The 144,179-nt window shown below is 40.4% G+C and overlaps 1 protein-coding gene across 1 annotated transcript; it reads left to right on the forward strand.

The window, feature by feature from the left end:
• The first annotated feature begins 23,089 nt into the window (after positions 1 to 23,089).
• ATXN10 (ataxin 10) lies at positions 23,090 to 98,519 on the forward strand. The gene is made up of 11 exons (XM_054281983.1): positions 23,090 to 23,178; positions 27,232 to 27,423; positions 28,855 to 28,937; positions 45,294 to 45,390; positions 46,286 to 46,450; positions 57,012 to 57,092; positions 61,340 to 61,505; positions 65,086 to 65,194; positions 66,143 to 66,312; positions 81,678 to 81,741; positions 98,142 to 98,519. The coding sequence occupies exons 1-11, from the start codon at positions 23,096 to 23,098 to the stop codon at positions 98,327 to 98,329; spliced, it is 1,398 nt and encodes a 465-aa protein (XP_054137958.1). The 5' UTR covers positions 23,090 to 23,095; the 3' UTR covers positions 98,330 to 98,519.
• The last annotated feature ends 45,660 nt before the right edge of the window (positions 98,520 to 144,179 follow it).

Genomic DNA, 144,179 nt, shown 5'->3' on the forward strand with positions numbered 1-144,179 from the left:
ACTGGATGAACTTTAAGGTCAGTGTGATCCTGCTACCTTTACTTTTTAAATGTGTGTTTGTGGTCTGGGTGTATTTGGGAGGATGTTATTGATGCAGAAAATAGCAGGTGCCAGCTGTGGCAGAAAACAAGAGTGTGGGCTCTGAGGGATGTTTCTGTGAGCACCAGCCCCTGGCAGCCCTCTTTGCATTTAGTGTTACAGAAATGGCTTTTACAGGGATGCTGACACATGACTTTTCAATATTCTGTGTTGGTGTTAAGCCACATTGTGGAGGAAAATTGTATTTATGTTTGTATTCACGTGCTGGGCGGGGATGGAGACGTTCATGCCATGCCCACATTGCCTTTTTCTTACCCATCTCAGCTTGAGAACTCATCTCCCAAGTGTCACTCTTGACACCAGAGATCAGTAATGCAGCTGGACAAGGAACCTAGCACTGGGGTGCTCTCATCACCTTGGACAGCTTTTCCCAGCTAGGTGGGCTTTAACAGAGCTTAAGCCAAGCATCAGTTCCCTTTGCCATTGTCTGTGTGATCTGTAAGTCTGGCTTTGGTACTGCTGTGATGGAAAGTGAGTCACTCAATTTAAATTAAAAGCCAATAAATCAAATGGAATGTGATGCCTTTTTCAACCTCAAAATGAAACTCAAGATAGTTTTAGTATAGGAGGCAACATAAGAGTGGATGTTTATTGGAGATCCAGGAGCAGTTATGGAAGAATGCCCACCAAAGTCCACTCCCACAGGGGTGCATACATTTTTATAGGTTTCAGGAAATTAGCATAATTGATAAAAAGCACAAATTAGGAGGAAAAGTGGTGATGCAATTCCTCCCAAGTCAAGCCCCTTCTCTGGAGCTCCACCCCTCCATTTGATTCTAGCTGTATTTTGTTTATGAAAATGTGTCTCAAAGAGCTGTTTTCAGCCTTGGTTCCTAGGAAAAACCAAGACAGGATAGAGGCCTTGTACCCCCAGGGCTTGGAGCTCTGGAATTGTTTTGTGTTCCTGCCTAGGGAAAGGGCAGGGAAAACTACTGGGAAAACTAGCTAAGAATGCAATAATAACCTACAGAGCTCCAAATGTATGTGTAAAGAATATATAAAAGAAAAAACAGGTAAAAACCAATAGACATCAAAGGAAAGTAGCTGTGGTGTATCACATCTTGGATGATGGGTATCTTGGCCTGGCTATGCTCACAGAACGACATTTGCAGGTTGATCCCCAAGATGGTGGTTAACAAAAACCCCAAAGTTTTCTGTTTGGTCATTAGCTGATGGTTCTCACATGAGTGAGATCCTTAAGATGGTGTTAAAGTTTTCTGTTTTGTCATTAGCTGATGGTTCTCACATGAGTGAGATCCTTAAGATGGTGTTAAAGTTTTCTGTTTTGTCATTAGCTGATGGTTCTCACATGAGTGAGATCTGATGCAGGTCATACCATGATTGGGGGGAGAGCTGATAAAAGATTTTGGGTTCCTCCACTCAGGCAAAGCCAAAACCAAATTTATCTGAGCCCAGCCTACGAGTGACCTTGGACCTGATGAGAACAACCACCCCTGACTCTGGATGTGAGGTAAGTTAAATTATACATTGCCAAATTGTCCTAATACTGCCAACATTTTGAGAAGAAATTGTAATAACAATAAAAAAGCACTACTGTAATGGATACCATCATAACTCTGTAACTGCAGTTTAGGTTTTGAAAATTACAAATATGCGTTTAACTAAGGCTAGCCAGAAAGTACTAAATGGTGCTTGAACTGTGGCCAGCTGTCTAGAAGCTAGAAATTAGAAAAAAAATGGGGTTTTTCTCTTCCAAAGTGGAAAAATTGTATACATTTGTGCCTATTGAGCTGGTGACCAATTGTCCAGCTCTACCAGGAAGCACCAGATTTTCTGTGGTATTGAGAGGATGAAGTAGTTTGTAAAACAGCTGCCAAAAACTTGAAGAAAAATGAACTGTCAAGCCTTCAACCTATGATGCACTTTACATCTTACAGATCAGGGATCTCATTTGCAGCCACTAAATCTCCTACTCTTTTTTTATATCAGACCCCATCAGTTAACAAGTCATGGTAAACTTTGCTTTCTTTAGCAACAGTGAGTGAGTTTCATTTTGTCTTGAATTACATGCATTGATCGATTTTAGTGCTGTTTCTTCAACTCGTATAAGCAGCTTGATTTTTTTCAAATCACCGTAGAAGAATCCACAATGTGGAAGAATATCTGGCTACTGAGCTCTCTGAATGTTTATGATTACAATTCTTTTTTACCTCTCCACTGAGTAAGATTTACACCTGATCCCTTATTCTTCTTCTCTAAGTTTCTCAAATGGGGAACACCTGGGAACATGGAAAGAGTATTTCAGATGCAGATCATTGTGTCAATAAAGGAGAAATGAGATGTTCTGCTCTAATTACTGTGCTGTGGAGCTGCTGCTTCTGTGTCAGAGCCCAGAGAAAGGTGGTCATGGGGGAGGGAAGGGCAGGAAAGTGTGTTAGCAAGCAGGAAAGGAGTATTACTGCATTCTGAGAACTTGTGGGCTTCCCTGAGTTCCTCCCAGGCAGAGGTTACACTGAAATCACTGGTGGCTGAGGCTTTGGTTTTGATGCCTGGCCAAGTGCAGTTATCTGATAGGTGTGGGTGGCTACAAGATTGCTCCCATTGAAGGGCACTGAGAAAATGAGCTGCTGGGCTGTTTTTTTTCCCCTAAACCCACAAGATTTCCCAGATCTGCAGATGCGCTGCTCACTGGGATGGGGTCAGAAAGCCACTAAGGCAGAGTTCCATGGACATGGGCTTACCTGGGCAGGAGCACAAGGGCTCTGACCAGGCACACCCAGTCAGTGAGGCAGGATTTGGAAACCCTCTCTTCAGCAGTGGTGCTGGAATATCATGTAAGCCACTGGGTTGATGTAAACTGCTCTGTTTGTAGCTGGTAATTGTTCATGAAACTGAACTCGTGATCAAATAAGGAGCCTTTGGGTGAGTGCAGCCTTGGGTCTGCCTCAGAAATGCATCACACTAAAATAACCGAGTACCATCTGTATTTGAAGTTACCCTGCATGTGTATCTTGTCCACACAAGTTTCTTTTATTCTCTGTGAGTTGCAGTTCATGGCCTGAATTTGCTTCTTTGAAGTCCAAGGAGCATTGCCATTAGTTTTGACCAGTGAATTTCATTAGTGGCTGAACATCTTTTGCTAGCTCTCTCCCTAACCTCTGTTTTCTTTTTGATTCTTCTACAATGCTTAATAGATTAGATCTTCTATAACATATCAACCATATTTTTTTATTTACCAAAAATGAAACTCTTGAGAGGGAGGAACCCAAGAAATATTTGACAGGCTCTATGGATCCAAAGCTGTTTTCCACATGGCTAGATTTCTGAAGATCTGCAGATGCCTAGTTACATTGTCATAAGAGTCAAGGCAGATTAGCTATCTGTGGTATTTTGGTATGTCAGTGCTTTTTATTATCTACCTCTTAATCTCAAAATTTGGCTGTATAACAAATAAGAAAGTATGTGCTAAGGTATTTACAGAAAGGCATTTTTAATGCCATCTTTCTGTGACTAGAACATGAAAATAAAATATATTAACTTGTTAGAAAGTAACATTGTGTTTTCCCACTGCCCATCCTTAAATTTAAACCAGAGATTATGAATGTAAAACTTGCAGCAAATTGAGCATGGTATTGACCCTTCAGCTGGGACTGAGGAATAGAAATGCCAGTATTTTATAAGAGTCCAAGGCAATATGAATCAAACAAACACAACCAACCTAGACAGCAAAGAGTCACTCATTAAACAGTGGAAGAAAGTCACCGACGAATGAGCTGCATCCTCTCCACCCTGAGCTTGCAGTCAATAAATCTCACTTGAAAAGTGATACTGCCACTCACCCTGTCAGCACCAAGCTGCATTATTCCTAGCCTCACAGGATTTGTCCTGCTGAATTATTATTAGCCATGTGTTATCAGCATCCATGGCTGGGCTTTATCAGAAGCTAGTGGGCAGAATTGTCCCAGGCCACTGTGGAGCTCACTGATGGAAAGAGAATCACTTTTCTGTGGGAAAAATAAGAGGGAAAAGGCTTGGACAACAGGGATACCTTCAGGCTTCAGCAGCTTCTTTTTAAGCAGGTAGACTTTAGGTGCACATGTTTTAGGTGAAAGCGTCAGATCTCACCAAGGCTCTTTGATATTGAACAATTTCAAGTTTTCATTATCAGGTGCTTAATTCTCTGCCAAACAGCATGCCCTGAAGTGTCAGCCTGCCCTTCAAAATCTCCTCCTCCTGCCCTGGATCATGAGGGATTTGTGGGTCAGGCACATTTGCAGCCTCTCAGTTCCCTGGAGGCCCAGTTTGTCAGGTGGGCCAGGCCCTTTGCTGCTCAGGCACTGAACTGGACCAATTATGTCATCTCTAGAATAAACCAAATATTCTGAAGGGGGCCTGGTCCTAGTTGTCTGTCACAGACATCTTTTATGAAAAATCCTTTCCTTGGGATTTTTCCTCCTGAGAAGCTGAGAGGCCTCAGGGACAAAATGTAAACAATGGTTATCTGCTGCTGTGGAATGCAACAGGTGCATCTGTGATTGGCTCATGTGGTTGTTTCTAATTAATGGCAAATCAGACAGAGAGTCTGAGCCACAAACCTTTGTAATTATTCTTTCTTTTTCTATTCTTAGCTTGCCTTCTGATGAAATCCTTTCTTCTATTCTTCTAGTATAGTTTTAATGTAATATATATCATAAAATAATAAATCAAGCCTTCTGAAACATGGAGTCAAATCCTCATCTCTTCCCTCATCCTGGGACCCCTGTGAACACTGTCACAGTTGTCATAAAACTTTGAGCAAAAAGCTGATAAAAAGATAAGAAATCTTAGAATGGAAAATGGAGTTTGAAGGAAAAGTGTCTGCAGTCAATGGTATTATAATGCTGCTGAAATTAACTGTTTGTGTTCCAAGAAAGGGAATTTATTTATACAAAATCTCCCAAATCCAAGGCAATTCTGTTCCACAGGTGGCCATGTAAATGTGGCACTCAGGCTGTTCTGCTGCAAGAGTCTGCCTTCAGCTATATTGCTTGAGAGATCGCAGGTGTCCTACAGCAGAATACAGCTGTGACTGTGCTTACTTTGAGATTATATTTTAAAATGGGAATAATGAATTCAGAGTAGAGCCGGAGAAGCTGCGTGACTTTACTTGGTTCTAGTTGTGTTACTGGATTAAAATGGCATTGCACAATAGCAGACCTGTACTTGACATCCCAAGTTTTCTTCCTTAAAGGTTTTTCCATGCCTTCAGCTGCCTTTTTTTTTTTTTAACTTGTGGTAAGATTTAGGATGCCAATTTGGATGGGTTAGATATGTGTTTCAGCAATATTATGATTACTTGTTCTTTAGCTTTTTTAAACGTTGATATATGAAATATAAATTTTTACACATTCAACCAAATGAACTGGCTTTAAAACCATAATACATGTTCATTTTAGCAGTAGATCTGTAAGGAAAGCAAAATAAGGTGTTTGTTGTTAAAAGCTGCACACAAAAAGCTGTTTGCAATGCATGGAAGGAAGCTTGATCTGGTCGGGGAGAAATCAGTGCCATCCACTTGGAATTCATCCATCAGCAATTAGCATACCTCCACACACATCTCCTTGCAGGATGTGCCCATTTTTCTGCCCCAGTGAAATGGAGCTGTGCAGTATGGCAGAGCATGGCCAGATGCTCAAAGGAGCCAGCACAAACCAGAGGAATCAGCCTAGAGCAGAGCCCTGGGGCTGTGGGAGGAACGATGCTGTGCTCCCACTGAGTCTCATTTTTACACTGCAGTGTATTTCCCCATGCATTTATGTAGTATTTTGTCTTGCCAGCATCTCAGGGCTGACAGAAGCAAGAGCCAGACAGTCCACCCCAATCCTTTGCAGAGATAATGTTCTTGCATTTAAGGAATTTCACCTCATCCCAGGCAGGTAATGGAAAGCAGGTCCAGCAGCTCTGCTCTCTTCACTTCAGCATTTTCCAGGTATCTGCTCACTCTCCATGCACTGAGAGCACTGCTCTGCCCCACAGGTGTTTCTGGCTGTCCTTGGGCTCCTGAGCTGCCCCTGGTAGTGGGATGCGAATTTGGGAAAGTGGGGTTTGACTGCAGATGTGAGGCAGCTTTAGGAATCTTAGTCCAGTTAAACTCCTCTAATGAAAAATTTGTTTTGTACACAAAGTCTAGCTAATGCTGGAGTTTTTTGCTAAACCAAGATAGGAGAGAATCTTGAAGTCAAAACAATTAAAGGAACAAAGTTTCCCTCTCTCCTCTGAAGAGTTTAACCCACAGGCCAGTAGATTTAGTTGACAGAGGGATTGGAAAATCTGATACATGCAGACAGATGCAGACATGTACAAGATACATAAAGTAGTTACCTGTAGGCATAAGGATTAGCATACAAACATTCTGTGATTTGTCCTTGCAAAGATGGGAATACCAGCACAAATACTCAAGTGGTGGTTTCTATACATCACGTACTGATTAATTTTTGAACCTTGGTGATGTGTTATCTGTTCTGTGGATGAGCACAGAAGCAATCTGTCCCTCTGATGGCACAGGGCTGCCTGCACAGGCTCTGCTGTCTGAAACTGGCTGGGATCTTGTCAAGGCTCTTTCACAGCCTGCCTGGGCTCCGAGTGCCCCTCTGGAGAGGTTTGTTTGTCCACAGCTCCTGCATCACCCCTGCCAGGCTGCTGTGGGCATCACAGCTAGCCCAAATCACTACTGCCCATCTCTGTTCAGGTGCCTGAACTGGTCCCTGCAGGAACCTTGCTGGAGCCTGTATTCAGAATTTTGACCATAGTGGATTTTTGCCATTGGGAAGACCAACACACTGTGGAAGGAAGAAAAAAATTAGGATGGATTACATAGGGATTGTCTGACTAAAATGCTACCAGCTGTGTGTTGGAGCAGGGAGTTCTGTTACTGCAGGGAGGAAAGGAAGAAAAATGCCCACTTTGTAGCTGAGAAAACCCAATTTGTAAAGTTCAAATCTGCATTCAGACCAGAGTCCAGGGTTATTTTGATCAAAGTACAGCTTGCTGAGAGACAAAAACAGGCAGGGAGGGAGCCAAGGCTTTCAACCACCAGCTTTTCATATCTAGGGAGCATTGGGCCTGAATATGGCAGTCTGGGAGTGAATAAGTGCACAAAGCAGCCACATTTGGGGGCACTGAGGCTCTTCTAGGTGGATAAGGAACTAGGAGGAGATTAGATTGCAGTGTGTTGATGGGACATGGGTTTTGGAGAACAGCAGGAGGAACAGAAAGAAAAACACAATATCATGTGCAGAAGATAAGGTTTTGACAGTATTGTCAATTATTAGAATTTCTGGATTTCCAGGAGAGCTCTCCTTGTCCAACTGTTGGTGAAATTCCCTGCTGCTTCCGAGGAGCTGTGTCCTTGCAGGAAGTGCAAGGAATTTGAGGTGATGGTTACTGCAGCAGAGAAGGGCCAGTTCAAAATCCCACTTGATTTAAGGCAGTGAACCATACCAATGGAAGTGTTTATGATGTTGTAAAAGAAGCATCTGCATTGCTCAGGGTTATTTAAAAACTGTCTTTACTGAATCACTGTTTGAGGCAACAATATTAATTTAACAGCCCAAACCACTCCTGCTCGCCCCTTTTTCATTTTTTAATCTCTCTGCATGTTGTGCTTTTGTCCTGAAAACATAAAAATAAGTGGTCCTAACAACACCAGCCATTTGAAGAAATGAAAATGCTGATAGAAGGGAATGGCTCAGCAGCAGAGAGCAATTTGGCGCTTAGGGCTGCAGAGGCTACAGAGAGCTTCAAGTGCTGCATTCCCAATGAGAATACCACTATTGATTTATTTCATAACTTCACCTGCCTCTCACTGATAGATGGCTGCTTGTTTTGATCCCTGGAAAACAGTTCTGCACAATAACATAGGTGCATTGAATGCTCCAAAGGTCAGGCAGCTTGAGCATGGGAAAATATTTGTGAATGAGGCCCAAAAAAAACTACTGAAAGAGGCGATTTCTGGCTCAAAGATTAGTCTTCATTTAGAGACTGAGAATTTATTGCTGCCCAAACCAGCATTATCAGCTTTCTGTCAGCAACAATCATCAGGATTTCCTTTCCCAATCAACATGAGCTGTGACCTCATTGCTGCAAAGGTGAAACCCTGACAGGGATTAAAGGCTAATAGAAAGAAATGAGGTAGCAGGGCTGAACAAAGAGGAGCTTGTTACACAGCAATGGCCAGCTCAGGCAGAATGTTGCAGCTGAAACACGAGCCACTGAACTGAAGGCAGAAAGGAGTATTTTTGAGAGCCTGAGCAATGCTAGGTCTCCCCATCTTTCAGTGGAGAAGGAAGGCAGACTGCTGTCCTTGCCATCAGAAATTTTTGAAGTGGGATTAGCATAGCCTTGTGGTTTGTCAAGTGTTTAATTGCAGTTCTGCAGGGATGCAGGCTCGAAGACACTGGAAGCCAGTTTAACAATCATGCCTATCATTACAGACACCAAATTGCTCCTGTGCACAAATAATATTCAGTAGTCTCAAACAGAGAGGCTGAGTCTAGGGCAAGGTTTAGAACGTGAAAAGTGATGAAAGGCAAATACATGTCTGATATTCATCAAAGCAACTTCATCCATGGTGGAAGAGTGAAAAGAGGTAAAAATGGGTTTATGTTGTTGATCTGTGAGTTGCTGTTTTTCCACTCATCCCCCAAGTGCCTGGAACCAAGTGAGACCATTTTTTGGGGGGGGATTCCTTTCTCTTAAAGGTCACTCCTGACTGCCACAATATCTTTTTATCTTTTGGTTCAAGTCCCAGTGCAAGCCATATATCTCATAACTTTCAGTGGACTCTGGATAAGTCCCTTTGTCAGTCACCAACACACCCCTGCTTTTTCCAGTAGTCTTGTGCTGTATTCCAGATCCAAGTCTTTTAGAGGTTTATGACATTCAGGATGCTTTCTGCACGTTTCAAATATCTTCAGCCCACCAGCACAGGATAGCATCTCCTCGTGCTGTGTGTTGGGCTCTTTCAAAAAGGGACAGGATCATTCAACCTCTCACTGGAGCACAGAAATCCCCTAACAGGGCTGAGGGTATTTGACACCTCATGGCATAAAGGCTCTGGGCTGCAGTCTGTTCTGAGGCTGCAAGCGGAGGATTACAAACCAAATCCATCCCGAACATACAGGAATACTATTGAATTTGATGGGGACCAGATACTGTCATATTCCACATGGTGTGCTTTGAGCACCTCTCAATCCAGCACAGAGAATCCAAGTGATTCTTAAGCAGAAAGGATGAAAGGAACCATTCTTGTTATAAGTAGATGCATAAATCAGGTTCCTTGCTGATACTGAGGAGAAACTACTCAGAATAAAAATATCTCCAGCCTACACATTATAGAGCTTTCTGTGAGGAATCGATGCTAATTTTTGTATTTTGGAGATTAATGTCAGCCCAAATACAACAAGGTGAAGTCATTTTCTTGTAAAGAAATCCCCATCTCAAGCATCTAGATGATCCCCAGCTCCCAAAAGGTGGAGCTGCAGGAACAGCCTTGAGCAGCTTCTGAAATGTTTGTGAGCTTTCTCCAAAGCCTGGGGTCAGGCCATGTGGATAATCCCCAGCCCAGCATTAGGATGCAATGTTCAGAGCTGCAGAGGGTAGCCTGGCTGAAATTCAACTAATGATGAAAACCTCTGCAGCAGCTTTTGAAGGCTGGGCAAAGTGTCCTTTCTGGGCTGATTTGGGTGATTTGACATGGCTAAAACTTTACACTTAATGGCAGCAAGATATTTAATTGTATGAAAACCTTAGAAATTTTAGATTTAGCAATGCTGTGGTTTGAGTTCCTTTCATTTCGTGCTCTCAGCCTAAATAAATATGAAGCTGATTGAGGTAAATGTAGCAAAACCCAAAGCTACCACCCAGCATTGCAAGGCAAGTGACAAGTTTCAGATTTGTCAGACAGTTTTCAGAGAGAAAGACATGTACATAATGCTGAACTAAAGGGGAAATTTAAGTAGGTACAATGTAATTACCAGGCCAGGAAACTGCGCTAGGATCTTTATGAAAATGGCATAGATTGATGTTTGGCAAACTAATTGCCATGAATAATTTATTAATTTATATTATTTCTTTTGTTTTCAGTTTCATTTTCAGTGACTTAATGGAAGGGGAAAAAAAAAGAAAAGTTACCTTTGTTTGTAGGTGACCACCTGAAAACAAAGTTAATTTTTCTCTTTGTTTTCCTTCCATCAAATCTTCAGAGGTGATTAAACAGGATCCATTTCAGCTGCTGCCTTTCTTGCAAAGTTCTTGTTTTGAACAACCTAATTTTGTTCATGCTATTTCTGCTTCACGCAGAAATAACACAGGCTCTCCAGGCACAAGACAACTAAAAAGAACGCAAGGCTTCAGTCTGTTTTAAAGCTGGGTTTGAACATTTTTACTAACATCTGACAATGGAGGAAGTTTTGCAGATTTTTGAAAAATGGGATAATTTTAACAATAAAATCAAAAGTCTCATATCTCTTGTTCCCATGTCTTTGTCAGGAGTAAAACTGGAAATTTTACACTGGCCTAAGGCACCTGTATCTCCCTCAGCTCACAAGGCACACTGGCAGTTCTACCAAACCCCTTATCCTACTGAATTAAGATATGTTCTTTTGAGATTTTTCCTGGTATGTTTGAGTACCTTTTTATTTGTATTATAATCAACTTGAAAGCATGCCAAGGGAAATAGCTGTGCCCTCCACAACAGGGCCTATTAAAGGCAGAGCTCAGCATTACTCAGCTACAACTATCAGAGCCTTCCTCATTTCCTCCCTTTCTCTGCAAACACACTCTAATCTGGAGTGAGCCAGAACTATATTTTTTCCCCCTGCGTATACTGAAGACAGACTTGGTGCTTGTCTTGGCACAGGGCCTGATGTGGCATTTGTGAGGATGAACCACAGGCATGTGTACTCCTGCTAGGCTGAGCTAGGGAAATGTGTGCTTAAATCAGGAAAAACCTTCTTCCCCTCTCCCTCTGCTTCCCAACCAATAACGCAGGGGGGAAAACACCCTTCAGGTTTCTCCTTTGCAGCCCGTGGCCACAAATTCCTCTCACCTCTTTGACATGCACACATGAGGGCCCTTCACAGGGCTGGGGACTGCCATGGCTGCATGAGCAAGTTTTGGGAGGTGGCTTTTCATGGGTGCAAGGGGAGGAAGACAGAAGTGGACAGACATAGATGGCACTTTTGCTTTCTCCTCCAGTAATTTGTGAGGCAACACAGCTAAACTTGAATGGAAGAGAGGATAACGTGCCCTTTACATGGGCAGTAATTGAGCATATTCCCAACTAGGACACAGTGGAGAGATCCCTCCAAGGAGGCAGTTATAACTCTGTACCTGAATTTTGTTTATGATGTGCTCCTGGAGTAGCCCTGCTCCTAGCTCCAGTAACTTACTGTGATGAGCAAAATTCCATGTCATTTTACAAAGATGTTCTGTAGTAAGGTTAACCTGAAATGCAAAAAAGAGTGGTTTGGTGTGTGGAGCAGGGAATGAATTGTGGGACCTTTTCACTTGATGGTCATCAGTTCAGGTCTCACCCAAGCTGATTCCAGTCAAACTCCCCTAAACAGACTCTCCTTTTCTTGGATGCCTTTCACAGGGAATTGTGGCTTTTCCACTGCTATTCCAACATCCAGTACAAACAGCTCCCTGCTTGGTAACTCTCCAGAGACAGACTGTCCTGTTCCCACAGAGCTATCCCTTTGCAACAGGGACTATCTTTGCTGAGGGACATCAGTGCTGGAAACTGAGTGCCCATTGAGCAGGATATTTCCTGAAATTAGAGTGGGTACATGTGAATCATGTCTGTAGAGTGTAAGGGCTTGTCAAAAACCACCATAGAACAAACTGTGCTGGGCTCAGCCCCTCTGCACTGGCAGAGATGCTCAAAACTGCAGCAACTGGACTGAGAGGTGGGAATGGCTACTGTGCATGAAGATGCTTGTCCTTTTTTGAGGCCAGTGGCAGCTTCTTGATGCCCTAATAACTTTGGTTTTCAAAAAAACATCTACTTTCCACCTGTGCTCAGCAGTGTGTTGCTCATTTCCTGGAGGTAACTCCTGTAATGTATCTTGATTTGCAGTATGACAGGAAAAAATACTGTTACATAAGCTCACTAGATCCTTTGAGTAATTAAGAGTATTATTTCTGCTGCTAAATCAGCAAATTTGGTCTGTTTTTTTATAATAACTATTTTTATTTTATAATATTTATTATATTCCTTGAGATTGTAATATTGGAACTTAGTATTTGCAGTACTCTCTACTTATATTGTAATTATAAAAGTAGGTGTGTGTTGTCATTTCTACTTAGATTAGGATACACTCTATTTACTCCTGTTTTATCCAGATGCTGCAAATCCTTTAATGAACTTTTCTTTCCTCATTCAAATTAAAATTAAAATGCTCACAATCATTTTAATCCTCACTTCACAACTGGGAAAATTTCAGAGAATAATCTACCCAAGAAGGAAAAAAAAAAGGTACTGTTTTTGTAAAAAACATTGAAAATCATTTTATTTGAACTAAATTCAAAAATGTGCAAAGGTGATATCATCCAAAATTTAGAAAGCTTTTCAAAGAACTGAGTCAGTTTTATTGACTCTAACAAACTGGATATATTGCGCTGGGGGGTTTCTGTGATTCTGAGATGGATAAAACCTCTTTACATTTAAGGTTAGGAAGAGCTAACTGAGGTAGTCACCTCAGCATCTCCTCTAAGTAAATTATTAAGAATGCAAAGGTAGAAAAATCAGGAAACTGCAGTTAATATGTTTCCCTGATAGATTCCTCAGTCATTTATACCTCCTCTTTTTGTTTAATCATTAAATCAGTCAATCTTTTCTGCTTCACATGTATGCAACTTCTATCGCTGTGTAGCGATCTCGGACAACTTTTCTCTCAGAAACCCTGCAGGGATGAACAAGATGTTTTTATAAATCAAAGGTTAAGAAATCAAAAAAAGAGAATTTTTTTTTTTCTATAAGCAGTCTGGCTTTACTTTCTTTGGAATTTTTTTCCACTTTACTCTCAATAAGAAAAAATAATCTCCCTACCTGGCTTACTGTGAAGTGCTCTTTGCAAGTTTCTTAAATGAAAAAGACAAGTAGGATGGTGGTTTTTAAGAGATTATTGGACAGAGTGTCTGGAGAGGTTGAAATACAACTTTAAATAGAAGGTATTTTTAAGAATTAGGGCTTGAGGGAAAAAAGTTGCTGTCAGCTCAACTCTCTGTTTGCCAGAGGTCAATGAATGATGAGGAAGAGATTACACAGCAAGCAAATAATGTTGAATAACGAGTTTGAAACTCTTCTGAAACTTTAAGCTTGTGTTTACTCCTTTTGTTTCTTCTGCATTGGTCTGAAAAAATCTTTTTAATCAAAAAAATCAACTTCTGGAACAAATATTGATTTGTCATGTAGAGCACAGGGCTCAACAAATGTTCTTGCGGTTTCTGGCCTTAGCAGACTGAGTATGTGGTTACGGCTGTGCTGTGCTCAGAGGATGTACTCTGTAGAGATTGGTCCATCCACCCCTTCTTGGGAATGTTTTCCCTTGGATGTAATCCTCTAGAGCTATCCATGACTGGCATCTTCCTGCCCTGTGCTCAGGTGGGTCTGGACAGCCCTGTGCTGTCCCAGCATGGGACAGAAACGATGCAGATGTCACTTTGTTCATGAGCTCGCTGTGGTTTCCTTGGGTATGTTCTAGTTCTGAGCTGCCACAGAGCTACAGGTGCTGTGCCATCTGCCCAGCACAAACTGCAAAGTTTATCTTCCTTCCCAGCTCTGACTTGTCTTCCCAAAATTCCCAGTGCTCTGTGGGAAGGTGGCAATGCTGGTTATCACACCCTGCCCTCCCACACTTCCTGTCCCTTGCTCCTGCAGGCCCCATCTCCTGCCTTGTGTCAGGGTATGTGCTGAACCATTCCATGGTGGATCAGCATCAGGAACTAATAAAAATAACAGCAGGAATATGATAATGCAAAATTGGAGCTGTTAAACCCAGCCCACAGGGATGAGGTGTGGGACACCAGCAACCAAGAGCGGCAGGAGAAGGGCAGGGAAGTCCTGAGTCAACTTCCAGCTTTCCTGCTGGATCAGCCCTCTCAATCAGCTTCTCTTCTACTGGGTCACTGACTGATAGACCTCAAACAATGGAGCAAGGATGGGAAGTGGCCCCCAGGGCAAAGCAGGACTTCCCCTTTCTGTCAGCTCCAACATCAATCTGCAGCCATCACGTGCACCTGGCTCAGCTCCCTGAGCCATAGCACCAGCAATCACCACTGCAGGAAGGAGGCCAGGCCACTTCAGACTATTTACATCATCTTTGGCTCCTGAGAGTTCAGTCTCCTGCAGGATATTCACTGCTGCTCCCTCCATCCTTGCCTACCTGCCAGGGAATACCATGGGTAGAAGTAGGGTTGTGAGGTGTGTTGGCAACCTCCTGTTGATGCTTGCCACTGCACCAAGTGCTGGAATACATCCCAGTTAATGACACCCCAGTAAAATGTGCCAGAATAGATCTATATTGCTCATGTTTAAAGGGATATATGAGAGGACAGCCTGTTGAGAATGAAGGTATACTCTGAAATAAGGAACTCCTTAGAAAGGCTCCTTCCAGCATATTAACAAGTATCAATACTGGAGTAAAGCAACCCAGCTTGTTTAAGACTGGGATCTTTGTTAAACAGTGAATGCAAGCTGAATGTACTGTTGTGTTTAAATCTCTGCTGTCATTAATGGGATGGGAGAGGGGAGGAAGAAAAGACAGAAACAACCCATTCATGACAAAACCAGTCACTGTTTCTTCCTTTACAAACAAAGGAGGAGGAAAAAAGGAAAAGAGCTCTCATAAGAACCTGTATGAATTTCCTTGAGAGTGTACTTTAGATGGAGAATAAGTTAAATTCTGTGAGATGTTTGGGTTACCAGGGTAACAATGTTTTGAATACAAAACCAAATAGATGTATGAGCCCAAAGTAAATCATTAATGCGCATCAGTATATTTGAGATGGGTTGGAGTGACTTACATATTGTAGTCCTTCTTTATTCAATATTTCAAAAGTGTTCTTTGATTTAAAAGCAAACACTTAATAGGCCTCTTTTCAGACAATTATGTCCCCTTTTCTACAAAGCACTCTGAAAAGAGACTAGTCATTGATGCCATCTAATAGAACAAACACACAAATTTGATGGAGTCAAACAGAATAAAGGGGCCTTGGAACATCAAGAAACTTAAACATGGGCATTATTTTAAGCTTGGTAATCATCCCAAGACTACTCTATTTCTTGCAAACTTGCATTCAGCACCCTGCTTACATGGTCAATCTGCAATATACTTTTTAACTACAAGGATCATTTCTTGGTAACTAATTTTGAACTAAGTCTTTCTATAATAGATGAAAAGGGTAGTTATAGATAGGTTGGGGCTGGATGCAACTGTTTCCCGAGCAATTCTCTTCTTATTCATGCCTATTTTCCTTGTTTAATACAATTTATTCAGTCCAGGAGGTGTCTTCATAGTAGCATGATAAATAACAGCAAAAGTAAGTTAAATGGTCAATTGAAGAGATCTCTTACAGGATCCTAAATTAGCCCTGGCAAGTACTGAACCTCTGCTGGTTAACAGTTGCTAGTACTGTGAGTGATTGCTTCCTTCCCAACATTTCTTCCCATCCTCATTGCTATTCTAGGGACATACTCAAAGCTTGGGCTTCATAATTAGTAGGAATAAAACACGGTCATTTAACAATGCCACTAAGCTGGAACAAATGGAGTTACTTTGCTTATTGAAGTTTGGGGCAAACACCAGAGAATAATATCCTAGAAGAGAAAAAGCATACTGCATGCCTAAGGTTATGGAAGGGAATTAAACTCTGACTTGCAGTTAGAAAATCGTTGTAACTACTTTGCGTAGTCCAGTAAAAGAAACTCAGTTCTTGCCTGAAATAGGAAATGTTAAATTTGTGGCAATTTATTGAATGCTGGAATTTTTGCAGTTCACAGTGTACTTGAATGATTATAAAAACCAAGTTCTTAACAGTTGAAGTAGTGTTTCTTCCAAGGGTTATTTTTGGAAGCTCCTATTTGCTGGGTGTTATTTGTGTCCCTTTCCAAGTGGATATAAAAAGGAATAAGGAGTTCACCAATGTGAATAAGAACTCCTCTGGCTCCTGCAATCTGTAGTGGTCTGACCAAACACTCCTTTCTGGGGAAGAGCAGCTGCATGGTGAAAGGTCAGCACAAGAGGAAGGGGAGCTCTGCCTCCTTCCCCGGGAAGCTCCAGCCAGATGACAGCACCACACCACATCACTGCTGACAGCTCCCTGAGCAGATTCCTTCCATGGGCAATTAGCCTTCACAAAGCATGAACAGACTAGTTTTCTATGAGGAGACTGAATTTTAGCTGACAAATTAGACAGGTTCCCTGAGGCCAGAGTTATGCGGCTTTGCCAGTCGCACTAAAAATGTGATTTATAACAGATTCCTCAGCAGAGGCACTCCTTGCTTCAGGAATGAAGGTGCACACTCTACTCAAACTCTTCATCTGACATTATGAGCTTAGAAACCTTTGTCTTGTGCAGGAAAAATTGACTGTTACTTGCTTTTGACTTATCAAGTGACTCCTCATCTGTCCATGAATGGATAGTGGGAAACTACAGTGCATATTTAGAAGTCAGGCATGCACTGGTGTAAATAACATTTTAGGAGGTAGGAGTATATTATTTTGGGAAGTTAAGTCACATGTAGGTGGATGGAGTTTCTAGCTGTGAAAACAATGCAACAGATTTTGTTTAAGATGTGTTTCTGGCTTTTGATGACTCTGGCATAAAACAGAGGCAGAGGAGCAGAGGTTGTGGTGCACAGGACTGCACTATTTATATGTGAATATCTCACCCTGTATGTTCCCAGCACTGGGTGCTGGGCAGGTGGCTCCTGATGCCTGGGGGTTGTGATGCACCCTGGGGGCAGGATGAGCCAAGGTGGCTGCTCCATCAGTGCAGGGCAAGCAAGGGTGAGAGGCAAAAATAAAGTCTATCGGACACAAATATCACATTGTGCTTTGTTGCCTTGAGTTCTGCCTTTAAACCAGACCACCCTGAAAGGGAGACCAAAAAAAAAAAGTTTTCCCAAAAAAAAATTTTTCCCAAAGGTAATGGAAGACTCAGAGTTTTTTGCGCAGTTGCAGAGTCACAAAAATGATGGGCAAGGAGGAAAGGGAAGAGAGAAGTCAGGTCCCAGACCCAATTCCTGCCAACTGAGGCTCCACCTCTGCCGCATCCCAAGATTTTCTCCTTGTTTCCCCTTCTGGCGAAACCAGTATTTGTATTCTGTAAATATCAGCACTTGCTCAGATCAAAAAGCAGGCTCACCCATCCCTGACAGGGTCTTGAACATGTCTGTGTTTCCATGGAAGTAACAGTTAATATTTTAATTAATAATTTATATTACTTAATAACTGCCTGCTGTGCTACTGAGGGACAAGGCACACTCCAAGACTGGTAAAGTGTGGGAGGGGAGGCTAACAAACCTTAGGTAGCCCAGATCTAGCAAGTGGATAATGTGTGGCACACACATGCAGACACAGGGGGCTGATCTTATTTGGATGAGTTTTGGACTTAAGGAGAACATTGCACAGGTGAACAGATGGACAAATGCCTTCTTCAATATCTGCTTTTATCTCCATGTGAGCTGGGAAATTTATAACTCTGAAGTATTATTGCTCCCAGTCATTAAAGAGTGTGGGATTTTTGAATTTAGAAGCCTGTCACACACATACAAATAATGACTTCTGCAAAGGCCAAATCTTATAATCAGTAGATACAGATGGAAACTATCAAACTTTACTTATATTTGTGTCTGCTTAAAAATGTTAGTTAAAAAAAATCCATAACTTATCACTTTAGTTTTCTGATATGACCTGTGGAAAAAGACATATAAAACAGGAATGGATCAAAGCTTCTCTTCAGATACATAATTAGGCAAATGGTTTTGGACAGCCTTTGCACACTGGTTTAAAAGAAACTCAACTTTCTTTTTTGCAGGTCCACAGGTATGACAGGGAGGTTTCATCAGATATTTCTTCAATGGGTAAAGGTTTTGAAATTTAAAGGCAACAAAACATCCTTATATCTGAACATTCTGAAATCTACAAATGATATTTGAATAGCAATATTTGTTCTTCTTTTTTTTTTAAGTTTAGGTTGCATGTTTCTTTCAATGAACATTAAGCTAGGATAGGAAAATTCTGAGAAAATAAGTTCTAAGATTTTTAGCTAGAATTTTACAAGCTTTGTATTATAGCTAAACGAATGCTCACAATTTTGAATAACATTTTCTTGTAAGTATTGAAGCTTTTCACATAGCTGCAAAAATTGATGAAGAGCTAAAGAAAAAGACTGTAGAACTGAAGTTTAACCCTTTATTTCTCAGTTCTATCTCTATAGAGTCTAGCAACTCTATATAACTGCATATATTTTCTCCTTGGAGATAAATAGATAATGTATGTAGCAACTTCTATTTACCAGTAGCATCTTCTCAAATATGATTTCTTAAGATGACATTAGACTGGCTTTCATAAATTCTGCAAAAGCAAACTTTGTAGGCATTTGTCTCCTAACATGAAGGTACCAATCCCAGGCCTATTGCTCTCACCTAACAAAGCTTATCTGCTGACAGATGTTGTACATGAAGGCTGAGCTTATTGGGATTTAAAATCCTAAATTATCCTGAGTTGGAAGGGACATGTATTCTGTGATTTTAGTGCACAATAAAGATGAGAAGACTAACTCATATTTCACAGATAAAATTAACAAATTAAATGGACTCTACACCAGCAGTGAATAATACAAACTCTGCAGTCGAATGGTTTTAGGCTGAGTTCTGCTGCCCACTATTCTACCTCCACTAGATGTCAGGCTTTTGACAGAACTAGAGGGGTTTAATCTCTATTTCTGAGTATGAAGCTTGGTCAGGATCACAGCTACAATTCTCCAATTCCAAGCACCAGCAATAACCCAAAATAGGAGATACTCTGAGTTGCTGTATGGGTTTTTCTTCCTCTTCATTCTTTTATGCCTTGTTCTTTCCCTGCAGCAAATTTCTCAGCATTGACAAGATACACCAGTGCTGGTAAATGGGAGCACTTCCAAGGAATGTGGGATTCCCTGTGGGCATTTCCCTTTGCTCCTCCATTCATTGGCTTGACACATCTGCTCAGGAAGACTACATAACTGGTGAGTTCCTCAAAAATATTCAAGCATTCACCTCTTCACTCTGAGAGCAACCAGGTGGTGGGGAACTTCTCAAGTTATTTCTTCTCCCTAGCAAGGATATTTATTTCTATTTTCTGGGAATGAGATACAATTTCAGTGAGTATTGTCATCTCTCCAACAGCATCTTTGTGAGATATCTGAAGGAGCCAGGTTGGTCTCCAAGCTTAGCAGATGAATTACATTTTCCAAGCAACAGAAGGCAGATAGCATTTCCAGGGCTTTACACAGGACTTTGTAAGACTTTGCTCACAGATGCTAAGCAGTGATTGCCACAGTCCCCAAAAGGTGAGTTTCCCATGTGGAGCTCTGCAAACACAGAGCAATCCCAGCACGTTTAATGTGCATGTGGAGAGCGACTCCACACTGCGCAAAAGCAATGAGTCTGCTTGAACTCCCCGTCTGTGCCACAGAGTGACTGCACACAAGCACAAAAGCCTGGTGAGCTCAGCACAGAGGTGATTTTTGTGCACTGGCTTAATAGCAGCTTTTTGGCTGGTCAGTTGTCTGGGCTGCAGTGAAAACTAGGAAAGACCAAGATTTTCACATGAGAGGTGAGATCTGATTGTATTTGTATGGGAAATCCACATTATATGGCAAAAGTGTCAAATCTAGCTCTCACTCCACTGCTTGTGGGAGCATTTTCACACTGGCCTCTAGGACTTAAAGTAACACTGGATGGTGGAAAAGTCACAAGAGGAGACTCATAACTGCATGCTCTCCCCTTCACAATCCTCCTCAACAATCCTTCTTTACCACACAACCTTAAACAAGACCCTTAGAACTTATTTCAGATATGTTGTCTCTATGCAGCATTTCTGCAAGCCCATTGCTCACTGCCACATTCCCCACATCCACCGTTTTTCCTTCATCCTCATGACTGAAGTCAGGGGCAGCCTGCCTTGGGGAGAGATGTCCTTCCCTGCTTTGTGTAGGCCCTTGTGCATCCCGGTCCTTTCCTACAGAAATTAAACTGTGTGAACCAATTTCATTCCCCTGCAGCAGTGTTAAACTATATACTACTCACTGTCATAGAATCATGGGTGGTTTGGGTTGGAAGGGACCTTAAAGAGCATTGAATTCCACTCCCCTGCCTTGGGCAGGATACCTTCCTCTAGAACAGGTTGCTCCAAGCCCTGTCCAACCTGACCTTGAACATTTCCAGGGATGGGGCATCACCTGACACTCAAGAAGAGGTGGAATCAGTGACTTTTTAAAGGTTTAGTTTTAGCCAAATTTGTGTTAACTTTGTAACAGGGACATTTTCTATCCATGAGAATAAATTTCTAAACAGAAGGAGGCCTCTCCCTGGCACCTCATAGCATGGGAAAAGCTGCAGGATAACACAAGTTAACACACACAAAACCTCATTGCATTCAGCACCATCCTTCTTACAATTCAGCTGCATTTTCTTCTGCACACGACAAACCCCTGACTCTAAATTCTACATATTATAAATCAACTGGTACATGAACTCATGTACCACAAAATTCCCCAGGGAACAAGACTTTGGGTACCAGATATCCTCAGCAGCATCTCTTTCACCCAGCTGACCAAGGCAAGGATAGTGTCTTTCCACATGCTTATGCCATTGGCTGATATGATGAGGATAATGCTGATCCCAACAAAAACATTCCATGCAAACGTGGCACAAAACCTCTGTGAAGGGCAGATGACAGTCACAAAATTCCTCATTGTCTCTAAAAACTGGACTGCATCTAACAAATGAGGCAAGAGTCTCTGCAGTGACTTGGAGCCTGGCAACTGTGCAGCTGACAGCATTTCACCTGCATCTCCTTCTCAGAAGACATCATTTGTTTCCAGGACAAAATGCAAGGGCTTTGAACATCTCCTTTGAGGCCTTGCAGGCCTTTTTTTTCCAGATGGAGGCATTTCTTTTTTATAAAGAATTAAATTTATTTATGATATTACATAACAAACGAGTGACACATAAATGTCAACATCAAAAATAACTGCTCTTTTGTGGCCTTCAGACACATGTGTAACACCTCACCTGAAGCCAAATAAAGTCTGTAGCTGGCTTCAGATTGCAGTAGTTATTCTTGGGTTTGAGACAGTCTGCAGTATCCATTTCATAGGGATTCTGTTTTACCTCTGGTGTTTAAAAAGATCTACCTCCTCTCAGATCTGCTCTTCCTCATCTTAATATAGGCGCTCAGAATTCCTTGGCAAGGTAAGGAATGCCTGTAATTTGCCCAGTGTAAGCAGGAAACTGAGGGCATGATGGCAGGGTGTGCTCCACAGATTTAGCAACAGAGGCTAATGAAAAGCATTTTTCCAAGTGCATCGATCAATTTCACTAGATCCCATTAAATAACAGAACAAAAATAAAAGCTTTTGGTCTACAGCTTCAAAGCTGTGTGGGCTAAGTCATACTTAATATAACACAGGCCCAAAATAAGAGTCAGAAAATGAGTATTTATGCCGGAAACATATAAAATATTTATACTGCAGGATTTGCTTCTTTACTCTAATTTTTTCCAGAGCCCAAATTTTATCTTCTGATGGAAGTTGCCCCCAATAAAAAAGGGGCACAATCAGTATGCATATTGAGATTAGAGCAAGTGCTCCTCTCACAACATTTGAGATAAGAGGGATTCAACGTCTTTGACCTGCTTTGCCTCCTGCGGAGCCAGCATTGCTGGAGTGGGGCAATTTTCTTCCAGAGTCTTAGCTAAGAGAGGTCCTTCCCTTTTCCAGCTTCAAACACTGTTGCCTCAAGAGTATAGTCTCTTAATTTGATGGAGGATTTAAAATAAGTTCTGCATAACTTTATTTTCAGGTGTTGCTGGCTCTAGGTGGAGTGTTTCCCTTCTTGTAGTTCCCTAAAGCTGTGCTAAGAAAAATAAATGTTATTCAGACTCTAAACTCTCTGTGGGAAAAGCTGCATCTTTAAGGGATCTGCCTGTTTTTCACAGAATTAGGTAGATCAGATGAGCTTAACATACAACATCCGTGAGTTATCTGAAAAAATAACTAAATTTTATAATATATATAAAAATTGGCTGGACGGTTGAACTCTGAGTGTCTTCCCTGTGAGAGTGATTGTCTAATAAAGCTTTCCATAGTGTTTGGCCACAATTAGTCTTTTTAACCATCAGAAGCTAATTTCCCACCCACACACATGCAGGTTAAGTTTCCATACATGTTTAGAAAATGCTGAACGACATTTTTAGAAAATAAACATTAAAAATGTAGCGTTTAATTTAAAAATATTTTAAAACTTGAAGCAAAGTAGTATTTACTTCACAGAAAGCCTTGGACTGGGAGGGACCTTAGAATCGTCAGTTTCACATCGCTGCCATAGGCTGAGAAATCTGTATATGATTAGAGTGTTAAGCACGAAATAATTATTCCCGCATTTTATGTGTTGTTATATTCATTTAATATTTGTTTTGTTTAGAGACGGGTTATCCCCAAGAGCACACTGGGCGCGCGTGTGGGGCAGCAGCAGCTGCGTGAAGGGAGCGGGCCGCGGTGAGCTTCCTACCGCGGAAACTCAGGAAGGAAAAGAAGAAAAACATGGGAAAAGGAAAGATACAGGAGCTGGTAAGGAAACAGACACGGAATGCCAACACATCTCCTGGCCAGAGCGGCCATTTTCCCGCTGGCTCCGCGCACCGGCCCGCCCGCCCGGCGGGGCGGCACCGCCGCCATTTCCGCGCGGCGGGGGCGGAGCGGGGCCGGGCCGGGGCCGGGGCGGGCGATGGCGGCGGCGGAAGCTTTGCCCGCGGCCCGCCTGGAGAGCGTGCGGGCGCTGTCGGGTCTCTTCCGGGAGGCGCAGCCCAGGTAGAGGGGAGCAGGGAGCGGCGGTGCCGGTGGATGTCGGGCAGGGCTCGCCTCGGCTCCCAGCGAGGTCCTGCCCCTCGTGGAGTCGGCTGCGGGCTGGAAAAGGGGCTCTCTGTATCCCCGTAGGGGGTGAATTAAGTCCCTTCTACGGGGGATGAGCGGTCCCTTCTCCTGTCCTGCTCCAGGGGGCCCATGAGGAGCTGCAGCGTGCTCAGTCCTTGTGCCTGTAGCAGGGAGGAAAGGTGTTTGGCTCTAATCGTGGGTGGCATAAAATATCCTGGAGATACAGAATGGCTTGGGTTGCAGGAATATTAAAGCTGATCCCCATCCCACTCTTGCTATGTGCAAGGATGCCTTCCACTATGGCAGGTTGCTCCAAGCCCTCTCCAGCTTGATCTTGGACACTTTCAGGGATGGGGCAGCCACAGCTTCTCTGGGCCCCCTGTCCCAGGACCTCACTGCCTTCAATGGGAAAGATTTTTTTCCTAACATCCAGTTTAAACCTTCTCTCATCAGACTGAAGCCATTGCCCCTTATTCTGTCGCTTCAGGCCCGTGTAAATAACCTCTATCTTCCTTGTAGGCTCCTTGTCAGTTGCTGAAAGGCATCATTTAGGTCAGCCCAAAGCTGCTCCTCTCCAGGCTGAACACTCCCAAGTCTCAGCCTTTCCTAAAAGCAGAGCTGCTTTATCTGTCTAAACAACTTCGTGCCTCCTCTGGATTCTCTCCATGTCCTTTCTCTGCTGGGATCCTATGGCTCAAGGCAGCTCTACAGGTGATGTCTCACCTGAGCAGGGCAGAGAAGCAAAATCCCCTCCCCTGCTATCCATGCTGGGGGGTTCTGGGTCCCAGCACGCATGGCCAGGGCATGGCCAGCTCTCCCAAATCCACCACCAGCACCCCCAAATCCTTCTCCCAGAGCTTCTCCATCTGCTCATCCCAAGCCTGGATTGATCCCCGGGGGTTGTCCTTACCCAGGTGCAGCACCAGCTCTTGGTGTTGTTGACCGAGTTGTTGACACTTGGCTGTGTAATTTACTTGAGGCTTCCAGTGCTTTTAGTTAATTTCTTTGTGTTTCCTTTACTAAGCTACAAAAAAAAAAAAAAAGAAAAAAAAAAAAAGGAAATGGCTTTAAAATGGCTTTATTTTATTCCTGGGAATGTTGTGAGGATAAGTATACTTTAAAGGCCTTTTAGGGACTGCTTACAGGTATGGAGTTGTGCAAGTACCTAAAACATAGAATGGAAATACAGAATTGTAAATTTGTAGATTTGTTCGTGTCATTCCTCACTAATATTTTGATTTTTTTTGGAGCTGGTCTTTTGAACACAGTTTCATTACTGTTTCTAACTCCATGTTTTCTGCAGTGGTATCTTGCAGAGTTTCAGCTTTTTACAATCAAACAGGTCCTACAAGGAGTGACAGTAATCTTCCTTTTGGCATGGGTGCAGGAATTCTGACTCTTTGTTTTGACTTAAGAAGAAATTGTGCATGTCTTCCTTGTCCAAGAGCTGGGCTGCTGTGGCCTTTACTTCTGCTGCCTTTTGCCTTCCTGCAGAACTTGATGTGGAAATGAAGGACAGGTAGCAATAGCAAAATGTGGAGCTGCTGTGTTAGGCACCCAGATACAGGAAACTGAAATTAGTGGAATATCCACAGAGCTGTTCTGGATGGATTTCAAGGGCTGTTTACAGTGCAAGGTATTATTTTAATCTTAAGTACACTTAGGGGGCTCTTTGGTAGTTTTATTAATTACAAATTAGGGAAAAGATGATTTCCATTTCAAAAATATATTTTAAATATTTATAGCTGCTTTGTATGTGAATCTTCGTTGTACTGCTAGAAAAAAATTAATTTTTAAAAAAACTGTTAGTAAGCATTGCTGTGGAACAGTTTTCTGAAGTCAGCCTTAGCTGATTTCTTAATATGAGCTAAATATTTTCTAGTCTTCTTGCTAATTTGAGGATTTTTTTATTCAGAAGGACAGTTTTATTTAAATTCCTTTGTAGTACACACTCAAATTGCAGTATTTGAATACTTAGGTATAAGAGTCACATTTAAATTTTCTCAGAACAGAATCCTGCTCTATCAAACAACATTTAAGTCAGTCTGTGTTCATTTGGAATACCTTTTGCTTGCTTGCTTAGGCTTTGAGATTTGATTTCTGCCTGGGATGATCTGGCTTGAGCAGTCTGGATTTTCTTTCATAGTGTTTAAGTGGCAGATTTGGAGTTCTGTCTTTCCTCAATTATGTTAAAAAATCAACATCTCCTTCCACATTTACACAGAGGACAGAGGTTTTCATCTTCATATTTTACTGGAAATGTCTGTACTCTTAGGTCTTCTTTTACTTTCAATCTAACTTTAAAAGAAAAACTGTCACAGCAGCTCAGCATGCTTCTGATCCAGTGTCTGACTTAAAGTTCTGTTCTGCTGCATAGCTCTGCTAGGAGAGGGGGGCTTTTCCAGCACAAGAATAACTGTTACCCTTTTACCCATTTAGTCACAAAAATGTGCACAAAGGTTCTTCTGGCTTCTTTAATTTCTCTTTTTACCAATTTAAATAAGTGAATGTTGTACAGTAGTATGTCTTGCACTGACCACTGGGTTCTGTATTTTGCAGCTGTGTCAGGAAATGATTGGTTTCATGGGATAATCCAGCAAAAGGCACAGGCTGATGTAAGGAAACTGTAGTGGGCTGAGTGGTCCCATTTTAAAGTCTGCTTTTGTCATTGTTTTTTGTGCCACTTTGGTATTTTCCCTTCAGTATTGCACCACTGTGAAATGTAGCTTCTTCCCCATAATGCTCAAGTGATGCAATGGTGGGCTTATTAATATTTCAGTGTAGATGGAGAATGTGTAAATATATTGGTCTTGATCAACTGTGAGGTTGCAGAATAAAAGACATGCTTCCTGAAGATCTGAAACCTATTGTTGTGGTAATTTAGTGACGTTGGTGTATGTTGTATTTCTTACTGCACGCTCCCTTCTTTGTAAGTTTCCTCCATGCCCTAACAGACCTCAGCATTGGAGTCACTGCACTGTCAGTAAGATGCAGCTTAGCATAAAAGTGTCACTATTGGAGCAGCAAATTTGATAATGTGTACTTAGAAAATGTAACTGTGAGTAAAGACTAAGAGTTTTGTTTAGTCTAGGAAAGGAAACGTGGCAGGAGCAGAGGTGGGAAATAATCACAGAATCACAGAATAATGAGGTTGGAAGAAACCTCTACGATCATGGAGTCCAACCTATGCCCTAACACCTCAACTAGACTATAGCACCAAGTGCCATGTCCAGTTTTTTTTTAAACACATTCAGAGATGGTGATTCTACCACCTCCCTGGGAAGAGCATTCCAGTACTTTATTAATCTTTAGGTAAAAATTTTTTCCTAATATCCAACCTGTACCTTCCTAGGCTCCAGACATGTCTAAGGGTGTGCTTAGGGACAAGGTGGATTGGCAGTGTTTTGTTAATGTTGAACTTGATGATCTTAAGGAACTTCTCCAACCTTGCTGATTCTATGGTTTGATTTATGGACATGATCACTTTCAAAAAAGGTAGAATTTCTAATTGTGCAAATGTGTAGGCATTTGAGTGAGCATCAGAATGCAGGTGATACCATATTACCCAGTAGTGTTTGATCAAGAGGATTTTTAATTCTCCTTTAGGAAGAGTTTTCAGCATGAACATTTTATTTAATGCTACTTTACATTTCCTCTCATCTCGTGCAGTGTCATGTATAAACCTACCAGCTGTATGTATTAGGGAGAATTTTTTGTTTCCTTTTCATTAAAATTCCAAAGAGCTGTTGAAAAGTTAGGAGGAATACTAAGGCAGCACCACTCTCCTGCAACCCCTTTTTTGAAAAAGCTGATGAGAGGATTGTGTGATGTTTTTGTTCCTTCCACTTAAAATTTCTACTATGAGTAGTTAAATACTCAGAAGATGGCTGCAGAAACATCTTTGGCTCTACAGTAAGAAGTGCCAATGTCATAGGCTTTTTGGTAGGAGTGCATTTCTATTTTTTCTTCACAACAATTTCTGTATTTCAGAGAAACGGCGGAAGAAAGCGTGTTTCAGGATGTGCTGGAAATCCTGACAAGCACCTCCAGTGCCATTGAGCAGAGCTGTGAGGACTCCTGTGCACTGGCAGATTTGGACACCTGCCTGCTGCTGATAGCAGAGTGCTTCAGGTGTCTGAGGAATGCCTGTGTGGAGTGTGCCAAGAATCAGCATGTCCTGAGGTACAGTCATCAACCCTTTTAGCCCGTACCAAGGTACCACCTTCTGATGTTGGTGTGGTTTTATAAAAGAGATTCTTATTTTGCACCCCTGTGTTAGTTGATTTATTAACTGGCATTTCCTGCTTGATGGAATCACTTGAATTCAAATATGCAAGAAATAAAAATAGGTGACCTATTTGTAGGTCAGTAACAGAACAAAGTGTTTGGGTCCACAATCCAAGTTGATTACACAAATGATATAAGCCTGTTGGCAACCTGACTGTAGAACCATACTTTTCCCCCCTTTCTTAATTTTTATAACATAATGAATAATTAAATGGTCTTAATAATCAGTTACAGAATTATTATGTCTTCTAAGGTTTATTTAAATCTGTCTGGCTTTCCTGGCAAAACACAGCATGTAGAACTGTGCATATTAATCCTGATACATATATACAGTCAAGTTGAGCTTAAAGGCTATTAAATCAATCTGGTTCCTTAAGTTATTTAGCCTCTCTTTTCTGTGTCTGTTTTGCAACATTGAAGGGATGCTTGTGATACAACCAGCTGTAGTTAGTGAAAACCTGACAGTCTGGTTGATGTTTCTAAAAAACCCAGCAAAAATAGCAACAAACATCCTCCTTGCCTGGATACCACCTGAGAACCCCAAACCAACCAACCAACAAAAAAATGCCCTGACTTGTCACAAGTTGGTTATATCAAAGAATTTTTGGGGACTACAGTCTTAAAAGTTGGTTTCTTGAGACATGTCAAATTTGATTTATTGAACTAAATGTAATTTTGACATGGGACTAAGTTTTAATTTCTGTGCTGGGGCAGAATTCTGTTAATTGTTAACCACAAAAATTGCAATGCAAATCATTTTGAGAGTCTACCTATGATTCTTTCTCACTGGAAAATGGATAAATGATAACTTGGCCTTCTCTGCTTCTCTCTGAGAGTTGTGTATGTTTCCCTTTGAGCTGGCCCTGTTGTTTTTTGGTAGCTGTCACTAATTGCTTTGTTGGCATTGAAAATCCTCCAAGTTTATTATGAAGTAAGATACATTACTCTTGTTCTGGATGCTTGATCTCCAGACAAAGCAAAATTTTTACAGAAATAAAGCTGTTTAAATTATAGGAATAACTTGCTAATGTTTAATGTCTGATAGGAAGAATAGCAAAAAAGGAGGAAAGGGTACTTAGCTCTGAATGTTCTGTGCCCAAAATTTGTAAAATGCAGAATGATGCAATAAACCCCTTTGATTTGCTTCTGATGGTAGTAATGTGGCTACTGATAGGCAGGCAGTAATGTAGGAGAAATTATTTTTGTTTCAAAGATCTTGAAGATGCTAAAAATTTCCTGTTAACTTCAGTGAAAAGCCTTTTAAATTTTTTTGAGTGTATTGCATATAAAGTGAATTATTGTATTTTATTCCCAATTTAATAATAGGAACTTGGGTCTCATCTCCACATCTGTCCATTTGATAAAGTTGCTTCATGGAATACAAATCAAAGAAGAGTTGTTGCTGACTGGTAAGGCTGGGGATTTTGTTAAATGTATAACCTGCATTCTCTTTTTTACATGCATGGTATGATGTCACTTTACTGATGCATTTGTTTTATTAATAAGCTTAATTCTTCTTGAGTTGCAGTTAAGAATTGGCCCTCTCTTAGACTGCTTGAAAAAGGTCTCAAGTCTAGTTCAGCTGTATTTTCACTGAACTTTCCTTGTAGATTGCTAAAGGAAAGCTCTATGGGAACTTTTTAATATGAAGCAGAGTAATTGGGTTTTACAAAAGGAAAAGTTCCTGTAGTACCTCCATTCAGAATACATTCTGCTGTTTTACTGTCTTTTTATTTGCTGATACTTAAGATAATATATCTGATTCCAGGAAGCAGATTTTGGCTGTGACTTCTTAAAAATTATTTTTAATTTTCATTTGGATACCACAGTTGCTGGCCAGTCAGGATGGTATCTGATTTGAGTAGTGTTCACATTTCCTTAACAGATGAGTTTTTTCTTTCAATGCAGTGAAAATGTGACTGTGTAGTACTAGTGGTAGTTATTGCTACTCATTTCACTGGATATTAAGGGTTTTCAGTAATTCTCACAGTCTGTGTTTCCCAGTGTGTGCATGTGGAGTTTTATACATTAAAATCCAGCTGTGGTTGCAGAGAGTAGAACATGTTTGTTTTCTTGTGTCTGTTATTTCTGTTCACTCCTGTTCCTCAGATAAGGTTTTTTACTGGATTTCTGCTGCTGCTTTTGTGCTGTTTTGTGAAAGCAGGTGAAACAGCTGCCATACAGTTACAGTTATGCTATCCTAAAACTATACTAAAGAAAGATAAAGGATACATCAGAAGGCTTAACAAGAATGAATAATAAAACCCCTGACTGACCAGAGAGTCCAACGCAGCTGGACTGGGATTGGCCATTAAGAAAAACAATTCACATGGAACCAATCAAACATTCACCTGTTGGTAAACAACGTCCAGGCCACATTCCAAAGCAGCAAAATGGGGAGAAGCGAGTCAGATAATTATTGTTTACATTTCTCTCTGAGGCTTCTCAGCTTCCCAGGGGGAAATCGTGAGCAAAGGGAATTTTTCAGAAAACATCATGGTGACACTGTCCAGCCTGTCATTGTCTGAGCTGGGGCCTTGGACAGCAGTGGGCTCAGAAAGCTGTACGGGTAAAGATCAGAAATCAGCATTCCTGATGCTTTTCCTTGAAAGCATCAGGAATTGTGGTGTAGGAATGCCACCTGCAGAGGGGCTGCCCACCACCTGCAGGAGAGGGAGCAGGGTGTGCTCACTGTTGGATACAGGCATGGCCTGAGGTTTTCCCTTTGGGCTGATGGCTGCTGGCCTATCCTTGCTGTCACATGTGTGTGCTGTTCTCTGCTCATGGATTTGAAGAAGGAGAGAGAATGATATTGAGCAAAAAGCAAAAGGGGTAAAACCCAGTAATTTGATTATCTGCTTCAGGCACTTTCGCCAAGCCAGAGGATGGTGTAAAAATCTGTTTATCAACATTGAATATAAGGGTGGCATCAACAAGACATTTTTAACAGGATTTCTGTAGTTCTTTTGTAACTGCTACTCTACATAACCATTCAGTAAATACATCTGAGTTACAACTAAGATTTGCTGTGTTGGCCCATGGTAGTTGCTTCATTTGATGCTGGAAGTAGCATTGATCTCTTGGGGAACCTCTGCATGAGGTGAGCATGGCTTATGTATTCCACATATGTTAATACAACAAGAAAAAAATTATAGACAAGCAAATGTTGCTAATTCCTTGCTGAGTGATCTGGAGAACTTTGTTGTAAGTGGAAATTAATGTAGTGCCTAGAGCACAGGTTCCTCCTGCAGGGTTTGCCTCAGAAGTTAACAGTTAAATTTGGCTGTTAGTTGTACTGAAGCAAATTGCTAAATTGGGCTTGGATAGCACTGCTGAAACAAGAGAGACCCATGAAATTAGTAAATGGTTCTGTATTTATTAACTGTGATTCTGTTTCATGATTCTTCTCATGTTTCATATAGGAAATCAGGTCACAGGGCTAGAGTAGGAAGTGTATTTTGTTCTTGCAGATAATTAGGTGTTAAGTGGTGTATTTCAAGTTGTTCATTTGGGTGGGTATCATTTCCTCCCTCAAATGGCTGCTTGGATTGGATGATCCCTCATGGTGCCTGTGTATATTATTAAGGTTTTTAAAATACTTTCATATTGCTTCCATAGCAACAAAGTACAAGGAGGAGGAGGTAAGGCTGTACTGCAGGGTGAGCAGCACTAAATAATGTTTATGTTCATAAATGTTACACGTTCATGTGAAAAATTCTCAGAACAAATTATTATAGGCTAAATCAGCTTGAAGTTCCAACATTATTGTGTTTACAAAGATGAAATTGAAAATTCTCTCTGCAGACTGAAAAATTCATTTAACCTGATCTATGGCAGGTTTTCACTCTAATCCATTGGTAGCTGTTAAGGCTAGTAAGTGAGTGGTGTGCTTATTTTTGTAAGAAAGTTCAGTGTGGTACAATTTCAAATGGATAAAACCAGCAATGAAATAAAAGTATGAATTGTTTGACCACTGCTGTGACCAGTGTGATGGTTAAGGGAGAGGACATGATCAGAGAAACAAAAAAGGAGGTGTTGTGCAAAGTGGTATGACTAAAAACTGTTGCTAATATTTATTCAAATAAATCCAGACTCCTTTGCATCCTCTCTGCTATGAGTAATACTTTAAAAATAGTTGCCCAGGGGTTATATACATGGTTATTTTGGCTTGTCAATTCAGTATATTTACTGAAACAACTCTACTGCATGTTTTCACCATACATCTTACTTTTTCTTTTTTTCAATGCTTTAAAAAATGAGATAAATCACTCTATGTTTGTAATAATTGTCCCAGCTGTGGAAAAAGTTACTGTTTTGATTGCATTAATATACTAAGGCAGTGGGCCAAAATCCTTGAAGGTGAGTTAGAATGTCTGTCCTGAAATAGCTCTTTGAAACTTCAGGTAAGTTGAAAAATAGTTAATTCATACATACAGCATTCAGAGATTGTTCAATCCCATGTACAAGTCAGCTGTCCCTGTAATAAGAGTCTCCTTTCTTTTTAATACTTGCATTAAAAAACACAAACACTTTTAGTCCTTTCTTTTATGTATTGCTAGAGTTGCCTGTTTGCCCCCACTCTTTCTCCTTGCCACACCATTGCTGGTACAGATTTTTTTTTTGGAACAGAATGTTTGGAGCCTGTGTTTGTGTCACAGGCACTTCTGGGGATCTCAGCCAAAACCTGTGCCCAGGTGTGCTGCCTGTTAGAGCAAGGCTTGGAGTTTTTCTGCTTATAATTCTACAAAATCCAGAAATTTGGTTAAAATGTAGTGGATTGTAGCTTGAATCCATGAACAGGAATTTGACCTTGCTTCCAGTTTTCTGCAGTGTGTTCAGGGGTAGTTAAGCAGCTACAGATACTCTCTTCAGAACAGAACTTGCAGCATGCCTTTAAAAGCAGTGATGAAAGATGGTTCTATGTAAATTTTTTAATACTACACTTATTATAGTAACCTGAGCATTTTCTGGTAGGACATTCAGCAGCATGAATATCATATGTCTAACACCCGTTCATGCTTCCTTTGGTGAGGGAGGATGTGTGGGAAAATATGTGATATTTTAAACATTTTTCAAGTACTACAAATGCTCTGTTCTTATAAGGGAACTATAAAAAAAATGTTCCTTTCTTTGAGCTTTTTTTATTCCCCCTCTTGTTTTTCTTTTTTCCCCCCTCTCCATTTTTTCTTTCTGCCTTTTTCTCTATTTTTTTCTCTTCTCTTTTTTTTCTCTTTTTTCTCTCCTTTTTTCCTCCATCCTCCTTTTTTCTCTCTCCTATTTTTATCCTCCTTTTTTCCTTTATCCTTCTATTTTCTCTCTTCAGCTGCCATTTTTTCCTCTCTCCTCTGTCCAGCAGGACCATTAATAGTGCCATGGATTGATCCTCAGGCAGTGTGGTTGAACTACTCCCTCTATTCTGGGCCTGATTGGTTCTCATGCATATTTTTCTCTCAGTTAATGAAAACCCAGTTATTCTTGACTGTGGGTACTTTATGGGTTGCTCATGGTCTGAGAAGAAATTGCCTTGGGAAGTATTTCGTAATTCATCAGTGTGGAGGAGAAGCATTCTGCAGATGAAATATCATTGAGTAACCTTTGAATTCAGAACTTTGTGTAAATAAAAATATCACTCCTTCATAGACACTAAAAATAAATTTTAAAAAGCATAGGGTTATGCACATGCCTCAAAAGTGACATGTAAGGGACCTAGGCCTACCTACAGTTTCTAGAGATTGTTTCTTGTAAAAGCCAAATGGGATGGAAGCATTTTATCTTTGATGAAGAAGACAAAAGCTCCCCTGAGGTCTACAGGGGAACATCACATGGTTGAGCAGAGAAGGATACTTGATTTTTTTGTAAGTTTTTGAAAGTGAGGACATGCTGGGTTTCAAAAGCCACTAAATATAAGCTGCAGGTGCTCACGTAGTACTAGAAAATCACGTTGATATTTTTTTAGGAGAGATGGCTGAGAATAAATGGGAAGAAGAAAGAAATTTCCAGCTGCTAAATTGGGTACCTTCTCAGTTGTAAAAAGTTTTTAATCCAAAGTAATTTTCAATGGTTTACAGAAAAGGATATAGTTAATCAAATGTTGTTTTTCTGAAGAAGAACGTGAGTAAAACAGGGTTAAATTGTTATGGTTGCAAAAGTATTCCTGAAAACAAAAATGGGTAAATACCAGTGAAGTGATTTCTACTTTTTCAGGAGGGTGTAGGGGAAACAAAACTTTCAATTCTGTCCTCACTCAGTTTAAGAAAACAGGAGATGTTTCTTTGCTCTGACCTTTTCCATTTCTGCACTCAAGGACTGGCAGTTTGGAATTACAGTGGAAAATCAAGACTGGCTAATTTTGAAGGTACAGAAGAGCAAGGGAAGGAAATGCTTTCAGACCTGCCAAAGCACACTGAGTTGGTTTTCCTGTATTCCTTCTTAAATGGGCAGCCATGTGTCCTTATCTGCTTACTGTTTCTTGTCTGTATTTATTTATCTCTTTATTTCTTCCTCTAGAAGAAAGATAGGGGGAGAAGCCTTCCCCTAAGGTTATGATCCCCTTAAAAAGATTATTTTGGCAGTAGGAGAATGAGCTAGAAGTAAATACTTGGAGTTTTGGAAATGCATTGGAGTGGTACCTTTGCAGAACCAGTGAGTAGAAAAATCTGGGCATTTAAAGCTTAGTTAGTTTGAAAATCTGAGCATTAGAGGCTTATGTACTGGCATCACAGTCTAACTAGCTTTTACCTATTCTTGCAATTATTTTAAATGCCTGGTCAATCAGGAAAGTATTCTGAATCGACAGGAAACCGAGTAGTCAGTTATGGAACCTAAATGTTCTTAAATGAATGCCAATATTGACCAAAAGAGTCAGCTCTCATCTTTTCTGCTTCCCTTTTATCTCATGTCCAGTATTTTTCATTCTTCTGTTTTATTCTTTTAAAAAACTGCATTTTGCTTTTGCTGCTTTTTTTTTTGTTTTGTAGTTCTTTAATCATGTTGCACTGAATGGTTTAATTTCCAAATTACTGCTAATGTTTTCTATGTAAAAAATAAATATTTGAAAACTTGCTTAGAAAGGGTGGTGGAACACAGGTAGTAACTTTTTGCTAGACAGACATCATAGCAGAGCTCATCCAATGGATTTGGGAAACTAAATTTTTATTGTCTATAAAAAGAGGCCTGTAACTGAGCAAGTGTCTTCACACAGGCCTGTTTATAGGGATTTGGAGAAGATGTAATTTCTAAATTGTGTCCTGAAGACTCTCTTAGACAATGACTACTAAATTTAAACCAACAGGATTAAGGAAGGAAAGTTAATCTTTCCTCTCTTCCCACATCAGTGCCCCAAATATTTATCTATGAAGGAGGATTCATACTGTTTGGTTGGAGATCTTGGGGGTGTTTGTGACCAAACACAGTAAATTATTGTGCTGCAGATTTTTTTGTACTAGTCATGTTACTTGCTGATTTACATGGAATGAGTGAGTGGGTGTAAAGCTTGAATTATTTTAGCTGTCATACAGTCACCATGAATGGTGTATAGGTGACATTTCTCAATTTAGGTTCACATTAGCTTTACTTTTGAGGGAGAGGAAGAGGGAGAAAGCAGGTCCTGAGTGGATTAAATCCCAAAAAGCAGCATGAAAGAACATACCTCAGCTGCATGGAAGAAAAGAGAGTTAAAAAATCTGCACTACCATTTATTTTTGTTTTTGAGGTTTCCTTTTGCTTACAGCTAGCGTAATTAAAACTACATATGTACTACAGCTTAAATAAACCAGCTGCTAACTTAAACAGGCTTTTTTTAGACATAGAAATAAAGGACAGCCCTGACCTTAAGAGTTGCCAGTTTCAATGTGTGATCTTTGCTTTGTCTGTTAGGGTTTTTGTATGGGGGACTGGTGCCAATACTTTGCTGCCACTGTTAAAGCAAAACTATAATTACATTGTCAAAATAATATTTATAGTATTTTCGGGGAATAATTGTGGGAGTGTGATGAATATATTATACTCATCAAACTTTTATGTAAACATAAGCATGAGTTTTTTATTTGAGTTATTGGTGTTGTTTTTGGCCTTTGTGTTTTTCCAATCTGTAAAAATAATATTGGGATTTTCATGGTCTCTAGCATTTGCCGAGTGTGTGCCCTAACAATCAGTTGATATGCTATCTGGTAGAAGTAAACTACTAGTTGCACTTGTATTGGGATTTTGGTTTCATGTTTCCATAGCTTAAGAAAATCCTCTGTTTTTTGAGTTTTGCTATCCCCTAATTACTATAGCTCAGAGCATTTTGCTACTTTACCAAACAGGAAAGTTTTAAGCAATTGGTTTGTTCTATTGTACCATTTGGGGTTTTTTGTTGCTGTTCTTGTTTTTCCCTTGTGTTTGCCTTTTTTTTTTTTTGTTTTTATTCTTTTTTTTAAATGAGTCTGAGTTCCTCTTAAAAGTGAATATGAACATCTCCCAGAAACATATATGGTAAGAAGCAGTTGTGAGGTTTTCTAGCAATAGGCAGTTGTCGCTTGGCTGGTTAAAGGTACAGGCAGAACTTGCTGCTGGGCACTGGCAAGTTACCAGATGCACAGATGCTCCATTCCTGCCCTGTATGGAAGTTTTAACTGTACAATGTTCTGTCTCTGCTGTGTTTTGGTGAATATTGCAACAGATTTTTAATTAATGGTATTCAGAACACCTACAGCAAGGATTCCAGCTGTGCGACTTCATGGTCCCAACCTCATGCAACCTCCTGTGAACAGGAACTTGGTTCTTGCAGTTTGGTCCAAAATTCATGGAAGGCTGTGGAAAGACTCTGATTTGGGTGGGTCTTGGTTCAGGTTATTTTTCCAAGGCTTTGTGCTTTGGCCTTTTTGCAGGAACTGCAAAATAGGGAACCAACCTTTACACCACTTCCAGCTGTCTGTGAAAGAAAAGGAGCCAAACCTGGACCAAGTGCACTCAAACTGATGAGTTACCCTGAGTTAGCAAATACAGAGTTCTCTTTAGCTCTTGTGCATGTAGTGCTGGCCCTGCCTGCAGTGGTTAACTCTTGCCCCATTCACTGGGAGTTCCCACACTTTGGATTTTGCACAGTGCAGATGGGCACAGCCCCCTGTGCCCTGCAGGTCTGGGGTATTTGTGTACATTGGTGTCATACAGCAGGAGCTGAGATTTTGAGTAAATGCCAGTGTTACCAGTGTTTTCAATCTGACATGTCTGTGTGATGCTAGCTGTGACTTCTGGTATTAATATGGGAACTTGGTGCATAGCTTAATTTTTTTTTTCATTTTTGAACATTTGGAGTAGAATGGGGTTTGAGAGAGTTTAGATCCACTGAAGAAGGCCATTGTAGGATCCACTGTAGGACCAGGGACTCTACTTAAGTGCAGCACTTTCTTATCTTAATGGCAAAAAAAAAAAGGAAGAGGTAATGAGGCTTCCAACTTCCAGCAGGGTTGGGATCTTCGTTGCTACGGGCAACTCTAGTTGTAGGCTCTGGTGTCCAAATGTAGTAAGCTCCAGTTTTCTGTGTTTGTCCCTTATTAGTCCCATGGAAGGCTCTCATCTAATTTTAAAACCTTTTCCTAACTCTGGTCTGTTTGAATGCAGTGATTCATGGTAGGGGTTTTTTTTTTCTCCCTACTATGGGCTTGATTCTCTCCTTGAGTCTTGCTGCTTCTGTAGTAGAGGTCTGATTTAGAATCAGAGAATGGGCCTGGGTTGGAAGGGACGTTAAAGATCATCTTGAAGATCATCTTGATCTCCTCCCATGGTTCCACTTTCCCAGGTTGCTCCAAGCCCCATCCAACCTGGCCTTGGACACTTCAGGGATGGGGCAGCCACAGCTTTTCTGGGCAGCTTGTGCCAGGGCCTGACCACCCTCACAGGGGAGAGTTTCTGTATAATATCTCATCTAACCCTGCCTTCTGGGTTAGATGGGAAGCCATTCCCTCTTGTCCTGTCAGTCCTGGCCTGTGTAAATTGTCTTTCTCTGTTTAAGCTGTGCTGAACTGAATTATTTTATTGACTGTGTATATGTGAGTATAAAAATATTTTATTACAGCAACTTTTGGAGGCAAAATTTGAACTACAGACCAGATCCTGCCTAATGAGGTTCTCCTGTCATGGTTGGCATTGGAAACAGACTTTCAAATAGTGATTAAAAAACTGGTGCTTCCCAGCAGTTTGATACTTGTACTGATGGTCAAAACTGTCCTTCTGGTGGTACTCATGGAATGATGTTTTGATTGCTGTACTGGGAGGCAGAGGCAGTGTAAATAATGAGTGTCAGTGTAAATAATTTTGCTGCTTCTAGGACAGAGAGTAACCTGAGGAAACATATCTAAGTCAGAAAAATTAGTAGGTCAGTGGGCTGCCCTGTGGGCTTCCCTGGTCTCATTGCTGGTATAGCTTTTAGACAGTGTGTAGAGCTAGTTTGTTTTTTTCCTGCTCCTGCAATTTGGAGGCTTTCTAGTATAGCCTGCCAAGATGTTGCTGATTTATGCCACATGCATAGTGGTTTTATAATGCGGACTGATATCCATTTGGAGCACAAAGGAAATAGGAGTTTACTGATGTCTATTTAATTAGAATGGTTTCTGGTTACTTTGGTTGAGGCTTGAAATGAATGGTAATGCCTATATTTCTGTGGATCTCTAAATACAGTGTTCTGTAAGTCCTTTCCTTCCTTCCTTGCTCTTTATTGTCCCCTACCCAACCCCAGCAAATAATGTCAGCAAGATTCATATTGAGGCAGGTTTCTGTTCTACACAAATATATATGTGAATCAAACCTTGCAGAAACATCCCTAGATTTAAAATGGTCACAATGTTTTTTGCAGCAGGGCCATTAGGATCTCAAGATAAAGGTGGGAATAATGGGGCAAACAAACCTTCTAATTGCAGAGAGCTTCCTAAAGACAGAGCATCATAAATTTAATGCAGGGAGAAGAAGCTTAGTTTTTTTTCACATGTGCTGAGAGCAAATATCCCTTCTAAAGAGTCTCCCACAGAGGCCCCAAGGGGGCTATATTTTTTCCTCCAGGGAGGGTGAAGATGGAAGAGGGATGGAAAGAAGCTAGAGGAAGATCTGGGCAGAGGGAGCAATGGGAGGCTTCTGTTGCCTGTAGGGATAAAAATCTGAGTGGTTGTAATTATGTAGGAGTTACACATGTCATTCTCTCAGCTGTTTGATTATCATTGCCATGGCACAACTTCCATGCTGTCCAGTTACAGGAGCATTGTTTTGGTGGAAAAGAGGGAGTTGTCTAACCATGGCTTTCCAGACACAGTCTTCTCTACAAGACTTTCATTCCCAATTCTTTCTATTTCCCTTTCTTGCTAGCAGCTTTGGGCTTGGAGAGAAATGTGTCCCTCCCTTTTTGTTGAGTAGTTTAGGGAATATTGCCAAGTTACATGGTGTGTAGAGACATCAAGAAATTTTGTGAGACACATCAAGTTCTTGCCTTTTCTTCCATCCTCTGGGCATATACCATGTGTGGTACAAAAGTGCCCATAACATGGCAATGAGAACAGGTAAGCTGCCTTTACAGGTATTAAAATTAATTATAGTGCCCCAAAAAGGTTGATGCTAAAACTGTTTCTGTAAATTAATGTAGATATGCAAGTAAAATACTAAGTGTAAGTTTGGTAGTAATTCTGTATTCCAAAAGGACTGTGGTCCATTTATTAGCCAGGTACAGAATATAAATGGTACAAGTAAGTGGGGAGAAGTCTGATACTCTGCACAGATTTACAGAAAAAGATCATTCAGCTCTTTGAGGGCAAATATACGCACTTCAGTAGAAATTTTGGGTTAAATGGAACAACATACACAGTATGCTATCAAAAGTAATTGAAGAAATTTGTTCATAATCTTGGTTAGTACTTTACATGTTAATAATTTTTTCTTCTTTTTTTTTTTCAGACCTGTGCAAAGTATCATGTAGGAGGAGTGTGTCTCACAGTCAGACACCACTAATAGTGCATAGTGGGTGGCCAGTCCTCCTTATTTTTCTTGGTTTCCTGGTATGGTTTAAGCCTGGTTTGAAACTCCCCAGTACATCAGACTTGCTGATTTCTCTGCTGCAGGACCTTTAAAGAGACATTGCATTAGATTTAGGCTCAGCTTTTGGGCTGATTCAAGAACAAGATTTTACATCTTAATGCCTGCAGAAAGCTCATAAAGGTAGTTCCCAGGTCTGCAAGCACTTAGAAATATTTCACTTCACATAGGAGAGTAATCTCAGGCATGTGCTTTTGCTACTTGTGGGGATGTAACAGGAGTCCTATTTCATATGCCTTTAGATTTTAATAGATAATTTGTTAAAGAAATGAGCACATTTGTGTTTACTTTCTAAAACTGAAATGATGCAATTAAAATAACAGGAGATAGAGGAAATTGTTGTAGTCCTGCATTTCATAAGCCTTGCTAGTGCTTATGAATCAGAGTAGATTTGAACCTGATCTTAAGAGGTCTGTCAAACTGACTCTTAGTAAATGCACAAGTTTTTTTTTAATCTCCCATTATGAGACCTCATTGGAAGTTAATTTTCATCAGAGGCTAATTTGATGTGTGGTCTGATGGTTTCTTCCAGCTCCTTTTAATTTATTTGTAACTCCATGGTTTTAATAGTGTGGCAAGAATTTTACTTCCTTTAAATCAAATTCTTATTTTAAGTCAGAACAAAGTGTTGATCTTTTCCCTAGACATTTATCTTCCAAGAATACAAGGGTTGTCCAATCAATGCACATAATGTTCTATTCAAATTAGAGTTTGCACTTTTAAAGGGAAAGAAAAAAAAATAAGAGTGTGACTTTGTTTCCAAGGTAGAGGAGATGGAGGCGAGGGTGAGCAGAAATTTACTAAACACAACATTCTTGGTGTTCCACAGATGGTAAAAACGGGCTACAAGTCTGCACTGCAGCAAGTGCAGTAACACCAAGGTGGAAGTACAAAAGGTAGCTAGACAATAATTTTATTTACAGCAGTAAAATACTAAGTACTATTTTAATAACATTAAATGACAGAGCCCATATATGTATTGTACATTCAATTTCAGTAGTCTAGACAGACTGTTTTCCAAGGAAAATACATTTTCATCAGTATTTGTGGTATGATTCATGGTGGTGAAGAGGCAAATAACTCTTTATGACTGGAAGTTGCTTTAACTTGCAGCCACAAGGAAACAAGTCAATGACCGGATGATGGTGGTGGAAACTGATGTTTTATAGTAATAGAGATCTGCACCTTATGCTGAGTTGGAAGTTTTATTTTTCTGGGGCAGGCAGTCTATCACAGAGCATTCTGCCATTATGTACAAACAGCCAGGGCTGCTCAGAGCCCACAGTTCAGATTTGCAAAGCTCACAGGAGACTCTGAAAGTGTGCAGGCTCTGGGAGCCTGGGATGTGCTCCCAGGACTTCCTGGGCTTTGTGTCTGCCCCAGGGCAGAGGGGGCACTCCAGCTCTGTTTTTTCTGTGTTAGAGTATTAAGAGAGATGCAAGTTTATAAGTCTTATGTTTGCAGTCTGACAAGCAATGTTGTGCAGTCCTGTATGTGCTAAGATTGGGTCTGTTTTATATCTCTGTTTGTTTTATAAAGGCAGAGGCTTGTACTCACAACTATCACTGTGTTGTCTGGCCCAAATAAAGAGAATGGAAATCTCTTAAGGCTGTTTTAAGCCTCTCCTGTTGCTGTCAAGGTTTTCTGAAGTGATTGCTGAGCACGTTTGTGGGCTCCTGTTCTAACCATATGGAACAGAAGGAAACAAATACTGAATTTTAAAATCCTAATACTTAAAGTCTTTGTCCGCAGAACTTCAGGGATTTTAATTTTCATCTAATGCACAATCTGATTCTGCAAATAGCACTGTGTGAAATGATGTCTTTGTGTGGACTGGAGCATCTCCCTGCCAGGGCAAGGCTGAGGGAGCTGGGGCTGTGCAGGCTGGAGAGGAGCCCCAGCTGAGAGGGGCCCTCAGCCCTGGCTGTCCCTGTGTGCAGGAGGCTCAGAGCAGGGCCAGGCTCTGCTCCAGGGCCCAGCAATGGCACCAGAGCCACGGGCAGGGACTGAGCCCAGGAGGTTCCACCTGGACATGAGGCAGAACTTCTGTCCTGGGCAGGGCCCAGGCACTGAACAGATTGGCCAGAGAGGGTGTGGAGTCTCCTCACTGCAGATATTCCAGACCCCTCTGGACACAATCCTGTGCCCTGTGCTCTGGGATGGAGGTGGGACCAGCTAACACCACTGTGCTCCTTTAGACCATATCAGGTAATTGTTAAATGAGATAATGTCAATGTAATAATTAAATGAAAAGCATGCACTGGGGGCTGGCTCAGTTCTGTGATAATGAAGGACTGGAAGGAAGAAAGGGAGCTGTGATCTTGAAGGTACTGAACTGCTGGAGAGCATTTAAACTGTCTTCATACAGGGCCATCAAGTATCAGCTGTCTCACCTTTGTCATGGGTGCCTTTAGTGACTAAATGTTCAGTTTACATGCAGACAAGCATTGAGGTACCAGAATTCATTAGGTGAAGAGTCAGTGTTTCTGCTTGTCCCTTTTGCCCTTTTGTGTAAAGAGGTTATTTTTGTAGAACCTAGAAAAGTCTTCTTAAGCCATTGCAGGCTGGTTGTGAAAGCAACATGTAATTTGTGTATTTGCTAAAGAACACCTGCTTTTAGAGGAGCTGTTGAAATCTTGGTGAGGGGAAATCTCTTCAGCTCCAGGGTTGATTTGTGTATCACAAGTTACATCTCAGTGCATGCAATTTCACGGTGGTTGACCATCAGGTTAAAAATACTCTTCTTGACCACACACAGAGTAACCTTTTTTTAAAGTAAAATTTAGCTATGCTGATAGCTACAGAATTGTTTAGGAATATTGTTTTTAGCTTTGTAAAGGTCTGTACATTTTCGGGGATAAGTGAAATTTTCTTCTCTTTTTTCCCTCTTTTTTGTTTTTCTTTTCCCCTTCCCTCTTTCAGAAAGCTCATGGCTTATTGATTAGATGGCAGAATGGAAATCTATCATAATCTGCTTCTACATTTTCTTGCTTTTGCTGTAAGGATGTGGAAGGGCCATGAAAGGAAATTGCCTCAAATTGTGCCCGGGGAAGTTCCCATTAGATATCAGGGAAAATTCCTTCATGGAATGGGTGGGCAGGCATCGGAATGGACTGCCCAGGGAGGCTGCAGAGTTACCATCATGGAAGTATTCACAAAAGATGTGGATGTGGTACCTGAGAACATGCTTTAGTGGTAAACAAGATGATGCTGGGTTGACAGTTGTACTTCATGAACTTACAGGTCTTTCCCAAGCTTAATAATTCTAGTTCTGTGATTTTATGGTGAAGAAATTCCTAAAGAGGAGAAAAGCAGTATTTTTATTGTACAGATACCCAAGCATACTTCAATCTTATGTTGCAGCAGTCAAGTCCAGTAGAGGTAAAACAGAAAGGAAAACCATGGAAACTGAATGCTAAGAAAAGAGTTCAAAATGCAATACTTTCATTTTATGGCAGTATTTGCTTTTGTTAACACACGCACACACCTTGCTGTGAGTTAACTTCTCCAGTTGGATTTTTGGGGAATTTCTTATTTAAAGCATAAATACCATAGTATAGATTTTCAATGCTTCTATCAAAATTGACTCTCTCTTGGTAGCTTGGTACTAGGTTAGTACATTTCCCATGGAGTTATATTTGGAGAGAAGCACTGCATAAGACATTTATGTACCAAGACCACCACCTGTGGAGTTCTGGGGGAGAGGTGTTGGTTCTTTAAACACAACCAAACAGATATTGCTGTGATGAGCTGCTCTAGATGTGGTATGATGGCTTTTCATGCTGTTTGTGCCTCTTCATCTGTGGCTGCTGGACATGGTGTGTGACCTGGACCCTGTGCTTTGCTCAGCTGCCTTGAGTGCTTATTTCTGTTTGTGCAATCACATCTTCCAAATTGCTGAGATTCTTCATATGAGAGTGTTTGTATGGCAAAATGTTGCATTATCAAAGCATCCTCTTTCTCTTCTTAGTTGGGAATAGATGTGATAGGTTTTGTCTTACAGAATATCCACTTGCCCATATACTGGTTCGTGTCCTCTAATTAGAAGAAAAATCCTAACTCTTACTGGTTAAGAACAAGCACTTAGTGATGAAACTGGTTTTTTCCATGGGTGCATCACAGAATTGTTACTTTTTCCTGTCTCTTCTTTCCTTGTTCATGATATCCTTGTTGGACAAAGGCAGTGTTGGTTGGTTTCACAAATATTGAAATTCATAGCTATTTATTACTCTACTGTAAATGTGTTCATGGCATTTCCTATTTGGTACAGTAAGAATGGTAACTTTACAAGATCTTGAGCATTTTTCCTTCATCTGTATAACTTTTTGGACAGACTAATCTCTAACAACCAAGGTATAGTAGCTGAAAAAGATCAAGCAAATTTCAGGGAAAGATTGGAATATAGTCAACCAACCTTATGTTCCTTTCGGAGACCTTTCTTATTGCTGTATAGGTAAGGAATTCACCAAGGGAAATAATACCCTGTTCCTAGGATTTACTGCCTAGTTTTGTTTTTTTTCTAGCAAAGAAATATTTCCATAAAATGTCTGCTGGCATGTCCATGCTTGCTGTCCTTCAGAAACTCCTTAGTCAGCAGGATGGGAACCAGATGGGTGGGAGAAGCGGAAGCACAGTGATGAGCAGAAAATAATAAACCAGTGCAGATGTGCAGGGGGAGAGAACAGGGATCTTAATAACTTCAGGAGAATATAGTTCAAGATGTATCATGGGGAATACATACATCTTTTGGGCTTAAAAATAAATAAATAAATATATATATGTGTGTGTGTGTGTGTATATATATATATATATATGGCCAAAAAAAAGTAACTTTTTTCTAAGCCCAAGTGACCACTTCTCAGACTTGCTTTCTTCCTGTTCTCAAGAGGACATATGCCCAGACCTGTTTAGGAAATCTGGCTGCCAGCTGGCACAGAGGCACAGCACCTTTCCAAGAGACCTAATTTTAGATGTGCATAACCTGGCAATAATAGCCACCTCCATATGTATGAAGCTGTTGTTTGTACTGTCTGTTAAACTGAATTTGAAAATGTAATTTCAAGTTTCTTTGCCAACTTATTAATAAGGGCCAGGCTATTGAGAGCTGCTGATAGGGACAAAATAAATATTTTAATTTCATGAAGTCTTTGGGTTCATGACTTTACACCTTTTGGTGGCTGCTCTAGGATATTAACTTGTGGGGTGAAATTTCATCTTCTTGTATTTTAAATCTATATTGTGAGGAGGCTAAAATAAATCCTTTGGAGTAAGAACAGAAATCAGCCATATTAAATTCAGTGTCAAAAATGGAGGCAGAGCTATTTGGAGAGCTGGCTTTCATTTTTCTAGGATAGAAATTCTGGGATAGAAGGTATTGAGCACATTGTAATTGTCTATAATGATTTTTCCAGCTAACCAGAATATAATGTGAGAAGCAAGAACCTGTCAGTTAGTTCTTGTAATCACCAGTAGTTAATGTGTAATAATCAGACAAGTCTTGGGTGTAATTCTAAAATACTTTGTAAAATTATTTGTATTAGAAGAGAAAATGTAAATATTTATGTACGGTACCTGTGAAATACTGCACCTAAAGCTTCCTGGAGATGGATTCTGCAGTGTGTATCTGGAATATTGAAGTATGTAATTTTTATGAAATTTATTAGTGTTTCTTTGAATTCTTGTTAATATATTTTCTGGATTTCTTTCAGCTCTTCGTTGTAGTCTTCAGTTTCTTGGAAACATTGCAGCAGGAAATGGAGATTGCCAGAATAGCATTTGGAAGTGTGCTTTCCCAGATCTCTTCTTGTAAGCATGGATGTGGATTTTTTTCTAATGTCATTTCTGTGGTTGTGTTCAAACCTTTTGTACATGATAGTTGTGCCTTTGCTAGCACCATGAAACTCTGAAAAATAATTTTGGTGAGAATGGGCTGGTTGAGACCATATCCTGTAGATGGTTTTTGTTAGTCAACCACAGGAGTCAGAACCTTTAAAAACCTGCTTGTTCTAAACTATCAGTAAATAGATGTAATTTAACAGAAACTGGAAGAAAACTATTTTGAATGACGAGCTTCAAACATAAGCTTTATTTCAGACATGTTCTCAAGTAGTTACACTCATTTCCAGCAACACAGCATTTTCTTTTCTCATGTTGCTGCTGTGCAGATCTGTCAGTATTGGTGGATCAGATGTAATCTATAAAAGTTCCTTAATCTTCATCTCTTTCAATCCTTCCATCCCCTCCTAATCTCACCAGAATATCTTCCTGGGGATTTGATGACATATGTGTAAGGAAGTATTACATAAACTATTTTGTGCAGACACATGACTGCATTGTTGATGTGTTCTGCCAGATTTTTTTGTAGTAAGCTGGTAACAAAGGCACTTTGATTCAATTTGTTAATCATTCTCTGTGGGTTTTTGGAGCCCAGTTGTAAAAAGGGTAGGAAGACCTTACAGTAAGAAAAGCAGTTCCAATTTAGCATTAGTTTTGTAAACTTCCTGTAAAGTTTGACCTTCAGCAGTGAGTTGGATATTTTTCCTTGCAGGTGAAGGAAAATCCTTCTTTATCTTTCTTAGGCAATGGCAAACTTGTAGTTCTCTAAAAGACAGCAAAGGGCAACTCAGCAAGCTCAGTGCCCCTCGCCTGTTTTTCCAGAGTCCATTTCACCTTGCCCTTAACTCCTTATTTTCTCTTGAAGGACATGTCTGACCTACAGTGATGAGAAAATTGTCTCCTATTGCTGCATGGTTCTGTTCACCTGCCTGAATTCAGAGCGAGTGAGGGAGCTGCTGGATCCTGGAAACTTGCCTGTGGCTCTGCATGTCCTGAGAGTCTACAAAGAGCAGTTGGATTCTGAGTGGTCGTATGTATCCTTAAGTTTTCTTTTTAATTTTCTTCAATTTTCATTTCCTCGCTTCTTAATTTGGTGTTTTTCTGGTGTAAATCACTGTGTTAAAATGTCTAAACTTGTGACACTGCAAAGTAGTAAATGAAGATCTAATTAGAAATTAGCAGTTTCTAACAGAGATAACTTCCATGGTAGTTTCATGACTCTTTTGATTGTTGCTAAATTAAGACTTCATATTTTGTTGAGGACATAGGAATTTTCAAATCATGGTCTAGTTTTCTTTTATTAATGAAGTGGGGTTTAGAATGCAAACTAATTTATACTTGTGGAGATTTTTAAAATTTAGCACAGAATAGTCTCACAGACAGGTGAAAGTATGCTAGGAAGACTTGTGTCTCTATTGCTTGGGAGTGCTACATAAAGCCTGAGGGTTTCCTTTTTTTCTTTTTTAACATAGCTGTTTTCTACTGCAACATGCAGTCATTTTTACACCAAAACAGGGAAGACTTTTTTTTGTGAATCTTCATTTCGTACTTTAGTTTGAAAAGTATGAAATCTTGTTTCATCAGTGGTTTTATCCCTCTGAACTTTTGTGTTTTTTACTAATGGCCATTCTTCTAAATATTGTTGTCAATTGTGCCTTTGGTAAGTGTGCTGCCCTACATAGCAAGGATGCACACACATTCAGCTAATTGTTACACCATGTATAACAAAGGGGAAAATAATTTTATGTTTTTGTAGAATTCTCTTTAAGGTCGTGTTTAAATTCAGAATTTAATTAGCAAGAATTGTTGGTGTTTTAGAAGCAATCTGGAAAGTCTCAACAGAGACTTAAGATGATTGAATGAAAAGTAAATATCGTTTTATAGTTTACTTTTGTACTGAAAAAAATGACCCAAAATTTGTGGCTGGGCTTTTTTAATGGCAAGGGCAGTTGGCTTATGAAATAAGTAGCTTTCAAAAAGCAAAATGTAAGTTTAGTGTCAGACAATGAAACTTCTGTTTCATAAGTGACAAACCAAGTCCTTAGTTTTGTCATCTGTCAATTACACACATGTAAAGTGTTGCTTTTCACATAATTATGCAGATTATCCTTAATTTTTGAAATTTGTTTTGACTGAGATACCAAAGACAAAGTGGCAAATTTGTTTTGAAGGTAAATGCAGAATAAATGCAGCATCAAAATAAATGCTGAGGGATGCATCTCCCTGATCTCTCTAGTGTGAAGAAGATTCAGTTGACGTTATGATGAAAATATTTACACTGCTGTGGATGTTTGATGTGGGAGGGGAATAGTCACTTTTCAGGGTAGTGTTGAAATGAAAAAGGGGCAAACTCTAACACTGAAAATTTGCAGCTGTACTTCAGCTCTCACTGAAGTACATCGACATCCCAGTAGGATTGCTGAAAGGAATTTACATGGCTGTGGCATTTGCAGAGTCTGAATGTCCTGTTGGAAAGGTTTGGGTCTCTTGTGCCACGGCTGGCAAAAGTGCACAGTTACAAGTTACCATTCTATGGTATTATATGACCGGACTGAAATACAGATTATTCTTGGTGGTTATGCCCAATGCTTACTCACAAGTAACTGAAATGAAAACGTTCTTACCTAAAGTTAAAAATACCACATAATTCCTGCCTACCTTCTTGTCTCTGAGCTGGAGCATCTGGTTTCATGTTACAACAAATATGAAGTGACAGCCACATGGAGTATTTATTCTTTCTGTTGGCTGAGCTTTCTTGCTGTCAATTGCTGCTTTTAGGTGTTGGAACTCTGTATTTGAATAACTAGGTAAGTTTTGGACATAGGCAGAGCTTCTATTATTCATAGACTAGAATAATAATTCTATTATTCTACTTCATTATTTTATTACCTTTTATTGTACACTGAAATTTATGAAATTGATGTTCCTCTGAGACAGTACCCAATGCATTCCACAAGTAAACAAACATGATGCTCAAGCTATTTTTGCAGTTGCTGCCATGAATTCTTAAGACAGAGAGAGGATATCCAGGATAAATATTTGGATTTAAGGCCATGGGCTGAAATGTAGTTTATTCCATGGAGTGCTCACTACTCCACTCAGCCAGCACACTTGGGTTCTCTATTCCTCACCCATCCCAGGAATGCAAGCACACCTTTCAGGTCTTTATTTTGATGAACTTACAGTTCTTTCTCTGTTAATAATCCTGTATTTGTGTTTAGAGTCCAGTTTCCCACCTTCAAGTTGGAAAAGTCCTTAGGAAAAATTCAGGAGAAACCTCCTTCCAAGTGTGATGCCTTTTGCCTCTTCCACAGCAACTTTATATCCAAGGAAACCTGAGATTGTGCTGAGCAGTTTCTCAGAGTTTTTTTTTTAGAGGCAGCAGTTGGTAGCAGAACTTTTGGTGTTCTTCTGCTGTCTGCCATAAATCCCTCTCCAGTCAGAGAGAGCAGAGGAGGGGTCTATAGAGGTTGAATGTAGCTTTCTGGAATTTTCCTGTCACTTTTGCCTATTTCTCGAGTCACAAGACGTTTGGTAGAAGGGTAAGATTTTGGGTCAGGAAAGAGGGAATATCTGAGGTGTTGGCTCTGCTTCCTGGGAGGGGTCGGTCAGGGGAAATAAAATCTCAGTTCAGCGACTTCTGATTCCAATCAGTGATGGAAAGCCAAGTCATTCACTTCCTAAGCAGTTTCTGAAGCAGAGAAGAGCTGTTTTGCAGATCAGCATAGTGGAATTTCTAGACTAAGCACTGATGCAGTTTTAAAGTCTTTGTGCATTGACAACATAACAAAAAGTTGCCTTAGAACTTGAAAGAATGAGAGGTAACAGTGCTGTGATGCACATCTAATTGTGTTTTTTGAGTGATACACATTCTGTTAAGTATTTTTGTGGCGTTCTCTGGGCTAAGAAATAGTTAATAAAGGAGAAAGTCAGTTTTCTAAGGAATGCCCTGGTCAAATTTTGTGTTCAGTTCTTCTGTGATCGTGTTTCTCTGGAACAGATAGTCTGAAGGCTCATTTCATTAAGCTTGTGGTTACTTGTCAGCCTCAGAAATGCTTCTATCTCTGAAATCTGTGAAGCTGGAGAATGTAATACACACATTTAATAAATATTCTAATGATTAAAGAACTGATGCATCCTTCCCTTTCTCTTTTAGAAGCTGGATCTTCTCAACAGCTACAGGATTATTTACATATTGCTGTCTTTGCCATTTTTAATGTTAGATGCTGAATGGCATATTAAAATAATGTTAATTAACATCTATTAGACAGTGTATTTTTACATTGTCACTAAACTTCTCTTCAGTAGAGCTCCTGAGCTTGTGTCAGGCTAGCAGTCCTGTAATCTTGAGTGCTAGGAGCTCATCTGAGATTGCTGCTGCTGGTCTGACTCTCAAAAGCAATGGTCTGAGGAAGCAGATGGTATTTAAATTCTGAGATGGTGTAGAAGTTCTGAGGCTCTTAAAAATATTTGTCTGACTGGCTCGTACCTCTTTGTAGCTGGGCTTGTGGACAGTGCCCAGAGCTTGCTGCTTTGGAAGGTTGCAAGGTGTATGATGTTACAGAATGCATTTCAAAGAGTAAGTCTTTGCAAAGACACTAACTCAGCAGAAACAAGTTTGCTTCCTTTCTTGGATCTGATTTCTGGCATAGCCTAATTAACTGATGCTATCTCCTCCATCGTTCTTTGCTGTGCAGTTGTCTTCTAGAAAACATGCTGTTCTTCACAAAGTGAGCTGCTGTCTCCTAAAATCTTAATAATTTTTCTGCATCTTTTGGGTCTGCTTCTTCCACCCCTCTCTTCCATCTTATATTTCTATCCAAAGAGATGAGCATGGTTTTCAAGTCCTTATGTGTCAGTAATTTATTTTCTGTGTATCTTCCTTCTTTCCAGAGTATCTCTGATGATACACAAATTTAATTCTGAGCTGTTGATATAATGAGTTGAATGTAAAGAATTGTAGGATGGTTTGAGAGGCCTTAAAGTTCATCCAGTTCCAGCTCCCTGCTGATAAGGACAAGTAGAACTGAACAGCATTTTACTCACTTGATAAGGATAGCAGAACACAAAAACATTTTACTCTTATCAAATAAGAGCCAGTGTAGCCTTGGAGAAGCAGACAAAACAGAATTCATGCAAAATGCAAGCAGGATGCCAGCTCAGCTCTGCAAGGCTGACAAAGTGGAAGTTAATACAAAACAATGATATTGCACTTACTCAAAAGTGGGGGTCAAGGAGCCACCACCTAAAAAGGACACTGGATGTTGAAGACAGATCCCAAAGAACCAGATAAGGACTTCCAATAAGGGATGTGACTGTGTCAAATAAAGTCAAGGAAGTGGAAATAGCTCATGGATATGTAATCAGTGTCTGATAAAAGTTGTGTTCATCTAATGCTGGGGGGGCACTCAGTTGAAAGAAAGATCCCCTTAAGTCCCCAGTGCTGCCATAAAGAATTCCTGCTTTCTGATACTCAAACTGTGTTAGAAAGTTCCTATCAGGCCAATTTTGGTATCAGTGCCAGGGGCAGGGACACTTTCCACTATCCCAGGCTGCTCCAAGCTCTGTCCAGCCTGGCCTTGGGCACTTCTAGGGATCCAGGGGCAGCCACAGCTGCTCTGGGCACCCTGTGCCAGGGCCTCACCACCATCACAGGAGGAGTTTCTTCTCTATATCTGATCTAAACCTACTGTCTGTTAGTTTATATCCATTCCCCCTTGTCTTATCATTACAGCTCCTGATGAAAAGTCCCTCTCCAGCTTCCCTGTAACCCTCTCAGATACTGGAAGGTTCTGTGAGGTCTCCACACAACCTTCTCTTGTCCAGACTGAACAACCCCAATTTTGTCATCCTGTATCCATAAGGGAAGTGCTTCAGTCCCTTAATGAACTTTGTGACCTCCTCTGGACTTGCTCCAACAGTTTAAAGTGTTAACATTTAAATATCTTAAACACCTAAGCTGAATTTTGTTCTGGTGCTGCTTGCTTTCAACAGCCACTTCCTACCAAAGGATGCTGTCAGGAAATTGGACATATCCATCCTTTAGGAAAGAAAGCTGGAATATAACTGACTATAACTGTTTGATAACTGATAAGAGCCCTCTGTTACAAACTCCCATGCAGTTTCAAAGAAATGCTCTGTCTTATTTTTTTTTCAGTAATAGCTTTTCCTAAACAGTGAGCCTTTGGCTCTGGAATATTGTGGATCCTTACAAAAGTTGTTTCTCTGTTTTCCACATACATCCACATTCACTCCCTCTTGGGTTTGTGTTAATCAATAGCAAAGTATGTCACACAGTGTAGAAAGTATTTAGAAAAGAAACCAACAGAGAATGTCACATGAGATCTATTTTAGAATGTGAACCTGGAAAGGTATGTGTCTTTTAAAAATAATTAAGAAAAAGTAGTCAAAAAAAATACATTGTAATTTATCCTAACCAAGATCAATGTGTGTTCTAAAAGCTGTTTATTTTAGAAATACCTTGGTGGCTCCATTAGAGATGAGAGTATAGCTTGTGTCATCCGTTTTTCCAAGTGTGTGCATGGGGCAGTTCAGCCAGTATGGATAGGAAAAACAGGTTGTATTTTTGATTCCTGAAGAGCAAAGTACAAAAATCCTCCATTTTAAAAGAAGAGGCATAATGTGCTTTTTTGGCTTTCAGAAAAATGATATTAGGAGTGTGGTCAGCTGTTTGGCATTGAGGTAAGTTTTGCTGAACATCCACTTTCTCTTTTTGAAACCACAGCTCAATGATTACTGTAAAGATTAGGATGTGGGGCTACCCCTCCCCGGTTTTTTGCCTTTGGGTTTTTTGTCCTGGCTTATGGAAATATGTGTGGACAGAAACTGGTACTCCTGTGGCAAGGAGTCTCAACTATGGGCAAGATTTAAAGGCAAGGATAGAACTCTTCAGTGCTGCTCTTTTTGCTTAATTGGGGTGTGGGGGTGTGTATGTGTGGGGGGTGAAGTAACTTTATTTTTTCATTGGGCTGGCAACTCAGTTTCTTCTGTCAAACAGTTTAGGATGTCCTCTACCCTCTTCTTCTGTTCTCCAGAAAATAATTATTTTTTAATTCCAGTAAAGTTGAAGTTATGTTGCAGGTTCCAAGTTCAGCTGTGGTTTTAAATAGTACTGACACTTGGAAAAGTTTCCTTAATTTTAGAGATCTGAGTAACTTCTACTTTCTGTTTGCAGTAGCAGTGAATTGGCACAGATTTTCTAAATCTTTCAAAGCTCAACCTCATACATTTAATTATCTTGTCACCTCTTTCTTCTTGTGTATATTGTGGAGAGAGGGGAGCAGGAAGTGCTATTAGCCATTGCTAATCATCTTCCATTTATTTCTTGGTAGCTCTTCAGAAAAAAATTATTTCAATTTTACATATAAATTAGATTTAATCTCTGTTTAGTGCCTTTCAGTGGGAGTATCTTCTGAATCAGAGAAATACTGCACATAATTTGAATTTAGTCCTGTAGACCTCAGAGTTTACTTGGTGGGGGCTGTCATGGCCAGTAGGGAGGATGCTTTTATTGGGAGAATGCCTTTGGAAGATGGAAGGGTGTTCACTGTTGTGCTTGGTTCAGCACAGTAGAGGGGTATTGTGATATTTGATGTTTGATAGGACCAAGCCTTCCTTATGAAAATGTGTTTCTTTATTCTCCTTCTGAGTGAGAGCTGCTGGTGTAGGAATGGGGTGAATTACCTCTTTTCTAGGGATTTTATGACAGCCCACGTCCCATTTGTTATTTAATAGCTTCATACTCGTAATTGTTTATTTAAATGGTTTTGGTAGTGTTATTCTATTCTTGTGCAAGGATGAAATGTGCTTCTTATAAAATGTGTTCCGATTCCAAATAATTCCTCATGAGGCATTGCTTTTTTAGCATCTAAAAAGGCTGGTGATGAGAGTTTGAAGGTTGGCTGAAAATAGCTGAACTTTCTTCTTTGCTCTTCTTCAAAATGTGGATGATTTATTACATTTGTTTGTTAAATTAGAGTAAAAAGATAGCTATTTAGTTCTTACTAAATATTTTGGCTAGAGTGGCATTATTGTAGGGTGATGAAAAATGCTTTTGGCTTTGAGATTGAAAAAGGAGTTTGCTGATCAAATAGAGAATTGCCATGTCTTGTTCTTTGTACTTGGAAAACATGTGGAGTTGTCTTCCTCTTTTCCTGAGACTGAGGAAATTGTTCCCTAAATTTGCTAATGGGATAAAATCAACTTAATATGGAGCATGACATTTGATGATAAAGTTGATTGCTTACACCCAGCTTTGATTGGAGCAAGCTTAGTGGCCATCTGGAATACACTGAGTGCAAATGTAGCTCATACCACTTTGTCTTGGCTGCTTTGGAACTGCAGTTTGGTACAATGCAGCCCTTGTGCTGCTATAAAGTCTTTGAACATCTCCTCCTGTATTTATCTACTATGGAAGCACTTGATTTTTTTAGGATTTTAGCCAAACAGTTTTTAAAGAGTCAAGAAGATTGGCATATTTAACACTATTCATTTCTTACTGTGTTACGCTTGCATAACAGCTTTAATTTTCATGATTTCCTTCAGTAAATTACAGTGGTCTTCAGTTTATTCCAGTGGTTCTGCTGTTGGCCCCCAAAGAGAGTTTAAATCTCCTACCAAAGCCTTTTGTGTGCATTTGAAATGCCATGTTCAGTCAGTAACCCAAAACTGAATATCTTTTTATATTTGAGAATTGTGGATGATCTTACTTTTCCTCTTCTTTTCTCGTGCCACAAATGAAAAACAGGAGTGCTGAGAGGACTAAAGATAGTGCATTGAATTTGCTGCATCCTTGCTTTGCTACCTCCAAAATTGCAAGGCATGGTGAAGGAGTTGGAAGTGCTTTACTCCATTATTAGTTCTTCTGTTATCTCTTGGTGATGATGCTCATGCTCTGTTCTTCATGATACTGTAGTGCAGAAAGTGGATAAGGTAAAAGGGACACTTTAATAGAGAAGCAGATATTTCATAAATCACACACTGGTTTGGGTTGGAATGGATCTTAAAGCTCCTCTCCTTCCTTAAATCATCTCTCCTGCCATGGGCAGGGACACCTTCTACTATCCCAGGTTGCTCCAAGCCCTGTCCAGCCTGGCCTTGGGCACTTCCAGGGATGGAGCAGCCACAGCTTTTTGTTTTCTCAGGTTTTGCATCACATCATGAAACCAGAAGGTAAGAATCAGAAATTTTAGTCTTAAAATATTCCAAGCTCCTCAAGCAGTAGAGGTCTAGTCCACAGAATGTGCAGAATGCAAAACTAATTTGGAGGAAATGCAGCAGCACTGACCAGGGAACAGGTGAACTGTGGGCATTCCACTTTGCAGTAGTGATTGATCAGGAACATAAACCTAGTAGCAGCAGATCTTTTTCTGTGGTAATTATTGATCAGTTTTTAATTATAAGACGAGTAGGCAAGAAGGTTTCCTCAACGTAATCTTAAATGTGAAAATTAAGCTTTAAATTAAATAGCCCCAATTGCAAAATACAAAAATTGGGCTTCAGGCTATCTCCTCAAATGCACTCTTCACTGCTTTGTCAGCTGAAATTTGTACATTTTTAGGCCAAGTTCTGTGTTCTGCACAGCACTGATCTGTGCTATTTTCTTCTGCAGCCCCACACAGAAGTTTGTGGTTCTGCTTAAATCCATGGAGAATGAAGTTGGTTGTGACAATTCTGAAGGTTTAACTGTGGATGGCTGTGAGATGTTAGTTCAGGAGCTGTGGAAGAGTTGCCCTTGAGTGCCCTGCTGATGGCTGAACTTGGGTGTTACAGCTGAGTCTGCGCAGCTCAGTTGGATGCATTCATGCTGCTGATTTTGAGTCTTCCTGTTTTTTGAAATTTTGTTTTGAAAAACTCTCGGATCAATGCTACACTCCTCAGCATGCCATTTTTAAGTTGATGATTCCTTACACCTCTGCATGTTTTTTTTTATGAATGAATGTGCGAATATCACTAAAAAGAAGTGCAGTAGAAAATATTTTTTTCTTCCTCCCCCTCATAAAGATGTCAAGTTTTCAGTAACTGAATCAGATGCTGGCTAAGTCCACAGTTAGGATTAGAAACATAAAGGCTATTAATCTCTTGGACCTCTTATTCTCCTACTTGCCCACTTGGCATTGAGTACATGTCCAAAAAATACTTTGTTGCAGCTGGAAGGCTTTGTTGTGATCATTTTATTAGCTGTATAATAGATTATGTCTATGCAAAATAAAGGCTGTCAGCAAAGGGAAAACTAGGGAGGAGGTGGAGGGAGTATTAAAGTAGCTTGATTTTAATATTATTTTAGCTCTTCTTTCTCTGTAACTTCATCAGCTCAGAGGATGCTCTGAGACTTAACTTGTAATTGTTGTAGCCGAGACAAGCTACTGTAAAAATGCATCATCAAGTTTGAGTGTACCTGTGCACCATAAATATCACTGCTAGTGCTCCTGGGGGTGTGATTTGAAGAGCTAAATACTTTTACCTACTTAGTTTTTTTCCCATAATTGGGATTATGAGTCTGGGTTGAAATTAAATGAGTGTCACCTGCTGTGGACTGCTGTGGATGGTGCTTGGGAGAGCAAACAGTGAAAATACTGGCATTAGCACAAGGCCAAGCCTGAGCATATTTTCCAGCATATTTACCCATGACAGAGAAAGTATTAAGAAGAAAGAATGAGCCATTGCCAGTTTTGGGTAGATTGTTTTTTAAAGAGACTCTTTTTTGAGCAATGTAGGTATCGTAGATCCCTTGCAACATTTTGGTGAAGAGAAAGAGGGAACCAGTGACCAGTTTGTCAGCTTTTAGTAATTTGTTGGTCTTTTTGTATTCCAGACAGAAACCCCAAATATGGTGTGAGAAAGGGAAGGTGGTGATAATTTATTACAGAGTATACTTCACTGGATTTTGACTGGCAAGGTCCTTGTGTTAAAGTTGGGGGTGTCTTGTGCAGGGCCAGGAGTTGAACTCGATCTTTGTGGGTCCCTTCCAGAATATGAAACTCTATGATTCTATATCTACATGCCTTGTAAAGCAAGAACTTAGAATTGATTCTCTGCTTAGATCTCTATTACACAAGGAGGGTATGTTTTTGAAGTTGAGAAAAGTGCTTTGCTGCCTTGCATCTGACAAAGAAGTTCCCATTTGCTTTGATGCTTTGTTAGATTGCCTTTTTTAAAGAAAAATCAGTATATTTTTGGGCACTTTTATGACTGTTTGGGCTCACAGACAGTGTTGTGATGAATAGAATAGTAATTTTCAAGCTTGAATTTTGTCTTTTTGTATAAACCATTGGATGAGTGTTTCATTGTTTGAATTGTGGTGTATATAACTGGCCTAAGACTCCAGCCAGCTTTCCTTCAAGCCTGTGAGTAAAAGTGTGCTGAACTGATGAGAAATGGGCATTGCTATGTTAAGGGGAAAACTGCAGGACAATATGCAATTATTTTGTGCCAATTTGTATCTATTAGTGAGTAGCTCCAAAAGCACAACATACATTAATCTGCAAGTAAAACTAACCAGCACCATTTGGAGTAAATGTGGACACTGCTTTTATAGCTCTAATAAGACTTTCTTTTTCTTTTCCCTTCAGGTTCCTGATTGTTACAGAACATTTGCTGAAATGTCCAGAGCTGGTAAAAGCCCTCTATGCCAAACTGAGCAATCAAGAAAGGTAACCCCAAAACCAGTGTGGCTTTTAGTATTTAGCATTCCATATAGAGTATCCTGTTCACATGATTGAAAAACTGTGTGGTTTCATAGTTGGCACAAAATCTCTAAATACATGTTTCTATGTCAGTAATGGTTTTAAATTGGTTGGTTAACATTACAGCTTAGCCACAACTGGCAGTGATTTATGTAGGGTTGCAGAATCCAGGTTGGCGCCATTGCTCGGTAAAGAAATACTTCACACACAAAAAAGGACAGGATTTCATGCCTGAGTCTTGATTTCATAAGAGCACCACACCCTGCAGAGTTTTACAGCTCGATTAGAAATGTCCAGAGCTCTTCATACTTCTGTTGTTATGTCCAGAAATTAAGAGGAAGCTTTTAAGAAAGATGGAAGTGTGTCTCATGCTGGTTAGCAGAACCTACAAAACATGGATGAGCCTATGATTACTTAGTCTTTAATGTTTCCACTGTTGAAAAACTTCAAGACACCTTCATTGAAAAAACATTGATAGCTTCCTTCAAGTGTTAGAGTAAATGTGTGCTGAATTGATGGGAAATGGCCACTGCTGTAATGGAAAAATGCTCATTGCTTTAACAGAGAATTGAGGAAGATTTAAAAAGATACTTTATTAAGACAATCAAATTCAGGAAACACTGCTAGAAATCTGCAGCTCCTCCAACTGCTTGCAGATTTTGTGGTCTCATTTATCTGTTTAATGTGCCTGCATTGTTCTGCATCCACCCAGGGAAGCTGCAAGTTCCTCTCTAGTTTCTGCAGGTGAAAGACCAAGCACTAAATGAAACAGTACCTTTGTGTTTTTTTCTGTGTTTTGTGTTGTTTCCAGTGTTACCACAGGTCAGGGTTCAGGTACTGATTAGAGGTTATAAGAACACTGATCTACAGTTGCTCACAAATTTACCAGTTTTTATTTAATATGATGCTTGCAAGTATCATTTGAAGATGAAAGAAATGAAAGTTTTCAGGAAGGGCCTAATTTGTCTCATGGAACCATTGCTGTCAGGGAAGTGTTTCAAGAAGGAGAAGCCTCAGTCACAGAGGAAGAATGTCCCAAGTGTCTGGCCCTTGCTGAGAGGTTATAAACAAAGCACATTTGATGCAAACATTGTGTGATGAGAAAATCAATAGAATTTTACACTGCTAGTTTTAGGCTTAGTGAGACAGCATTTTATTGTGTAGTAATGAGCTTCCAGATTTAAATTGCATTTAAATTCTGTTGTTTATTTGCAAGCTGCAGGAAACAACTTTGATTTACTGATGACTGCAAATACCTTATAGTTCTGTTCTCAGTTTATGCCAGTTTAGTCAGCTTCAGGGAAAACTGGTTTAAATTTGGCTAGGGGGAAAAAAAACTGCAAGAGATTCACAAAAGGTCTCCCTCAGTAGTGCCTAAAGAAAAGGAAGATGACATGGCATGATTATTTCCAAACAGAATTGTAAATATAATACACAGAATTAGATTTGAGATACTGAACTGAGTTTGCAAAAATTCAGCTGGTACTGGCAGTTGTCATATTTGTTATATTTAGCTGCAGGCAGACAAGTAGGAAGAGATGCTGTCATTTGAGTGCCTGAACAGTTGTGAGATCATTGATAAAAGAAATGGGCAAATTGCATTGTCTGGGAGAATTAATTTTGAAAAATTAGGGTGAACCTTGAAAGAAAACTGAGAGAAACAACAGAAAACAGGAATGTAATGGAACTTCACTCTCAGGAAACTACTGGCTGAATAGCAAGACTTGCTTGAAATTCAGGGAAAGATGGGCATGTCCTGAATGACTGTGCCTGGAAGAAAACTCAGGAAAATGGTTTGACTTGAATGCCTAAAGAGACCAGAAAACTTCAAAAGAGATTACATTCAGGTGGCCTTTTAAAGAAGGACTGCAGTTGTTGAAAAAGGCATCCATTCATATTGCAAGGGGAAAAGTGGTGCAAAAAATTTCCCTATTCACCATTTAATCTATTAATTTGGGTTTATGGAAGTGTGGTGAATCTCCAACTTGTTTACAAAAGGATTGCTTGTCAGTTTTAAGCATTTCTTATATGGATTATTGGTGCAAGAAGCGCCGACTAGAGTCCTGTCAAGGAGAAGATAGCATTTGTTTTGGGTTTGCATGGCCTGCTTTTTGGTAGCAGGGGGATTACAGAGGTGGCTCCTGTGAGAAGCTTCTGGAAGCTTCCTCCGTGTCTGGCAGAGCCAATCCCTGGCAGCTCTAAAGATGGACATGCCACTGGTCAAGGCTGGGACAATTAGGAGTGATGGTAAAGCCTCTGTGATAACATATTTAAGAAGAAGGGAAAAAAATTATTGCATAGTTGTAATTGCAGCCAGAGAAGAGTGGAGTGAGGATGTGTGAGACAAACAACTCTGCAGACACCAAGGTCAGTGAAGGAGGAGGGCAGGAGGTGTTCCAGGCAGGAGAAACAGTGGGTGATGGACTGAGCATCACCCCCATTGCCTGTCTCCCTTCACCACTGGGGTAGGAGATAGAGCTGGAAATAAGAGACGGAGGTGTTTTTAAGGTTTTATTTTACTTTTCATTATTCTGCTGTGATTTTACTAGTAATAAATTTAAATTATATCTCTGATTTCAAGCCTGTTTTACCCATGACAGTATTTGATGAATGATCTCTCATGGCCCTTACCTAAACCCATGAACCCTTTGTGAAGTTTTCTCTCTCCTGTCCAGCTCACAGGGGAAGGAGAGGGGAGGGAAGTGAGAGGATGGCTTTGGTAGGTGCCTGGCATCTGACCAGGGTCAACCCACTGAAATAGTGGAATAATTCCTTTGTTCATCAGGTCTGTGACCAGCCTGTGTTCTTAGCTGAGCCTGTGCTTGAAAGTTTTTAACTTGGTAAAAACTGACATGTCAAACCCTGTGTCGGGGGCAAATGACAGATCGATGAGTGTGGATTTTGTATAGGATGCCAAATGGGAAAGCCTTTGTTCAGTGTGGGTGTTGGGGAGCTGGACTCTGGTTGTTTGGAGGTGGGCAGGGTTACCTGGCTGTATTAACCTGCAGGACAAACAGGCAGTGAGCAGAGCCCCTGAGAGGCTGCTGCAGCCTCCTGCCCGCAGCCTGCCCTTTGCCAAGGGTGCCGGCCCCACTTCTGTGCTCCTGTGTTGGAAAAGCTTTCTGTCCTCCTCCAGATAATAGTTTAATGCAGCTGTATTAATGACACTGAGAATTGAGTTTAGCAAGGACTAAGTAGCTGTTTTGTGATTAATAGAGGTGGGTTCTTGGAGGTTAATAAAGCAGTGACCGAGCTTTTTCCACAGAAAAAGACATTTCTCTTCCTCTTCTGACAACCTGCTTGGTAAATTTAAAAGTAAAAAGCATTTGAGATATTCCACATGTTTGAATGTCATTTGTTCCATCTGAATTTCAAATATTTCACTGGAAGAAAATCCTGAGCTGGCTTTTGAATTAATTTAGTAAAGAGTGTTCTTAGAGGAAGGACGGTGAGACTTCACCAGTCCCTGTGTGCTGGAGTGGGGCAGGGACCTGTGGGAGAGCCTCTGCTATGTCCAAATCCTATTTCCACAAAATGCTTCTAGTTTGCCCTGACAACATGAAAGGACACTGGAAATAAAATAACATTAAAGCTGTTAAAATCCCAACCCAGGCAGATTTCATACAGCAGCTGCTTCATTATGTGTCTCATTACTCACCAACTTCATACATTGAATATCTGAGTGGTCCATGAGTGATTAACTTGGATTTGCTTAGTCCATCTAGTAACAATTGTAAAATTATTATAAAGAACAATGTGCTTATCAATTTTTATTTTCCCTGGTTTGGGATTGTGGTGGAAAGTTAGTGAAGGACTATGATAAAGGCAAGGACTGTGAAAACCTGTATTTTTCAAACAGAAACTGTCAAATAGTCTGTGCTTATTTTGCTGTGCTTAACAACTTACGGCAGCTGGCTTGCTGGAAAATTTATATATAGGGAATATGCAATCTCAGTAATGCTTTGTTACAACATAAGAAAATACAAATTGAAATAGACCTGAGAAAAATATTGACTGTCCGGCCAGATTGTATTTATTGAATGATGAATTCAATTAATTCTGTACAGAAAAAAAATCCCATCAGACAGAAACTGATTGCCAGTATTCATACTTTTATCTTTTTAACTACTTATTTATCATTTTTAACTGCTTATTCTACTGATAATGGTACATGGCTCAATGAATCTGGCTAACAAATTGTTTTCTGTCTCCAGAGTTACTCTGTTAGAGCTGATGATGGTGAAAGTAAGTGAGAAGAACCCAGTTAGCAGTGAAGAAATGAATGTGTTTGTGAGACATGCTGACTTCCTTGCAGACTGCTTCCAGGAGAAATGTGGAGCTGTGCTCAAGTTAACTGCTGCAGCAGCTGCAGAAGATGAGGTATGACTAGTAACTATTGAAGTACCAGAATTTGATGTGGTAAATCCTCATTGCCATGTTGCCCAGGGGGACACACATAACAGTATCTTTTCCAGTTTACCTGGGGAAGGCAATAGCAGAGCACACAGTAGAGTCTGTAGGACAGCAGCCAAATTTTGCTTTTAATTTGAGGATGGCAAAGGATATGGTACATTAAAATAAGTCTACTCCATTGTTAAATATTTCAAAATCTAAATAATAATAGTTCAAATTGTCACATATTTGGATATTTTATTATCTTACTGAGCATCACTTTTGTAATTTATTTGAGTTGTTGATTTGATTCATTCAAATTTAGAAGGGCATGTAGTGACAGGAGAAGGGGGAATGGCTTTACACTGATGGAGAGTTAAATGTTAGGAAGAAATTCTTCCCTGTGAGGGTGGTGAGACCCTGGCACAGGGTGCCCAGAGCAGCTGAGGCTGCCCCAGCCCTGGCAGTGCCCAAGGCCAGGTTGGATGGGGCTTGGAGCAACCTGGGATAGTGGAAGGTGTCCCAGCCCAAGGCAGGGGTGGAACAGGATGGGCTTTAGGGTTCCTTCCAACTCAGACCATGACTGAGATGAGCTCAGTTGGGCAGAGCATGGTGCTGATAACACCAAGGTTATGGATTTGATCTCCATATGGGCCATTCACCTAAGAGCTGGACTTGATGATCCTTGTGGCTGCCTTTCAGTCCAGAATAGTTTGTGATTCTACGATGACCCTATGATTCAAATATGAACCAAAACAAAAATATTAATTCTGTTCATAGATGGGAAGCAGTAATAGACATGTAGTCAGCATCATTTTAATGTCAATCATTAAGTCATTTCAGTCCAAAAGTAATATGCAATAGTTTCACTTCTAGAAACTCTAGAGAAGAAGCGTCATAAATAATTTACTATCAAAGTTAAAAAACATTTATCTTAAATGCTTTTATATGATAATCTTAAAAAGTGTTGGACTTGCTTGGGGTTTTTTTGTTTAAATAGGCACAAGGATTTTAAAAGTAGGTTTGAGACATGTTGTGAAGAAATACGATAAATCACTTTATGGGGAGGTGGTAGTTGAATGTGTTAAAAAAACCAAAACACAAACCAGCAAGCACACAATCTCTTCTTATCTGTCCAAGAAACACAGCCTTCTCCACTGCCCCAGCTGTTTAGTCTAAGTTATGTCAGATAACTTAATTGACTACTGGAAAAGGTACTAACTTGGCAGTGAGAGGACATGCATTGAGACAATTCCATCTTTACTTTTTTTCCCTGCCTTCCTTTTTTGTTTTTTTTTTATCCTTTGTGGTTACTTTCCAAACAACTTTCTGTGGTTTCAGTTCATGGAAAAAAACCATTTGTTTGCACACCAGAAGGAGGTCTCTGTCCAACCAGAAGGTGCTGGGACAGCAGTATTGTGAATATTACTGCATAACTTGCCCTGCTTGACACTGACTTCTTATTCTTCTCTCACATAAACAAGAGGTATAAGTTGTGTATCACTGTTTGGTGGGAAAATGGGACTCATTGTATGAGTAGAAAATGCTAATCCTAATAGATGAATAAATGGAGGGCAATATGTGTGCATGCATATCTGTGTACACATTTGTTCACAACATGTTATTGCCATGGAAAAAGAGAAATGCCGGTCTAAATTCATAACTTTCTGACAAGAAATTACAAAGAATTGCACCAATTTCTCCTCATTTGTATAAGTATTTTTAGGTTTTTCATAGCAGTTGTATTTAACTGCAAAAAATGTGGTTGTGCATGTAGAGTCTGTCATTAAAAATGCTTTAGGCAACATCTGTGATGCTCAGCCTGGCTTTGCCTGGCCTTTTCTGTGGCCCACAAGCCAAGTGCCTTGCTCAGGCCATCTCTGCAGTAGTAAGCTGCCTTGGACTCCAGAACTCTGAGGCCACATTTAAAAACTTTTGGGAACAATCCTTGGACTGGCCTGACTCCCAGAATGTTGTCTGGGTGTCCCATCCACTGTTTAATTTGTTAAGCGTAGACACTGCTTTGTTTTCTTAAGGAACATCAGGTCTTGTAGCTTGCATCTAAAACCCATGAGAAGCTAATCATATGCTTTTGCAGTGCTTAAACCAATGTTTAAAATAGCTTTTCCATTCTAGGCCTGACTTGAGCATCAGTTTGCTTGCACTAACTTTCAACCATACTTGCAAAATAAAACCCTTCCCTGGACTTAGTTCATCTCTTTATAAGGAACATCTTTTCTGCATCTTTCTCTAAATATGTTTATTTTTAAAAGTCTTCAGTTATTTCCTTATTTACTTGTCAGATTTTATCCATAACAAGATGTCTGTCAGAGTTCAAACTATTTTGGGTTTTGAATATCAAAGGGAAGTATTTTCCTTTACTGCCTTTCTTTTGTACAGGTGGAGGGCAAAAAAAAAAAACAATTTGGAAAGTCAGCAGCAGGGAAGGAACACTTTTTTTTTTTAACTTAGCAAGTTTCAAATATACATGAAAATTTGGGAGTTCTTTTATGGTTTTTAAATCATCTGTTCCTCTTAAAAATTGTAAAAAGCTGGTTACTGTCTCTTAAATGCAGTTGGGGTATTATTACTTTGCTGATGTATTCAGAGTCTGTCTTTGTGCTGATGAAAGCAGTTTATTGAATAATTTAGGACCAGGCTTGCACTTTCCTACTAATTAATTCCTGAACATTGTTGTTGATGATTTGAATAACATTATATGGATCCAAAATGCTACACTGTTGGTAAGTAAACCTTTTGTTTTTTCCTGGACCAGACAAGGCAGTAATAGTTACTGTGACCAATGTCTGAGCCTTTTCATGGCTACTTGCAGTTTATGTAACACTCCTGGAGTGGGATCATCTTGCAGTCACAGCCTGGCTTTTGAGCAATGTGTGGTGTTCCAGATTCTGTCATGTGCTCTTAAGGTATTTTCTGTAAGTGCTGGATTGTCATTTATAAGCAAGACCAACATATTCTGTGAGAAAAAAATAGTTCTGTGGCTGAATAAATAATATGCAAATGAAATTGTGTCTCATCCCTAACCAAAGTGCTGCATCTCTGATCACAATCCTATTTACCCAAGAATAATGTAAATTCTCACAGCCAAAGTTTGTTTGACCACAGAACTTTACAGAATTCCTGCGGATAACAAATTGGTGTCTTGCAGGCGGTGTTTGTGTCTTTAAAGTGGAACACTCAGACTGAATAAACTCAAAGAAAACATTTATACAGAAAAAATTTTCTCAGCTAGTAATTTTCTGTATTTCTGCTTTTGGAAGCTACTGTGTTTTTGTTAAAATTTTATCCCTTATGGCTCTGTTTTGGTTCCCCCATGATTTTTCAGGCAGATATAACACTAACTGTAGAAAAGAAATTATTGCAATCTAATACGTTATTGTTATTTTAGAAAGTTGCCCTAATTTTATATAAATTTATTCTTGGCAGTATGGATGACCTGCACAGAATCTGAGGAGCTGAGAGTTCCTGTCCCCTGTTTACATTTCTGGGTTTGTGTTTTTATGATAACCTTCATAAGCCATTTTCAGAAATGCAGTTTTCGTTCCAGGAAGCCCTGGTGACAATTCGTCTTCTCGATGTGCTTTGTGAAATGACCTCAAACAGCAGCCAGCTGGAACATCTGCAGGCATTCCCTGGTTTGCTGGAAACAGCTGTAGGTGAGTGAACAGCCACAGGGCTTCACTGTTGGTGCTCAGTGGATGAAAACATGTTTTTCACCACTGGTGGTCATTCTAATTCTGACCTTTGGATGAGATAAATAAATAGAAGATGGAGTTAATCTGCACATTCAAATATTTGATTTGTTCCTGGAAATTTTCTGCTTCTCCACTTTCTCTGTTGGCCTGTGTTGCCCAACAGAGCCTGGATTCAAGTGTCAGCAATGTTCTTTCCTTACTGAAAGTATTGCAAAGGACAGCTGCATCATACCTCCTTCCACTGGCTGAATGTGTAGAACAGTTTCTTCAAGAAGTAGAAAAAGGACCTTTCCTCCATGCCTGTTCCCTTCTGTTTCCCAAATTTCTGAAATTTAAGTGCAATTTAAATGTTATTAACCAAATTCAGTGACTTTTAAAGGTCAGCTTTAAAGAAGCTAAGAAACAGCAAGGGAAGGACTGTACATAAATAAAATTATGCCAAGATATTCCAGAGATGCTCAAGGGAGGAAGGAGGGGTGATACATAACATGACCTGTGCTTTTTTAAATTTTAGCACTTTGAGACTGAGGTATGCTACCATTTTGTGAGAAAATTGCAAGTTTGTGTATTTTTGAGACAAATAGGTAAAAATTAAAAAATAAAGAGGTTGAAACAGCTCTGTTCTAACTCTTTAGGTGTAGATCAATAGCAGCAGCCTTCAGCCTTCATGTGTCAACTATGTAAGGGTGTAAAAAAATACTCAAAAATGTCTTCTGACATTGGGCTGGTCTTTTATGGTTGGTTATATTAGCCCAAATCACACAGTGAGGTAAACTTTCAAAGTTCTTTGACATGATGTTGAATATCAGAAATTATGTTGCTTATTGTTGAACTCCACAATTAATAATAAAGCTCTGTGCCAAGTGAGACTGATTTTCTCATGGTAATGTATTAAAATGTTTTCTCTAGATACCCTGAGATTAACTCACCTTGCTGGGAAGCAGGCTGTAAATATTTTCACTGCCACCCATGCTGTGACAGGGCAGGAGGAAATTTCACATCCAGCTGTTGGTTTCAAATCTCATCTCATTCGTTTGATTGGAAATCTGTGTTACAAGAATAAGGAAAACCAAGACAAGGTGAGCTTCTACATTTTTCTGGCAGAACTCTGGTATGTAAAAAGATGTCTGAATATAAGGTAACTGAAATATATTGTTGGTCCAGAAATTGATTTCTAATTATAGAATTAATTGTGTAAAGGAGGCATTTTTTTTTTTTTTGCTGCCTATGAATTACTGTCACAATTATGCTGACTTTTTAATAACAATATAATGTTTGCCTGCCTGCCTTTTGTTTCAGCCCTGTAGAATGCAAGCCACTTCCTAATTCCTTTATGGTTTTCACTTTTGCACTTTCTTTGAAAAGTCTCAAACTAAATTTCATCTTCACTTTGAAGGGAAATGGGTGTGATCTGTTGCATGAACTTAATTTTAGATCTTTGTATTAGTCTAATGGTTTTTCTCCCTTTTTCATATCACTTTAAAAATGAAGGTCTGCCTTTATCAAATCAAATCAAACACTTTATCTTGTAATTCCTATATAGACAATCAGTTTTGTTTCCACAGTGGGGAGAAAGGAAACAGCAGCAAGCTTTAAATATTAATTTTTTTTTTTTGAGTACTAAAAGATGTGGCTTTCCTCCAGGATTTGTTAGACTATCTTAGTTTCAGCAAGAAAAACACTTCAAAAAGTGTCTTTGTCTGACAAATTCTAGTAATATGATCCTCTGGATGGGTAATATGGGAATGATTTTCCACTTCCTTGTTCATATTAAGAGTATGTAATCAAAGCTTTTAATAGGTCTGAAAAATATTATTAATACTATTATTAACTCTTGCTTAGCTGTATCTCTGACCCATTATGATATAATATGTGTTTCTGTAAGTAAAATACATTTTTGTGGAATACCTAATGATAGCAGAGGGGAGGGTGTTGCTTTCATTTTGAAAAGGTTAATTTGCAGCTTATTGTCCTTTTTGCTGGGATTTTCAAATGCCCCTGGAGCAATTAAGCATGCAGACTTAATATTTTCAGTGAAGTTGGGTATTAAGAGGCTGTAAACTGCAGAGATGAAAAAAGGAAGTCTGCTGGGAGAAAAGAAAAACACTTCTACTGTTAAAATTAATCTTAATAAAAGTAGCAAGTAAAACATCTGGATGCTATTTAGTATATCTAAATTAGCTTGGATTTATATGTATATATAGATCTCTAAGCCAAATTGTTTTATATGACTCTGGCTTCCTAATTTGACGACTGTTCTGCCTGAATATATGAACAAGATTTGACTTGTTTGGAATTCAGTTTTCAATTCCTTTTTTTCATGGGGGAAAGCTGTGCAATGAATCCACTTAGTTAGCAAAAGGTGCCAACATCCATAGATCAAACTGTGACCACCCAGATCCTCAACTTCATCTTGCTCTAGTGATTATAAAATAGAAAAGCTCCTATTGAAGACACATGATTTGTTTTTGCAGAGTCACAGAATAGTTTGGGTTGAAAGGGATTTTAAAGAGCATCTTGTTTCATCCTCTGCCAGGGGCAGGGGCACCTCCCACTATCCCAGGTTGCTCCAAGCCCTCTCCAGCCTGGCCTTGGGCACTTCCAGGGATGGGGCAGCCACAGCTGCTCTGGGCACCCTGTGCCAGGCCCTCACCATCCTCACAGGGAAGAATTTCTTTATAAAACCTAATATAAACTTTTACCTCCTTTCAGTTTGAAGCCATTCCCCTTGACCTTTCACTACACTAAGTTATTTAACAAATGGTTCTTTCTCACCTAAGGCTTTTAGAAAAACTCCATGAGCTTATCTGTTGTTCTTCAGGATCAATGTAACTTTTTAAAAAGAATTACATTCTGGCATAGGAGGATTTGAAATTACTTGCAGTGAAGATCATCCCACATTTAACTGCATATGCTATTCAGAGGTGGTGGGGGGAGAACTAAACCTCTTGGGTTTCTTAAGTAGAAACTTGCATCATTGTGATTATTGTATTTTCCCAATGTTAAACAGAAGCTAAAATGGAAGAAAGATTCTTGGCTTACAGTTGAACAAAAGAGGGATCCTTTTGGACCTGGATGCTCTTGAAGTGGAGCTCCTGCACACCTGCCAAAAATTCTGCATGATTCCAGTGGTTGAGTGGGACTGTTCTCATGGAGCTCTCTGTATCTTTTAATGCTTTGCTCGATAAGGACAAAACATTGAGGTTGTTGCAGGACTGAGCTCTGTAATTGGTAAATTTTGTCTGGGTATAGCACTGTGAAAGTCAGCAGGAAAGGTGAAAATGCACCTTCTGGCAGAAGTCCTTTTGAAAGCTTTTAATAAAGCTTTTAAAAGGGGTTTTGCTGTGGAGATGGGGGCTCTACCTAGCTAATACAGAAGTACTCCAAGTAGCAAAGTGTCTGTGGCTCAGGAGTGTCTTTCAGAGTATCTGTTGGGACATATAAGGGAGCTGTCCTGGTCCCATGTTGTTATTATGTTATTATCTTAGTCTTCAGCTTTGTTGCAATCATGAAGCCTTAATAAGGTGCAAAGATTTCCATCAAAGCATAGAGACTGGTAAACAAAAGAGAATCAGGCTCTCTCTCAAGGGGCAGGACAAAATGAGTAATAAAGGGTTGGTGTGAGGTTTTTCCTTGAGGTCAGAAATGAATGCATAGTGTGCCATATTGTTTGCAAAGCAATGGATTATTTTGTAACAAGGTGACTCATTTGTCCTTAGGGAATAATACAAAACTTCATTCTGTTGTGCTGCCCCTTGAGCAGCAGCAAGTTAATGTTCCCTCTTGCCCTGCTCCTGTTCCCTCTTCTGCCCCTCCAATTGTTGACAGCTGATAGGTACAGTTGATCCATGGTGTCTTAATCCAGTTTGGACAATTTCGCTTGAAACCTTGATCATACAAAGAATAGAAAGTTAAAAAAGAAAACAAGATGGCTCTATATACATTTCCAAAGAGTCAGTACCAACTTGAAAACTTCCTGGCTTCCTTTTGACTCTGGATGTTGATGGGATTTTCTGAGCCGTCTTTAGTGTTGAACCTTATCATCATAGTGGTACAGCACAGGACTCCAGTCCTTTCTAAAGGAAAGCTTGGTACACCAGTGTCAAACAGCTCTTTCCAGACCTCTTTCAGCACTTACCTGAGTGTTGAAACTGCGTCTGTAGCATTTCTTTTTAATGTGCCTGTTGAAGGTGTAAAATACTCATTTTCCCAGATAAAAATTTAAAAATAAATTAATTGACCTCTATATGGAAGAGTTCTCAAGAAATTTCTGCAACTTCTTTCCTGGTCCAGCGGGCTGAGTAATAGTTGTCATACCTGTGGTGACTACTTCAAACATGAATTAAGCTTGGTATTCACCAAAGGTTTTGTGCTGCTGCTCCTTCCTTTCTTCATCCTCAAATGATTCTGTAAGGCATGCATTATTAAATTTCTAGTCACTTGAGAAATATTTAGAGGTGTTCAGAGATTTTTTGTTGTTACCTGTATCATACTCAGTGAAGTGAAGAGCACCACATCAACTAAGAACATTCCTTGCTAGTTGACTAGGTGGTGGAGAACAGGATTTGTTTGGAGTACACAATGTTAGAAAAACTTACTAAAATAACACCTTCTGATGTGGTTAAGGTAATATTTTTGTTAAAGAGGTTCAGAAGGTCTAATATACCCTGTATTGCAGGAAGGGGGGTTATCTGTGGTTCCTGGGGTTTGCCAGTGGTAGAGATTGCTGGAAGCAGGAACCCCATATGTAGAAGAGCATCTCCCTTTCTGAATGCTCCTTCTCTGGCTCAGATCTGAGCTGTTCACCCAAATTCTTCCCACTTTCACTGGTGTCAGATACAAGTGACATATTTTCCAGTGTTACAACAAGATTTTTATCAGTTTTCTGTGTTATTTTTCATTGTCCTAACCTCAAGAAGAACTCAATTTCTCCATCTCTCTGAACTTCCATCCTGCATACAATCTCTTCAGGATGTTTTGTTTACTGGGTTTTGGGGTTTTTTTTAAGCTGCACCAGACTTCACAATGGGATGATATTATAATGCTGTGAGTGTTGAATGTGATCCTTTTTGGATATACAGCTTTCTTCTCTTCCCACTTAAAAGAGGTTGTGCTTGCTATTTTAATTACCCTGAGAGGCACAGGAATCATTCATTTTTTTCATCTGTTTCCTGAGAAGTGACTAAGTTTTGGTTGCTGTGAGATATTAAAGTTTCTCAGCTTATACTTTTATGACAATCCTGAAATTTATAGGAATTAGCAGGAAAAAATATTTAAAGTGTTGAGATTTGGCCATCACTGCTTGTAATGTAGCTCAGTTCACATTTTGAAATAAAATAGTTTCATGGAGGAAATAATGGAGCATGACATGTGAAAGACTGCATTTTGTGGTGAATTTCCTGCAGTAACCTGGTTTTAGTGGCACACTGTTGCATTCAGGGTGAGGAGAGGACCAAGAATTCTCTTACCACTCCTGAAAATTAGAATTACAGAATAGAGTCTCCTGAGGTAAAAGGGAACCGCAAGTACCATGGAGTCCAGCTCCTGGCCCTGCCCATGACACCCCAGCAATCCCCCCCTGTGCCTGGAAGTGCTGTCCAAGCACTCCTGGAGCTCTGGCAGCCTTGGGGCTGTGACTGCTGTCCTGGGGAGCCTTTTCAGTGCCTGTCCACCCTCTGGGGGAAAAAAGTTTTCCTAATATCCAGCCTAAACCTCCTCTGACAGACCTGCAGCTGTTCATTAATTGTTTCCTAAAAGTCCTGTGGAATGATGTGAGGCCATATCAGAGCACCTAGTCTTCAGACAGAGACCAAGCATTTGATTTTATTAGGTTTTTTTTTCCCATTTTTCCTGTTTTCAGAGGAGCCAGAAAGTGTAGTGATAGTCATCTGCAGATTTGAATTTCTGCCATTGGGTGATGCTGTTTGTTCTAAATTGTAGTCCTGCAGGATTCTGTTTCTTGCTCTTCAGCATGGCAATGCTTTAGCCAAGTTTATTCATGCTTGTGCCTGAAGGAATAAAAGGACTGGTCTCATTTTTAAAGAGGCTGGGAATGAGATTGCACAAATCCATGTAAGCAAAGGTTCTGCCCATTCAGCTCTTACTTGAAGAACTCCATTTACTTATCTTTTCTGCTTGAAATGTGGGCTCCACAAAAAAGCCCTGATGTTATAAGAGGGTTGCAATAATATAAAAATAGCTGGTGGTCACTTCTGCATGCTTTTGTCAACCAATTTAATCTGCCTGCTGACCAATGATTGGAAGAAACCTACTTAGCTTTTTATGTAAGCAGTGGTAGAACAGGTGACAAGATAAGAACTTGCAGTCTTTAAGGAGATTTTAGAAAAATATCTTCAGTTCTTGCATTGTTTAAGGGCTTCATAAATATTCAGGATCTTCTGCCTGTGTTTTGAGAGAGAACAGACTTAATATTCCTTTTACAGTCTATTGATACCTTCAGCATGCTTATTCACATTAACTGTGCTGTTTGAAAGCCTTCCATTCTTTAACCAAAAAAGTTCAGTGTTTCAGTCAAGAAGTGACAAAGAATTGCCTCATTCATGAGTATTTAAATGCTTAGAACTGTGAGTCTCCAAGTTTTCCTCATAATTGCAGTCAATCAGATGTGTTCAGATTGTTATGGCAGAAGTGGTTTGCTGGAAGGATTTCAAAGGGACATCTCCTAAAGACACTGGAAAAACATTTGGGTTTAAGTTCCTTGAATGGAGCATGGCCTATATTTAGATATTGTAGCAGTGGGAGCAAGATCAAAGTATGTCAAGTCATCTCTATGCTGAAAGTCAGAGCACAAGAAGATACTGAATTAATCCTCTGCTGTTTGTGAAATGCAGAATGAGGTAGATATGCAAAAGCCAAGATGATGGCTTGATTGTATGTATTAAGATTTAGTTAACTAAAGATTCCTGCCAGCAAGATTCCTTCCATCTTGCCCCAAAGCATTTCCAGTGGGTAACACCACAAGGCTGATTCCTTCCATCACATATGCTGACACTAAACTCTTGTCTAAAAAACAGAGAAACCTGTGCCACCAAGATTTTCCTTCTTGCTCATGAGGGGGTCACTCAGTGGGGCAAGAGGAAAAACTTGCTGAGAGTCACTGCATGTTCAGGTCCCCACTGGTTCAGCCTGAGGGAGACTAAGGAAGCAGACAACAGGTTGGCACATAAACTAGAATAAATATTGAATATAAGTATCTCTCATCTATGTTTTTCTGCATGTTTTAGCATTACAGTCAGCTCTGGTTTGACAGTAATCTTACCTATAACAAAATAAGAAGGATTTAGATTTTGGTCTGGCAATTACTATTCTAAAGCACAATTATGGAGCTCAGTGGATTCATATTGAAGCTGGCAACACATGTTGAATTTTAATAAGGGGAAATTATAACATTTACCTTCAAATCAATTTTTTCCTGTCTTTTTAGAAAATGAGGGTTGCTACCCATGGAGCTGTTCAGGGCTTGAAATTTTACATGGAAGAGTTTCCAACTTCTCTAAAAATCTCTTCATCCTTGAGTCCAGGAAATATATGATTGTGCATTTGGCTTTGGAAATATTGAGGGGCTTTATTGGGAAATATTGAAGGGCTTTATTTCAGGCAATTCTTCAGCATTGTAGCTAAAAATAATAATAATAAAGAAAGCAGTGTTTTGCCTGAAAACAAAAATGCAAACAGCTCAGTGTAATTAGTCATAAATTGGTAGGTTCCCTTTAACCTGCATCTAACTTTTGTTCCCTGCTACTTGAATGTCACTCCCTCAGTATTTTCCAGCCAGGTCTGTTGTTGTCTCAGCTCTGCCTGTTCCCCACAGCTGCAGGCACAGGAAGCAGAGGCAGTTTGGGAGGACACTGACTGCTGCCCATTCTTCAGGAGCCCGCAATCTAAATGAAGTATTTGATGGTTGGGAGTCTCACATCTTAGTTCCAGCTCTTGAGTTATACAGATTCATGAGCACTTTAACATTCAATGCACTTTTAAAAAAGTGCTTTTAGAATTTGTAGCTGCTGAGGAAAAAAAAAAAAATCTTATAATTCCCCTACAATAGATCAACCTGGTGTCAGCTGATTGAGGTTCTGATTCAAGGCTTGTTCTCCTCTCACCTTCTGACCCACCATTACTGTCAACTTGTTCCTGCAGGCATTTCTATAAAAGTGTTGACCTCCTCCTTTGAAAATCAACTTCAAATGAAAATGTTTATTATTAAGCTCCTATAGAGATTTTCTTTCTTTTTAAAAATAGTAAAAAATATTGACTTACAGAATTCAAAGGTTTTTGAAAAAGTTTCTAGTTTTTATGATTGCATTAATTATGGTGCAAATTTCACCTATGGAAATGTACCCTCAAGCTCGGTTCATATGAGAATTTTTTTTTCTTGTTAATGGACTTGCTAGCAGAAGTTGGCTGTGCTTGCGTAGCTTTCCTTTAAATAATTTTTAATAACATGGTGTATGTATGCTTAATGTAGACTAATGAAACAGTCTTGAAACAAGAACTCTTTATTTTTCAGTTAAAGTATACAGCCTTGTCTTTATAGGCTGTCATCAAATTAATGATCTGTGGCAAGAAAATAGATAATAATATAAATAAAGCAAAAGAGAACATTCAAAATTGTATAAATAGTTGGCTTAATGCTTGAGTACATACATATATGCACATACTAGTGCATACTAGTGCAATAATATTTTCAGGTAAATATTTTAGTTTAGTGCAATAATATTTTCAGGTAAATTAACCCTATGAAAAGATAACTTTATTTTGGAGTTTTTAAAACAATTTGAACTTTGAACAACACCTTTACAAATTTGGAAACCTAGAATTTTGTTTTTCACAGATGTAGGAGTTCAGCTAGAAATGGGGAATCTTACTTTTGTAGTACCTGCAGTTGTTATTACCAGACTACAAGACATTTAGGGGCACAAATAGTCAGAAAACCCTCTGGTAGTTGTGATTTAGAGGCAAATTAAGAACCAACTATGCAATCTCCTTGTGTACAGCTTCATGTATAATCTCGCTCAGTAGCCTGAGGCATCAGCAAGCTTTCAGCATGAAATTTAGTGCTAGAGCATGCATTCCTGAGTTTTTGTATATCATGCATACCATATATATGGCTTTTATAGACATATAAATCACAACATCAGGAGTCTTGTTTTCTAAATATAGAGTTGATCTTAATCTCAACAAGGTGGCTAAATTTATCTTAATAAGAGAGTCTGATCCTGTGCAAAGGTTATGCTTGGTGAGTCATTAAAAGGAAATGTGTGTTCTTAGAATTTCAGGTAAATGCAGAGAATAATTGCTCAACTTTCTCTGAGTCTGGATTGTCAGTAAAGAAACAGTGTCAGTGTCACATGAGGGCTGGGCCAGTCCATGGTAGGTACAGCAAGTGTTTGAGGGAGCATTTCTAGCCCTGAGGGCAAATTGCAGAGTTTGGCATAGCTCACATGCACGTCCCAGCATTCTCCTCCTCCTCCCCTTAATCTCCCACCAAAATCAGATCACACAAGTGCCTTTCCTTTCCCTGGGCAGAGCCCGTGGCCTGCACTGTGTGCTCAGCAGTTCCTGAGTGTGGCCCAGAGGAGTTGAGGCTCTCAGGAGCAGCCCCAGGGACCACCTGAAAAATGCAGCAAGGCAGTGCCAAATTCTGCCATCCCAGCTCTGTTTCTGCTCATGCACTCAGAAGCTCTGCTGAAATGAGCTGTATCAACCCAAGTTTATTGCAGCCTTCAGACTTCACTACTGTATTGTTCACTTCAGATGAGGTTGATTAATCTTGTCCTCCTTTCCACCCTACGTTCCACACCTCCTGTAATGGTCGTTGTAATTTTTTTGGTGACACTGGGAGGGATTAGACTTTGGGTCCCATTGGCTTGGGCAATGGAGACCTGCACCTCAAAATGTTGGGTAAACCTTTGGCAGATCATTGCTAGTTCATTTGCTCACCTCTTGAATCACCACATCTGCAATGTGCCCTGCTCCTGTAATAACCTCATGACATTCTCTGGTTCCTAACCTATCCAGTAGTTTGTTTTCCTTGGAAATAGTTTTCAAAATAAAAACAGCTCCCAGCCCACTGAGAGGTTTGTTAAATAGTGCATTTATCTGTTTGTCCAGGGTGGGCAGGCATTCAGGATCAGCAGTGGTAGTTTAGAGTGCAGTTGGGCATTCTCTAAGTCCCGTGGGGAGCTGAGGGGGCTCAGCCTGGAGAAAAGGAGGCTCGGGAGAGACCTTCTCACTTCTCACTCTCCACAACTCCCTGACAGGAGGATTCAGCCAGGTGGGGGTCAGGCTCTGCTCCCGGGAAACAAGGGACAGGATGAGAGGAAATGGCCTCAAGGGCAAGTTCAGGTTGGACATCAGGAGGAATTTCTTCATGGAAAGGCTGGGCAGGCAATGGAAGGGGCTGCCCAGGGAGGTGGTGGAGTCCCCATCTCTGGAGGTGTTCAGTGACACGGCACTCAGTGCTCTGGTGTTGGTTACAAGGTGGGGATCAGTCTCAGGTTGGATTTGGTGATCTTGGAAGTCTTTTTCAATGTTAGTGATTCTGTGGGTCTGAGCTGTGTTATGGTGCAAGTGGACTGTGCCATTTGGTGACTGATGTCTCCAGTGGTGATGGGGGAGCAGTGTAAGGTGCAAGGATTTATTCTGCTTTTATTTATTGCTATGGTTGTAGATAATTGCTGAAAGGGGGCAAATACTAAACTGTTACTAAACTAGGTTACTACTGTAACCTAGATTATCATTCAGCTTGTTTTCTGAATTCTTCTGTGGTTTGGCAGTTTGGAACTTTCCAAAACTATCATGGAAAAGATACAAAAACTTTATGCTGCCAGAATCACACTTTGTAAAAATTGTCAGTGGAAAAATTCTCTGTGAGTTACTTTTAACAGCAGTTACATCAGCAAAACGGGTTGCAATTGTCAAAAATGATGAGCCATCATAAAAAGATAATTCAAATTTCTTTTGCAGTTGAAAATGAAACACCATTACTGACAAAATCCTGGAATCATCGAGGAATTAATCCTGAATGTATAAAAGGTGTGAAAAAGGCCCCAAACTAAAGGAAACCCCTTTCTGCTCTGCAGTCTGAGGAACATTAAACTTTTCAATAATATGCATACACAGGGATTTTCCCCTCTTCTTTGGTTAAGCTGATCAGAGTGATAGAATCCCAGAATGGTTTGGATTGGAAGGGACCCTAAAGCTTCTCTCACCCACCTTCCACTCGGGTTCTCCAAGCCCTGTCCAACCCGGCCCTGTTAAAGAACAACACTTGCATTCAACCATACCAGTTTACAAACCTTAGATTGATACTTTTCTCTTTAAAAAACAGTGAAGACTTCTTTGTCATGCTCATATACAGTGGTGTTTTCTAGATTTTATATTTGCATACTGTGCTGCCACTCTGTAACCAGCCAGCAATCCAGAACGCCTTTGTTAGTACATCTCTGCTTCTCATTAAAGAAAGAGGTTAAAGAGGTTATAGAACACACAGCTGATGAGAAACTGAGTAAAATTTGATTTTAAAAGAATAAATCAAATGTGGAAAATGACATCTGTGCAAAGAGTCACCTTTTTTCCTCAGGGTGAACATCAATTCATTAATGAATGTGAACTTGAATAAAGCTTCTCAATGTATTGAAACATTTTTTCTATTGAAAAGTATTTCTCTCATGCCATAGCTTCCCTTGTTTTAATACTACCAAATCTTTTAAATACATTACTGAAAGTCTTCTGCTTTCTTTGTTTCATTTGAGAGATCATTTAGTCTGTCTGGGATACTCTGATTTCAAGAGAGTATCTTCTTCAGGCAAAGTTCTTAATCATAAGGGGGTTTTATTTGTAAAATGTGTGACTGTTGTCTGAGTAAAATTGTTGCTGAAGTAGTTTGTGACATTAGTTCAATTATGGAGCAATAAATTTGTCCGGAAGAGTGTGTGATCACTAGTGTAGAACAGTAATAACGAACTCTTAAACAGGAGCATTTAGTGGTAATCTGTTTCTGTCAATGTCAGTGATTTTCAAAATCAGGATTTTTTATGGATTGTCTGGAATTCTGTTCCAAAAGAAAAGTCATTCTGATGTAACACAAAATGTAAAACAGGAGAGAACAAAACTTTAAACAAACAAACAAAAAATATCCCCCAAAAATAACAAGTCTGTACACACAACCCACAAAACAAACTCTCTCATTTTAATTGAGATACTCATAAAATGCTTTTTAAAGCCTGATGTGGAAGACAAAAATAGTGTAGCCACCAAAACAGTGGCAGCTTGCCAGACTGACTTGGAACTTCCTATTACAACAGTGATTAAAAAGGCTGAAAGGTATCATGTGATTTGTTATTCAACCTTTATCCCTGTATTTTTTCAGAACTTCCAAGTGAGAAGTTTTCAGTTTTCACTTTGCTTTAGAACTGAATACATTTTTGAAGTTTTGATGGTCTTGTCGAAGATGTCTCTAGTCACATGAGAGACTAGAGACAACACTTAATTTCCATCTAGTTTCTTTTTGGTCTGATGAAAGAAGACAAGAGAATTAAGAATCACTTTTATAGCAGTGGTTGGAAATCAGCAAATGAAGATTGACTGAGAATAGGAGAGTGTGTGACTAGAAGTACATTAATGCATACTGTGGTGTTGATGCAAATTTGTACAAATTCACCTGATTTGCAGGGAAATGTTTAATACAGGATGATGTTTAGCACCATTTTTCTCTTCTGCTGCTGCTGCCAGGACAGGCAAAGCCTACCCTAGCAAGTAGTGTGTGTTTCAAGCAAAATGAGTCTGTGTTGGACCTCACTTTATCCATGTCAAGTCACAGATCTAAACCATACCAGAGCAAACAGCCTGCTTCTCATGGCAGCATCCATCTGTTGTGGCTTCTGGTTTAGGAATTGTACAGGAAAAGCTGCATTGTTTAAAAAGCAAATGTTCCAGCTGAGTGTTACTGTCTCTTGTGGGAACCTATTCTGAATTCTCCAGTGTTTGTATTATCAACTCAATGGCTGGAAACTCCTGTGTTTTGCTCTTGGAAAGACTAGTTGAAACAATGATTCAGCAGCTGAGTTAGCCTGTTACCCTCTCCTCTCAGCTGGGCACTCTGCATCTGCTTATTTTGGCTCAGGCCTGATGGTGTGCTTGGAACCTTCATCTTCCCTTCCTCTTCCATAAGGCCAAAACCCTCTTTTTCTAAACTAGTTCTCTGAGGAAAGGTTTAGGGCATCGCAAATATATCCCACATTCAGATTCTAAGATTTATTTTATTTTACTTTTTTTTTTACCTCCAAGAAAGAGGCAAGGCTCTCCACTTTTGAGAGAGTTGAAATAAACCTCATGTCTCTCTGGGAAATAATGTTGAAAGAGAGCTAATATCTTTGAAATTAACATAGCAGGAGCAACAGATTTTGTTGCCCTGTTTGTGAGTTTCAGACATTAAAATGTTAAGTACATGCTTCCCTAGGTGGTGTAGAGGTGAAAGAGTGTTCTGCAGATGTTGCCTTGGTCGAAGTGGACCTTGGAAAAACAAACAAAAAGCCCAAAACCAAGACTCAGAAATGAAATAAATGAAGTAATGTTTTTCAGCATCATCATAGATGCAGAGAACCTAACAGCTGCTGTGTTCCTACTCTTACTGAGCTCTTACGTTATTCACATTGAATGCTGGATCCTGCCCAGATGTCTAAGCACTCATTAACCATTTGTTGAGGAAATCTTGGAGAAAAATTGACTCTTGTTAGTCAGCCTGTTTGGTGTGAGGGTCTGAAGGATGTATTTCTCACTACATAAGTCATTATCTGGTCTCCTGTGGTACTATCAGGAGTAAAGCTTAAAAATCTTCAGTGTTGGCCAAAGACTGGCAACAAATCCCAAGTGTATATTTCACTGGAATCCTTTTCTTTGGCATAATTCAGCATTCTAGTGTGACTGTCACACCATAATTAAAATAAGATTAGAGTTTTGTGCAGTATTAACTCCTTCCCCAAGCCCTGCAGAGGATCACTGCAAAACCTCTACTTGCTTGCTTACATTGAGCATTTCACAGACAATTCTCTTCAAAGCAAAAACTCTGACACCAGTAATTAGTTGGAATTCCCAGAGCACTTTCTATTGGGCAGTGCAGTTCCAGTGGGTCTGTGTGTAAGAGGTTGAGGTGTAAGACGATTTCTCAATGTTTGCAAAATGTGCTGGTTTGGGAGGAAAGGAAATGAGAGCAGCAGGATTTGAGAGACTTTCAGCAGTGCAAGTGAGACACTGGGTTGGACAGTGATTCTTCCCCCTGACTGCCTGTGGCACTCTTTTGCACAGGTGGCTCTGCTGTGTGCATAGCACTTGCTGAACACATTACAGAGCACAAATTGTTGGTTGCCATAAAATGTGTTTTTTCAGTGGACCACTGGAGGTTCAGGAACAGCTCAGGATTTGACTTCTTCATCTCATGAGTCACTTGGAGTATATAGGTTTGTCTTGGGTAGGTGCATTGTAGGATTTTTCTTCTTGTTCAATTTCCCTGTGTATTAAGCCATAGGTGACATTCCAAAGCTGGCATTGTGGTGACAAAAGCTGTGCCTAACCTCCTGCAAATTGTGTGTACAGTTGAATTGTATGATGTTAAAGAAACTCCAAGGGGAGAGGTGCAATGCAGTGGTAGTTAACAACTTGTTTTTCCATGGAGGTATCACTGAGGCTGCTGTTTGCTGCTGCTGTTCCCACATAACTTTGAAGGAATCTTGTCATATTCTTGCAGTAACTTTTAGAAATGTTGATGGATCCTAATTAGAATTGTACTTTGCAAAATGCTTACTCTGTTAAGTAGACATCTCATTTGAATCAACCTGGAGCATATTATTGCATGGTCTGTTTCTGTTGACAGCACTTTATCCCAATTATTTTCTACTGGTGGGAAATAGGAGGTAGCATTGCAGGCACATCAGAGTTTGGCTGCAGCCTGCACATCAAAGAACCAGCATTTCCCAGGCATGTGCAAGTGCTGTGTTGCTTAAAGGTCACTGCTTGTTCAGGCTTTGAAGTGTGATACTGTGCATGGTGCCTTTGGAGAAAACACAAACATTTAGTGGAAGGAATGGATATTTTTAAACTTGTATTATTAACTGTGTTTCATGTAGGTAAAGTTAGGCATGTTAGCACAGATGTGCAAGGTGGGTTTTAAAACCTAGCAGTGCTTCTTATGCCTGTAAGCATTGCCTGTGTGTTTGTCTGTCACTGCTGCTTTCTCATGTAGCTTGACACTCTGCAATAACATTATCTGGAAAGGAATTTAAAAGTGGTATGTGCTCACCTTTGTCACTGAATTCAGTTTATTGATCCATAGGCTGTTTGGGATTTCCCATCTAAAGCTGCTCAACTTGCCTCTCTTATCACAAAACTTGTGTTGCAGAAAGCTGAGGATCCTGCAGTGTAAATTTTGAGATTTATTGTTTTCCTTGGTAAATAAAAATGCATTTTATTTGGGGCAGAAAAGATGGAAGACAGAAAACCATCATCAAGCCACAGCCTAAATTGGCATTACGTTAAATTCCTTGAGCTGGCAGTTGTTGGTTTGAAATGAAATTTTAAGAAATTAAAGAACTTAAGATTTGGACAAGTATAGCTTGGCTGTCACAGAATGCTTGAGGTTGGAAGGGACATGTGAAGCTATAAATATGCATGTGTGATGTTGCAGTGTACTTTAGGAGTCTACATAAATGTAATTTCTTGTGAAACATATTTTCATAAGATAATAATGCTCCATGTTTATTATTAAGACCAGCTTGTCTCAAGTACTTGGTGAAGTGTATGTTTATGAGTCTGTTAGGATTTTATGTTGTTATCTCATGCACACACACAAATGTAGCAGTGCAATTCATGAACTCCCATGTCTGTGTATGCACAAGGAACTAAAGGCACCAGATCTCACCTTTGCTCATTTGCCAGTAACATAAGGAACATTTTCTCAAAGGAAAAACATCCATGGCTCTTAATTGATATAAAGAATTTGTGCTGTGTATGTACAAGTAACACATTGCTACTGAAGGTACAGCAGATATGGTATCATACAAACTTATGTGTGTGTATGTGTGTAAGTGTATTTTTCAACTTCTTTTTTTTTCTATTTCTTGTTTTTGATGGCTCTTCCTTCTGGAAACAAGCAGGAGCTTTAAGTGATAGCTTATCTGGCTCAGAGAAACAGAAAATGCCTCAGTCAAACACTTGCTAAATGAAGGGAGAATATGAAATTAGTGCCCACTTGTGTTACTGTTTTGTGATACCCATGCTGAAAACACCAGGTTTACTCTGCAATTCATGTTAACCTGTTTAATATTTTTGATGAGACAAGCATCCCTGTTACATTTTTATATATTTCTTGCATGAAACATTGTTAGTATTGTTGAGATGTCTATTAAATTAAACTTTTGGGGTTTTTTAGGTGTATGATTTGGATGGCATTTCCTTGATTCTGGACAATTGCAGCATTGATGACAACAATCCTTGTATCCTTTACAAAATAATTCTGTTTATTGAATATGACTCACAAGAAAAGGTGTGGGGGTTTCATGGATTTGTGCCAGCATTGCTTTCACAGAGTGTCTAAGTGGAACTGGCCTCATGAGCCTCTAGGTTATATTTAAATGGTTCAGAAGTGAACAAGGGCACAAATAGGCTTCCATGAACTGGATTCTAAGTAAGTTAACTGTGGTTATATTCTGTTTCCTAAAATAATAAATATTACTGGTTTGCAGGTGCCTATTCAAGGAGCTGTGTCAGAAATCTGAATTCAGACTCTGGTCATTGTATCAGATTTTAGAGCTTTTGCTTCCACTGAAATCTGTTCAGGAAACTGAAATAAGTACCTCATCAATTCTCTACACTTGTTAAATCAGATTGGGGAGCTTATTCTAAGCACAAAGACAAGGCTAGGAAGCTGTAATGTTATGAAAATCTGTATAGTTGAGAAAATAAATTATGCAAATTACTGAAATGTTGGGGAGATTTTAATGTAAATGCCATTGTGCTTCATATTAGAGATTTTTTTCCAGGAATTTGATAGCTGAAACTTTCAAAAATAGATTGCTATTATAGGGAAGTAATCTTATATTGAAGATAAGTAGTTCTTAAGCAGAGTTATCCATCTCTTCAAGTAATACAAGTGTGTTCAGTGACTGAGCTGTGATTTTGTGTCATCTAATCATTTGCTCTTTGTAAGTTTCTGATAATTGCATCTGGAAATCAAATGTCTTTCCTGTACAGAGTCATGTCAGCTTTTTTATACTGAACACATGAAATAGGTTTTCAAATGATCATGTAAGAAAAAGCACATTCTTTTTAACAAAAGGAGTAGTGAAAATGTTTCATATTCTCCCAGTTGTGTCCTGCAGCACATCATGTACATATAAATGAATCCTAAAGGGATGAAATAATGTAGATGATAGCACAATTATGTTAACAAACTGGGTGGAGGAACAATGGGTGGTAAGTATCCTCTGAGTTATTCAGTTTGATGCTTTATATCCACAAGTTTTACATCTTCAGCATTCCTGCAGTTTGGGATGTGACAGTGCACTGAGTGGCAGAATTGTATTTCCATGGCCCATATCTGGTAATGGGCACTGCAGGATGTGGTGGGATGGGCAGGGAAATTTACCTTTCCCTACGTGGAAAAGCAGCCCTGATTAAACCCAATAAGGAGTTTTTGTCCCAGGTGACTCTTCTTTGCTGGAAAGCACAGCTGTGCAGCCACTTCTAGGATTAATCCTTCATTTTAGCTGTAGTAGAAAAGAATCAAGTTGGAGACTCTTAAAGGGTAGACTTGTAGTTTATGGTCTCTAATGAAAGGAAAATAAAATACCACGAGAGTCTTTACTGTGTTTTGAGTGAAGTGGAACTTCTTGCACCTTTTGATACAGGCTGACATTTTATGGCTATACCATAAACTTACTAGAGGATAAAACTTTGTTTGCTTGGTTTTTAAAAACATAATAACACCTCTTAATGTGATCTTTCACCAGTGATCCATAGCATACAGCATTGGGGGATATGGAAAAGTGAGTAGCACATGGGCACAGGGAGGACTGGCCTGCTGTGACAGAGTTTGTGCATCAGCTTCTGGATTGCAGCTCCTGGTGATGCCTAAAGTTTTAGCATCATAATTTTTAGATTTGTACTGCCTTAGTGTGTGACTCTGAACTTTATATAGTGTTAGCAAGTTCTCTTCACAGGGTAGTCAGACAAAACAATCCTTTCCAGCCTGAGAACCAAGGAAAATAATTACAGCTTTAGAGTCAAGAAGTGTAAAGAATGGCAAATTGAGGAGAACAGTCTGGGAGGATGGGACTTCATTACCTGAAGCTGCAGTTGGACAATTGACCCCAATATGTAAATGGATCAAAACTTAGAAAAGTGTGAGAACTCGTGACTGCTCATCCATCTTGGGCAGAGCCATGACCAGGCTCTTGTACTGCCCAAGATGAAGGCCTTTGAAGGCCTTCTAATAAATATCTGCTTTATTCCTTTATCTAGCCTCTGTTCCAGGTCAGCCTGTTAAGCCATCACTGACTATGGCTCTGGTTATTGTTTTGACCTCTTGCTGTTCCAGATGCTCTTGTCCTGCATGAAGTTAATGCTCCTCTGCTTCTCCCCTGCCTCTGACATTCCTCATCTGCTGCCTTCCCAGCAGGTCACACACAGGGAAGCAGAGGACAAGTTTGCAGTTCAGATCTGTCTCTACTTTCATCTGCTTTGCAGTATGTTCTGCTGCTTCTGGACACCTGATGCCTGAATCCATTGCATAATGTTTCTCTGAAGAGATTTGACAGTTTCTTTGCACTCTCTGTGTGCTCCAGTCCTGCCTGGCACAAATCCCAGAATCACTGAATGGGTAAGGCTGGAAGGAACCACAGGGGCTCATCTGCAGTTTTCCAAGGAGGGGTGGAAAGCTGCAGGAAAGAGCTCAGCATAGTTCTTCACACATGGCTCCTTCAGGAAGTCATGTCCAGAAAGTTTATTTTACATTCTTATTCCTAGTGCCTATTTTTTGTGGTTTCAGGCTGTGTAACTTGGATTTTTCCTTGGATAAAGGTGACTGGAGAAAGTTTCACCCAGAATCTTTTGATATAGTAATTTCTTAGATTTCTTACTAAGTCTTGGTAGATGCACATTTTAGTTGAATTTGCTTTGGAGTCACCCAAGCTCTACAGTAAAGATGTTGTTATGTTTTCTTCATTTTACTAGAAAAGTTCTGCCTTCAAATTACACATACAAGATTTCTCACCAAAAAATGTAACTTTTGTGGTAAAAGCAGTAGGATATTTTTCTGGATGGAAAAAAATAATTTCCCTAAAGTGTGCAATTTATCGGGGGATGCTGGACTGCCATGGTAGATGTTAAAGGAGCTCTTTATTACATTTGAGAGGGAAAATTCTTTGATAAATCTTTTTATTTGTAGCATATGGAAGTATACTGAAAGAGGAAATGGGTCTTCTCTTATCCTAAATTAAATTCCTTTGTAAACCTGTCATTACCTTAAAATTGCTTTCTTTGAGATCCTGAACAGTTCTTTAATGTGCATAGAAGTACCAGGGAGTTTGTAGCTTACAAAGTTCAACTGACATGTTTGCATTGCTGTAATTAATTGTTTAAATTCATCTTTCAGTCTGAGTTTGGGAGAACTGTTATATTATCTGATTGTATCTCAAGACCTGTAACTTCTACACTTACACTAGCAAACAGGTTTTTTCCTCCAGGGTATTTCATGAGTAAAAACAAACAAACCACCACTGTCATAGTTACAGACAAGAAGATTATTATGGACAGTTAAAAACAAATTTACTGTACCTCTGCAATTATTTGAATTGGTGTTTTAATTTTCCAGCTACTACAACTGTGCATGAAATGCAACAGAGAGATGCTGAAGGATGCCAGATTTTCTGTGGCTCTCAGCACAGGACAAAGGGTGAACAGAGTGAGACTGGGGAGATGCAGTTCATTAAGAGTTAAACTTCAAAAAGGTTTCATGCCACTTTTTCTATACCTGGTAAATCTTCCATGGGTTGGCTGTGTCCTAGTCATAACTCTGCTTCTGTTTCAAAGGAAAACAGGGTGTTTCAAAATGCAAGCAGAGTTATTTGCCTTTAGATTAAGGAAAGATTCCTGTATGAGCTAATCTTTATTTTTGAAAATTCAGTTTTTTGTTCTGCTTCTGAAAAGTGGGAACATCGTGCTTTACCTTTGTAACCTGTGCTTAAAAAAAAATAAATTCAACCTGCTAAAGGATAGCAGAGTGGGTTGGAGATGCCTATCTGGGTAATACCAGTAAAAAATTTACTCCAAATCCTGCTTTTCAGGTTACTTGTGTTGAAAAGGTGTTCTAAATTCAAATCTCTCCTATTTTGCTCTCCGAATCATCATCTTCCTCATCTCTGACTGGCTCTATCATCAGACAAGAGCCTTTCCTTTTGTTCTTGCTTTTACCTCATCCTAAGCTCTTCCTGCTCCTTCCAGCTTCATTTCTGCCCTTTCACAGGTTCCATTTCCTTAAGGTAAACATGAGCAGGGAGGTCAGCCTGTTCTGATCAAAATACTTTTGACCCCAATCACTCAAAAAAAAGGTGCTTATGAGAGGCTTTAAACAAACTGACCTGTTTGTTATTGAAGACTTTGCAGTTTACCTTAACTAAGCTGCTTGGTTTTTCACTGCTTCCTAACATTTGTGCTTATGAGTAACACACACAGATGTGCCTTTTTTTGCTTTTCAGTGTCTGTCCATAGAAATATTTATTTCTATTTTGGGGGGAAAAATATTATCCAGAGTACTGCAATATAATAGCTGTTAGTTAGTGGTAAAACTTGAAAGTCAGAAGTGAACTGCAGTTTTGAAGATGGAATAGTCTTGTTTTTTCAGGCTGCTTGCCAGTATTACCCTTTTGAGATTCTTATAGGTGTCTCAATAAATTGATTTTGTGAATGTCTGGATTTAATCAGAATGACTTTATGTAAGTATCTATTTTATATAAACTGTTAATTAACACAGTTTTCTGTTAGCCAAGAAATCAGTTGTACAGGAAGAAAATGTATCCTATGAGGATATATATTTATATATATATATGTGTGTATATATATACATATGTATGTTATATATGTGTTATATAGGAGTAAAAATTTTCCTCATTTCTGAAAGGAAAAGCTTGATATGGGAAGGAAAAGGTTGATATGAATTTCCATGCACAGATCCCTAAGTATGAATAATGGATGAAAATGTAGAAAGAGTAAGTTAATTTCCAGATACTCCTTCCAAAACTGCTTCTATTATATTCAGTCATCTGAGAGGTAGATCGAAAATACTTTTGACTTCATGGCAGCAGCAAGTATAATTGTGGTTCATGAAACTGGCTAAAGCTGGAGGAAATCAAGTGGCTATGGTCTACAACAATGGCAGTTTGTTTTTGCAAGATGCCAGCAAGGACTTTTGGGGAGCTGACAGACATTTTTATCTAAGTTACAGAGTGCAACCTTAAGCAGGCCACATGCTGTAAAACAGCCTCACCACTGAATGGGAGCCAGTAGAAAGCAAAAATAGGAGAGTGAGTTGACTTTTTGGAGTGAACCATCACAGAGCTGAGTGTTTTCATGCATGTGATATCCCATGTGTGTTGCTGAGAAAATACAGCACAATGTCACTTCAGCAATGGTTGCCTTTCTTTGGAAAGCTTATTTCAGGCACTGACTGTGCATTATTAAGAAGTTTGATGTGACCTATTTGATTCTGTATTTTTATAAGCATACATAAAATCATATTATTATATGATCACTGTAAAGGACCTGCTAGTGAGAACTGTAATGGTCTCCTCATGCCCAGTCAGGTTTTGTCCACTTGGAAAGAACGTGGCCCTCCCAACCCAGGAAATGGAATTACCATTTTCCTCCTCACAGTGACACTTGCTTTGCTGCACAATTGAAGGCTACTTAGGTAAAGGGAGAGTGCATTCTTTGGTAGAGGACAATCAATTTTTGCATTATTGTTGGTTGCTCTGTGTCATCCAGGGATGACAGAGAGTGCTGCAATCATCTTACTTTTTACCAGCCAGTAGTCAGTGTGTCACTGTGGGTTAACAAGCAGTGTTTGACGTCAGCGGTGGAAGAATGGGACTTGTCAGGATGGGTTAAGAACATAAATTGGTTGGCCTGAACCCTTCATTGATAGAGCCAAAGGCAAAATAAAATAACAGCTGAGTGGAAGCCAGCTCTACCTCTTCTCACTGGCACAGGCTGCCCAGAGAAGCTGTGGCTGCCCCATCCCTGGAAGTGCCCAAGCCGAGGTTGTACAAGGCTTGCAGCAACCTGGGATAGTGGAAGGTGTCCCTGCCCATGGAATTAGATGAGTTTGGAACTAAAAGTGGAGCTGGTTTGGAACTCAGTGAGCTTTAAGGTCCCTGTGATTCTATTCTGTGATTCCACCATAGGTAGAACTAGGAAACCAAGAAGTCACTGTATTACCACACTCCGGTTCAGACCAATTCAATTCCTGTGTGCTGAGAATTGTTTTTAAAGAGAGTGGAATTGTTTTTAAAGAGTGGAGAGAGTGGAGGATTCCTGCCTGGTGACATATGCACAAACCTGAGCTCTGTCTCAGTGTAATTTTAAGGTGCAGAGAAGAACTGGTCAGACCAGAAGCTGGGACAGGTACAAGTGTGGTTATTCATTGAGCAAGAGCAGCCTGAGAAGGGCTTATTTCTTTCACCTTATTCAGTAGATGAAATCCTGCCCTGTTCTGCAAGCTGCTGTGAATTCTTTGTAGCTGTATTTTGTCAGTGGCTCAGGGAGACCAGGGGCCTGTAGGGTTTAGGAGGGAATCCCTCAATGTTGTTTCAGGGTGGGGCTTTAGCAGGCTGGTTTCTGAAGTGATTCCCAATAGCTTCAGCCAAGCAGCTATTTCCAAACACCATGTGTGGTTGTACTTGGGAAGGTCACCTGCCTAGCAGTGCCTACTGCTGTCACTCTCTATCAAGGCTATTTTTTACACTCTTGAAAGAAACATTACCAGGTTATCCAGTCTTTTCTTACATCAGCATTAATTGACCAGAGAGATCTCTATTCCAAGTAGATTTTTCAGTATATTGCCTAAAGTGACCTGAGTGGGATTATTAAAAAGCTCCAAAGGGGGAGGAGCTGAGTGCTGCTCCTGTTGGAAAGGGCACATTTAAACCTTGTTTTAAATCCCACTAAACATTGGCTGCACATCCCAAGAGTTGGGATAACATAGCTTCCATGTCTTAACTCATTGTTTATCTTTTCTGGATACTGCAAACTCTGCAGGCAAAACTCAGTTAAATTTGGAGAACCAAGGGAAAAACCTACCACATTAAGCATATTTGGTAGATCTAAATTCTGCCACAAAGACTGTAATTCTCAAGTATTTATTGCTAGAAAATGTTTATTTTTAAATGAAAACAAAAATGCTAAGTTTTCTTCTGAGATGCTCTACATTACTAATTGTGTCTTCCACACTGTTGCCCAGGAAAACTTTTCTCCTGTCAAATGTAACATTCTCCTCAAATGAAAAATACTTGAGACCACAGGAAGAATGCAGTGTGCAGTACAGATATAGATACTCTGAGAAATTAAAGGAATTAACCTTTTTTGTCTTCCAAAAATGACCACAGATCATACTTTGTGTTTTATCATTTAACAAAGTTACAATTTCTAAAGATATATTTCAGTTTGCTGATTGTGTAATTCCTAAAATTATACAATTTTTAGAGCACCTCCAGGATGATTAAAATACTGAAAATACTTAAAATAGTTGAAAAATATTGAACTTCGGAGTTTGGGGGTGGGGAGTGGTGTTAGTAATTTCCTTGAGAGTTTATGAAATACTAACACAAATTTGTGTTTGTGAATATGTGAGATGTAATATGAATCTATTCTTCAGTATCTCCTTTCTACCCAGCTATCACTATTAAAATACATGTGATGTACAGGATCCCTCTGAAAGCTGAAGGAAATCAAACAGAGCTATACAGAATGTTAGAAGGCTCTTTCAAATGTTACATTCTAATATTTCTAATCCCTTGTGAGGAGTAATCTCTGTAGGCACCAACTCATGCATGTAAATGTAAGGAATTAAAGTTAATAAGTCTATTTCTAAACCAAATATTGTCATATTTGTCCTCTTCACTAATCCTCTTGGTGGATTTAAATCCATGACAGGCTTGAATTCTTGAAAAAAAACAGGTCTCTAGTTATCAGGAGCACCTAAAAAAAATTGACTGCTTTTATAGCTCAAACAGCTTCCTTGGTTTTTCTGTACACTTACTTTTGAAAAATTCCCCTCTGGGCTGAGATGGAGCACTGGAAATTTGAGAGCCAAAGATTTTTGGTTTTTTTAAGTAAAGCTAGGAGTGGTTCAGAAATATTGTTGAGAATGGAATGCCTTCTACAACCACCTTATCATATTTCAGTCTGTCTTCTTGGCATTTTTTTCTTGTGCATACCTCCAAAGAATATTTGGATGTCATCTGGCCAATGCTTCAAATAATATTTTTATTCTGGCATTTTTCTGTTGCCCCATTTTTCATCACTGTAATTAGAACAGTTTTATCTTCAGCTGGTGAATGTGTTCTCCTGTGTAACCTCTTCCTGAGCCTTAAATTGTTTCCTCTCACTTCCTCAGATCTTTGCTTAAAATCTGTTCTTTAGACTTGCTAATGGTTTTTAAAACCTTTCCTTCCTCACTCAGATATATTTTCAGGCCTTTCCACTTGTGGATTTGTTCCTTTCTTTTGGAGTGTGGAGATTTCCTCAAGGAGATGCAGCCATTCCCTGAAATTGTAGACAGGATTGTGGCTAATGGCTATTTTGCTAAACAAATAGCTGGTTATAATTTAGCTGCATCTTTCAAAACACCCATTTATTTAATGGTTGTTATTTTTGGATGCACACGGGGCATCATTTGGTGTCTGTGACCATGGAACTGGAGTTTCATTTACCTTCAGTGTTATGATTATTTGTCATAAAGTGACATTTGAAATGGCCATAAGCAGCAGGAGGGAAGGTATGCCACATGAGTTACTCAGAGACCCTGAATTAATAAAATACACATGTACTGTGCTGAAAGATAAGGTGGCATAAAATCCTTGTTGGATCTATATAAATGGATGAATCTCTGGTATTTCTAAACAGAGGAAGAGCTTCAGTCCAAATTGTGTCAGCTCAACTCATCATCTGTCTGAGAGTGCTGAATTATAATTAGCTTAACCACATCTCAGGCATGAATTAGATTGGCTTTTTAAGTGCAGTGCCAATTTTCTGAAAGTTTTATTTGACTCCTGTAATTGCCATTTTAAAGCATTTTAGAAAAGGTATTTATTTCTGCACATAAATGCACATTAATGTATTTCTGTGTAAAGGTGGAGCCTTTTTCTTTCCATGCCCCAGGAAATTTAAAAGGACTACAGCCTGCCTGATGGTCAGTTTGTGAACAGTTACCACCCCCCCTTCATTGCTCCACATCTCAGTGTTTGTGGTAGGTTTTAATAGTAATTTGATGCATGAGTTTCAACTTAATGAAATGTTGCATTTGTTTTTCTGTACTTGGGAAGAGAAGATAAGGTAAGGCATTTTTAAGTAAGGTAACAGCAGTTGAAGCTTTTTAACACAGCAACCTACTAGCTCTGGTACCTCTTTCAGATAGCTAGTAGATTTAATTATGAATCTTAAAATGGAATTATTATAAAAGAAGGGATTGAAAGAACTGAGTATTCTAACTGAGTACTATATTCTAAATACTAGCTTGAGATCGATCAAGAGTGTGATTCTTTCTGTTTTAAAACCAGATGATTTGTAGTTGCTCATAAATTATGGGTTTCTATTAAAAATGTAAGTCATAATTTTAAAAAAAATTGGCAGCCTAAGCAGCAAAAAATGGATGTGTCATATTCTTGGTTTTAAGCTAGTATTACAAGTCTGAGTATAGGGAAAAGGAAAACAAGCTGGAGGTTATGGCTTAATTTTTTTTGAAAGTTCTGTAAGTTTTGGCATAAAAGGCATTATAATAAAAATAGCCTGACAGAGCTAAACATGTCCTATGGCTTTTGTAGCTCTGAAGTGCTGGACCCAAATTTTTTGTTCAAGTTCATAGTATGCTAAGATGTCCTGGTATTGGGTTTCAGTCCCACAGAACATGAAAGGCTACACATAGAATATAGATTAAATGCTTATTTGGCAGACATTAAAAGCTAATATCAATCTGGGTGCATGATACTGTTCAGAACTGTTAACCCAGAAATACCAATGATCTAGGGAGAAAAATTCCTTTATGACTCTAGTTAAGAAGTGTCCCAATAAATTTCGAATTTCTGAATTAGTAAACCTCATTTAAGGAATATAGGGTGCCATTTGGCTGGACATCAGTGACATGAGGATGTAGTTAAAAATGGGGAAGCCTTGGAACTCAAATGAGCCTCATGATCTGCCCTGGCTGTCAGTACTGGACAGTGCTGAAAAAGTGTGAAAATGTGAAAGGCTGGAGAGCTTGGACTCTGCTTCTGGGAGCACAGTAAATATTACATATACATGCATATTCATAATTATCTATTAGATAGACAGCAGCTGGATATTGTGAGCTGTTGTTTTTCTCTTTCTGAACTACTCACAGCCAAAGGGTCAGGAAACTGTGCTGTACCTGTAATCAGCCACACAGCAAATTTTGGCAGATTTTATTACTTATCTGATGCCTGTCCTTAAAAAAAAATGCTGAAAAACATAAACTGAGGGAAGAGACACAAAAATTACACAGAACTTGGAATGGCTCTCTTGGTTTCTTTCTTTAGTTCATGCAAAATCACCAAATACTAGTTATAATCTGGGAAATTTTTATTTTAATCTATGCTGAAAAGCTGTGTTTGGAAACAATTCTAAACAAATCTAAGCCAGAAATAAATCACAGGCTGTAGCGAGTGAGATATTTACCCACTAGGAAAGTTTATTTAGGGACACAGTGAAGTCTTCCAGTTCAACACTGAAAGTTTTTCAGAGAAAAGGCCCAAAAGCATCTTTTGCACAAAACAGAATTAACAGGCTTGATTTCAAGAGGAATGACCTTTGGTCTTCTGTGTTTATGCAGAAGTGTTGGGCAAAAGAGGTTTAGTAGTCCATTCTGGTCTTCAAAATATAATTGTTGGCCATAGATACTTAAATGGATGAATTGTCACTGAAGGTCATGCATGAGTTTTAATGTGTCTGTGTTATGTTTAATGTGTCTGGTTATAGAGAAGGTGTAAGTCCCATTTTAAAGAAGCCTATGTCCCACAAGGCGCACTTCAAGAAATGGATTCATCATTGCAGATTTTGGGTAGACTGCTCAGAGAGTGAAATAAATGCAAGTAGCCAGAAGGAAGATGTTTGCAAGAGGAACTGGAATTTCCACTGCTGGCATGGGAGGATAGTGAGGGCTACAGAACTGGAAAAATTACCTAATGTGCAATTATTTTGTGCTGTTGTCTGTAGGCTGTGAATTACAGAGAATATTGCCTTAGCATTGAAGCTGTTTCAGTGCCTTTAAACCAAATGGTTTTGCCCATTTGTCTGTTCTGAGATGGTGAAGTTTAAAACCTCTGTCAAAGCCATGTTCTGCAATTCAGGCTGCAAACCCCAGTTCAGGTTTTTGGGGATAGGCTTTCTGTCTTTACTGGAATATTTTGTGGAAGCAGCTTCCTTTGGGGAGGGCAGCAGGTGAGGGGTGGAAGGGCTGCAGGCTCCTCATGCCGTATCCAGTGAGGCTTTGCTGCCACGCTGTGGTGGAGCTGGAGCCTTGTTTGGCACTGGATGGTCCAACCCTCTGACTGATCCTTGGGCCAGGTGAGAGATGCCTGTAGCAGAAACATCTGCTTTCACTTCCCCAGTGCTGCAAATCTTACCCCTGAAATGTGTGATCAGGAGTAAATGCCTCTGGCAGCATCCAGCAGTGCCTCTGTATTTTGGAGGCTTCTGGACATCAGCTCTGCAAGAGCAAAGTCACACAGAGGGGGGAGGAAGGGACATTCCCTGCTCATACAGTGCTGCCCATTTCTAGCTTTTGAACCCAGAATGTGGTGACTGCAATCACAGGTGATAAGAACAGCTGTGGAATAAATGAAAATGCAGGCAACTGAAATATTCTAGGCTTTTTCTTTCCTACCTTCTAGGCAAAATATTTAAAGTTTGTATAGGATGAATTCATGATGTTTTCTGGTGCTGGTAATTCAAGTCAAGTATAAATAGAGTCTATAGCATTAATTCTAAAAATATAAATTAGCTTTTTGAAAATACGTAAATAAATTGAGATAAAGCATTTAATTAATTACATTTTCTGTTATTACTTTTTTGGTCATGTCTTAATCACAGATAGAAGTCACATAAAAATATAGAGGAATTAAAAGGAATTGTTCTGATCTTATGCAGCCTCTAGAACTTCATTAAAATGCTAAAACCCCAGACAGGAAGAAACTTGTAGAGCTTTGTAAGCGGTTTGGCTGATGGTGAGGGGCCAAGGTCCTGATGTGTGGTCCATCACAGCTCCAAACTGTGACAAACAACTGTGGTAGTTGGCTAGAGACCTCTTTTAATGGTGGGAGGAATTATCTTCAAGGTGCTGTGGAACAGAAGTGCTTGAAAGGGCTGAAAGTCTGGAAAGAAAAATGATTTATGTCTTTTCAGTACAGTCCAGTCAGGTCTGCAAGTGGAAGTGACTCTGAAGTGATGCTTCAGTATTTCATTCCAGTCTGCAGAGGTTCTGGTGATGATTGGATTACTTGTTGCAGGCCAGAAAGAAATATAATTATTGTACAATACAAATAGTGTATTTTCATTACCTCTGTTTTTTAGTCATACAGTCCTGTTTCCAGAATATGTCTTAGAAAAATTGGTGGCTTTAAGAAAGGGATTACATGAGCAGCCCATTTGATGAGGGTTCCAACCTGTGAGTGCTGGCTGTCTTAATATCTTGTATCTCTTCCTGTATTTGATTAGAATGTAGTTGCTATTGAAATAATAAAAAATTTGATTTAAATGAGGTAATGGGATTGGGCAAAGAATTCCCTCTTTTTTGCATAAGACCTAATTACTCGTAAGGAAGAAAGTTCCTAAGTAATAATTTAGTTATGGAAAACTGACTGTAGTGCGGGAAACAGCCTAATTTAAAAAAAAAAAAGTCCCTAGACTATGTCATAAATCAAACTCTCCGCTAAGAATGTTATATTTAGAGATCCTTCAGTATTAGTAACTATGAAGGGGATTTAGGAAAACAGATGTAGGTATTTCATTCTCCTTGTCATCCCTTCAGTATCCTGTATTAATTAATGATAATAATTAACTTCTAAAACTTGCCTTTTTCAAGCTACATACTTCTAAGATTGCTTGTGCATTGCCTTTTATCTACCTCATCGGCTTCCAACCTCATTAATAATTTTTTCTGTGCTCTGTTGTCCATAGAATCCAAATTGCTTTGGACAAATGGACAATTCTTTTGGGTCCTGGTGGCTACAGTGGGCTTGTCAGTAATGTTTAGTTCTAATTGGGCTAAGAATGAGAAGGTGGAACCCTGTCCCTGAGCAATGGTCTGTGTGTCCTCCTCTGCAGCAGTATTGGTTAGCGGTTCCTGGCAGGACATCCTTGTATTTTCACACCCCATTAAGTTTACAAACCCAGTTCCTGTGCTCTTGCATTGACTCCAGCAACCTCTTGTAGCAGAATCCAAGTGAAAAGAACTGGGAGAATTGTGAAAAGTTCCCTTTGCAGTCAGGGACAAGACTGCAAAGGGATTTAGTGGCACAGATTTTCATGGCTTCCAGATAGTAATATTTTTCATCCTTAAGGGACAGTTTCCTCCACCTTTCTTCCTTTCTCTTTGTGTTTCCCTCTCCCTGACAGTCAAAGTTACAACCCAGAGAACGATTTTAAATTTTAAATTGTGGAATGTAGATGTTACTTGGGTATGGAAATAGGACAAGTTGATTTAGTCACAATAGCACAGGAATTCCAAAGCACACAGTGCTGAAAGATTTTGGAAAAGTGTTGCTGTAAATGCACAGAAATGTTTGTTTTCAGTCCCTAAGCACAGATAGTCTAGTGATGAGGCTTCTGCAAAAAAAAAGAATTGTTTTCTTTTTGTATGTCCTCTGTGACAGAATATCATAATCTTCACTTGTCTATAATATTATTTGAGTGTAATATGTCCAGTTGGAAAACTCTAGACAAGACTGTGCAATCAGATCTGCTGTGCTTGCTGTGTTGCTTCTCTTTGGTGCAGTTTCACAACAAACAGGCTCACACTCATATTTTTAGTAACTATGGCAACTTTAGAAGCTCCCTTTCTAAAGCTGAGCCTACAATAAAGTGCCGAAAGTGTAGGTAGGATTAGAGACTCTCGAATGTGTTTAATTTTCTCTCTGTGTCTCTGTCTTTGGAGAGGAGCGAGAGGGAAATGTGAGTATTAGCTGGGGACTCGCTTTAATCTCCACAGACACTCCAGTCTGCCAGGCTCTGCTCACAGCTGTCCAAAGGCCTCATCCTTCCCCAGCCTGCGAACAAGGGGGTGATGAATATTCATGGCTGTGGTCACAATGGAAAACCTGCACACAGAAAGGGGTTTCTGAAGGAGTGAAAATGTTATTGAAACCATTTTGCAGCTTCAGCTACAGTAGTCAGTAATGATAAATGCCACAATGGTGATAGAGTTCATAAGATAATGGGGATGTCTTAGATATTATGTAAGCATGAATGGATCTGGTAATAGGAAAAGAGCATTTGCCATGGGGTTTAGCAGCGGGTTTGTGCTGAAGGACATAAAGACTATAGTAGCAGGATCCTTCTCAAGGCTAATATGCACAAAAGTTTTGGGAGTACTTTTTTTTTTTTTTGTCTGTGTGGCACTTTGTATGACTGAGAACTGTCAGTCTCTGAAAATTGCTGTTAATATTATAGAAAATATGCTTTTATGCAAGTACTGTTTTTATGCAGAAACTGTATTTTTGGAACACAACAAGGGAAGTCTGCTCATCCAGGAGCCGAGCCAGGGAGGGTGGTAGGATGTTTTTCACAGTCCACTGGGAGAACTTGGTGTTACTTTTTGGCACTCATGCCCTAAATCAGACCTGGAAAAGACCTGGTGAGTGTCAGCCTTGGTTTGTCTGCATTCATTGGCTTGCTTGCTTTGCTGCTGTGAAATCTATTCTCACCTTGGCACTAATGATGGAGTCTGCACATATATGATTTTATTACTTCAGCATCTTATTGATTTATATAGTCAAATGTAGTCTTCAGTGCAAATACCAAGTTTATGTAACTTAAATGTAGATTGGCACTTGTCTTTTTACTTAATTCTAGTAGTGATGCACTGACAGAAGAGAATATATTGATATTCTCTGTTGTGTTCACCTGTCAAGGCTTTGATGAGGTGCATAATTTGTTTTGGTCTTAATTTCTCTCTGTCATTACCTCACACTGGAATTTTTTTGGATAAAGAAGATGTGCAGCATGCTTCCTGACAAAGTTCAGGTCTATCAGAAAAAGAAAAAAAGCTCCATAGTAGTCGACACTTTATTATGTTTTATTTTCAATTCTGGACTTCTTGAATTTGAAAATTAATATGAACTGCTACAAAAAGGCTGTTTCACTGACACATGCCAATGCAGGGCTGTTCCCTTATGGTTATGTCCAAGCTGCTTTTCATCTAAACCCTTCTCTCTCTGTTGAGGTTGTGTAAGATTGTTTAAGTCCAGTTCCTCTCTTCTGTTGTTTTGTCTGAAGTTCTCCTCTGTCTGAGTTTTCCCCTCCTGTCACCCTGTGGCAAATGCCCACAAGAACATTTATCTCTGTGCTTAAGATGCTCCCCAACCCAAAAGACGTCAAGGAGATGAGTAAATTATGCATATTCTTCTACTGGATGTGAAGCTACATGTAGTAAATAATTGGTGCCCTGCAGGCAAACCACTCATGGGATTCAGAAAGGCTTGGCTCCTGTATGGGTAACTTGGGAAAGATTATATCATAACAACTTTCCAGCTGCAGAATTGGGACCAACATCTCTGACACTTCATAAAAGGAACACTGTAGTTCACTTGGAAGATGCCTGGCTGATAATCCTGGGAATTTAAATCCTTTGTCTACATCCCTGACATGTGCCTCAATCCTGGCCTCAAGGGACCACCTTGGGAGGTGAATGAGTTGCAGCTTGTGCCCATTTAAACATCAGCAGGAGCTCCCTGCCAGTGATCATAGTGTCTGGTCTCCTGGCAAGTGTGTGAAAGCACCCAGGCATAAAGGACTGAGTTTAGGTAATATTGGAAGTCAAAGAATTTTAAGTGTCTCTGATATTATTTGAGCTATTTTCAGATATTAACCTGGATAAGTTGTCTTTTTCTACATCTCTTCCAACTTTTGCTGTGAAAATAATAGTCATCTTTCCTGTGCATGATGTACAGCTTATTTTGTTTGTGCCTGGAAGTGTAGTGTTGAAGTGTTCAGATCATAAACAACTGACTTACTTTTTATTTAAACTCACTAGGAAGATCATTGGAACATTTCAATTGACTGTAATTTGGTTTGAAACAGTATGTGTTTTTAATTCCTGCAGTTAATTTGGTTGAGGGTTTTTGTTTGCTTGGGTTTTTTTTTTTTTACTTAATATAAACTCTAGTAAATTTGTGTGAAGTTTAAGGGCAAACCTCTTTTAGAATTAAATTGCCTCATATGCAAGTATTTGCAGGTTCAGCGTCAGCACTTGTAAATGTCTTGTTCAAACCCTTGATTTCTACTGAGTTTAAGGGGGAGGGCAGGGGGAGGTGAATGCAGTAATAAATCAAAATAATCAGTGTTTCATCTTTAAATAAATAGATGAATGCTCCTTGACTGTGCCCCACAGTTGTGAGCCAGTGGGCCGTGTTTGCCATCCGGAACCTGACGGAGCAGAACGAGCAGAACCAGGCGCTGATCGCGCAGATGGAGCGCAAGGGGCTGGCCGACAGCTCTGCCCTCCAGAGCATGGGCCTGGAGATACAGCAGAGGGATGGCAAGTTAATCCTGCAGTCGACCAGGAAAAAGCCCTCCTGAGCAAAAATGTCAGCAATAGACTGAAAGGGTATTTCTCTTACAAAACATTTTCCCTTGCTCAGCAACTGGTTTTTTTCAGTTTTAGTCCCAGTTTGTTGAAAATGTTGTGTTTGTTCTCAGAAAAGCTGCCAGATGATGTTTCTGCCTCCTTTTGCTGTAAATAAAAGGTCACCTGTGTGTTTTCTATGTACCTGAGTGAATCAGGTCCTTCTTGTCGGTTGGTTGGAATTTCATCACTTCCTTTTTCATCACTAGAAGAATGTCACACATGCAGTATCAACTTGTCATAATTCCTTTTGCTGAACCTGGAGATAACTATCATTAAAAAACTCTTCAAAGAAAGAGCTCCTTTGCAGGCTGCCTTCTCCACGTAAAAGATCTGTGCTGAGTCAGGGCTAAACAAGCAAAGTTAACGATTTTCAATATGGGACCTAAATATATTTGTATAAGCATCAAGAGAATGTTGGATGTACTTAAATATTTAGTGAATTAAACACAACATGGCTTTTGTCTGTTTAAATTATTAGTAAACTGTCTTTTCTACCTTGATACCTATCAGTCTTCATGACAAGTATATTAAAACCAAAGCTGAAGCTGTTGTGGCAACAGATGCTGCATTCCTTTGCACTGGGGCATGTCTCTGTTTTGGAGACTTGGGTGTTTGTTTGAATGTTATTTGTTCCTTTGGAGGGTAAGTCAGCCCACTTTCCTTTTATTTTGCACTTCTCATGGGTTTTCTGATCTTTGGCAGACTGCTGAAGAGGTAGTTTCTCACTGTGATTAATTCTAGCAGTTTCTTTTCACCCCTCTGCCTTTCCAAAACATTGACAAAACTCATTTCCAGTTAATTAATTCAAGAGAGGCAGAAGAATAGAAGGCCCTGCCTCTTCATTTTGGGTACCCTCCTGTATTGTTGCTGGACCCTGCCACTGTGGAATGTGGCATGAATGAGATGGGGGAGAAGGGGGGGTGAAACTGGGGGGCAGGGGGAGGAGGGCACAATTAACTCTGTGTGTGCCACAGCTTTGCCCTGGAAGCCAAAAAACATAATCCTCCCTGCACAAGCAAAACAGGAATTACAGCTTTATATTGCTGGTTACTGTCATTGGATTATCTTCAGCCATGTCCTACTCAGAGGTCTCAGAAAAATTAACATGTTCATGTTCTTGTTGACATTTAATCCCATTCTTAAATAGAAAGGCAAGCTCATGTCCCTAAACTCCATATTACATGTAAACAGACCTTCATCCATGTGTGTGAGCTTTTGCTCCTCCAGCTGAATTTTTGATTTAATAATGGAAGAAAGTACACAGTGCTTTGAGAAACACATTGTACTGCTTAAAACTGATGGTGAGTAGAGCTGGACTGCTGAGGGAATTTCAAGTTAACAGAAAGATGTTGGTGTGTGCCATGCCAGCCTGGTGGGACTGTGGAATTGACCCAGTGCAATTTTAGACACCTGTTTGTTTTAAAGGCAAGGATTAAAAAAAAAAAAAATCCTGTCTACAGCTGTTTGTTAAGTAAATGATGTCTGAAAAGGGGATAATGGCAATAGGAACAAGGACTCTAACTCTTATTTCTTTTAGTGACTTTTTACTTAAAAATAGGAGAGAAAATTTGTCTTTGCTTTTGTAAGGAGTAAATGTGAATATAAGCAAATTGATTTGTTTGCTTTTAAGAAATAACTTGACAGAACTGTTTTGCTGGCTGTTAAAATTGTGTTGAAGTGCTGTCATATACAGGTAGGTTTGTTGGCTTGTGCTGGCTGAATGGAAATGTGATTGTGGTTCTTCTTGAGCATATGGTTTCTCAGTGATTTCCTAAAGCCTTAATGATTGTGTTTAGGCCAGAATTAATTTAATATTTTCATTACTGTCACATAAAATTTACAGCTGGGTTTGTAGGGGATTTTGCTCTTATCTCCATAACACAATGGGAGATTCATACTTCTAGCACCTAAATGGAAAAAAAAAATCATTCTACTCTTACAGAAAAAGATTTTTAAAAAGGCGGTTATTTGAAAGACCGTATCATTCAACTTTAAAAGGAAAGAATTTAACTTTTGCTAACAAAGGGGCATCAAATATGACAGTATCTGAAATAAAGTGAAGTTGTTCTTAATTTGATAATTTGATAGAAAATTTCATAGAAAAATACAAACACTTATTTTAGTGTCACTACTTAGGAAACCCATGGTAGATAATTTAACAAAGTGAGGGAAAAATTTATTCTGAACAGAAAATGGACTTTCTATGCTTTCTGTGTAAGGGAAAAATGCAAAGAATTTCCTTTTATTTAGGGTGATAAAGAGTTAAAATCCTGTTCACAAAACAAATCCAGAGAGAACTTTGGATGTGGAAAAAGCAGTGGGAGTCCCTTTTCTTTTTAAGCAGTGAGGAATAGAGAGGGTGGGGTTTTTTCAACTTGATGGTTATATACCCACCAATAGAATACACACGAACCCATAAATATAAGCCAAATAATAACAAACACAGAAAAGGTTAAAAGAGTTTTGTGTGTTTCAGTACATAATGGAGTAATAGTTGTGTTTTCTAAAAGGGAAATGTAGGGCTTTCATAGTGGAGAACATGCTGATTACTGTATTGTGAGTGGCTGGCTTTTGATTTTCCAGGATGGATTAATTCTCGGAAGACAACAGCTTCCCTGTCCTCCCCCAGTGGAGTCCTGGTCTCCAATAGACTCGTTTTATATGCTTGGGGATTAATACAGCACAGCAATCAGTCATAAAAAGCAAGCTTTAGTGAGTTTGTAAAGGGGCAGAACAGGCAAATCAAGTCTTGTGACCATCTTACTGCTTTCGAGTGCTTTCAAACAATAGTGATCAGATTTTTTTTTTTCCCTTTTTTTTTAAGGTCCATTTGTTATTAAAAGAGAATAGGGAGTTGGGTTTTCATCCTGAGTGGAGAGATTCTGGAAGAGCTTTCTGTGAGAGATAATCTGAAATGTTTGCAAAGCTCTGAATATGTTTCTAATAATTTAAGTGATTTTTGCCTAAGGTAAAATATGATTTTAAATACAACCCAAAAAAGGAGAAAAAGTCACAGGCAGTTTGTGCCATTGTCACAACCTTTATTTAACAGTTTGTATTTTTATGTTGATGCAAGTGCTTGTGTAGTGAGAATCAAAAATAAGAGTCTACTTGATTGCAAATGAGAAACTACTAAAAATGTGAGGCTCTGCCCAAAATAACCCTCAGTTTTTGTACCAAGCCTGAGCTGTGTCGTTTGGTTGTATTGATTTGGAAATCCCTGTCTCTTAGTGTGGACTTCTTTGTGTTAAATGGGGGGAGTGTATGAAGCAATGCAGAAACATTTTAGTAAGACATTGTTCCCTGTGGGGCTGGGGAGGCCCTGGCACGGGTTTCCCAAAGAAGCTGTGGCTGCCCCATCCCTGGAAATGTCCCAGGCTGGGTTGGATGGGGCTGGGAGCCACCTGGGATAATAGTGGAAGGTGTCCCTGCCCTTGGCAGAGGGGACTTGGAACTGGGTGATCTTTAAGGTCCCTTGCAACACAAACCATTCTGTGATTCCCTGGACTTTACATTTCCTTCTGAAAATCCCCGTGTCCCCCTTAGTCTGCTCCGCCGGCTCCCTGCGGTGCTGTCCAGGGTCCTGACAGAGCTGCCCCCTCTCTGGAGCTCCTTCTGGAACGAGCTTCTCCTTGTCCAGAGCTGGTTCCAGTCTCCTGCAGCTTGGCCAAGGCATGACCGCTCCGTTGGGGAGGGTTCGTCCTGCTTTAGGCACAATGGGTTTCTCTCCCAATAGTTTCTGATAACATCCAGCAGTTTATGAGGATGAGAAACTGGCATTGATTTTTGAATAGGTCCTTAGTATCCCTAAAACAACTTTGTTTTGGAATCTTTAGCTATTCCTGAGATAAATGAGGGTAGTGACTTTTCCTCTTGCATAATCCAGCCTGAACTTCACCACATTGTAAGCTCTGGAAAAAATTTAGTTTATACACTGGAAGTAGAGACATGGGGGCTGAGCTGCTAATTTTGCTGAATGATGTTCCAGTCATGGATCCAGTGTCTGTAAGGACATTTTCCACAGCTGTTGCCCCTCCCTAGGGAGGCAAGAACTGAGAGAATCCCTGCATTTCTGTCAGACCTGCCTGGTGGTGTCCATCTAGCATGGAATTAAGAACCAGACTGGAGAAGGCGGAAGCAAATAAAAGTGGATTGTGGGGTGGGAGATGGAGGAGTTCAGGTCCCAGGGAGAACTCCTGGGAGGTGGAAAACACGTTGTCAGCCAAATGAGAGAGTCTTGTTAGTTTGCTTCTTCCCTCTTACTGTCTAGATACTTGCAGAAATTTGCTGTCCAAAAAATACCTTTTTAGTAGAGCCTCCCCTTCTCCAGACTAACATTAAAAGAGATGTCTTCTTTCACCCTAAATTTAAATTGGACAGAATTGGCATTGTATTGCTTTTAATTGCTTTACAGAATCATGAAATCATTAAGGTTGGAAAAGAGCTCCAAGATTATCAAGGATACACTGGAGTTTTGTTCAGCATTTTCTGCAGCCTTACAGTTTACTCGTAATATATTATTCAGAGAATACCTAAATAATTAAAATATTTAAATGGTAAAGAGAAAATATACAAACAAATTAGAGAATTCTAGTTTGGCATGGATTTTCATAACAGCTGGAGTTAAAGACCAAGGGAAGCCCAAAGCATTTTAAATTAACCTCCTGGGTTTTTGCTGCATGGCTTCTTATCTCATCTCATATCAGTTCAAAAGTGGAGCTGATACCACACCAGTGATGGCATGGAGATGTCACAGGAGTTCCTGAGCAAGGCACACTGTAAGTTGCACTTGGTTTTGTTTAAATGTAAGATGCCTTCCATAACACATTTATGCCAAACTTTAAAGTTTCCTTTCATTTTTGGGTACAAGTAAATGTTAATGTAGAAACATAATTGCACAAAAGGGATTTGTGTTTGATTTTTTTCATTTTGTCATTTAGGAAGTATTTCAACCTGTTTGTCCACACAATGCCTTTACTTCTGTAATGGTTCAAGAGTTCTGAAAATCTTCATGCTTTAGCATACATTCATAGTCAGTGTTTTTTATAAGACAAGCAGTCCAGTCAGTTATGTGGGTTTTTTGTGGGGTTGTTCTTAAAACATTTTCTTCTTGTGGATTTTGAAAATGTGACCAAGGTAAGCACAAAAGCTGTGTTGCTTAAGGGAAAAAGTCTTGATAAAGCTCTGAAGTGGTAGTGCATTAGTCACTGAGAGGAACCTTGCCAAGGTAGTGTTAACTCTAAAACATAAGCAGAACAAATGGTGATTATCACTCTTCTACTGCAGACCTCGTTTTCAGAAATACATGTTTATGTAGTATTCATAGCACAGTAATAAGGAAAAAAATTAAGATAAATGAAATTATCCATACCAAGTCCTCAGTGTGGGTGGAGGGGGGATTTTCAGCTGTTGTGCTGGGCAATTTTGATTTTGAAATTGTGTTTACTATGATTATTTATTATAATCATCATAGATTGCTTTGGATTGGAAAAGATCTCTTAAGACCATTGGGTCCAGCCATTCCATCACTGCCAAGGCCACCACTGACCCATGTCTGCAAGTGCCACATCCACATGGCTGTTAAACCCCTCCAGGGATGGTGTAGTGAACAGGTAAAAAGTAAGGAATGTTTCTCCAATGCCTCTCTGAATATTAAGTTTTAAAAATTAGTTTTGAACTGCCTCTAACAAACATTTTAGCAACGGCTTTATTTTAGAAAATAAGGCACCCTGTTTGAAGGCCACTAAAATCACCTGTTGGTACATCAGGTAAACAAGCAATAAAGTTTTGATAAATGAGAAAAGCAAGCAATAAACTTTTTAATGCATCAGGGGAGCTTTGCCTGGGTGCCAGTGAGCAGCCAATGCACTTTAAGGGAGCAGAGATGAAGTTCTCCCCAGACATGCTGTTGCTCCAAGGTAGATACAACACTGCCACTTCTATAAACAAGTGCCCAACCTGCTGCAGGTTGTAAAACCTACAGAGTGTCAGGGTCTTTGCTGTGTGTGCTGTTATTTGCTGTCCTGCTCCTGTGGGGCTGCTTGTGCCCCACTCTGCTGCTCCTGCTGCTGAGTGCTGGCAGCTCTTGGAGGGACATCTCTGAGTCCCTGGTTTTCCACATTGCGCTCCATGAGCCAGGACGGGGCTCATAGAGGAGGTAACCCCTTTCCTGTGCTTCTTGTAATTGTTCTTGGCATTTTCCTACTTTGCTGTTTTATCTCTTTCTTTCCTTCTTTAGGAAAAAAAAAAAAAGGAGCTGAATGGTCACTTTGGATTCCAACATTTAAGCTCATTTGGGTTTTAATCTTGTTTTCCACTATGCTGAGAACCTAATTCCTTTCTGCAGTTTTAGATTGGGGCAAAACTCACCTGTGCTCACCTTTAGCAGATCAGAACAGATGGGGATGCCACCACTGCCCTGGGCACCCTGTGTGATGGCCCTTTCCAGGAGGAGTTTTCCTAAACAGCCACCCTGAACCTCCCTGGCACAGCTTGAGGCCATTTCCCCATGTCCTGTCTCTTGTTATTCAGGGGAGCACACCAATCCCAACCTGGCTGCTCCCTCCTGTCAGGGAGTTGTGCAGAGCCAGAAGGTTCCCCCCGAGCCTCCTTTTCTGCAGGCTGAGCCCCTTTCCCGGCTCCCTCAGCCTCTCCTGGTGTTCCAGACCCTTGCCCAGCTCCATTCCCTTCTCTGAACGTTCTCCAGCCCCTCAGTGCCTTTCCTGCAGTGAGGGACCCAGAACAGGCTCCCAAATTCACAGTGCCTCAGCAGGGCCAGCACACTGAGCTGTTCAATGGCTGCTTATGAAAGCATTTGGCTTTCATGATAAATCCTGTGTCTATTGCTTCTTTTAAGTGCATTTAAACAACTTTGACTCAGAATCAGTTTAACACTGAGCATTTGCATGTTCTGTGTTGGCACTTCTCTCATGGAACAGGTCATGGAAATAGTGTACATGGGCTTTTTGAGAGGGGGAGTTGGGGGAGAAGAATCAGTTTGCTGCTTCAGATTACCTCTGTATTAATTGTGGAGGAGGTTATCTACATTTGCCACAGAGCTATTAATGTTAAATGTGAGAATTAAAGTGGAGCAAGGGAAGAGCATGCATGGATGAATGTATGGGATAGGCTGAGTAGAAATGATAATCCCTAGAAAAAGAGATCTAAGAAGTTGTAAAATCATAGAATGGTTTGTGTTGGAAGGGGCCTTAAAGCTTATCTCATTCCACCCCCATGCCATGGGCAGGGACACCTTCCACTATCCCAGGCTGCTCCAAGCCCTGTCCAACCTGGCCTTGGAAATTTTCAGGGCTGGGGCAGCCACAGCTGCTCTGGGAACACTGTGCAAGGGCCTCACCACCCTCACAGGGAAGAATTTCCTCCTAATATCCAATCTAAGTCTACTCCTTTCAGTTTGAAGCCATCCCCCTTGTCCTGTCACACCATGTTCTTGTGAATAGTCCCTCTCCATGCAAGTCCAAGCTGAAAGTGTCTTAACAAAAAAAGTTGAAATAACCCTTGCAGATCAAGGCACTGTGGCAGAGAAGTAGGTTTTTACTTCAGCAGTGATTTTAAAAGAGAAAATAACCGAATTCTGATATTTTTGGTAAACCATTTGCAAAACCACATTTTCCCAGACATGGGATGTAGAGTGGCTGATATTTCTTTTCCTTGCCCCCTTTATTCTGCACCATGCATTTCTTTTCTTATGAACATCACAGATTAGAAGTGAGGCTGATTTACATACACAAGGGGGGAAAAAGGCAGTGTTACGTGTGCAATAAATGGGAAAACATTGATAAGGAAAGAATGGATGAAAATGCCCAGATATTTTCTGAGGGTAAAAAGCATCCTTAGTGACTCCTTTGAGGAGCCTCACCCTTAACTTTAAGTTTTCTTAAATGGGCCAGCAGGCTTGAGCACATTATTTCTGCCCCTCACCAAGGGTAAAGTGAGTGCAAAACACTGGAACAAATAGCTCTTACTAATAATGTCATTAAAATTACAGCACATCCTTTGTCACTGTAAACGTCTGTGTATCAGGTAACTGTTGGCTTCATTCTTTTCTCCTTGTCTTGCAAACTCTTCCTTAGTGGAATTGTTTATTACTACATTTAAACAGACCTTTGCACCTCTATCAACTGCTCTCTAGACCAACATTAAATTTCGTTTTATTTTATAAAGTGGTGCAATTCCAGTCTTTGCCCCAAGCCCATGTTTGATGATACCAAGATGTGTCTGGAAGTTTCCTCCTCAGTTCTGTGTATTTCTCATTGCCAGGGCTTTTTTTTTCTAAATTGCAGCCATCTGTTGCGAGTCTGCACTGCATGGGTTAAAGTTTATTTTTATATTAAGACAAGCTTTCATTATGTTTTCCCTCTTTCCCCCTTTCTCCCCCCATTTTGGAGCTTTAGGCTTTCTAGTGAAGCTTTTATGGTGGCCACAAACAGGTGCGTGCTTCACACAGGGTCTCATTCTGCAGCTCCCACTGGCATCCCTGGCCTCCTGAACTCCCTTTTGCTACCTCCTTCCCCCTCAATAATTTTTTATGAATGATAGCTTTTCAGCGCCCTGGGAACAGCCTGTTGGGAAGAGCACTCTTTGTGGGGTGCAGTCAAATCCTACACATTTCTCTGAGGGTTTTCTGTGAAAGGGCTGGCTCTGTGCTGCAGGTATGACGTACGTGTGGACTCCCCCCTCCCGCCTCCCCCCTCTGTGGTTCACTGTGATAAATCTGCTTTTTAATAAATGCTGGTAGGCTCTCACCACAGGTGCTTCTCAATTAAAATCCACTTTGTTTAAAAACTGCGGGCTTGTTTAACTGAGCCCCTGGGGAGAGTTGTCAGATCCCAGGATAGGTGACACAAATGGATTGGTGACCCTCTGGAGCTGCATTGAAAATACCATATCCTGGGGGACCAGAGGGCAGCACCACTCTGAAAACAAATCCTCACATTTGAGGAACCCTGGGACTTGTCATTTCAGTGTGGGGCCTTTTTAATCCATCTTTTAACATTTTGTTTTGTTCCCTGCTACCCTTCTCACACCCCCTCCCCCCCAAGTACTTTCACCTTCTTTCTAGTACTGATTTAGCTGTTTGGAAAATACAAAGGTAAAAGGAACATTTATTTTTTTCCAAGAACAACCTCTCTTTTCTAAAGATATTTAAAGATTCTAAAGATATTTAAAGATTCTAAAGATATTTAAGTGTTCTAAAGATATTTAAAGATTCTAAAGATATTTGAGTATTCTAAAGATATTTAAGTATTCTAACGATATTTAAGTATTCTAAAGATAATTAAAGTATTCTAAAGATATTTGCAAGAAATTAATTGGAATGGCAAAGCCAGGTGTGGAAAAAAACATTTGGAAAAAAACAGAAAAGGAAAATTGAAAAATTTTTAAATTTTCTTTTTAAAGAGAAAGGAAAATATACTCTTGAGTTGGATCTGAACTTTTCCCTGCCTTCTTAGACGTGTATTTTTAGCATTTTGAGTACATGTAATGTTCTCAGATATTGCTTACCAGAGCACTTTGCAATAACTATAGAGGGTGGATGGGATGACTCAGGGGACTGGTAATTGAATGCGGAGCCTTTTCACCTCCAAGTGCCCAGCTTGAATTGAGCCCAGGCTGAGAGGGACCTCGTGGTTACCCTCAGATGGGTGTTTAGTGGCCTGTCTGAAGTGAGTTGGTGGTCTCAGTCCAGCTCTTGGCAAGCAGCTCCCACATCACAGCAACCACGGCCGCGGTCGGCGCCAATTATCAGCCGGGCTGGCAGCGAGGGCAGGGATGGAATTAGTGAGTGCTGTGCTGCTGTCAGAGGTGGTCCTGCTGCTCCTGGAGCCCTGCAGCAGCAGCAGCAGCTGGGCTTGGTGCTGTTGGCCCTGTGGGATGCGTGTTCCTGCTCTCTGGGGTGATGGCAGCTCCCGAGTGCTGAGCTGGGTTTGGTTTTGCTTGGCCTCTGCAGGTTATCGGTCCCTCGGTTCAAGGGCACCTCCGTGCATGGGGATTTCCTACACACCCTTTGACATCTCTGCTAAGCATGCCAAAAAGGAGATTGTTCACATTTGTGAGTCCAGAGAAGGGGATGGAACTGGGGAAAGGGCCTGGAGTGCCAGGAACAGCTGAGGGAGCTGGGGGTGCTCAGCCTGGAGAAAAGGAGGCTCAGGGGGGACCTTGCGGCTCTGCACAGCTCCTGACTGGAGTGGGGTAGTCAGGCTCTGCTCCCAGGGAACCAGGAGTGCCAGGGGAGGTTCAGGTTGGGCATCAGGAGGAATTTCTTCACCAAAAGGGTGGTCAGGCATTGGCAGGGATGGCCCAGGGAGGTGCTGGAGCCCCCATCCCTGGAGGTGTCCAAGGAATGCCTGGACATGGAATTCAGTGCTCTGCCCTGGGTGACAAGGTGGGGATCAGTCACAGGCTGGGCTCCATGGCCTTGGAGGCCTTTCCCAGCCATGAGTCTGTGATTTCAGTCCATTTCTCTGATAACAGTAGTCACACTTCTGGTAACTCTCAGCCCCCAAAGTTTCCATGCCACCCCATTAGTTTGCAATCCTTTTTCTGCAGTGGTTTTACATTTTATCTAAAGTTTTCTTTTTTTCTAAATCTAAACTAAAATGTAGTAATTTTGAAAGTGTGAGGACAAAATAGATAATTCTTATCCTTTATAATCCCTTATAGCTGAAAAAAAATCTTGCATATATTTCTCGTATTTTGGGTGTTTTAGAGTATAACCCTCACAGAGATTCTGGATGGAGCTTTAATGGATTCCAAAGCCCTCAGAGGATCTGCAGTAAGATTTTGGGCTGATAAACAAATCTTATCTGTGGCAATCTGTCTGCAAAATCATGACAATTTTCGCATGTTAAAGAAAAGTTGAAGTAAATATGGTTTGCCACATTTTATTCTGTAAGACAGTTCTTTCCAAAAATGGGGAGTTCATTTTTCTCACTCTACATTTCATTCAAGGGAAGGAGAGTAACACAATTCTAATCAAAATAGACTGGGTTTTCCCCCAAGTACTAAAGTCCCTTAGAAACCCATTTTTTATTTTTTGCCCCTGACTCTTAATGTTAACTGTGGTTTCTGTAAAAATGAACATTTCCTCAAGGTATTGGCAGCCCAAATAGAGATGCTGAAACTGAATGTAACAAGAGTGACCTTATGAGGATTTTTTACCTCTAAATTGAGGCAAATGACTCAAGTGAATAGCACAAAAAGAAACAATGAAGATTTTTAAGTTTTGGATTAAGCTTAAAAATTTAAGCTGGTGTTGGTAAAATGGTAAGGAGGATTTTGTACAAAAGGAGATGTAAGTATTGGCTGCTGATGAGGACAGGGATGCAACTTTTGGAATCTGTAGTTTAGGTTGGGATAACATCTGGTCGCACACATCCAAGTAACCAGTTAGGTTGATTTCCTCATTTCTGGTCACTCACTGATAGATTATTTGGCCAGGCTTCACTGGGAGGGGAGGGATTTGGGCTATCTTTGTAGAATTTGGTTTATTTTTATCCAAGAGTAGGATTTAAGGGAGCAGGTGGGAGACCAGCTTTCTGGCTGGGAACAGCTCTGCTGGAGATGAAGGGAAGGCTGGCTCAGGGCTTTCTCTTGCCTTTTGGACAAGCTCAGGAAATTACCTCTAGGAAGGGTCTACGAGGATAATCCCATGCTTGGTGTCTTGAGCAGTCCAGAAAGGAGGCAAAAATAATTGCTCTTTGCAGGTTGAGATTAGTGGGCAAAGCCAAGAAGATGTTGTGAGTGATTTGCCTCAGTTGAGAAACAGACGTGTCCCTCACCTGGAGCTGATGGTGGCAGAGCTTTCCCTCTTTAAAGCTCAGGCAGGAAGGAGGACTGTGCATAAAACTGCCCTGAAAACTTGTCTTGGAGCACGTGTTCATGGTGAAAGTGCTGTAAGTCTGGAGGAGATGAAGTCTTCTAAATAATGATGGTTTTATGGAGGAGATGATGCTTTCTTCCCAAAACGAAGGACATGGAAAAAGCTGAAGTGGAAACAATTGGCAAGGTCACTCTGTCTTGTCTCAGAATATCAGGAAGGAGGCCTCCAAACAAGCCAAAGCCCTAGGAGTGGGACTATCACCATTTCTTCCTGCTCAAACAGAATTCTTGTTCAAGGCATTTCCAAATAAGGGTGAGGAACTGAGCGCTGCAACCGCAAGATGACAGTGCAAGGCTGTTAAAGCCAAGTCTCCTTTTTCTTTCTACTGAAAATAATCCATGTCCAGCCATGAATCAAAGTGCCTCTGTAACCTGCCTTGCTCCAAAACAGACTGACAGAAACATATACAAATCCTCCTGGAAAAATAAATGATGAGAAAAGCTTTAGCTGGAAACTCCAGAGTAAGAATGATTAGCAAGTTGCACCGCTGCCTTAATGTGATTTTAATCATGGGCCAATTGTTCATCTCAAGGCTAAAAATGCCATGATGTGTGAGGTGAGAACAAGGCACATAGAAATGACATGGCAAAAGTAGCATTTGCATAATATGGTAACAGTAGAAGCAAAAAAAAAAAAAAAAAAAAGAGAAGAAGGGGCAGAATTTCCTGGCTGGTATGAATTAGCCTGAAACCAGTGGAGCTTTACTAATCCACACCTTTGAAACCCTCCCCTTCAGCATGCCAGTGCTACAGCAGCAGTGAGCCATGGGATGGTTGTTGAGATGCCTCACTGAAGTAAGAATCAAACCACTGTGCCACTGAGGGAAAGAAGGAAAGAACAATTTTAGCATGTAAGATTAGGGCAGTGCTCAGGGTGGGACCAGCCTGGGGTTTGCCAGTGCTTGAGCCCACTTACACTTTGAATAAACTTCTAAATATCCGGGAAACCTTTCCATGATGTTTTGATTTCAAAAGCTATCTGGCAGCCTGAGTGCCCATACCTAACAATTAAACCAATAAATTCAGAGGCCAGTCTTTAAAGTTCAGAGCTTCAAATGTTCTCACTCGTGCATTATTCATGGGCTTGGTTTTTTCCTTTGATATCTCTCTATGGTGTGATCTGTATGGCAGAAGGGAACCCACATCTGTCTGTTTACGCCACCCTGGAAATTCTTGTGGGCAAACAAAAAAGTCAACCACAAATAACTGCTGGGCTACCAACAAACAGAGTATCTGGAGTGCCTCCACCCACCTGCCATCAGGCAGACTTATAAATCGCATTTGAAATGGGAAAAGTCAGATGAGGATGGGAGGGAGGAGTAGAGGGACGGCTGGGGGGAAAAAGAAAAAACTAGATTGAAAGACTAACCTGAAATTAGCAGAACCAGGAATTTTGGTTTTTTTTTTAACATGCAGTAGGTCACATGTAGGCCCTGAGCTGAGCATCAAGGCATGGCACAGTGGATGTGCTTCAGTCAGGCACAGTGGATGTGCTTGAGTCAGATCCTTTGGCTCATTGTGGGGTTGAGGACTGAACCCATTTGTGCTAAAAGGGACAAGTTCTTCTGAGCTGTGTCTTGAGGAAAGGTGAACAGAAAAGGTAAAGCATTTTAAAATTCATGAAAGATTCTCCAGTAGGATGCTGGGAAAGGCTGTAAATTCCTGTTTTGTTTGAGCCACTGGGGACTCTGGTCATTCCCACTTTATCTGCAGGGTTTCTTTACATTGTTGTGGGTCTTACTGGAGGGAATTACAATTTCTATTGGTTGGAAAAGCTTCCCAAAGCTTCCAGTGGTGACTCCCTTGCCAAGGCTTTCACCCACCCAGATATTCTCATGTACCTGAGCTAAAGCATTTGGGTAGTGCTCTCAAAATCAATGGAAGTAGTTACATGCTTAAAAGTAGGCATTCAGAAAGTTGGATCTCATCCTATGACCCTTAAATTCCTGAGAAGTATGGAAAAGTCTCTGATTTGTTAAGCTGATCCTACATGTTGCTACTCCATTTCCTGTGTTCAGAGAGTTTTAATTGTTATTTATCTCACACTAATATCCAATCGCTTGGACGTTTCACTTTAACTTGATTTATGACCAAAACAATAAAGCCGTGGTGGAGATGAGGATTTCATTGTCCATAAACAGCTTTTCAGTCAGGGATTACATCTATTTCTGAGGCTTTAATTCTTGGTGAGGTAATTTCTCCCCAGTGCAGATCATCTCATGTGCTGGAGTATACCACACCGATGTTGACTCCCCTGCTTGGAAGTTTGTTCACCTTACAGCTTTTATTTCCTGAATCTGGGGAACAGTTTTCCCCGTTCCAGTTGTGTTCATTTTTCTGAGAAAGGGGTGCCTTTTTGACTTGTCCTGACTTTCTCCCTTGTTCTGTTTATCCTTGCTGCAGAAGATGGCCACAATTCCTCCATTTCGTGCAAGTTGGAAGTCGTGCTGGGGTCCCTGGCAAGTTCCCAATACAGGTCTCAGATGACTTAAATGCTTCCCATGGGTACATTGACACATTATTGAGCAATTACATTCTCTTGTGGCAGTCATCTGTGGAATAAGCAAACTGCCTGTGTGAGCCCCACGGTGATATCATGCACCATAAATGCATGCTTGGCCTCCATTGTGTCAACAATCCCTCACGTTCTCAAAGGCAGAAATGCCAGTATAATTCTCAAACTACACTGGCTAATAAACAGGTTAGTTTTATTACTTGTTTCTACCTTGAAGGGCAAGATTAAATTTAATTTATCAGGCTACCATAAAAGGAGAAGGCATATGGGTAAGCATGAAGTGATTATTTGTTTATTCACTCTAAATTTATTAATTTGGGGTTTGGGGAGTGAAAAGGGAGGCCAGCAGAAGAGAGTGACTTACATTTAAGTCTTATTTTTTTTTTCTTGTGGTTAGGGGAAGGTTGGTCATGAAGATCATTTTCTCATCAATAACTTTGGCAAGACTATGGCATACATTACTGACAACTCCCAGATCTGCTTGCAATATTTATGCAACAAGATGTCAAGCAACGCTCCCCTGAAAATTAGGATATCTTTGATTACACAGTGTAGTGTAAAGGTAATGGTGTAATTAGTCTTTTTTTCCCTCCCTTCAAAAGACTTGTGTCTAAATGTTTTGTAAAACTTTGAAAATTCCCAAGGACAAAGTGTCACTAAGAAGGTGTCATAGCTGCTTGTGTACTCATTAATAGCTGTGATTAATGGGATAGCCTGTGCTTTGGTGCTTTCTCCAGCCTTTGTGTGTCATTCAGTGATGTGTGGTTGAGGCTGATCACTCTCAGCCCATCACAAGGGGAGTTTGGGGTCCCGGCACTCACAGCTGAGGCACATCCAGCTCTCACCTATTACCACCCCCAGTCCTTCCCTAAGGGCTGTTCTGCATGACACTGTCCTCAGATAAATTTTATGGCCACCAGGCTTCCCTCTTTCCAAAAGGGAAGCCCAGCTCTCCTGCCTGAATCAGCCTGAGGTGGATGTGACAGCACAGGGTGTCCTACACACGAGGCCAGTCGGGTTGTTTCCCGTGGATCTTTGTTGTGGCTGGGGACAGGACATAGATCCCAGTGTGCTTTTCAGGGTTGTGCAGTATTATTCAGTCTGGTTGAATGACTACCCTCTGCTTTGTCATCAGAGAATATTTATGACCATTGAAGGAAGGCCGGGTTCCTGGAGACGGGATAACGCACGGCTTCCTGCTGCCAGACACAGAGTTCCTTTCCGTGGTCATACCAATGTTTGTTCATACTCCCACGGACACCACAACTTTTTTGGATAAGGAAGACGATGATGGAACACAGATGAGGGAAAGAAATGGCCTCAGAGAACTTGGATACGTGGGGGTATTTTTACCCTTTGGGGTTTTTTCTTCCTGAATTTCAATGAGTGACTTATTGGAAACTTCTTTGGGTTTGAAGTGTTGTTTTTTTTTTTCTTGTTCCACACACACGAAACTGTTTTGGGTTGTTTTGTTTGTCTTTGTTTATAATGCAGCTGAGATAGGGTGACTTGATATTTTTAAAATAGAAAACTGATGCCTTCTGAGGGAATAGGCGGAAGAGAGGAGGACTTCACTAGCTGGAAAAGTCCTGTGGGTCACACCAAGGACAACTTGCCACTGTGAAGGTTGTGCTGGATATGGCAGGGAGGATTTGGTGAGAGCTTGTGTGGAGGCAAGAATAATGCTGCTTCTCCTTGGGTACCAAATCCATTGCTGGTTCCCCAAATGCCAGTTCCCAAGGATCTCTGCACCACAGCCACATATCTGTTTTGATTTATTAACTGGTTTTCCCCTCTTTTGATATATGAACTGTTTTTCCCTCTCTTTCTTTTAAAGCAAATTCTAGATTAAGTTTTTCCAACCCATGGCATTAGAAAATATCAGGCAAACTGAATGCCAAGCAGGTGCCTTCAGTTTCGCTCACTGACATCCTGCTATCCTCTATCACTCAATGAAAATAAACCTATAAAAAAAAAAATCTTGTCTTATTGGTGAGGTAAATGAGTGGGATTATAGATCCAGTTTTTAATTGCTAAGATGCAGAACCATCACAGAAAATGCTCAGCATCTTGTCCCTTCTCATTTTGATCATTGCCAAAACCTACAAAGCACTGGGAGTTTAGGAGCATCTTCTGGAGCCTGTTATGTGCTGGAGGCTGCCCAGCACACCCTGAAGTGAAAGCAGGTATTCAGAGAAAGAAATTATCAGTGAATAGGAATGTATGGCAATGACAAAGTGTCTTCCAGGGATTACCAATCAAATGAACAGTGTGAGTCTCCACAAGAGCCCCTCCACTTGATGCCTGTTGGGAAAAGCACTGTGCTGTTTTTTGTGTTGTGCAATTAAATTAGCGAATAGTACAAGGTATTCTACTTTTTCAAAGCCATCACCCTGGGGATAACTTAATATTTTGAAAGGAATATTTCATATTTCCTTGTCATTTCTATGTCTATGTTAAAAGTATTATGCATATGCTAATATTGGCAAGTGGTCACTGTAGGGTAAGTCCCTGTGATGGTAATCCTCTTTCCCTTCTCTGCTGTCATTGCCATTTCAAAGCTTCCAGAGCTTGATGTGGGAATTATTCCAGCTGGAGACAGGGGCTAGAAATTAACGAAATAAATGCTGTTGTTCTGAGATTTCTGAAAATCATATTTGCACTGGTGCTGATGGGTTCAAACACAAATTTGGATATGCTTTGCTGACTCCTGCAGGTGGACTGGGAGGGAGGGAGAAGGTGGCTTTGATTTTACATATCTATTATCATCTAATTTTGATTTTGTTGTTCTGAAATACTTGAGGGTTCATACACTTTGAGAAGTTCAGCAAAGGTCCACTTTGTGCAGATGCACTTCAAGCATCAGCAGATGAGCTCCAGGAAATCGTGTTGGACAGGGCACTGTTACAGTCATCCTTTCTACCACTTCCTCTCAAGCTGATATAAACAGATGCATGTTTTTATGTCCTTTCCCTTGGGAAAGGGAGAACTCTGAGCACAAATGATCAATATGTGGCTTTTCCGTGGTTACTCGGGAAACTTCATCCCTGAAAACTTTTTTTAATCACAGGACAGAATCCAGCTTTTTGTTTTTCATCTACTGTAAGTTATAGAATCTGGACAATGGGAACAAAGCTGGATGAGCTGGTTTATGCAACAATAAAAACAGGTATGTGTGGTTGTGAAAACTAAGGAGGTGTAAAAAGGGAAATAATCACTGCTTTTAAAATAGTGATTAATTTTAGATTTTTTTATGTACTGTAGACCTCCATATTCATTTACTGCTCCTTCCAAATATTTTTCATGTTTTATTTTTTCCTTCAGCAATTTTAGCAGATTTATGCAAGCTGGATTTGATGGCCTCTGGCACACCATGATTTCTCTTCACTTAGGAGGGCCCTAAGTGAGGCAGTGCTGTGTGAACATGAGGTGCAGTGGCTCTTCTGTGGTGATCAGTGCCAAGACACGCTGGTGTGCAATTCCTCAATTGTATTTCTGGTTGTATTGCAGCTCTGGACAAATCACACTTGGGAGGTTTTGGAGGGCCTATGTCTGGTGTTTATTTCCCACTGACATGCAATAACACGAGTGGTTCATGTGGTGGTTCAAAATTCAACAGCTGGTTGAATTTTTCTGAATCCCTCCCATACAGTCTTTTAGTTTCCATGTTCTCAGTTATCCCAAATAAAAGGTGAAGGCTTTGGGGTTATCTTCTCTGGAAATGAAGCTCTGTAAAAATATACTTGCAAAAGTCCCTCCAAGAGCAGCAGCAGCTCATTCCTTCCTCCAGCTGGAGCTGCAGGGCACCAGGCGAGCATGGGCATCCCAGAGTGGATGTGAAAGGGGTTCCTGAGCCACAATGCCAGTGAGGACAAACACTGTTACAGGTACAAAATAACAGCACTAGTCAAAAGGCATAACAGCCCTGTGGTGCACACAATGGAGAGTAGCTGGGAGCTCTTGGATCAGTTTTTGGCTTTGCCACAGAGCTCCAGTGTTACTTTCAGGCAGTCCCTTCATCTCTGCATCCACCCTCTGTGAAGCAGCCAGGCTTGGAACAGTTTGTGTCTCTGGAAGCATGGATCTAATTCAGCTGTTATTGTCAAAGTTAAATATTAAAGAACTCTTGAGTTATCATAGGATAAAGCCATGCCACACCATTTTCCCTGTGAACTTTGTTCTTTTGCTATTACATTTTCTTTACATTACATTTTTCAGGAAAAACAATGTTTTCACTGCATGAAAGTAAGTTAGGCAGAAATTCATGATGCACATTGTGCAAGCTAGACTTGTGGATTTGATGTCTGACACTAAAATAAGAGATGCATGTTAAATGCCACTAGGAAGACTTCAGGGCTGGTTGTTCAATAAAATGAAGCACAAGTCTGGGCATTGAAAGTGAACAAATAATGTAAGAATTGGTAGAGATCAGCCTTTCAAAGCTGTTTGGAAAGTTCCATAGCCTGGGTTTCACTGTAGGCACTCCTCATCCCCTTGGTGACAGGCATGCTGCTCTGAATTTGTTGTTCAAACTTCCACTCATATTCTGTGTCAGACAAGGAAATAACTTAGATAAGATCAATTCTCAAACGTGTTTCTTCAGGAAGGAACTAAAGAGCAGTCCTGAAAAATATCTGCTGGAATGGAAAAATTCTGATCTTTGGGAAAATAAAGGAGCTGCTGTGCGAGAGGAAAAATGTCAATACCTTTGGAGGACAGGTGAGTTTGTTTGCCAAACAACCTTCAAGTCTGTCTTTGAAAGTGCATGGTCAGTTTATGAGGAGGTGCTTTCAGTTTTAGGAAGCACTGGTAAATGTCAAAGCAATTTACATTTTTAATTTAATGGAACGCGGAAACTTCCTGTGACAATTGGAAATTTGTCAACGTGGGGGAGAGGATGAATGGGAATTTTTGAGAAATTAATTTTGGGATTGTGTTTTTCAGTATTCATTGACACTATGCAAGATGGTAATTGGCTAGCTGAAGTCTGGATAGTGTAACTCCCCAGCAGACACCTGCAGCACTGTCCCATGCACACAAACAGGGAGGGATTTGGGCAATCCATGTGCTCTTCTACCCCAGTCCCACCCTGCAGTGTCTTTGTTTTTGCTGATGAGGTTTTACAGCATAAAAGCAGCTCCTGAGGGATGGAACCCTGAAAGCCACATCTTTTCTCACCCCTCCAGCCCTCAGCAGAGTGTAATAATAACCCAGAGGTTTTTACAGAATTTCAAATATTTCACCTGTGTTGCATCTACATTGCCACATGCGCTGATGTGTCATCCCCGAAACATTTCTACTGCCCTGTTAAGCATCCTGTTTCTGCTATCTCAAAACACCTTTTTTTTTTTTTTAAACCACTGAGTATTTAAAACAATCCACAGACTATTTCAGATTGGTTGTGAACAACTCCAGAACAATTTTTTGAGCAACATTTTTTTTGTGTTATTGTGGTTAAATCAGCACATCTGGCTGTGCTTTGTATCGTTCAGTGTCAACTTGAGTCTTTGAAATCTAAAATCCTTGGGGATGTCTTTTCTTTCTTTTAGTGAAATTGTCAGGAAGAAAACACTGCTAAAAAGGAGGCATAATTTAAATTAAAGGCTCCTCCAGCTGAGGTGTGCTGCACTGCAGGTTTTCATGCTGAGTTGCACAGCCATTTCAGCCACACAGAGCCCTGCAACAAGTTAGACAAGGGGCACTGAGGCCTCTCCTGCAGAAATCCCATCCCAGGAGAAGCTTGATTTGTGCAGGAACCTCCAAAAGATGCAGCAAAGTCACTGCTTGTTGTAAAGGGCCTGCTAGACCTTATATGGTAGGAGTGTAATAGGCCTTGGAAATACATATTACGATGTATTATATGATTATAATATAATGTATTATATAATTATAATATATAATTATAATTATATATGGATCATATATGATCTAGTAGGTCCTTTCTGCCTCTTTTCCCTTATCCATGTGCTGAACATTAAATACCACATGACACTTAATCCACAATATCAGGCAGAAGAATTCATTTTAAGTTACCCATTTGAAGATCAAACTATTTTCCTTCCTGATAGTGTCTCTGACAGTGGAAGGTCACAGAAAAATTTAATTAAAAAGCTAAAGCAAAGCACTACTAATACATGGTATCTCACCAAACCCACAGTCACCTCCCCTGCAGCTGCTGGATTTGCAAAAAAAAAATAAAAAGTCATCAAATAATGGATTAAGGATGCTTTCCAGGCTGAAAGCTTTAAGTAATAATGCACCAATATATGATTCTTAATAGGAATATCATCATCTAGAAACCCAGCCAGCAAGCATTGGATGAATCTGTTTTTGTTGTTATCCTTGCAGGCTGGCAGTTCTTCTCTCCAGATGTACCATTTGGCACATCAAGCAATTCTTTTCTTAGAAGGGGAACCTATGTTTTTGCCATGTAATGCAAAACACCAATGGAATCACTACATAAGCAAAATGCCAGTAATGGTACAGTGGTGCAGCCACAAACATTGGTATGTTAATTTTGTTTTATTTTTCCTAGTGTGTCATCTGTAGTACTGTATTTTGTATCAGGCCTATGGCTGGGCTGTTTAGTATCAGATTTTAAAGTGTATTTTCAGCAAGAGATTTAAGCTAGGAAACTAATGGTTGGGGGGTTTTTTCCTACTTAATATGGATGTAACTATAATTTTTGCTTGATCTTTGAGACCAGGCCAAATTTTCCCCTCAATTATAGCTGTTCTATCATTCAGCTGTGTGCATCCACTTTTGATAATGGTACCCAAATACACTGGAAAGCAAGCAGGCTACACTAAACTGTGGCTTATATTTGCCATTGCTTCCTAAGACTAGATAGGCCTTAAAGAAAAAGTTTCAATTCATTTGTAAGAAGAGTATTTAAATTACAGTAGTTAGCAGGTTTCTTTCTAGTTAATATGACAGGTGTTTATTTTTTTCCTGCTATTCACCAGAAATCTCACCTTTATTCCTCCCATCTTAAATAAGTCAGTTCTGGCTTTTGCCTGTCATGCAGTCAGAAAATGAGACTTTCTGATTACTCTCCCCCTGCCTAAAAGCAACAGTGGGAAAAAAAAGGAGTGGTTTCTCTCCAAGTTTCTAATTAAATGGGGTTGTGTGGCCTCCCCAGTCTGATTAACTCTGCAATTAATAATGACCAGGAGAGGCAGGGATATTTTTCTTTGTGTTTTTTCTGTCTCATGAATGTTGGGGAAGAGCCCAAGGAAGGCACACAGTTGTGAGAACACTTTGCCTCTCCTGTTGGTACAATTCCTAAAATCTGGCCATGTTTTAAACCCCTGCAAAGAGCAAAATTTCATTCTTTCTCCTCTAGAGGATTTCTGCAAAGAAGCTAATCATTGGTCCTAGAGCTCAGCCACTGGAGGCAAAGGGACAGTGTTAATCCTGTGCCTTGTTTCAAAATAAAAAAATATTTTTTTATTTTATTTTTATTACTCTTTGAAGCAAACAACCCAGGGCAAAACATGGTTTTGAAGGTTTGCAGCTGCCCTTGGAGCTGAAGTGGAGAAAGCCGCTGCAGCAGGACTGTGAGCTCAGCCATGTGGGTCCAGCATTCCAGAGGGGGAAAGGGATGCACACTTTTTAAAAGATCCTGGCAAAACGTTTCAATGTGTATTTAATCTTTTCCCACTCCTATTTGTGTTGCAGGAAGTGATCCTCTGCTACCTCTGGGGTACCTGGGGTGGGGGGATTGAGGTAGACTATGGGATTACCATGGGACTGTTTTTTCTTTAAGGCAAATATGTTGAAGTTTGAGTTGGTGTGTGAATGTAACTCACCAGTGTGTTATCATTAGGAGTCCACGAAAAAAATGTGGATTAGGCAATCAGCCTGTGTAAGGCTTTTCCCTGTGGCACACCAGCTACTCTTCATGTTTGCTATGTTTTCATAATAATTGAGCTTCACATGCTCTCCATTCCAAAGTTCATTCCATTTCGTAGTGCTTTTCTGTTAGAAGTGGCTTTTCACACCTGGCTGTCATCCAAATTGCATGTTGAAGGCATTTTTGAGGAAACTTGAAGCTTTAGAGTGTTAATAAAGTGCTGCCTGCTAAAATAAAGTCGGATTGGTTCAATGTTAATGTAAAAGAGTGGGTAAATAGTAAATACAGAAACATCAAAACAAATATAGATAATTAAGAAATATCAAAACAAATAGAGATAATTTTAAAATATCACCCTGTGCTCAAGCAAGGTTGGTGACATTTCATGACCTATTTCATTATTTTTCACTTAAAAATTATTCACTGCCACGTGCTGAATATACCAAACTGCCCTTCTACTGCTGCTGTTCATATATTAGAGGATTCTTCTGTAGTTTCAAAATGTCTTGAAGCACATATAAAATTCAACTTCACATCAGTTTTAATATGCTTTTATACTACCAGACTCCACTTTAAGTCAAAAGCAGCTCTTGGGTGAAGTTGGATTTGATGTAAAGAATAACATTATGTAATCACATAGGAAAGTGCTGCTTAACCACCAAAATATATTTAAAATACTTTTCTGAGTAGATTTCTTGCTAATTATACTATATAAGTTTAAGAGTGGAAACTTTGTTTCTCCATCACCATGGCTTGCATGTCTAATATTTTGCACTGAGCTTTGGAGTGCAGCTGAAGTGCAGCTCTCCTTGTAAATCTGTTTTTGATCTAATCCCATTTTCTAGTTAAACATTCCAAATGAAATATACTGAGCAACAAAAAGAGGGCTACTTGGTTTGGGGTATTCTATAGGCAGAAGATTGCCTGAGGACTTCCTTGTTGACTGTACCTTATCTTGCTGTGTATCCACTAACAGATCAAGTTGAAGTGTGGGTACCTCAAGCTCTGTTTAATTTTCTTTTTCTTTTTTCCTTTTTTTTCATCTCCAAGTACATGGATTAGAGCTATAAAGATGTTGGTCTAAGTCACAAGAGTTCTGGAGACCGGAAATGCTTGATTTCAGTAGTTGAATTTAAAGTTATCTGAAGGTAAATATTTCTTATCTAGATGGTGTGTAAATTGTGTATTCATCTGATTTCCTTTCCTCACTGGTTATCACTTTCCTCTGGTGAGTGGTTCGTTTGGCTTCCTAAGCAGAACTAGACAAACTCCTAAATCACTCCAAGCTTTCAGTGAGCTGTGTCACCTTTCTTTTTTTATTTTCTTTAATCATTCTTCTCATGCTTCCGGAACGAGCTGAAGTGTTGTGAAAGATTTCCTATCATCTCCTGTGTGCCTGTCTCACACTTCATACCTCAATATTCAGTGTGTTTGATATTCAGCTACCTTCTCTCTAATATTGCATGCATGGGGGGTTGGGATTTCCAACATGACTGCAAACATTACCTTTCCAATGATATGTTGTGTTGGATTAAAAGGTGCAAACACTGGAATTGTGAATTCTGGAGTTGTGCCCTTACCACTCTGGGGACCTGTAACCTCCTGCTGGAAATCCTTATTCAGGTTTCCCAAAGATAGTACCTTGCTGGAATTCTCTGATAAATGGCTATTGTGTGTTGCTAAATAGTTTGTGTAGAGCCCAAATCTGACTAAATTCCAGTGATAGTCCCAGTTTTCAAAAAGGATGTGTGTGATGGATACTGTAATTCTGTGAGCATTTTTGCAAGTACCATATGTGGATATTTGTTCTAATACCAAGTAATTATAGCAATAAATTCCATTAATAGATTAGTTAATTCAATGCTTTCTGCTCTGAGAGTCATTTGGAAAAAATGTCACCTTTCCTCTATACCATTATCGCTCCATAACACACCATTATCAGCAAACACCTGATAATATATCCCTACATGCTTGCTGTTGTGAAAGAAATAAATATTTATACTTTATTGCCTGCCAGAGTGTGTGGATGTCTCAGTTTTCAATATGTCTTGGCATTTTAAACTATTTTGCTGCTGTGGATGCAAATCCTGCCTTTAGCTTAGCATTGTTCTGCCTTGTGGGAAACAGGGAGTTGTCCCCATTGAGTTGAAAGCAGGGTTTGACTCCTGGAATTTCTGTTCCCAGTGGTGCCATGCAGGCAAAATGGAAACCAGCTTGGCTCCTGTCAGTGTCCAGGTGAACTTTTCTCAGCTTGGCAAAACGTCAGGGTTGTGTTGCACAACAGATTGGCATGAGGAAGGACTGATGCACTAATGTCTCTAGATTGTATACTTGATGGTCATACAATTAAAAATTTTTTTTTTATCAAAAGAATATTCTCTCAGAAGCGCTTACCTGGTCCCTGCATGTGCAAACCTGGTGGCTCTGCATTTATCCCAGCAAGTCCTGTATGGAGACACTTGTTTCCATCCCAGCTCTTGATGTCCTTCCAGAACTACTAACTTAAGAGCTGGCATGGTCTCCTTTGAATAACCAAGTGAGAGATGGAGGAAGGAGGTGGAAGTTTGGTACCATCCACATTCATCTCAAATCATTTAAAAGCAAATTTGGGGGGATTATAGCAGCAAAGAATGTAGGTGCAGTCTTGAAGTCATGTGCAAATACCACTGCTTTATAGATCTCTCTTAAAATTCTGACCATGCTGAAGTATTACTTTACTGGCTGAGAAGCTTTGAAAAACCTCAATTTCTATGTCAGCTACATGAAAAGAAAAATAGGGTCTTGTCCTCTGGTTCTGTGGCCTTTTGTGCTATTTTTTCTACATGTTATGGATGGTCTCCACTGCTGCATGACCTTCCTGAGCAGGAATATTGATGCACTTCCAGTTAGGCTGAGGTAGTGATTCACTTTCTGGTGGCATTTTTGCATTCTCCCCTGCCAAAGCTGTGCAGCTGCTTTGCATTTCATCTGGGGAGCAGTGTTTCCTTGAAACCAGCCTTGAGGAATCCAGTGTGTAACTTGGAGAGGGGGAAGGTATCCTCAATTTCATCAAAATTATATCCAGGACTTCTGTGGAGGAAAAGTCTCGGAGAAAGGGAAGAAGCCAGCATGCTATTAATGAAACATTAGATTCCTTGCAGAACACCACTTTCCTTGCAAGGCAAACCCCAAAAAGCGGAAGAAGTCCTCCTTGAGTTTCTGATTTCTGTGGCCTTTTGAGCTGATTTGCAGCGCTGAGAAAAGGTGCCAATATCTCTGTATTGCTTGGCAGAGAAAAGATTACCTTGTAACTCATCTTGTCTGGCTATGGCCTGGCACTGGATCATGACCAGGTTGATGGCAGCCTGACAGTTTTAAAAGAATATGTTGGCATTTTATGAAAAGGGAAGTTATTACACTTGAAAGGAAGTAAAAACAAAACCAGAAAACCTACGCTTGTCAGTTTTATGGCAGAGAGGCTGTAAAAATTCTGGCGTGTTACTTCAGCCAATCCCTGCAACAAATTACTGAACTAAATTGATTACAAAATCAAAGATGGATTTACATAAGCATTTGTGTTTTAGTTACCCTGCTCTTAAAATGTGTCAGACGCTCAAAAGAGTCAACCCCATGCCCCTAACAGTTAAAATTAGTTTACAGCCTAAATTTAGATGTGTAGCAGCAAGAAGGGAGCATGGAAAGAAAAGAAGAGCATGGGAAGGGATGAGACCTCCTGGGTCACTGGCTCCAATCCCTCCCAGTCTCAGGAAACCACATTGTCTTACCCTCTTTCAGGCTGTGTTATGGTCCTCTGACATTCTGTTAGATAACACAAAAGATGGGGAGTTAAATTTACAGATTTGTCCCAGCTCAGTGTAATTTTTGTCTGTCTCTGTTAACTGCAGGATTGGACCCACACTGAGACTTATCACAAGTTTCTGCTGGTGGGCTCTGTTTTACTGCAGGAGATGTGCCAGGGAGCTGGGGACTGTGGAGACAAAGGCAGCAGCAAAGTGTGAAGAGCAAGGAAGATTCAGGGCAGCTCTTCCAGCAACAAGGAAGAGCATAAACTTGGGAATTAAATTTTCCAAACATTTTCATTTCTCTTTCTGTTCCCAAGCTGCTGTCAGAGTAGTGAAGCAGATCACTTCACCCTGGAGGTTTGGGTGCTGTGGACAGGCTGAAGAGATGCCCGAGGAGCCACATCTGGGTGGCATTCCATTCCCATGCTAGCTCAAATATTCCTGTGTTCTGCACTACAGGTCCCTGGAAACTCTTCTTCATGCCATCCTTCAAAACCCTTTATTGATTATCTGCATCTTCATGCTCTTGAGGTTGTTCCCTGTGTAAGTGAGGGCTGCAAAGAAGGCTTGCTTGGTGAGTGCCATGGCCTCAAAAGGAGTTCTGAGTTATTTTGCTTTGTCAGTCAGAACTGCAAAGTGCAACTGTGTGACTTTGGCTCCAGAGAGGGCTGCATGGAGCTCCTAGCATTATAGCATGTTTGTAGCCAGGCCACATAGCCAAAGAAAACGATGAAACCAGACTACTTCTTGTGGTCAGAAAGAAACAAACAATTTGTTTTGATTGAAGGCACGGTGCTGTGGAGAGGCCTGGAGCTCTGAGCAGCTGCACAGGAGTTACAGAGATATGGGCTGGTGGTTGAGAGCACAACTCACCTCTGTCACTGCTGAGCCCACGGCACGACAAGGGGGTGGAGAGCTGAGAGAAAGGCTTGGAGTGAGACACAGAGAGAGCTGAGAGCAAGGTTTGGAGTGAGAGACAGAGTTGTCACTTCTGGCAAGGGAGGTCTTGGCCAAAGTGATCTGCTTTTCTTAATGCCAATCGAGGTTTTTGTGTACCAAATGCAATCGCGCGAGTAGATGCAAATAATCTGAGGGGGATTTTCTGCAGGAGTTCTGGCTCCTGTGTTGGGAAGGAGCATCCTGATGGAGGGAGCTTTGGGCCAGTAACATGTGCTATTACACCTGCCTCTGTCCGGAGAATCTATCACTTTTGGCTCCATCCCTAAACTGCCTGTATCTTCTGGGCAATGCAGCCTTGAGTGCTGAGGCTGCCACCTTTATTTTCTTCAGCTCAATGCAGTTCTTGCCCCATCACAGTTATTCAACCCAAGTAAGTCCAATGTCTCCTGTTCAGATAAAACTGAACAAATTTGAATATTATTTGAACACTATTTTGAATAATAATAATAATAATTGAGTAAATATTTTAATATTTATTTGAACATTTTTTCTTTAGATACTGAAAACAAAGTCGGTGGGGTTTAGGATTGAACTCAATATAGGAAGGATGTTTTTGGTATGCTCTGATTCCTTAAAGGTTTGGTTTTTTTTCTTCAGCTCAATGCAATTCTTGCCCCATCACAATTATTCAGCCCAAGTAGGTCGAATGTCTCCTGTTCAGATTAAACTGAACAAATTTAATACATTTTCTTCAGATGCTGAAAACAAAGTAAGTTTGGTTTGGGATTGAACTCAGTATAGGAAGCATGTTTTTGGTATGCTCAGATTCCTTCAAGGATTTTAGACCATAAGACTCCTCCTTGGGAGTATGTAGCTCCCAAACAGGTTTTTCCATGAGATAAGAATAAAACCTATTTTTTCTGGGGTTTCAGAAAGTTTTTACTCTTGTGCAAGTATAGTGGGAAAACCTAATTATTACTTAATAATTATTACTTATACTTACTTACTTATTACCTATATTACTTATTTATTGGGTTTTTTACTGAAAAACATTTTGTCTAGAAAATGTGTTTGAGAAAGATGTGCTCAAATTTAGAGTCCACATTTCACCTTGAGGACATTGGATGCTGATGTTCAGACTTGGCCTTTTATTGTGGGTTTGTTGAGGAAGGTTTCCTGATTCCTATTTTACAGATGGGAAATTCAAAATGCCTCTTAATCATTCAGGGGTATTGTTAAGATAAATATTTGAGAGAAAAAAAAATGGCATTGTAATATAGAGTCACAGCTGACATATGGTGAGCACCCCAATGTCATTTGTCAAAATCTCTAGTTGCTCCATGAAAGCAAAGGTGAGTAGAAGAATTAGAGCTGCCATTTAAAAATGAGATTTGCATAAAGCTGTGTTGAAACTGCATCTTGGGGATTTGGGCAAAAGGAATTTCTGCAGAGCTTGTTGTTAAGGAAATCTTGTGAGAAAATGTGATAATTTTTGCTTTGAAGCCCTTGAGAAGAACTAAACCATGAACAAATGAAGTTTAGAGTCTGAGTTTACTTTCAGAGCTCTACCATCCACCAGTTATCTGTCTGTAAGTCTGTCAGCCAGCTCTCTGTCTATCTCTGTGAATTTATCTGGTGAAATATGGCCAAGACCATCAAGAGCTGTGGATGAGGATGGGAATTGCCTGATGGGAATTGCCTGGCAGGGCTGCCTTGCTGCTCCAGAAATCCATCCAGAGTACCATTTGAACATCAAGCTGTTAAAATAGAGATGAGCTGGGACAACGTCACAGCTGCCCAAGATGAGCATGGGAAAGAAAATTTTGGTGACAGAAAATACAGAAGTGAGTTGTGTGCTGGCATTCCTTTCTTTTCAGAGTAAAGACATATGAAAGGGCTTGTTACCGACACAAAGACACTCTCACATTCTGTTGGGGTGAAACTTTCATCCTCCAAATAACACCACGTGTCATATGTTTCAAGGTGTAATTTGTGTACATGTATTCTTACACCATGGAATTCGGCATTGTCTCCTCACCCCACAGCCTCAGCAACTCAGAAATCTGCTGGTTTAGTTGGGCAAAGGGTTGGGGTTTTGCTTATTTTTTAACTTTTAATGCACATGTCTGGTAAATTGCATTTCCTTCTAATGTTAAATTCTGCGCAGGCTGAGATCCTTCTATTGTGCTTGATTAACTGAAACTCACAGATAAATCTTTAAAAGGAGAAGGTTTTCTAATTTCCATGGAGTGATTGCACTAGGGGATTAGGAATCTCATCTTGCACCTCTAAGCCCCTAAGCTCAAACTTTCAAGTTAGTGTAAGTGACGCTAATCCTGAGAAAAATTGAAACTGAGGAAGAAAATAATAGTATTTCTAAGGAAAAAAATGCAATCTACAGTGGGGGAGTTTATCCATCTGTATTCAACTTGAAACTCTGTGTTGATTAGGGGCTTTGTGAAAAGTTGATTTTCCAGTTCAGCAAAACTTATAGAAAAAACATTTGCTTCAGGTCAACTGCAGCTAGTTTCCCTCTCTCTCACTCATTAAAATGAAAAGCAAGTGCTCTCACTTCATTCAACCTTTTTGATCTAAAGCAGAGCTTCAGGGCAGAGCTTCTCCCAGAGCTTGGTCCTGGCCACTGGACTCAGGGGGATCCTGAATTTCTGTGGTTACAATGGACCTTGAGGTCACACATAACCAGGCCCCCAAAACAAGGAACACAATCCAGGGTCCCAGCCCCTGGTGGATGTCCAACCAATGGAATGTCATGGCTTGAGGAATAAATTTTCATCAGTCCCTTGAGGGGAGGAGCTTCACTTTGTTTGAGATGGAGAGATGAGAGGATGTTGATCTGTAGCTGATGGAAAGGGAAAGTGTCCCTGTGCTGGCACTACTGGGACCCTGCAAATCCCATGGGCAGCTCTGGGATCCCCACTGCAGGAAAGGCACTGAGGGGCTGGAGAGTATCCAGAGAAGGGAATGGAGCTGGGGAAGGGACTGGAGCACCAGGAGCAGCTGAGGGAGCTGGGAAAGGGGCTCAGCCTGCAGAAAAGGAGGCTCAGGGGGAACCTTCTGGCTCTGCACAACTCCCTGACAGGAGGTGCAGCCAGATGGGGATTGGTCTGATCTCCCAAATAACAGGAGACAGGACATGGGGAAATGTGGAAACCCAGGAAATTCCCTGGCTGCCCTGGAGAACTTGAGCCCCTGCCCAGGGAGCTCAGAGACCTTGACACAGAGCCCAAGACCCCTGTGCCTTTCATTTAGCCCTTGGAAAAAACAATTACCAACCTTATATGAAGAATTACAAGCTGCGAAAGTTTAGGTAGAATGACAGTGAATTTATCACGGGGTGAAATATAGATTTTTGGGTTTTTTAGAATGGGGGTTCAGGGGGCAAGATGGAGGGATCTGTGCATGTCCAGCCTTTCTCCTTCTTCTTCCTGGCCTCCATCTTCTGGGTGATGTTGGCACTTTTGGATTGGTTTAGAGGAGAAGTTCACTGTCTAACATAGGTGATAGGTACTGGAAAGTAACTGTAAATATTGTACACGTAGTTTTTAATATAAAAGATAACACTGCCCCAAGGGAGGACGAGTGCCTCTGTCTGACCTGCTGAACAGACCTCAGCAGGCCAGAGAAAGGATTTTATAGATAAGGAACAATAAACAACCTTGAGACTGAGAAATGAAAAGTTCTGACTCCTTCTTTGACTGCTGGACTGGGAAAAGAGACTTTCTAACCTACCTTGGGGTCACTCTGAGCAGCTGGATAACCCGAGAGGGAAATGGCCTCAGGCTGTGCCAGGGGAGGTTCAGTTGGCCATTAAGGAAAATCTCTTCATAGAAAGGGTTTTCAAGCATTGGAAAAGGCTGGCTATAGAATGGTGAAGTCATTATCCCTGGACATATTTAAAAGTCATGGATATGGCACTTGGGGTCATGGTTTAGTGGTGGCCTTGGCAGTGTTTGGTTAACAAATGGTCTTGATGTTTTTAGAGATCTTCTCCAGCCTAAATGATTTTGTGATTTATAGAACAGACCATTGCCAAATAGCACTGAGATGCTGTATTAGCTTCTGAATTGGTAGGAAGCAGCAGTAGACTGGATTGGCTGTTGGAGGAATAACTTTTCCACATGGCCATAAATTGACAGTTTAATCACAGTGTTAAGGAGGGTTTATTTTTTCAGTAATAGCTTTGGTTAATTTTATTATGTGTTTCACTTTTCAGTCCAGCAATCTTCAATGCAAAAAAGAGTGGCTTCAAAAATAGAAGGGAGAAGGGGCAGTGTATAAAGGAGAGTGTCAAGGCTTAGGAACAGTGCCTTCCAGTGTCAGATCTTACAGAGCAGACCAACCTACATTTTTATGGTCGTTTTTGCAAAACCTGCCTTCTGCTAGTTTGGGAAAGAGCTCTGCTCATCCTCTTGGTGAAGCAGTGGTGCTGAGATGGCCTTGTCACATGCGGATCCTTTTCTCTGGATGCTTTGGGGTTTGATGCTGTGCCTGAGAAGGTATGAGATCATAGCCTGACCTCATACCATCTGTGCAGCAGATGGGTGTGCATGGCAAGGCTAATGGTTAAAAACCTGGCTCCACTTAGGTCAGTGGTATCAACATCTTACCCACGACTGGAGGGGGAGGAAGAAAAAAGTGTCCAAAATAGGTCTCCTAAATCACTGCTGGGAAAGCCTGTAGGCTTTAGAGCCTTGTTTATTTACCCTGCTGTCGTTTGGCTGATAGATATTTGTGCTTGGCCCTTGGACAGAGGATTTGGTCTTTATGTCTGTGTGTTTGTTGGTGCAGACTATTAATACATATAACTGGTGAAAGAGATGGAAGTAGTGCAGATCTTATTCCTAATCAAAGTGTGAAAATTATAAACTTAGCTGGTATTGATCAGAATCCTGTTTGTCCATACTGTTCTGTAATGAAAGTAGCACAAGTATCAATCATGTTTATTGGTAATGCTGGGTGTTCTGTTTGCTGCACCAGACCAGGTGATTAGGTTGTTTTCTTCTTAGCTGAAATGCCCTCTTTTTTTATTTTTTTTTTCTTTATTTTCTTCTCTTTAAACACCCAACACCACATAGATCATCCCTGGATTTCTTTAACCCACAGAATACAATTTTTCTGCCCTCACTGAAATGTTAAAAGCCTGTGGACTGGAACATGGCTGGGTGGGGCACTATTCAGTTTCCAGCCTAAAATACAGTCCCTGGCAGATTGAACCCAGCTGCTGCACAGGTGCACTGAGGCTGTGCAGCAAGGAAGCTTGCCCACTTATAAACTTCTGCCTGTGTGCGTCATTAAACCAAGATATTTTTGGATCTCAACTATATACTTTTTGTTTTTTTGATTAGGCAAGGCAAGTGGTCTTCATTAAAGCCACAGACAGCAGGATGGTTTCATCTAAATTCTCCCCTGTAATTGCAGAAAGACAAACACAAGTCGCATAATGCTCCAGTTCTTCCCCATTCCAGCTCATTCAGCCATTTCTATAATTGGGAGTAAAGCCCTCAGAATCTTAATTGTTTGTCTAATCTGACACTTCAGCATCCAGCCTGCCCTGAAATAGTGCAGAAATACATGGAGTTACATTTTAAAGATTTTTCTCACTGACTTTGAAAGAGCTGTGATATCCCAGTAGGAATATAGTAAAGGAGCAGAATTAGTACTATATGGAGCAAGTCAGGGAGCTGGGGGGGCTCAGGGTGAAGAAAAGGAGTCTCAGGGAACCTTCTGGCTCTCCACAGCTCCCTGATAGGAGGGTGCAGCCGGGGGTGTCAGCCTCTTTTCTCAGGGAAGAAGGGACAAGACAAAAGGAAATGGCCCCAAACTGTGCCAGGGGAGGTGCAGGTTGGGCATCAGAAGGAATTTCTTCACTGAAAGGGTGGCCAGGCATTGGCAGGGACCATGCAGGGAGGTGGTGGAGTCCCCATCCCTGGAGGTGTCCAAGGAACAGCTTGACATGGCATTTAGTGTTCTGTGCTAAAGGAAGACAAGGGTGACAAGGTGGGATCAGTCACAGGCTGGGCTCCAAGGTCTTGGAGGTCTTTTCCAACCTGAATGGATCTGTGATTCCATGGAATGGCCCAGGGGGCAAATGTAGTAGAAAAGTTGCTTTGAAGAAGTAGCACGGTGTATTTATCTGAGTGAATTCATGTGCAGAGCCAGACTTCTCTTGCCTTTGCAGAATTCTGTAAATAATCTGCAATAAACTGCCCTACAGGCAGGAAAACGTGACCACAGTGTGTGACTTACCCATACTGGCTGCTGGGGGAGCCCCAGGTAGTGACAATCCCATTTGTTCCTACTGATTCCAGCTCCAGGTGTGACTGATAGGCAAGGGGAAGAAAAACCAATTAGTGCCCACATATTTTTGTTTTATAAAGACAATTTTCCTAATGTGTGCAGCCAGTAATGATGGGGCTAATTGTGATCTCTGCCATAACCTTTCCTGGCTTGAAGACAAAACTTGTCACTTGCAGTGACCCTTCCTCAGGTGACAGCTATGGTCTGGAGGCAAAAAGCTCAGCACTTCCATAGTGACTAAGAAAGGAGGGAGTTGCAATTTTATGCAACTCTTTCCATACCACACCACAGTGTGCTGCCTTGCTGATTCTTGACTTGCTCCTGAACAGGACAGGAGGAAAACCAGCATGTCTCTGCACAGGAATCCCCTTGAAATTTTGTATTTTACTTTAAATACTTCCCTTGGTACTTCTCCTGGACAGAGGTTCAGTCTGCACTCCTGTTTTTTATAGCTGCTGGCATATACATTGTCATGGTGTTTCTCTGATGGGATTTTTTATCTCAATCCCAAGCCTCCTGTATTAGTGAGGTCTAGAATTTATTCATGTGTTTTGGAAGAAAGCATTTCCTCCGTGTTTTTGATCTTATTGTCTGATCATTGCATTAGATTTTCATTTGTACTGTATTAAAGGCAGGCTGCTCTTGTAAGTTTGACTTTAATGGGCTCCAAACAGAAGATTACCATGCTGATTCAATTACTGCATGCTACAGATTGTTGCAGGTCCTGAATGCTCAAGAACATTTTGCAGTTCCTGAAATGTCTACATCCAGGCTGAAAATGGCAGCACAGCAAGGCACTGGCAATAACATTTCAACCCAAAATTACACCTAAGTCTTCAAGCTGCTGTTGTCTGAAGTGGAATTTGGTGCAGAAATCCCATCTGGTAATTTATATTCTTGCAGAAAAATTCACCATGAGGAATTGAATGCTTCAAAGAATCGAGGCTCCTATTACTTTTCATTCAAAAATAAATGCTTTAAATGGGGTTATGAAGCAGGAGCTCACTGCTGGGGTCAATCCTCTCCTGGAAAGCTTGAGGTCTGATTAGGTTCAGGCTCTTAAATTGTGCACACAGCTGATACAGCAATTAATGGGATTGTGACCATTGGCTTCAAATGCATCCAGCTGATCCCTGATGTTCCTGAGGTGTTTCTGTTCCATCAGCAAACGTGGAACTTGGGCTGTGTAGAACCTTCACTTTTGCTGTGAAGAGGCAATCAAGAGCCTTTCATTGTAAAGACAGTCCACTTGTTTACCAAGGTCTGTTTTCTTGTGTTTCCATTTTAAAATAGACTAATGTATGTTTTTTTAACTCTTGTTACATTTATGTCAATTTTTATTTCACTGTTTGCATAAATCCATCAGTCTTGTTGCTAAGAATGCAAACTCTTTTACCTCTCCTCAGCTGATATGTGGTTGAATATCTGTTGTCCCCTTCATAAGGGGCTGCAGAATTGAATCTTGATCCAGTCCCACAGCTGACAATCTGCTATGGGCTGTGGGTGTCAATAATTTAGAATTTAAAAAGTAGATGAAAACTATTGTAAGAACATGTTTGTTAGGGTTACTGTATTATGCAGTAGATTTCACTGTATGAGAAAGCTGCTGTCAAGGTGGAATGTATTTTGAACTTGAATTCTTCAGAAAATAACCTATAGATAAAGCTGTGATAGCACCAGAAAAATAGATACTTTGAATTCATTTTTGTAAATGAATGCTAAAATCAGTGCCATAGTTCTTATAGGGATTTTTTTCATGTTTTCAATCAAATAAATTTGATTGAAAGATGATGTGGGTCACTCTAGCTTCCCTCTTCATGGCTGATATTCTGGTGAGATGCATGTGACTTTTCACATGGCTCCAGTCTCACTTTAGGCACACCACAAACTACAGAAAACATTTTTTTTACTTATATGTGTTGTTCTCTAAATCACAGAATCATAAAATAGTTCAATCTTAAAGATCATATAGTTCCAATCCCCTGCCATGGTGGGTATAAACATCTAGTGCAACTGTGGTAGAAAAAGGGGGAAAAAAAGGCACAATTGTTCAGGTTTTATTTAATAAAAGCTGCAAAATCCAGCACAGGTGATTTAATTCCCAGCCTTCTGCCAGTACCTGAAGTGACATTCACACTCACAGCAAAAAAATGTTCATTTCCATTTGGTGTTTCCTCAGACACTCCTATGGGGAGAAGAAACTTACCATCTCTAGTCCAAAAGCACTTGTGAACTTTTTTTGAAAGTTGGTGGGAAATCCTCTTAGTCCTTTGGGTCACAGGACAGAGAGCCCTTTCACAGCTTTGGAGCACCTGAGCTGGAAAACCTCTGCTTGGCATCTGCCTATAAACAAGAGTGCTTCTACTTCTTTTTGTGTCCATGTGTTTGCAGAGCAGCTGAGAAGGACTTCTGTCTTTCTGTGTGTGTGTGTGACTGAAGGAGAAAAGGGCAACTTGGAGTAAAAGGTAAGGAAGATATTATTTGCAATTTTTTATTTTACTTTAGGCTTATTTTTTTTAGCATGGTAAATGTAAAATCCATACTCTGATCTACAACTCACCATTTTCTATGATCTCCCTTTTTTTTTGTATTTCCCTTGAGATCAACGGTATCAAACTTTTAAATTTCATACAGAAACTTTTTTGTTCAACAAATCATTTCTCTAGCAGCTATTTTCTGTGGGGATGATGGTAAAGCACATTCCAAGCCATTTGATTTAAAGCGCAGTGCCTGAGATTGCTTTCCTTGTCACCATTGCTCAGTATGAGGCTCTCACCAGATTTTTTTTGAATAATAGGTGAAGTTATTGTTTCAAAATGAGTTTGACAAACTCACTGAGTTTGGATAAATGATAAATATGTCTCAGTTTAAGCCAGCAATGAATTTATAATGCTTGTCCCTGGATTTCTTTGTGTCAGGTACTGTTCCCAATTCTCCATGCAGTTTTGGCATTCCCCTTCTATCCTGACTTGCAAGGACCTCAGATATTCCAGTCCAGGCTTTCTCTTCAGCAGAGCTTTCCAGTGGTGCAGGATTGTATGGTGGTTTTTCACTGTTGACAGAAGTCCACTAGGATGCAAACCACCAAACTCTCATTCTCACTGTGACCTAAACCAGGATTTAAACTGAAGTCTCTGGAGGTGAAAAAACAGGATACCAACAAGGATACCTCCCAATGATGGGAGAGCCTCACATAACTTGGTTCAGATAAAAATCTTAATGTTTAGCTTTTCTGAAACCATTCTGATCCAGAAAGCAGCATTTCAGTCCCATGAGAGGACCTTGCCTTTTCTGACTTATTGCATAATGAGATTGGCACTCCATTTATGAAACACCAACAAAACCACCTTGTTTTTATTTTTTTTCATAACAATTTTGACTAAAACCAGTGAGAAAAGACATGCATGCAAACATTAAAACAAAGAAATAAACATTAGGAAGGCCTCATGTTTTGCAATCTCAAACACTGGGTTTGTTTTCTGGAAAACAGTCTGGAAATGTTTCCTCTTACTTGAAATTTTGTTTTACCAGAGTAGGAAGTCTCAATGGGAGAAGCAAAACTGGTGGTTATGCCAGAGGGGTCTAGAAGAAGGGCTGGATTTAAATAGACATTAGAAAAAGAAATTAATAGTAAGAATCTGAATCTCTGGGACCAGACTGCCTAGGAAATGGGTATCATTTCTATCACTGAGCATGAGTGGCTAGATAAAGGTTTTGGAGAACTGAAAAATTTAGGGCTGATCCTAGGATAGGAGTGTGCATTATAAATTGTCTTCAGGTGGCTTCCAGGTTTATGATTCTGCAATTACTTGTCTTTAGGAACATTATTTCAATATAATTAAAAGTAACCACCAGTTAGTTATGGTTACTGTAACACAGCATGGAAAAAAATCATTCACATTTCCCTAATAAAATAATTATGCTTTGAAGGCTCACCAATTCTCAAATCATGGCATCCTGGAAAACCAGTAACATCCAAGTTTCAGTCCATCTTTGTGAATGCAGATTTCATTTTGATACAAATCATTCATAACAAATATCAACCACCAACAACTACATTGTCCTGTATAAGAGGATATACCCACCATCACAATAAATACCAAGTTCCTCCTTTTCTTTCTAGTCACAAACAATAAGATAGGATTTAATCTTAAAATATTCTATTAGCTGTAGAGTCTAGGTCCTTCAGCAAATACTTTTAACAGCTATAAAATGTACTGCTGTTACAGTTGTCTTTATGTGAAAACACCATACTGAAAAATCCCTATATTTTAAAGATCATTAATAATATACTTTATTTGGCATAACTTAGCGAAGACTTCCCTGTTAAAATCATGGCAGCCTTTGGTTGCTGGGGCTTCATTTTGGTCTTCCAGAAAACCTTTGCACAAAGCACTTGGGAGATGCTAATTGACCAGTAACTATATCCTGAAATTGCTGTTCTGATTTTAACCCCAAAAGAGAGGTTTATTTTGCATCCTGAAATGAATAGGGTGTTTTCAATTCCCTTATTCTTGATACTCAAAAGTTTCAATATGTGTGGGAGAGACATGCAGAGGAAGAACTGATGATGTGAGAAGTGCTAGATACAACTACTGGAAACAGTGGTTCCAGTAGATGAGACCCACTCAGATAATAAAAATGTGAGTCAGCTCTCACTCATGTGCTAACAGAGAAGTCAAATTTTCTCTAACCAACTGTTTTTAAATTTTCTACATAAACACAATGATGCATCAGGATATGTCTAAAAATAGATCCTCCTCCCATGAGGGATATATCCACAAACCCTGCACAAAACCACTTGTGCTTCTCAAACACAACTACTGTGCTGTGAAGCCGTGGGTGAGTGAATGGGCTTGGTTATGATGAGTTTCAATCAAACTTTAGTTAAAGAAAAGGAAAAAAAATATAGAATATCTGTTCTGAAGGGAAGTAATGAGCTGAATGTGCTGCCATGGTTCCTCCATTTTACGTGGGTTTGTCAAGTCTCACACTGCTCATTGGTGTGATGAGCTTCTCTGAGTTTCTCCTATTTTTGCTAGTTTCTAGAAGTGCTGTGTCTTTCTTAGTACAGCTTTTTGCCTTCCCAAGAACTATTTAAACTGCCCCTCATCCAATCTGCATAGTTTCATACAAAAATTTAATTCAGCTGAATTGACAAATGGCAAAAAAGAGCTGTTAGTTCTGCTGTGGTCAGCTCGAGTAGGAGCTGGCTGAAAGGGCAAGATAATATTTGAATGGGATGTAGGGAAAGTGATGTGAACACTGGAAGGCAGGAAACAAGTTCATTTTTACATTTCTGCTTTTGCTTTTTAGAAGTCAGCTCATAAACCTGCATTGATCTGCTATCAGATCAACCTGTATCTATCTATCTCTGATCTTTAAGATATAGGGATTTTTTTCAGTATATTTTCACATGAAGATTAATACACTTGAGAATTTTGTTGCATCAGACAAGTAATTACAGAATCATAAACCTGAAAGCCACCTGAAGACAATTTATAATGCACACTCCTATACTAGGATCAGCCCTAAATTTTTCAGTTCTCCAAAATCTTTTATCTGCTCTGTTATATTGAGCTGCTGGTATGTAGGTTGGTGAGAGATGTTTTGAAGTTCTGTCCCCTCTTTCTGTTGCAATGTTAGCTGACTGAAATGCACACAGGTGGTGATGCTGCTGTTGGGGACTGTGTGGACAGGAGTTTTAGGGTTGGCTCTGGAGCTGGACACACACGTGGGAGACACAAGGATGGAGAGGATGTGACAGGGCAGCAGTGAGGTTTGTCATGGTGTGGACACCCTGCTTTCTGTGAATCACTGGAGTCAGTGACAGACTTTGTGCTCTCCTCTAGAGGAGTTCCTCTTGGGGACATCAGGATGTCAAAATCATGGAATCACAGAATGGTTTGGCTTGGAAGAGACATTAAAGCTCTTCTCATCCCACCCCCTGCCACGGACAGGGGCACTTCCCCATCCAGCCTGGCCTTGGGCACTTCCAGTGATGGGGCAGCCACAGCTTCTCTGGGCAGCCTGTGCCAGGGCCTCACCACCCTCACAGGGAAGAATTTCCTCCTAATATCTAATCTAAGCCTACTCTCTTTCAGTTTGAAGCCATTCCCCCTTGCCCTGCCATTCCAGGCCCTTGTCAATAGTTTCTCTCCATCTTTGTACCAGGTTCCCTTCAGGTACTGGAAGGCCACAATGAGGTCACCCCTCACCTTCTCTTCTGCAGGCTGAAAAAACCAAATTCTCTCAGCCTTTCCTCACAGCAGAGCTGCTCCATCCCTCTGGTCATCTTGAACTTGCTCCAGCAGCTCCCTGTCCTTCCTGTGCTGGTCCCCAGGGCTGGAGGCAGCTCTGCAGGTGAGGTCCCACTCAAGGGTACCAATAGCCCCTGAGTGACACAAACCTGTAAATGATAGAGGTAAATAAATCTGTAAATGATAGAGGTTCTTTCAAGCCTGACACAAGGAGCTCAACTGCCATAGTTTCACTGAAAATTATGACTCAGAGAAGCTTTGATTTTTTTTACACCTGCTCAAAACCTGCCTTGTGAGCTCCACAGCACCAGGCATCCATCCTGCAGCTGGTCTCTCACACACAGACCTCAGTAAAAGCCCAATGTTTCTGGGCTTTCATAAATCCAGATGTCAAAGTTCCATCTTAGGTTCCTCTTGAGTAATGGGAAGCTGTATTCTTAAGAGGGTTAGTTCAGTACCCTGCAAAAATGAGTTGTTGTGGTCTAAATTAAGTAAAAATGGACACCAATTTTGGATTTTCAAATGTCTTCTGAAATGACATAATCCTGCTCCCATTTAAGCCACTGTTGGGATTGAGGTGAACTAGAGTTAGATGCAAAAAAAATTAAATCCCATCAGAAATCCCATCCTAAGTACAGAAGAAGAGTTAGGGGTGTAAGTGTGTTGCATTCTTGAAAAGAAATAAAAAACAAAGAAACCCATTTGAAGTATGACTTCAACAAATCCTGTCATTTTATGCAAAGAGGTGTTTCACAGATATGCACAGTTCCTAAAAAGATAACTTCAGCTTTAAAATTTGAAAGATTAACAGTAATCTTTTACAAGTTAAAAAAAAAATTCTGGCTGGGCTTTTCAAAGCAGTTCTAAATTTTAAATATAAAATAGTAAGTGTTGCAAGGGCTGTATTTTGCCTTAATCCTCAAGTGCATAATCCTGAAATAAATTTTGAGCTAAGTCCCCTGTGACCAGAAATATTCCTTTAAACTCTAGGGACTGAGCCAGCTATAGTTTCATTTTATGCCAACTAGCCAGATGTATTTTAAAGAAATAAAATTCTATTCTAAGAAAAATAAATTCAAAACTCTTTACCATAAAGTCTAAAAAATAAAGCTGAAAAACAACATAAACTTTATTTCCACAACAGCTTAGAATAAATATGAACAAAAATCTGTGTCACATGGGATGAGAACTGATGTTTGTGCATTGCAGGGGCATTGCCTGGGCAAGGACCAGGGCAATTGCCTGGAAAGAAATTGCTGCAGTGGTTTTTTATATTTGATAGTGGCATCTTCTTTGTTATAAATCACTGAAGCCTTTTTGACCAAAAACCGTGGAAATTTTTGCAACTTTAGTTGCTTGGCTGAGTTTCAAGGAGCTTTGCTTTGACTGAAAAGCTCTAAATAATGAAGGAGAAGCATAGGAGTGGACAGGTCTGATTCTTAGAGCAGTGAATCTGAGTGCAGGGAGGCTCCCCTGGCTATTGGGATCACACATACAGCTGACTCCTTGTAGGAATTTACAAACTGGGGCTCAGAACTGTTGTGAAGTTACACCCTCTAATGAATGCTGGTGTCCTGGTTTTCTCCCATTCTCCTCCACCATCCTTTCCTTGCATTCCCTTTTCTGCACTGCTCTGTTGTGAAAATTTCTCCATTCACAATCCCTGCTGCCTTTTTCCCCCTATTTGCTGCCATTTAGCAATACACCAGCAAAAAATTACTGCAGGAGGGACTTCCATAAAGCAGCAAGTAGAGTTGAAATCAAGGAACACTTTCAAAGATGGGGCTGTTGTGTTCCTGTGATCATATCATGACTGTAATGAGGGTTTGCAATACTTTGACATGTGCCATAGGGGTAACCTCATGGTTACCCACCCACAGTGACTCTGATCTTGAGTGATCTCATTCCATATCCTCAGCACAGTTCTGGCATGTTCCCTCCCTATGGAGGGGGGGATAGAGAGTGACCTTCCTTTGAAATCCTAGATGTATTTACATGAGACCATGCCAAATGCATTAACAAGTGGTGGAGTGAAAACCCTGAGTGAGTAAACATGGGCAGCCCAAACACATGTAAATACATCTAAAATTTTGCAGCATATCATGCTTTCATTTACACCACAAACTATAGGAGGAAATTCCAGGCCAGTGAGAATCTGCTCAGTTAATTTATTTTTAATTGGCATTTTGTCGTGGCATAGCACATCACACCCTCAGGGAACTTTCAAATCTCTTTGCAAAGTAGACTTGGTTCAGGTGACAACCCTGTTTTGTTGTGACTGACATGGCATTTCCTCACACATAGCAGCAGCTCCTGGTGGTGGTTATCACTCTTGTATCCCTCCTTATCTGCTGCACTCCTGCCCGGAGAAAAAGAGAAAGCTGCTGCTAAGCTTGGGGTAGGGATTTGGCCGAGTGCTTCCCTGGTTTTGGACGGGCGTTCCTCCTTGGAGCAGCATGCCTGGGCTTTGAGAGGCACATTGTGATGAGTGAACAGCTATATGAGGAACTTTCAAACTTTAAATTGTATCCAAGGAACCTCCAGTAATAAGGGCTTCGGCTTCTACCCACAAGTGGTCCTGTGGGAAAACTGGTCTTTGGGTTTTATTTCCTGAAAGGAAGGATTGTATGGCAGGGCTGGGGCTTCTGGGTCTGTGTAATCAAGGCTAGGCATGATGAATTTGATGTACTGGCATCTGTTCTGTGTGCTTTGTAAGGCTTCCAATAAAATATGAATTAAAAAGAAATATGCTTCATATGCCTATATGGGACATATGGCAGTTCAAGCTTTAGATATGGCATTTTTGTTGAGTTAGAAAGGATGTGTTAGAACACACATAAGCTGCACAGCTCTTACAAAAAAAAAAGCAGACAGGCAGGGAAAGTTTAGGAAGCCAGTCAATGCAGATCTGACCTTCAGTGTGGGGGAATTTTCTGGGGTGCCAGGGTTTGCTTCAAGCTTAATGTACCTTTGAAAGCTGAGGCTGCAGACTGCATATAATCCTTCAAAGAGGGCAAGGTGTGAAAACAAGCTAATAAATGTATAAGGGCTAAAGGAGGAATTTTACTGATCAGAGTCGAGGTTGCCAACCTTTCCCCACCACAAAACCCCAACATCCCTCTCCAGGAACTCAACCCAGAATATTAGTTTTGGATGACTGCCTTTGCAAGTCAGTACAGTGCAGATGAGGACCCTCCCCCATTATCAACTTCCAGCCCTTCTACGAGTGCAGAAAAGGCAAAAATAAAAGATGAAGCTGCAGTTTGGGTGATTTTGGTCTGGGATTGATTATTCAGCATTGTCAATGTGCCCTGTCTTTCCATTGTGATAATTAGAAACATGATCAGGTAAATCAGTTGTTTCCTATCTTGCTTGTGCAAAAGCAAAACCAAACAGTCACTTTTTCTTCCTTGAGCTTTTTCTTCAGCTCCTTCCCCTGGCTCCTCCTCAGGGCTGCCTGCCAGAGCTGCAGCCCAGCCCTGATGTGGTGCAGACCAGAGAAGGAGCCCTGGAGTTGTGCCAGGAGCCTCCCCACGCTGGTCAAGGGTGACATCTCAGCCCAGCCCTCACCCTGGTGTCACAGCTGTGGGCACTGCTGTGCTACTGCCTGATCCCTGTCTGGGAACAGGGAAAGTTTTGGCAGCCCCTCTGAGAAGCCCTTTGAAATGTTGGGGTTACACCCCTAAAGCAGAGGGTTCTTAGATCTTGCTGCATTTGAGCTCCTCCAGATGCTGTTTGTAGGTTTCTGAAGGAGCTTCAGAGCTGAAAAAGAGAGTGCTCTTCCCTGGGAGGTGATCCAAGGGAATATTTGTGGAAGATACTTCACAAGCAATGGGTAGCTTATGAATCCCCTGCCTCAAATTTATGAGAGGAACTGAGCAGAAGATGAAATGCTTTGTAACCTGATTTGGTTTCAGTCATTCAAGCTGATCATGAGCTACCCACTGTTCAGACTGGCTGCTTGCAAGGGGAAGATATCGCCCTTGAAGAGTTTTTAAGTTCAGTGGACTGACAGAAAACAATTTATCATCATCCTGTGCCATCTCCTTGGAGAGCTTTCTCTGGTCCCAGCACCATGCGGTCTCTTCCACATGGTGTCTGTGTTTCTGCTCTTCCTGAATACCCCAAAACTGTGAAACATCTGTGTTTGCTCTGTTTTTCTCCTGGTCCAGAAATGTCCTTTCCTGCACCTCACCTGGGACATAACTCAGCATAGCAGCACTAACCCATATTCCGCAATTGGGAACAGTCTCCTGGGGACAAAGACCAAAGGCTGCTTCTGCTTCTCAATCTTCTTCAGCATATGGGTGGGCTGGAGCCAGAACCCTTTGAGGGAAAACCTCTGAGATGGCAAAATGTTTGAGAAGGACCTGAGGCCTCTGCTGGACAAGCTGAGCCAGCCCTGGGGGACAAGAGGGGCAGTGGGACCCTGGGGTGCATCAGGAAGAGCAGTGCCAGCAGGTCAGGAGTGATCCTGCCCCTCTGCTCAGCCCTGTGAGGCACATCTGGACAGCTGTGTCCAGCTCTGGGATCATCAGCACAGGAGGGACATGGAGCTCCTGGAGCGGGGCCGGCAGGGGCTGCAGAGATGATTTCTGTATGTGGATATGAGGATGATGAGAATTAATAAAGCAAATGATCCTAAGTAAGCTTTGATTAGGCCGGAGTGGAGGGTGGTGGCAGCTTTGGTTGCTATTAGTTGCAGGTTGGCTAGTCATTCTGGGCCTGGTATCTCCCTGGAGATGCTAGGCCCAGAAGGGTCTAGATACTATACCTGGATAGGCCCAGGTACTATACCTGGAGCATCTCCCTACCAGGGAAAGGCTGAGGGAGCTGGGGCTGTGCAGGCTGGAGAGGAGCCCCAGCTGAGAGGGGCCCTCAGCCCTGGCTGTCCCTGTGTGCAGGAGGCTCAGAGCAGGGCCAGGCTCTGCTCCAGGGTCCAGCAATGGCACCAGAGCCACGGGCAGGGACTGAGCCCAGGAGGTTCCACCTGGACATGAGGCAGAACTTCTGTCCTGGGCAGGGCCCAGGCACTGAACAGATTGGCCAGAGAGGGTGTGGAGTCTCCTCACTGCAGATATTCCAGACCCCTCTGGACACAATCCTGTGCCCTGTGCTCTGAGATGGCCCTGCTGGAGCAGGGAGGTTGGACCAGATGAGATCCCTTCCAACCTCACCCAGCCTGTGATTCAGTGTTAAAAGAAAGTAAACAAAGAAAGTGCAACGACTTTCTAATAGTGCAGATGTAACTTATGGCAATGAAATTTCTGCTTTATATCTGTAAACAGAGAAGTGAAAAGCTGCGTGAGGCGAACACGAACTCCTCATGAAGGAGACTGGAAGATGCTTCAGATTGTTTAATATCAAGGCAGAATTTTGGGGGTATGTATATATTTTGGGTGCCTGGTGAGAGGCATGTGGATGCCATCACAGTGCATAAATTGTTATATATTATTATTTAATGCACACACATTTCTTACCTGTTCTTTCCCTGGGACAGCTCTCCTCCCTGCAGCCTTCTTGCCAGAGGATATGGTAGCAATGGCTCCAGGCCTTGCCAGGCGCAGCTCACTGTTACATACATATGACCCCATGAAACCAAAACATACTCTCAAAGAGCTCTTGTACTCCAGGCCTTCCACTTCAGGAAGGATATTCAATTTCAAAGTATATTTACATATTTACTATAGCACTTCCAAGAGCAAGGGTTTTTTTAAAAGGTTATAGCAACATCTGTTTGCCTTTGATGGAGACAATTCCTCTTGCTTATATTCCCTATGTTGTTGAACTTCTGAATCTTACAGAAATCTTCAGTGTTTAAATTATCTAAAGGTTTGATAAGTTTTGGAGTAAATGGTTGGGAGCTAGTTGGCTGCAGAGTATCCATAGGTGAAACTAATGGTACAGCAGTGCATTTTAAGGCCCTGTGCTTCTTAAGTGTGTTGCATTTGCTAAAGTTAAAGAAAAAAGCAAATCTGACTCTATCTGTGGCTCATACAATGTAGTGTGTGATACATGGCAGCACAAAAGTGAGTTTTCTGGTTACTCCATAGTAATGAAGTGGGTGGAAGGTGGGGAAGAAATTCAACAGTCAAGGAGCTTTGTGAATCTTTTGTGGAACCTTTAGTGTTCAGGACTGATGAGTCTAACAGTAATAAGATGATTGGATTAAAAATGTGAAAGGCAAAGTATGAAACTGGCAGGGTTGAACCTTGGACATAAACACTGGTTACAGTTTTTAGCTATTTTTTGCTCCTATCTGGTTTGGCA

This window comes from Melozone crissalis, unplaced genomic scaffold, assembly GCF_028551555.1.
Source record: "Melozone crissalis strain CALT ecotype California unplaced genomic scaffold, PUWL_Pcris_2 ptg000033l_1, whole genome shotgun sequence".
In the NCBI taxonomy this organism is placed as follows: domain Eukaryota; kingdom Metazoa; phylum Chordata; class Aves; order Passeriformes; family Passerellidae; genus Melozone; species Melozone crissalis.

Coding starts and splice junctions, on each gene's coding strand:
- ATXN10 (XM_054281983.1), top strand. CDS start 23,096: ATGGCGGCGGCGGAAGCTTTGCCCGCGGCCCGCCTGGAGAGCGTGCGG. Junction 46,451..57,011: donor CAGTTGGATTCTGAGTGGTC/GTATGTATCCTT, acceptor TTTTCCCTTCAG/GTTCCTGATTGTTACAGAAC. Junction 57,093..61,339: donor AAACTGAGCAATCAAGAAAG/GTAACCCCAAAA, acceptor TTCTGTCTCCAG/AGTTACTCTGTTAGAGCTGA.